Source organism: Dromiciops gliroides, chromosome 2 (genome assembly GCF_019393635.1).
Source record: "Dromiciops gliroides isolate mDroGli1 chromosome 2, mDroGli1.pri, whole genome shotgun sequence".
NCBI lineage: Eukaryota > Metazoa > Chordata > Mammalia > Microbiotheria > Microbiotheriidae > Dromiciops > Dromiciops gliroides.
Window position 1 is genome coordinate 466,982,823 of NC_057862.1, and position 104,160 is coordinate 467,086,982.

Consider the following 104,160-nt stretch of genomic DNA (forward strand, 5'->3'; position numbering starts at 1 on the left):
ATTGGGAAATGACTTGTATTCTTATATCAGTTTTTTTAATATATTTTCAACATATGACCTTTATCTGATAAACTCGATAAATTGTTCCCCCAATTTTCTACTTTCCTTTTAATCTTGGTTACATTGCTGTCTAGAATGGCTGGACCAGTTTAGTGATCCACCAATAGTACATGAGGACACTTTTCCCACAAGCCCTCCATTATCTGTCACTTTACTCTTTTTTAACTTTGTCATTCTGAGGGATGTGCAGAACCTCAGAGTTGTTTCTAATTATTCTCACTAGAATTTTCAAGCATTAGCTGGATGACCATTTATTATGTTGTAGAAAGGAAATCTTGTTCCAGGACAGGTTTGTGGTCCTTTTCCAACTCTGAGAATTTCTGTGGTTACCTATATCACAGAATCTTGTATGCTCTTCAGAAAATCTCAAAGTTGAAGTACCCCTTCTAACCTAGCCCCCTAAATATTCCCTTCTATGACATAACTAACAAATGGGCTTTTGCTTGAAGAGTTCTGAGTGGAAACCTACCTCCCAAAGCACCCTGTTCTATTTTTGTGTTTCCAGCAAAGAGGTACATGTGAGTGTCTCCCATGCTTTTTGACTTGGAAAATCCTTAAGGTTGCATTTTGTTCTACTTATTAAATTAACAACTGTTATTCCAGTTGGAAACTTAAAAATTTCTTTAAGTGGTAGCATCATGAAGAACATACAAAGAAAGAAAGAATTAAATACAATTTTAAATGATCATATTAATGAACCACTATAACATCAACAAAACTTTTATTTTAATTAAATGTACTTTAACAAGCCATTTCTAAATGTCAGTGCAGAAAACACCAAAATTCACCTAGAAAAGACAGATCTATTTACACCCTTTCATTTCCTCTAGAGCATCATAATTCCACCTGAAGAGATACTGAAAAAATATTTTTTAAAATTAAAAAACTTTAAAAAAAGAGATACTGAAATATGAAATCTTGTAATGTACATTTCCCCAGTTTTAATTAGATGCCTAAGAATTAAGGTGCTTTAAAAAAAAGAATGAAATTTCAAGTTGTCTTAAGCTTAACATCAATGGTATTAAATAACAATGACAGTAGCACAATAAAAGCTGTCAAATTTTCACTTGACTAAAATTATCTGTGGAAATTACAATATTGCAGCTACTAACCAGGGTTAAACTTGATGAACCAATTCAACAAACATTTGGTTCATTTCAGAGTTTTCAATAGCATTTGAGCATCTAAAAAAGTGGCAATTGTTTAATATTGACCTAGAAGATATTAGAAATTTGAAACATAATTTAATGAATTAACACAATATAAAAGTTCTCTCAATATAACAAACTGATATGCTCTAGTCAAGTAGCTATAATGTATACTGAAAATTAATCCCTCGATGCTAGAGACTAGGTACTATAGAAAACCAGATGCTTTGCCAACTTACTCTCTGAATCAGAAGGCAAGGGAGATAATTTGTTTTCTACAACCATAGCCATACACAAAAACTGATAAACCAGAGAGTAAGTCAGCCTGTAACAGAAGTTTTTAATAATTTGGATCTTAAGGAAAAAAGGACAAATTTGTTCTGATTTGCCAAGTTAATAAACATATAAAACTTCTAGATATAGATAGGTTTTAGTATTTCTGGGTATAGCTAAATTTGTCTAACTAATAAAGTTATATACAAGGAAGTTGGGAGTGTTGCAGTATTTGGTTGCAAATAATTTGCCATCTGGTGTTGGGTCAGAAAAGGCTATTTCATCAGTCCTTAGAAAGCAGCCAAACATGAAGCAATTCCTAAAATAGAGAGAAGGAAAAAAAAAAGGTGTTAATGGAAACAGCTGACAATATTTAACAAACACTAAAGGAAATTATTTCAGCAGATCACAAAATCAGTTGGAAGGCATATGAGCAACCATCTAGCCTAACCTTCCCCTTTATGGAAATCACCTCTACAACATCTTCACAAGTAGCTGTCCACTTCTAGGACATCTAGTGAGGAGGACCCCCTCCTGAGAGAACCCATTTCCCTTCTGAATAGCTGTAATTGTTACATTCTTCTTAGCTCTGAAGTTGGCTTGATAAGAAATGGAATTAACAGGCCTATAGCAGAATTTGGATAATCTGAAGAAATAGGAACCCACTGAATTGCATGAGCAGTTCAAACCCCCAAATATTTCAAACAATTTTAACCTAATTTCAACATCTTCAAGTTAAAGTTCATTACTAGAGTAAAACTAATTTGAATTATATATCCCTATTGCATTATTTCGATCCTTCCTCTGTCAAAGCAATTGATAGCAGGACAATGACCACAAATGAGACAGAAGGAAGGGCAAAATGAGTGACCTGAATAAATCATAGAAAGCATATAATGACTTCCTAATAGAACTGACTGTATTTCATTGGCTATGTAATTGGTGGGGGGGGGGGGGGAGGGAGAGGGTGGTTGAATTCATCTCCATCAATTAATACTTGCTGAGAATGTACTTGGCATTATGTTAAAGCCTTTCCATTTTTTATATATGGAAAGCCAATTCGAATTAAATCTAGGTATCCCTTCATTTGTAGACTGTATACATTTCAGTCAAAGAGCAAAGCAAGAATATTCCTGGGGACCAGGCTGTGTTTTTGATTCCTGGGGCTCTGTCTGTGGTTGTCAGTAGGGTGTGCTTTAAGAAGGCTTCACAAATAACACAAAGCCCATAAAACCAAACACAATCCAGTCAGGCATCAGCTTTTCTGGTGTCCTTGGCTTAGCTGGGAGTTGGGGGCAGACCTGACACCTTGATAGCATTTACAAAGTGGAGTCTGAAGTGAAAGAGGGCCTGGGGAAAATTCCCCTGAATCCAACTGCATCTCTGCTCCCCTTCCAACCTCTTCTCTCCCTTCCTTACCGGACAGTATCAACTAATCGACGAGCAATGCCCTTTCTTCTCATCAGGCTAAAGACCCAGATCCGACTGATCCCACAGAGTGCTGGTTCTGGGGTACTGGAACATTGCCAGGCTCGCTGGTTGAAAAACGTTTGTTGGTTTGGAGAGTCTGGACTAGCTGGTTCAGTTAGGACACGAAAGGCCTGTGATATACAGATTTTTTTTTTTTATAGCTAATGATGCAATGAGCAGAATATTTCTTAGAATAATAATGATTATGAGAATGAGCATTTATAAAGCACTTTGAGATTTGCTAAGAGCTATACAATTATTATCTAATTTGATTCAAACAGCAACCCTGGGAGCTAAGTGTTATTATCCTTATTTTACAGATGAGGAAACTGAGGCAGAGAGAGGTGAAGTGACTTGCCCACAGTCACACAGCTCATTAAATGTTTGAGGTCAGATCTGAACTTGGGTCTTCCTGATTCTAAGTCCTTTGGCATTCTGGCCACTTCTCCAAATAGCAGCTTCATTTCTTTCTTTCTTAAAATGAGAAGGTCCAGGATCAATCTTATCACAAAAGCTGTTGCCCCCACTGGTTATATGAAAACTGGGGCTTTTTGTTCCAATCCCAAAACAAATGATTTAAAGTTGTCAGCTAATGACTACATCAAGGTTAATGCTAAGGGAAAAAAAAGCTGCAAGGCTGCTATATTCCATATTACTGAATGTCCTATGGTAAAACTGATTCAGTTGTTTTTTCTCATGAAAAGAGCCCCCTAAATAATTGTTTCTGTAAAATCAGAACCTCAATTTTCATAAAAGGTGATACCTATTATACTTTCTTCTAATACTCTTTGAGAGGATAAAAAAGGAATATGGATTAATCAGCTACATTCCACTGCTCCCTTTTATCAGAAACACTAATCACCATTCAGATATGAAAACGTCAAAACTGGGAATGTTCCTTAAAATTTCCACTGTCAAAAAGAAGTCTATTTTTCGCTCTGATCCTTTGTGAGCAGGTAGGGGTATAACATGAGAACAGAGAAGGAAGCAAGAGGGTAGTGAACAAAATGATTAAAATCACATGTATTCGTGTCTCTCTACAGAAAAGGACTATATATTTATGTATAAATTAAGTGTATACAAAAATATATAAAATAAGTATGTATATAAATAAGTATATATGCATTTACTTATCTTTAAGTGTGTATGTATGCACATACTTCAATTTATTTTTTTTCTTCAAATAATACATATCAAAGAAAAATTACATGTATATTTCCTTCAAATTGTGTATGTCTATAGATATACTTTGAGGACACACACCTGTGGAGTTACAGGTGAGAGTTGAGAGCCAGGTGGCCACCAAAGATGGATAAGCAGCCCTGAAAAGAGCTGGGCAAGTCCTCCCAGCACAGGTGCTATGATCAAAGATTGGAAAGTCCCATACATGGTAAAATATTCATAGAAGTATTTTCAGTAATTGGCAGAGAAGCAGACACGAGTAGATGAGCACAGATTAGGGCCTGGATAAAAAAATTGTGGTACATAAATGTAGGGAAATAATTGTGTTATAAATAATGAACATGAAGACTACAGTGAAGCAAAGAAGACTTATAGGAACCAATAGCAGGATGAAGTAAGTAGAAAGGGGAAAATGACATACACAATGATGACAATATTCTAAGAAGAAAGAACAACATAAAAAAGAAACTGAAGGGTATGTGTCTTAGTGAGCAAATGGCCTTGGATAAGAGTAGAAAAAGAAATACAGCTCCCTCTCTTCTCTGCAGAGGTGAAATATTGTATGCACCTTGGACTAAGCTATACCACTGCTAGGCCTCTATCCCAAAGAGATTAAAAAGAGAACCAAGGAAGCACAGGACATTCCAGGAATGGGGCATAGACAGGGCAAAACATGGAGAAGAGATGAAATGTATCTTCTTCTTCATGCATTCAAGAAGCCTGGAAAAGTAGAAGCCAGGCATTGAAAAGTTTTAAATGCCAAACAGAGGCATTTGTATCTGGCTCTAGATGGAACTGAAAGTCACTGGAGTTTATGAACTAGTAGATTGATGTGGTCAAATCTGTGCTTTAGGAAAATCACTTTGGATGGATTATAGGAGAGACTTTTGGCCAGAAGACCAACACAACATAATTACTAACAATGCGTGAAAAGTTTTGGTAGGTTATAAATTAGGGTTATCTTCAGTAGTAATGATGCCAAAGCTTAATCAGACTTTAGACAACTATTTTTATATTTAATTTCACAAACATTATTGTGAGGGGCAGCTAGCTAGGTGGCACAGTAGATAAGAGCACACCAGCCTTGGAGTCAGAAGGACCTGAGTTCAAACCCAGCCTCAGCCACTTACTAGCTGTGTGACCCTGGGCAGGTCACTTAACTGACTGCCCCACCTCCAAATAATATTGTAAATTTAAAAGATAAACATACATACCTGTTTGATTGGCTCAGCTATTAAACATCCAATTACCTTCCTTTCAGATATATAGAGGAAGGTTTTGATTTTGCCGGGACAGTTTGGGATAACTTGCTTAAATCCCAGTTCATTATCTACAAGTTCACAGACTTCTTCTGCCTATTGAGAGTTGTTAGACCAAGAGGAGTCAAGTTACTATTATTCTTGTTAACTTTAAGAGCAGAATAAAAATGTGAGATATACACAAAAGTGATTCTTAGAAATAAAGAAAAATTTAAAAAAAAAAATCAATGTGGTTTTCCTTGTCTCCACTCCTGAATGTAACAAAACATGTAAAGGAAGGAATGAAATTCTCTTGGCTAGTCACTCAACATTCTCTGCATATCATTATCTCAAAATGGGAAGCGTTACTTTTTAATAACTGAGAGTCTGAGAAGCAAAGAAGCACAGCTGAACTTCATGGGCTTCCTTTGTTGGTCTCCTTAGTTATGTTTTACAGACCTCAGTGTAGACTGGCATCCTTACATGTCACTGAGCACAGCCATCATTTTACATTTAGAAAATAAAGTTGGGTAATACCGTCTTCTTGAAAAAAAAAAAAGAGTAAAGGGATTTAGAAAGTCGAACTTTATACCTTTCGAATGGCATATTTTGGGTCACCAGGAAGTACTAGTATAATTTTGCCATCCCAAAACTCTGCCACAATACGTTCTTTCTTCCAACACTGTCAAGAGAAAATGCCTAATTAGTGAAAAGCAAGATTAGTGATCAACGATCCTGTTTTCCATTTCATTAATAAGATGGTAAAATGAACCATTCCGGAATTTGTACATGATATTATCAAGAGGGCAAAAGTGATTACCCAAGAACAATTACAAAACTAGGGATGTTTATTGGAGCGTACACTCAGGACATGGTAAAAATCAGCAGCCCCAAGGTTCACTGCTGCTGGCCATTCAGTGGTGGTCTCATTCACCATAGCCAGCTCCTAGCTCGTTTACTTTAATCTGAGGCATGTTATAGGCTCCAGTAATAAAAGACTAGGGATAAATAGGATGTGCCCATAGTTCTAAGCTGGAATGCCCTACCTACCCCCTCCTCACAACTTTTGGGTTTTTATATCCTAAAGGAAAGTTGGATGGAAAAATACTTAGAATACTATAGTGATTATTATTATATATTCCGAAATACCTTAGATGGAAGCAGGGGTTGGGAAAAACTTGTATACTGTTTTTATTTCTAGAAGGGGGCTCTAAGAACTAAGACACTAATTCCTATCATAGTTGAATTTTGTTTTCCTGCTTGAGCTCCTACATATGGGAGAAGCAGTTTTCCACAAACGCCTTCCATTTTATGCCAAATTCTCCCCTTTGAAAGTTACCATTACAGGTGCATTTATCAACCACTCTATACCACTACCTGGCTGAGTTTAGAAAGGACACAACAAAAAGTACTTCCTCACACTCCAAAGGAAATCTTTCCTTCTTGTCTGGAGATGCTAAAGCAGTTTTCATCCTTCAACTCTCATATTGAACCATCCCTAATATGTAGGAGAGTTCAGTCTGTAAGAATTCTTAAACAGAAAAAAAAAGGGTAGTTAAGGAAAAGTAGGAAAAAGAGGGACATTGATAAAGTCCAGGAGAAATGACTATGTCAGGGTGGGAGTGGTTAGAAAAAGTAAAAGCAGTATATGAAAGAAATAAAGTGAGGGACAATGGGAAGGTAGGAAGTGACAATGAGAAGACAAAGGGCTCTGAATTATTAGAAAAGTGAGAAGGACTCTGTACCAACTCAACTGTATTTTTAGAGACAATGCCAGCAGTTGAGGCTCCAATATCTCCTACCTATTGTTCTTATGCTAGCTGGGCGAATTCTTACTACAAATCCATGCTGTCTTCTCCATTATTCTTAGGTTTTAAAGTCTTACAAATAGGGCTTTACAAGAAGCAACAAAGCACATAAAGATGCAAGTATTCTTTAAGAATCATAAGGAATGGTGAGCAGCTAGGTGGCGCAGTGGATAAAGCACCAGCCCTAGATTCAGGAGGACTTGTGTTCAAATCTGGGCTCAGACACTTGACACTTACTAGCTGTTTGACCCTGGGCAAGTCACTTAACCCTCACTGCCATCCCTCCAAATAATAGGGAATGCAAAGAGGTCAAAAACCAAAAAGTCTAATGTCCACCACCAATAACAGTCAGAATGGTACCTTTTATGTTATCGGAGGACTAGAAACAAAGTAGGTGCCAACTGAGGAGAATGGCTAAACAAACTGTAAGGGTACATGAATGTAAGGAAATATGACTGTGCTGTAGAAAGTGTAGAATTCTTTTTTTTTTTTTTGGTGAGGCAATTGGGGTTAAGTGACTTGCCCAGGGTCACACAGCTAGTAATCATTAAGTGTCTGAGGCCGAATTTGAACTCAGGTCCTCCTGAATCCAGGGCCGATGCTCTATCCACTGCGCCACCTAGCTGCCCTGAAAGTGTAGAATTCTTAATCAAGAATTCAAAGAGGTAGGAGAAGACAACAATATGGGGTAAGAATAAAAAACAACAAAAAATAAAATGAATAAAGTATAACCAAGCTTGGCCTCAAAGAAAGATAGGAAAATGTTTAACTCCTTTCCTTTGTCACAAAGGTGGAAAACACTGTATATGCTGGTAAGACTCAGTTGATGTGCTAACATTGCTAAACTGCTTTCCCCCCTTTCTTTTGTTATTCTTTGTTAGAAAGTCTGAGTCTTTGGGGTAGCTAGGTGGCACAGTGGATAAAGCACCGGCCCTGGATTCAGGAGTACCTGAGTTCAAGTCCGGCCTTAGAAACTTGACACTGGCTGTGTGACCGGGGGCAAGTCACTTAACCCCAACTGCCTCACCAAAAGAAAGGAAAGAAAGAAAGAAAGAGAGAGAGAGAGAGAGAGAGAGAGAGAGAGAGAGAGAGAGAGAGAGAGAGAGAGAGAGAAAGAGAAAGAAAGGAAGGAAGCAAAGATTTAGAAACTTAGAACATCATGGATTAAATTCTTTAGGAAGCCAGTGGGATGTGCTATAATGTTAAGCTGGCACCAAAGGGTCCAGGTAGATGCAATTATACTGGCATTTTGTATTATTATTCATATTGTTGCTAATAGTTATGAATAACACTGATAATTGTATTTCTAAAATACACCTCTACTTCAAGTATCTGGTACTTATACATCTGGTAGCCAGACTACTGTGAACCACAAAGTTAATGAAGAAGCCTCGGAATTCAAGTAAGTACCACTAAAGACAGCCAAGAATTGACTAAGTTGGTGGTTCTCAACATATTTTACTCTATGAACCACTTTTACAAAACATTTGTAACACAATGAACACTTATTTACTGCTTAGGGCACCATTAAAGAATGGTGGTGGTTAAAACCACCTTCTGCCTTACCATATATTTAATTCCTTCCAAGAATCTCTGGTGATAGTGGGCATGTTGTGCTTCATCCTCAGGGTTAGCTGCTGTATAGATCATGCCACAAGACTTGCATATGATGGCTCCAAAATGCTTCTGACCTGCATCCTATCATTAGAGGAAAGATAAAAATAGGGAAACTTTAGATATGGTTCCACAAGAGTACCTGTCCAAACTACTCTTAGGTTTCTACTACTCACCACCACTTAGAATGCCAAATAAAAGGATACAATGAAAACAGGAAATAGTCTAAGAGGGCATCTGAAATAAATGAAGGGCTATCATGGACAGGGATTCTGGGCAATTTGATTAAAAGATTAGGACTACTGAACCAAGAAAGAACATGACTAAAGTTCATAAAATTATGAATTGTATTGAGAATTAATATGAAGTATTTCAATAGCTTGAAGACAGGATTTTTAATCATTGTAGTTCCTTGTTCTTCTGTCATAGGCTGCAGCCTCTCTATGTTGAGGGTCTTCAATTCAACAAACAATGATTAAGTACTTAATATACACATGCAACTATGTCAGGCACTAGAGAAATAAAGCCAAAATATGAAACAGACCCTGTCCTCAAGTTATCATGTTCTATTCTGAGGCAGTATGGAATGGTAGAAAGAACAGTGGTTTTGGAATCAGAGGATCTGGGTTTGGATTCTGGTTTTGCCATTTATCATGAGTGTGACTTTGGACATATCATGTCCCCTTCTCAAAGTTATTTCATTTGTAGAATGAAGGGATTGGACTAGCAGATCTCTAAGTTCCCTTTCAGCTCCCGTAATCCAGAGTCTATTCATTAGTTGCCAAGCCTCCAAAATGAATGATCTTCTCCAAACTCAAACTTGTTCTATTCCAATGGTTCATAGCATAGAATTTTGGGAGGCTCTTCTAGTAGAATGAGCTCTGACAGGTTCTATCAAATTTGAAAGACCATAAATAATGGCCCAGGGATGATGTACATATCTCATAGGTGTTAATCTGTCACCTGAGAGTCAACCTGGATAAGATCTTAGGAGTTACTCTATTAGCTCTTGCTTTACATAGCAGTCTGTTTCAAAAGGTTACACAAAATATAAAAGATACAAGATGAAAAATTCAGCAATATAGATAGCTAAGCACACAGTTGATAGATCCATTGAGGAAAGTCAGGTGTTCGGGATAACTGATTTCAATTAGAGTCATGACAGACATCTGCCACATTTTCCAACAAACCGGTCCTTAGTGTCAGTGCCAAGACAGAGTTCTTATTAAATCTGACTGAAACATGATCCTTTACCCATCGTCGGAATTCAGTTATCCACATTCCACTACAAGACTAAGATTGTACTACTATGATTTTCCGTAAAACAACATAAACAGGCACATAAGACATTTGTTTGTTCTGCTGACAAAGTGGATGTAACCATTAGATTCTAACAAAAACTGGCAATCTATATAGTAAGCATAGTGTGAAGTCTATTAGACAGGGTGGAGTATACTTATCCTCTGGACTGCAGAGAACAGACACTATAGACTTTCCTTTGAATTTACTCACAATAACAAACTGGTCTTTCAAGTCTTTGTTTAATTCTCTGGTGTTTTTGTTAGCCTTTGGTGCTTGAAGCTCTTTCAAGACATTGGAAGACTCGATAGTTGTGCCAGATCCTAAAGACGATGTTTCTTCCAGAAAAACTGAAGAACTTAGAATAGAAACACATCCACGTGAGCTTCAGGTTTAGTTAACGTTATGTTATTTGGTAAGAAAATTAAAATGTCAGAATATGAATTCAAAATGAAGAAAAATTAGTAATGTATGTGCACTGGTGACTGAAAAACATGAAAACATCACATTCTTTGGCTTTATTAATGCAAAAAGCAGCATTTTCCAACCTCCATATTATCATGCTTTGAGGCACTGTGAAGATACCCCTAGTGTGGTCACAGGAAGTCACTGACCTTTAATTTCTAAGCTGTCGACATACTCTTATAAAAAATAAAATTTCACACAATAATGCCAACGTCTTGGACTTCTTTACTACTTCTCAACAACCTTCTAACTGTGGGTAGCTCCTACAGTTTTGTCCTTTGCTCTTCAATCTTTATACTTTCCTTTTCATAACTTCAATAAGTACATGATTCTAAAAGCTATACTTGCTGGCTGACCTGAACTTTAGCTAGTTTCCCATTTCTCTGTACCTATTTCCCCTAGCATGGACAAACCTAGAACAAAAATCAAGGCACTTGTGCTCTCTGGGACAAGTTTGAAAATAGAAGACCTTTATGTAACTGGTTTTATATATGAGGTTGAGACTTCATTGCCACATTTGGACAACCTGACGTCAGAAAATAAAGACCCATGTGCCAGAGAGAACAGAATTTACTCTCTGTGCTTTAGGAAAGCTAGTCTCTTCATCTCTCTCCTCCCTCTATATTCAAAATGGCTCTTTCTCCGATAGGTGTGCCACTTTCAGTTTCCTAAGGAAGAAACTTTGGAGTGAGGTTTGAAAACTTTTCTTCACCAAACTGACACCAAGTATCTTTCTCCTTTTCTATTTCCATTGTTCCTACTCTAGTACAGGCCCTTATCACTTCACATTTCTAATAGCAGAATAGCCAAGGGCTTGTCTCCTTTAATCTAATCTCCCTGACCCTATATCTTGCCAGACTAATTTTTCTTTTCTTTTTTTGGCAGGGCAATGACGATTAAGTGACTTGCCCAGGGTCACACAGCTAGTAAGTGTCAAGTGTCTTAGGCCAGATTTGAACTCAGATCCTCCTGACTCAGGGCCAGTGCCTTATCCATTGTGCCACCTAGCTGCCCCCAGACTAATCTTCCTTTTTTTTTTTTTTGGGGGGGGGGGTTGTGTGTGGGGTTTTGGGTTTTTTTTTGGTGAGGCAATTGGGGTTAAGTGAGTTGCCCAGGGTCACACAGCTAGTAAGTGTTAAGTGTCTGAGGCTGGATTTGAACTCAGGTCCTCCTGACTCCAGGGCCAGTGCTCTATCCACTGCACCACCTAGCTGCCCTAATTTTTCTTAATAATGATTTCAACATGTCACTTTTTATGGGAAAACATAATCATTCCTGATGGCCTTCTGCTTCAAGTCCAAATTCATCTTTGTGGACATCAAAGCCTAAAGTAGAATCTAGCTTCTCTGTCCAACCTTATTTTTCATACTTCTCAACACTTACCCCTGAAATGATCAGTATTAATCCTTTATAATTTTCTTACTGATCCTATTTATAATTAATTATTTTTGTTCTGTAACTGCTTGTAATGGTTCAGAAATTCAGCTGGTCTGTAAAGGATTAACAACACTTAACTATTCTATTCTTGCCTCAGGGCATTTAGCTGAGGGGGGCGGGGGGAATATAGGGACATAAAGGAGTCAGTGGGGTCTAATATCTTTAGACTAGCCTTCGAGGATGCCTAGAGTTTGCTGTCCAAAAGGTCTGGGTGCTATTCTGTACCTAGAATCAAGCAACCAACACTTCTTTGTCCCAAGGAGTTGTTGCTAAGCCCCATTACCAAACTTCCAACTAATCATGTTGTTTTCTGCTCCTCAGTTCTGTAACCAGATCCTGTTGCCCTCAACCCTAGGATGTCACCTACTCTATGCTATACTCCCCAAAACCTATAAAAGGGGAGCTGTTTGCCTGCCAAGGGTCTCTGACCCTTTTGTTGGCAGGCAGCATGCCCTCGTTAATGTTCTTTTGCAAGGAAAATTGCCTCGGTTTACCCTTTTGTTAAGTTTCCCATCTCTTTAGAGCAGTGTCTTCACTGTTTCCCAGGGCAGTACGGTGGCAAAAGGGTTGGATCTGTAGTCAGAGGACCTGGGTCCAAATCCTATTCCTGCCATTACTTGGGTAACCACACATCCCTTCCCCTCTCTGGGCCTTAGTCTCCTCATTTGTAAAATGAGGAAGCTGAACTAGACGGCCTCTGTCTTCTCTCTCAGCCCAAGTGCATGACTGCACAGATAGCACTGCTCATTCCCACTCCTGTGCTTCCCCTAATGCTATTTTTCTTATCAGAAATGGTTTTCTGCATCCTGTGTGCCCGGTCATCCATTCCAATGGACACTGATTGAACTCTCCCTGTGTACAACCAATACCATATAATTTGGTATGTCACTGTAATCTATTAATTTTGTAAATGCTTATTAGTTATTTTCCTGCTAGATAAAGAAGAATCACCACTTGTGGTACACCAGAAAATGCAAGAGATCGGCAGTCAGGAGATTGGAGTCCTAGCCTCTCTTCAAAGTCACTAGTTATGTGCCTTAGAGACAGTTACTAGACTTTCCAAGACCTAAATATCCCAATTACAAGATAAAGGTATTGGACCAGATGATTTTTAACATCCCCTCCAGGTCTAAAAATGCTGTGATCCTGATTTCTTTTCCATCTTCCACAGTCCTGAGGAAGGGAGGAAAGCCCATAGCACTATCATCACCAGTAGTTATAATAGTTAGCATTTATAGAGGGCTTTAAGGCATATATCACTTTTTTTTTTTTTGCGGAGCAATGAGGGTTAAGTGACTTGCCCAAGGTCACACAGCTAGTAAGTATCAAGTGTCTGAAGCCAGATTTGAACTCAGGTACTCCTGAATCCAGGGCCAGTGCTTTATCCACTGTGCCACCTAGCTGCCCCCAAGGCATATATCACTTTTGCAAATCACATCTCATTCTGTTCTCACAACAATCTTTGGAGGCAGGTGCTACTATTATAATTTCCATTTCATGTAAGAAAAAACGGATGTTGATCAAAGTTAAGTGACGTGCCCAGGGTCACATGGCTAGTAAGGCTAGATTTGAACCTCCTGACTCCAGGTACCACTGCTGTTCTAACAGGAGGGAGAACAGTTCTTGAAGTTAGTTATTGTATAACAAGTCAGCCAGGTACTAGACAGAAACTAGAAGCTCTAAAGTCAAACTGGGAAGTCACAAAGTCATCTGCCAATTTTTATTCTTATATTAGAAGGTAAGGACCTAGTGAAATGATCAAGAAAAGTCAAGTTTAGTTATCCATTATTAGCAAGTGAATAACAACCATTTACAGACAACTTTCAATCCTAAACTGGCTTTCCTTTTATTACCAAGATGTCTCTTGGTCATCTTTTACTTTCCATCAGATAGCAGATTTATATGAAATAAAAATATTATTAGGAACAATTATGCAATACACAACTGATAAGAAAGGTACATTGCTGTAAAATATGTCAAGTAATATGTTCCAAAGTTACTTAGAATTAATTACATTGATATAATATTAATCAATACAAAAGTCATTGTAGTTAACTACTTACTTTATGCAAATAGGCTGACAGGATTAATGGATTTCCCTTTATTTCTAATAAAAGGGCAACAAAATTAAGAGTATATGAATTTCATCTCATGTTCCTAACTGCTGTTTCTGCTTTCAAGTGAGTTTACTAAGAAATATGTTATTCCCCAAATTAGACACCTTGAGACAGAGGGAAAGAAAGGACCCAAATTATTCATAAACTGGCTAAACTGCCAAGCAAATAACTGAAGGTTGGTACAATGATATTTAAAATTTCTTACTAATAAAAATTACTTAGGAATCATGATTATCTAATGAAAACAATCATACCTTTTTTGGTTGACTGAAGTTGTACTAAAGATGGGATAGGTGACAGATTCAGGAGATCCTGAAGGAGAAAAACACCAATAACTCACATTGTAAATGCAATTACTATATGATATCAGTCAAATCAAAGACTATTTTATCAGGTCAAAACTCAACTTCCACCCCACCTCTTGGGGAGGGGTGAGGGAAAGGAGTGAGAAAAATTTGGGACTATAAATTTTATAAAAACAAATGTTGAAAACTACCTCTACAGGTAACTAGAATAATAAAATACTTTTAAGATACACCCCTACCCCCCTCCCCAAACCCCCAAAACCTTATAAAGAACTATTAGGGAAAGCAAAAATGAAGAATGTCACAAATGTCTGATGGAAAAAGAGAAGCTGGCAATATGAGAGCAAGGAATTAATTATCAGCTCATACATTCCCTGGCTATCTTGTTATGAGGAAAGGAGGGAGGCTGCAACATACTGGTAGATCTCTCCCGTGAAAACACATAGGAGAATACGGACCAGATGTGCACAGGAGGATGTATGGATGTGTTGCAATTTGCATGAGAAGAGCAAATTTTCATATTGAGGAGATCCCAGATTTATATGATTATTTATACAATCCCTGTTTATTTTTTCAGGAGATTTTAATACCTTGTTATTTTAAATGGCATTTGTCTTTCTGTACATTTTTCCTAAGGATGTATTAGAAATCTAAGGAAATTATTTTTACTGGCCCATTTAGTATTTTGTTACTTTGATAAAATAGTTCATTCATTTCAGTTGTTTTTACAAATACATATACTTAAGAAGATCAACAACAAAGAAACTATCATCTGCACATTTCCTTTCATTTTATTTTCATGTTTTACGAGTATTTCTCTATGTCAAATAATAATAGCTAATGATGGCTAACATTTATATAGCTCTTATGATATGCCATGAACTGTGCTAAGTACTTTTCTATTATTATGTCATTTAATTTGAAGGAGGTGCTATTATTGTCCCTATCTTATAGACAAGGAAACTGAGGTAAACAGAGGTTAAGTGACTTGCTCAGGGTTCTTAATGGGGAAGCACCTAAATCTTCTCTATTACAAATAATAAATACTACCAATATATTCCTTCAAATTGCTTCAAACCATACTAAAGAAACATTCTTCCATTGTAATAATGTTTAGTACTTTAAAAATAAATGAGTGTTGTATTTTATAGAAGGGTTTTCTAAATTTATTGATGCAAAAGCAAAAAAAGAATATTTCTTAAGGGAAACTTTAGGTTAGGGACTACTCCATAGGAAAGCTAAGGATAACCTGACATAGGTTCAAAGAAAGAACAGGCAGGATTCCACTGACTAAAAAGCTCCACAGGGAGGGTCAGCCCAGGAGGGACTAGAAACTATAAAGATACTAAATGGGGCAGCTAGGTGGTGAGGTGGATAAAGCACAGGTCCTGGATTCAGGAGGACCTGAACACTTGACACTTACTAGGGGTATGATCCTGGGCAAGTCACTTAACCCTCATTGCCCTGCAAAAAACCAAAACAAAAAAGAAACACAAAAAATAATTTCAGTGAGAATGAAAAAGGAAGTTATTTAAAATGGACTCATTTAGTAGGACAGATGTTAAAAAGACGTGGCTAGAACTTGGAAGCAAGGGCAGATGGGACAGCGTATTAAGAGAATAGATAAGGACTAAAGTTTAGAAAGAGTAAAAGATGGTAAGGAAAGCAACACGCTATAGTGGTGAGAAAAAGAAAGACTACAGAAAGGAAGAGACCATTGCTCAGGGTGGGTGGAACAGGCAAAAGTGCCCATCTTTTACTTGCTTTGCTTCTGTTTTCTCTGCAAAGAAGAATGATTTTGGGATTAGAAAGGAAACTGCAAACTTGTTTAATCATGAGTAAATATTAAGAAAAGCAGGGAGGTGCTTTTGGCCAAGATAGTTGCCTGAATGGAGAGAAGTCTCCCAGCATCCACATACCTACTCTAGCAAAAACAAACAAAAAAACCAACTTAAAATTCACAGCTCAAAAAATGATCAGGAAACCCAATGAAAAATTAGTTGTTACTTCTTTTACCCCAGAACTTCACAAAGGCAACAATGGGAAAGAGCTGTTAGCAAAGTGAGTGTCATCTTCAGCAAACAAGCTAGCAGCAATGCTGTAGCCTGGAAGGCTATGTCTGAGGCAAGCAAGAATACAAGGCTCCCCTGGGAAAGTCTTGGAACCTTGGGGAATAGCAAAGACCAGTGCAGTGCTTGGGAAGGCTCCTTCACTCTGAGGTTATTAGCAGCTCCCTTTATTAGCCCAAGTGGTAAAAGTCAGCCTACGAACCCAGGGGATGCAGAGCAAGGCCAATGAACCCAAAAGCACAGCATGGGGTAGAGCCAGTCCCTAGCACAAAGTTTCAGAGATATATAAACTAAAACACACTGATCAATATTAAAAATGCTATACATATAGAAAAATACAGAAAGAGGAATTCTATGACAACTATAAGCAGAAACTCAAAAGGGGAACAAAGGCATTTTCTATTAGGACTCATGTAGTCCTAAAAAAAGGAAAGAAAAGCTCTGGAGGAAAGAATTAGGAAGGAAAACACATAGCTTAGAAAAGTGGTAAACTCCACCCAAGTAACAGATTCCCTACAAACTAGAATAGACTAAAAAGAGACCAACGATTCCCCGACAGCAAGAAATATTAGAACAAAACTGAAAGTGAAAAAAAAAACACCAAAAAAACATGTGGTATCAGACATTAGACAAAAGAACTTAAAATCATTGATGAGACTCTTTGAAAATCATGAATTTTAAGGGGGGGAAAAAGCCTAGACACTCTATTTTGAGAAATCATATAAAAACCATCCAGAGCTATTAGAACCAAAAGGTAAAGTCAAACTGTTGTTATCTGTCCTTCGTTCTCCAAGAGGACCATGACATTGGAGTCATGTCATGATTTGCACTGAATATGAATTTAAGTGAGGGAAGGCTGTGCAAGGTCACCAACCTCACTCTCTCTTCCAGGGCCATCTGGGTCCAGGGATAAGATATACATCAGAATGAATAGAGATGGGCCCGGATGTTTAAGGCAACTGGGGTTAAGTGACTTGCCCAGGATCACACAGCTAGCTACTTAGTCTCTGAGGCTACATTTTAACTCAGGTCTTGAACTCAGGATTTGAATCAGGCTAGGTGCTCTATCCACTGTACCACCCAGATGCCTATACATTATTGTAGTTTTTATACAAATTGTTCCCCTAGTTTTGCTCTATTCATTTTTTATCAGTTCAAGAGACCCACAAAGATGATGGAATAGGAGGAAGCTGTAAAGTCAAGATCTTCCTACAGCTACTTCTTTGAGTAGCCCTAGAAAGAGCAATAGCCCAAATAATATTGGAGAAATACAAGGAAAAGTCAGTGGCCTTTTTTTTTTCCATCTCAGGTCAGTATAGGGAGACAGTGAGCACTGTGGACAAAGTCTGGCCAGGAAGGTGTCACATAGAGCTTTACAGCATAAGGGCTGAACTGGGGACTTTAACTATAAATTGGGGCAAGAAGGGGTCAAGATTGGGCTGGGACAGGCCTGACTATGCAGGGAGTAGGAACAGGAGCCAACTGGAAGCTCTGTTGCTGTAACAGAGCCAGGGTGATCTGAGGAGGGGACCTCTATTTCCAGGTGGCCCACCTGTGACTGCTCAGTTGTGGCCTGACCTTGTGTACCAAATAAGGAACACGAACTGAAAAGAGCAACAGCTGTGAGCCTGGAGTGGGGGCTTATGGTTGAGTGAACAGGACAAGGAACTCAGAGGGCCCTGAAATTCTGTTGCTCTGAAACCTGCAGAGCCTTCCAGCTAATACAGGGTTGGAACCTTCAGTCTAACCAGAGGCAAGTCCACATTTGTGACACCAGACCCAAACCAGCACCAGGAGCTTGAAAAGCTAAGACCAGAAGGGCAGCAATTGGACTATGCTCTATATCAGATTGCTTTGGGTTGACTTAAAGGTTGGAGGGCCTGAGAGGATCTTGAGATTACAGGATCTGGAAAAGATTACAATGCTGGAGCAAGCTGCAGTAATCCCCAGAAAACATAAATCTAAACTAAATCAAGCCTAAACATTCTTTCTAGAAATGTGCAACAGAGCCTGGCCCTAACACAAATTCCCAGTTTTGGAAATTAGACTAGGAGAATGAGTTTTAAAAAAAGGGGAGGGAGGACAGCTATTATGATAATAAGCTATCCAAGATACAAAACCCTGAAGAGAATGACTCCGACTCTACAAGCAAAACCTCAAACAACAACAACAACAACAACAACAACAACAATAACAACAACAAAACCCCACCCCACACTTTGGATACAAGTTAAACTAGAATTCCTAGAAGAAATGAAACGGGTTTTTTTAAAAGTTGAAAGATTCAGAAGAAAAATACCTTAGTGCTAGACATTCAAAACTTTATCCAAGCAATAGACTCCTTGGAAATCAGGATGTACCAAACAAAAGTTAATAAATCCATGAGAATCATTTCTCCATGAGAAATAATGAAAACTTCCAGGAACATAATAAAATCCAGAATTTTCAGGTCAAAGAAAAAAAATATCGCAAGCAGCCAGAAAGAGTTCAAATACGAGGCAGCCAAAGTCAGGCTCACACAACACAGCAGCCACATTTAGGAGCAGAGTGTGCAATGTGATAATGCAAAAGGCAAGAGAGATAATGTTTATAACCAAGAATAACTCACCTAACAAAACTGAAAATAATACTACAGGGGAAAAGTGGAGCTTTAATGAATTAAGAGTTTGTTCAAGTATTCTTGATGAAATGGCCAAAACTAAGTAGTTTTGAAATACAAGCACCAGAGTTGAGAGAAATATAAAAGGTAAATATAACTGAGCAATCAAAGATGACAAAATTAAGGATGAAGAATTTACATTCCAAGTGATTGTTGTTGTTATTAGTCATTCAGTTGTGCCCAACTCTACTTGACCCCATGAACTTTGTCCATGGGGTTTTGTTGGCAAAGATAATAGAGTGGTTTGCCATTTCTTTCTCCAATGTGTCCCCATTTTATAAATGAGGCAAAGGGATTAAGTGACTTGCCCAGGGTTACACAGTTTATAAGTGTGTGAGGCCAAATATGAACTCAGGAAGTCTTCCTGACTTCAGGCCTGGCACTCAATCCACTGCATCACCTAGCAGTCCAGGTAAAAGGGAGATTATACAAATCTTCCCTCAAAGCCCTAAATTCATCAAGGGTATCAGAGGGAATCAAATAAGAGGGCCTGGGAGGGGTTTAGTTTGGGTGATCTTAAAAGAAGGAAAGGGAGGAAGAAAAAGGAATACCCTAGGAAGAAAGGTGGAGAAAGGACTAAAGCCATTTGAACCTTACTTTCATCAGAACTGGTCAAAGGAGGGTAGAATAGATACACCCATACATAGCTGGGGACAGAAATCCACTCTACAATTCGTACAAACCATCCAAGGTTTCCCAATACAGCTGCCACTATATAATTTCCAAGTCAGCATGCTTTCTAAAATATTATTACAATGAACTATTAATTTTTGAAAAAGCTGTGTTAACTTTACTTACCTTTTTTACTATTCTCCTTGTGAGACTCCTTTAAAGAAAAAGGCTTATCCTCAACAAGCTCCCTTTCTTTAGAAGAAATAACTCTACCATTTGGACTCTAAAAAATAAACATCAAATCAGAGAAAAAAAAATCACCAATGATGTTTAGTTTCTAATAAGATCACAAAATATGTTCATGATACATTGTGTAAAAATGCACATTTATGACTTTTAAATTGTAAATTCTCAATAATATTTCTTTTCTTCTAGATGCATTTAAGAATAAAAAAATAGAAATACTTAAAAGAATATTATTTTGGGTCTGGAACTTGCTATCCAGTCAGCAATGAATTATTAATAAATCCATTACCTTTCAACATTTACAGTCAGGTTATCTCAGACAAATATTTAACACCTGGTCTTTTCCTTGCTTTTCACCTTGTCAGTTGTACCTTGTCAACAGTTTTTGTGTGTTGATGTAAACTATTTTTAATTTAAGTTTAAGTTACCAGAAGGTCAGTCTATGACATTTCAGAATAACATATATTTATCATGTAGCATCATACCCTGTACTGCCATAACATTAGGATATCAAAGACTTTCAAGTTGTGTTTTGTGGAACTCTCAGGCCACAAATGCTGGCAACTAAAAGCTTACTTCTCCTTTTGATGTTCCTCAGACTATGGGAAGGAAAAAAGTCTCCTTTCTCTGTTTCTCCCAAATACTTTTTTTTTTTGGGGGGGGGGGGGCAGACTCACAGACAAGACAATGAGAGTTAAGTGACTTGCCCAGGGTCACACAGCTAGTAAATGGCAAATGTCTGAGGCTAGATTTGAACTCAGGTCTTCCTGAATCCAGGGCTGGTGCTTTATCCACTGTACCACCTAGCTGCCCCTCCCAAATACTCTTGAGTGATGTATCACTGATTATTGGAGCTGGAAGGATCTTAGAAATCACACGTAGTACAGCATATTTTGTAGATGAGGAAACTGAGGCCCAGATAGGATTCCTTCAAGGTCACACAGCTAGTGAGCTGCAGGGGTTGGATTAGAATCCAGATCCCCTGACTCCCAGTCAAATACTCTTCACTATACCACAGATACTGCTATATAAATAATCTCAGGAAATTTCTCAACAGTTATCCTTTTTTTCTGTTCAATTCTTAAGCTGAATGTGCCACGGTACATCCTTTCTTCTAGTGATTTCTGAAACTTGACTTACCTCAAAAGTCTCTCCTTCCTTAGTGCTAGGCAAACCAGGATTCATAATCACTGCTGGTTTAGACTTATTTGCCTTGACTTCAGATGTTGTTTGACTATCCAAAATCACTTTTTTGACCAAAGGGTGGGATTTTTTCCCAGCCACAAAAAATGCCGCTCCACTCTGGAGAGTCACTTGGGGCTTAACTTTTAGACTCAGAACTCGAGGAGCTGGGGTCAAACTCTTCGCCAGTTCATGGGTATCATCCTCCTGCCCCGTGGTTGGTTTAAAAATCACTCTGTTTTGCTGGGGTTTGATAGCATTCCTTGACACAGTTTTAATGCCTTTATAACTTCCATATTTAGGAGCTGAATTCCTTTTTACTTTAGAGTTTGTCCTCTTGAACAACTTTTGATGTTTTTTTTCGGTCAAGGTGGGAATTGGCTTGGTATATCCATAATCATTTTTCAGACAAAGAGATCTGCTCTCTTTGACAAGCTTCCTCTCCAGTGGGTTCAGGTACCATTTATCTCTGTTATAAAAGGATCTGGTAGACATGGCAGATTTGAAGGGAGAACCTTGCTGTGGAGACTTCAGTGGGGTTACCCCCCCTTTTTGAATAGCACAGGCTGTTTCTAGTGGATACTTATTGAACTGACTTGAAACGTGCTGTCCTTGGAACAGGTAACATACATTTTCTTTATCATTAATTTGGGACATTTCCTTTTTCGGGGTTCCACTTGGGGATGAAGACATACTTTCAGTAAAGTCCAATATGACTTTCTTCACTGGATTTTTAAATAATAGGCTATAAAAAGAAAACACCCATTACTGAGCATTACTACTTCAAATCTATCAGCACATAATACTAAAACAATCTTATTATTGGACCCTACTAAAAATGTGATCCCACGCCTTTGTGCTAATTAGTTGTGGTTCTAAGATTTTTTTTTCCCTTGGAAAGCCTATTTTAATAAATGTCATTGAGTAAGATGCCATTACAAAGAAGCATCTTATAAGAAAGCTATTTTTTTAAGTCCTGGAGAATAGACCATAGTATCGATACTTTACTGACCTGGTTGAAAGGCATTTTTAATAAGCACCCATTTTCTTAGGTAAACATTATCAGGGAAGTTGCTTTAACTCGTGTTTTCTCCATCTGAAACACGCCAGCCCAGTGGTTTCAAACTCAAATCTCACATACTGAGTTAGAAAACCACAAAACAAGTTTATCTATGATGTATTTCTACTTATTGCTAAACATTTCCCAATTATATTTTTATCTGGTTCTTGGCACTCTGGGAATTCCAGTTAAGATGTCTCAGCCAATACCCTTCTACTCAACTTCCAGGAAAAACCCACCCTAAATCCAACCCACCCTCAGATACCCAGGAGTTTAGAATATTCCTTTTTAATCGCTAATTTATCATGAAGGCTGGAAATCAATCCTTTCCCCCCTAAAGTCAGCACCAGACTTTTGGTTTTGAAATGTACAAAATAATTTTTTAAAATGCACTAGGGAACTTGTTAAAGAAACCACAACCATATATCCTTTCAGTTTTAGAAAGGAATGAATTATTCCTGGCATATTTCCTGTAAAGGCAGAGTTTCAATATTAGATTTGTTAAAAGTAAAGAAAAGCCTTATTTATTATAATCAAATTTTAACAAAACCATTTTGATATCCTGTGATATTTCAATTCAGTTACTGCACAAATAATTATTTTACTTTTCATCATAACAGAAGAGTTCTAGAATGTTTAAAAAGGTTAGAATAGCAGAAACTGCAGATTTACCTGACTGGTCAAAAGGAACCAGTAGAGTAATATAAAATTCCCATATAATGGGAACAGGTAATTTCCTGATCTCTTATGAAAATAAAGTTATTACTAGAGTTGCATAGTATTTGTATTTATAAATGTTGTTATCATATAAGGCCTCCTCACCATTCTCCCAAAGATTAATATGCATGGAGATAGGAGACTTTTAAGGATCAAGAGCAAGGACAAACAGGAAGATTTTAATTTTATTTTCAGTTCCAAATTTTCTCTCTCTTCTGCCCCTTTTGAAAAGGGGAGAGAAACAAAACTCATTACAAATATGTCTAGTAGTGCAAAATAAATTCCCTCATTAACCCTATATCCTTAAAAAACAAAAAAACAGGCAGGAAGATTTTTTCACAAGCCTGAAACACATTTGGCTTGATCTAAGTAAGAACCTCCCAACAGAGTTATGCAGAACATTTCATTGCAGTAGTAAGATTCCCTTGTCTCACTAGAAGTCTTGTTGGATATGTGGTAGATATGTGGTTGGATTGGTGGTCTGGAAGATTTCTTTCAGGGCTGGGGTCCTATAAACTCACCTGCCATATTGAGAAGAACTTTGATTCCTTTTCCTTGGAGTAACATTGGCCATCTTATGTGAATCCCTAGAACATTTAAGATTTTAAAGGATAACTAAATACACAAAACAAACTAGATATCAGAAGCAGTCCATAAAAGCAATACTGGCATAGCTGTGTCAGAAAGCTGAGGCACTGTCCTCGTTTGTTTGGAAGTTAAGGGAATTTTAATAATTCCTCACATTGCTCTTGTGCTTTGAGGCTCACAAAGTGTTTTCCTCCTCATAGAAGGTGGGGAAAGTATCGGGAAACTGAGGCCCAAAGGTCGTAAGCACTTTATCCATGGTCACAGAGCTGGTAAAGCCTGGCTGCTCCCCAACACCAGGAGGGTGTGATTGACTCCCCTCCCCGAAGCTGCCTGTGTTGAACACCATTTGATGGTGTTATTGGGAAGGCTTCCCTCAGAGGATAAAGACGCCTTTGGACATTGTAGGCAGTCTTCAGATTTGGGGCTTCCCCCCTCCTTTCTCTATGCCTAACGCAGCGCCTAGCACACAACAGGTGCCAAATAAAGGTTTGCTGAACTGGACTATCTTCGTTTTCTTTCTGAAGAAGCGGAACTAAAAAGGGGAGGCCGGATGGCGAGAGCAAGCAGCTTCTGATGGTGAAAAGGCCAAGAGCACGGCTGGAGCCAAGGAAGAATTCAGAGTTGAGCCCGGGAGGGCCCCGGGGTGGGTCACTAGGCCACTGGGGACATCGCCCCCGGCAGCAGAATAATATCAGCAAATTAAAAAGAAGCCACTTTGGACAGCATTGGTGAATTGTTTTTCCCGATAAGAAAGCTTCCCTTTCCAGATGCAGAGGGAATGCCTGCGAGGCGACTTTAAGGGCAGCCCTAGAGAGTGGCCCGGGACACGGAGAGGTTAAGGGACTTGTCCGGCGCCACACAGCCAGTAAGTAGGAGCCGGGTCTTCCCCGTCTTCAGGCCGACGCTCCCTTCACTCAAACCGGCCCCCCACCCCCCGGCCCCTTCCCTACCTCTATCTAGTAACAACAGTGCCTGGAATTTACCTACAACTGGGATTTGAGAAGCGCTTTACAGAACCGACCTCACTGAATTTTCAAGATCACCCTGTGAGGTAGCTACTGCAGGTATTGTTAACCCCATTTTACAGATGCGGAAACTGAGAGCCAGGTGAAGAGACTCGCCCAGGGTCACCAGGCTAAGCGTCCGAGGCGGGATTTCCAACCCAGCTCTTCCGGCGCTCCGCGCCCCTGCTGCCTCCTCCCACGTAAGGCAGATTCTCTTTGGCTCTTCGCGGAGAAGCCACCAAAAGGAACCCTCGGAGGTCCTTTGTGAAGCCCAGAGAGGTTAGGTGACTTGCCCAAGGTCACACAGCAAGTTAGTCGCAGAGCTTGTCGGGACCAGAGCCCAGTTCTCCTCTACGACCCTATTTTCCTTCCCCTTAACCCCTCTCCGCCGAGTCCCAAGCCTTCCATGCCTCCCCCTTCCTCATGTAATACAAGACTAACTGGCGGGCTCCTTACCTCTAGGCAGCGGGTGTAAGCCGCAGCTCAATAAGCAGTGTTCTAATCTCTACAGAAGCCGCCCAACCGTTTTGAACGTGTATTCAAATTAGCGCGCCGAGTCGTGGCCGCGCCCCTCCTTCATTCCCATTCGCCCGTTCTGACTCCTCTGAGCGACGAGCTGTCCAATCGAGTCTCCTGCTCGTTCTAGGTTCCGCCCACGACCTCCCTCCAATTTGGGAAACACTCCGAAGTTCTCGCGCGTTCTGCGCCTGTCAAGTCCATAGAAGACCACAAGTCCCAGGATGCTCTGTTGTTTCAGGACGCTCACAACCACACTTCTGTAGTACAGCGCTTGCTACAAATTGTAGGCAAAGTAGAATGTCCTCTCCTAGGCCTCTAGGTTTTGTAAGAGCGATTTTTTATTGTAGCCCCACGATTCTTTTATGATCTTATAAGCAGGGGCCTCACGATGTCACTACCCTGTTAAAAAAATCACTAGTGGGGCAGCTAGGTGGCGAAGTGGATAGAGCACCGGCACTGGTGTCAGGAGTACCTGAGTTCAAATTCGGCCTCAGACACAACACTTACTAGCTGTGTGACCCTGGGCAAGTCACTTAACCCCAATTGCCTCACTAAAAAAAAATCACTAGTGGATCTCTTATTGTCTCCAAGATCCAATGTAAACTCCTCTGCCCTCTAAAGCGGGCTCCTGCTTAACTTTCCAGGCTCATTACACATTGCTTCCCTTCGAGGACTTTGTGTTCCAGTCAAATAGGCCCATTTGGCCCATCTGTGTGCCTTTGCACGAAGCTGTCCCTCTGCCTGGAATGCATTCTGCACCACCCTCATTGAATCCCAAGCTTCTCTCAAACCTGAACTCAAGCAGCAACTCCTACATGAGGCTATCCTTGACCTCCCCCAACCCAAAACTGAGTATTTAAGTAGACATATAAGTCAGAGCAAAGGATTTGGCATTAGATGACCCAGGTTTAAATCCTACATCTGTCACTTGACTCCCTGTGCAGACTGGAGAACTCAGTCTGAGCCACAGTTCTCTCATTTTACATATGAAAATGCTGGACTTTGACTTCTAACTCAAAATCTATAATTCTATGATGTTATTTTGTTTTCCCCAGCTGAATATAAGTTCCTTGGGATCAAGAGGCTGTTTCTCCCCCCTGCCCCTCCACCCCAGTAATCAGGTTAGGTGACTTGCCTAGGGTCACACAGCTATTAAGTCTCTGAGGCCAATTTGAACTCAGGTCCTACTCACTCCAGGGCTGGTGCTTTCTGCATTGCACCACCTTGCTTCCCTTGCTGTTTGTTTTGTTTTAAACAGAGAGTCTGCCTCTTAAGACTGGAATATCTTGGTTCCAAGTCCTACAAGGGACTTAAGTTGGCAGTTTGATCCTGATCAAGTAACATTTAAACTCTCAGTGCCCCAGGCAACACCTTAAAACAAGGCCGACTAGGTGCTCAACTGCATTGGTTGCTAAACTTAGGAAATCCCTGGTCCAGCCTTCCCACCCACCCCACCCCCACTTCCCCAAGACAAAAAAAAAGCAACAACACAGCCTCAAACTTGGCACTGGGTAGGTGTTGAAATATTTGTTCTTTGATTGTTTGGAAAGGGACTTTGGGGTCATATAGTCCAAATGTTTCATTTTACAAATAAGGAAACCAATGTTCAGTGACCACCTAAGGTCTCACTAGTCATAGCCAGGATTCAAACTTAGATTCTTTGATTCCACATATTGTGATTATTATACTCAATAAACTTCAATGCACATGCACAAATATCACTTAATGTATTTAATAAACTGTCATTGCTCCCTATCACCTTCAGGATCAAATATAAAACCTTCTGGCATTCAAAGCCCTTCAACACCCCACCCCCCACTTCAACCTTACAGTTGTCTTACATTTTATAACCAAAATGGCCTCCTACCCTTCCCTCCATTATTGTCCCTACAAGACACTCCCTCTCCTGGCTAAACATTTTCACTGACTTTTCCTCATTCCCATTTCCCAATTTCCCTGATCCCACCTTTGACAGGAAGCTTCTCCTAATAAATAGTCCTTAGTTCTAGTACTTTCTATCTATTGATTATTTCCAGTAATAATCAATTCTTGTATATGGCTTATTTGTACAGTTGTTTGCATGTTGTTTCCATTAGATCGTGAGGTCCTTGAGTATCTTTCTTAGTGTCACCTGCGTTATAGCAGGCACTTAATTCATTGACTGACTGATAATGATTCCCATTCAGGAGGTAGTACAAGTATTATTCCCATTTTCCAAAATAATTCTCTATCAAGAATTCCTGTGAGTGGCAGTTAGGTGGTGCAGTGGATAAAGCACTGGTCTTGGACTCAGGAGTACCTGAGTTCAAATCCAGCCTCACACACTTGACACTTACTAGCTGTGTGACCCTGGGCAAGTCACTTAACCCTCATTGCCCTGCAAAAACAAACAAGAGTTCCTGTGATATTGTCTTTGTTTTGTGATACAGAAAGATAAGGGAAAGAGCTGAGTGTCAGCATGGGGTGTTCTTCCACCAAAGGACCACATATCTGTGACTTAGTGAAGACAGGGAGATGCCTGAGGAGTGTACTGCTCATCAAAGTCCATGTTCATATTTTGTTTTAGTTGTTGGGGGCTTGGGAGGAGGCTTTGCTAGAGATATTTTGGGAATCCTACCCATTCCTTTCCAAGTTAGACTTTGATTCTTGATGAGAAGGGAAAATGGTTCTAGCTCTTTTTATGGTCATTCTTCTTTTTTTTTTTTTTTAGTGAGGCAATTGGGGTTAAGTGACTTGCCCAGGGTCACACAGCTAGTAAGTGTTAAGTGTCTGAGGTCAGATTTGAACTCAGGTATTCCTCACTCCAGGGCCAGTGCTCTATCCACTGTGCCACCTAGCTGCCCTGTCATTATTCTTTAAAAAAGAAAGGAGCATCTTAAGCTCACATCTGAAATCTTGACCCTTCCCACCAAATGCTAGTTGTAAGAAAAGATGATCACAAATAGTGAATAGTGAGTAAACCCATTTATCCACAGATCCCAAACTGAAATCATAGATTAGAATATACAAACACACAGAGTGAATGAGCCCTTTAGATGAGAGTGAGATATTTCAGCTCAAACAAGAGAGGGAAGCCTTGATCCAAAAGGGAAAATCCCCAAAGTCTCTAAGGAAACAAACTGGAAATCAGGGACATATTGAGGACCAGTCTTTCTCCTTAGCATGTCTGGTTTTTGATGTTGTCTCTCTCCTTGAGTAGAGCCTGGAACTGTGTAATTCATATTTGTTAAAGTTAAGGGAATAACATACTATATACATTTTCAGGCAGTCTTGACTTCAATAAAAGTATTGTCATAGCAGCCTGGTGGGCCTGGGTGCAGTTAGGGATGCTCTGGCCCTGAGGGGGACACTATGACCATAGAGAAATGTGGGGTCAGTTCGAGATGACTCTTCCCTTGGAGAAGCAAAGTAGTTGATTAACCAGGTAGTGGTTGGTCAAACAGATAATAAAGCAGCCACCCAGAAAGCTGGCCGGGCTCCTTGAATTTACAAGCTTAGTTTGGAGCCAGTCGTGTTTGCTATGTAATTAGGACCAGGTACTAACAATAATCTCAAGTTAGAAATGTGAAATTTTTATTATTCATATATCCAAGTAGTTAACATCATTTCCAAACTGCTGTAACTTTTCAGTCTTAGGTCTTTTCCCCCACCCCCTTTTCCCTCTACAAAAGTGTCATATTCTCTTTTGTTCAGGAAGTAGAAGCCTAGGCTTCTTCACCCAGCCATGCCTCTGTGTGCCAAATTATAAAAGCTTTTCCTTAAATTTTGATTGAATTGTGTGGACAAGTAATTCTTTGAAAGAGGAATGTTTTCAAGAACCCAATCTAGTATATAACTATACAATTAAATTAATATACATTAAAGATTAATTAATTTTTAATTAATTAAATTAATTAAAAATAATCACAATTAATATACATAACTATACAATTAAAGTAGTACTATTGAAATAATAGGCAGCTAGGTGTCAAAATGAATAGAGCACTGGGCTTGGAATCAGAAAGACATCTTCCTGAGTTCAAATGTGACCTCAACTATCTGAATGACCCTGGGCAAGCTACTTCACCCTGTTTGCCTCAGTTTCTTCATCTGTAAAATGAGCTGGAGAAGGAAATGGCAAACCACCGCAGTATTCTTGCCAAGAAAACCCCAAATGGGGTAATGAAGAGTCAGACAGCAAAAACATTGTATTTGAAGTTAAAAAATATCTGCATTCAAGTCCTGGTTTCACTACTTCATCTTTATAGTGTTAAGGGCTAAAATTCTAGCTAGTCTGTCTAAAATATCTAATGAGTGGTTGCCAATAAATTATAAGCTTTAGCAAGAGTTAGACTTTTAAGCATTTATTAAGGAGAATAAGAATTTGGTAAAGAGAGAGAAAGGCCTAGATTCCTATCTATTAAAGGGAGAGCACATTTCTAGCTCCCTTCTCCACCAGAGTCCAGAGGAAAGAGCCTGAGACCGAGCGCCAGTCTCTTCCTTCTTCCTCCCACTAGCCTGCGTCACTTCCTGACGCCAAAGAAAAGACTCCTGGTCTTGCCCTCAAAGACCTTCGCTTCATGGGCAGAACTCTTCTACAGTAAGTCTCCAGCAGGTGGCGTTATTCCAATTGTTACAATAGAATTTTCCTTCTCTATGAAGAGTTCAGAGTAGATATTTATAAAGATTCAGATTAGATAATTTATCTATCCAAACCTAAAAGTCTATGGTTTATTGTTTGAAAGGAAGTTTCTTTATTTTCCTCTCTTGGTTGGGAGGAAAATCACAGGCCTGGTCCAAAAAAAGTTTCAGAAAATATGGTCACCATACTTACACTAAGTCAGTTGCCAGCCTGTCTGACAATATTCAGGGATTTCAGAGAGAAGATATTGTTATCCTCAGAGCCCACTCTAAAGCAAGGGTTCTTAACCATTTTTATGTCATGGATGCCTTTGGCAGTCTGATGAAACCTTTCTAAAAATAATATTTTTAAATACATAAAATGTAATACATAGAATTACAAAGGAAACAAAAAATAGATGAAAATACAAGTGTATGTGTTAATTTGTCCTTTCTTCTGAAAGGTGACCAATAACATCACTAGGGTGATGTCTTGACTTTCAAATGAATTGGATTTAAGTGAGAAGTATATAAGTAGATACCCATTGCCAGAGGAATGGCTAACAAATGTCATATACCATTAATAAGTAAACAGAGCTAAGAAAACAATGTTCACACAATGATTTGACAAAAATGTAAATAACCACAAGACAATTAAGAGCACATGTTGCAAAATTACAAAGAACAAATATGGACCCCCAAAAGATGTAAAAAAGACATCCACCTATCCACTCCTTTGCAGAGGTGGGAGGTACACAAATGTAGAACATCACATATACTTTTAGATTTTTCCGATGTATTTATTTGCTGGTTTTGTTTTTCCTTTTCCTTTCTTTAAAAACATCATCTGTTGGGGGTAGCGAGATGGCGCAGTAGCCCTGGATTCAGGAGGACCTGAGTTCAAATTTGTCCTCAGACACTTGACACTAGCTGTGTGATCCTGGGCAAAATTTACTTAACCCTCATTGCCCTGCAAAAAAATAAATAAAAAAAAATTAAAAACCATCATCTGTTAGATGGGATTGCTCTCTGGGAGGAGGACTGACTGTGAGAAATTCTGGTGGTGTAAAAAACAAAGATAGTAATAAAATTATTTTCAAAAAATAACGGTGCAATTTTGCAGCTCTCTGGACCCCGGTTTAAGAACAATATGAATGTTACCTGATTTCACATGACTCATCTTTACCTAGCTCCAAAGTAGACTACTTCATATTTCCTCACGAAGGCCATTCCATTTCCCAACTCCACTCCACCCTTCCTCCCCGCTCCATTCAAGCCTTCATGGCTCACTTCCTACAAGATCACCTCCTACAAGGTTTTCCCCATATCCTTTCAAGGCCCGCCCCATCCTCTAGAAGTTATTTCGTATTTTACTTTGTATACTTATTCCCCTGCCCTTGCTGCCCTCCTTGAATCATTGCCATTTAATCAACCACTTTTATTGGGCCCTTACCAAGCTTGATTTGGTGGGGTAGGGGATCTTGAGCCAGACTGCTGGTCTCAGGGAGACTTGGGTTCAAGACCTGACTCTCGACACATGCTGGTTGTATGATCATGTTAAGGACCTCCGGGTCCCACTACGAAGCTCCCCGAAACTGACTTTAGTAAAAGCCGTTTCCTCCCTGGAAGGTCCCTGTACTGGTACAATTACAGTTCTAGGTCCAACTTGCTGTGTGCAAAGCATTAGAGATACAAAAACAAAAAGGAAACGGTGCTTGTCCTCAAAGAATTTACATTTTTTTTTTTTTTTTGCAGGGCAATGGGGGTTGTGACTTGCCCAGGGTCACACAGCTAGTGTCAAGTGTCTGAGGCTGGATTTGAACTCAACTCCTCCTGAATCCAGGGCCGGTGCTCTATCCACTGCACCACCTAGCTGCCCCAAGAGTTTACATTCTAAGTAACTAAAAGCCTTTCGAGCAGAAATTACTGCTATTTTTGTCCCAGCTCCCAACAAACGCTTGTTGAGTTTAAGTGACTTGAACTGCACCGTTTCTGTTTTCACAAACTGGAACCACCTTAATAGAGAAACTGGGTTTTCAGGCTCGCATCTCAAAACCTGAGCATTTAAGCTCTAATAACCCTCTCTAATGAGCTACCAAACCCACGTGGAGACCCTTTAGAAGAGTGTCAGTTACCAAGACGGCGCGCGGGGGGGAGGGGAGGGCGACGTTATGACGTTACGCTCTGACGTAAACAGGAAGTCCCTAGTTGGAGGGGCTGGGCCTGGAGAAAGTTCCGGCGGAGAAACAGATTGACTGACGGACATACTCGGTCCTGCTTCCCGGCTGCCGCTCGGAGCCCTTACCTCGGAGCCGAGCGCGGCCAGAGAAGGAGCCGCTGCTGGCGCCAGCATCATGGTGTTCTACTTCACCAGCCACGGTGAGTGAGGTCGGGAAGGGAGAGCCTGCGGCGCCCTGGGGCTCGGGCACCCTCCTCCCCCCTCCTCCGCTCCAAGTGCTCATAGGCTCGCGGCGAGAGTCCGGCCCTCCCGGGCCAGCTCCGCGCAGGCCTCGCTCTCTCCGGACGCTGTCCGTCAGATGGACGAGCGCCAGACGGGGCGGCCGAGCCCCTGAGCTTGTTCTAGTTCCAGCCCTGAGGCAAGTCACTGACTCACTCTTTGGGCCTCAGTTTTCCCTTTTGGTAAAAACGAACCCATTCGTTGCCTCCCTGGCCCCGGTACCTGTCGCTTACTCTCTCACTCCCTCTCCCCATCAAGGTTGTGCACCCGCGGGCCTTTCTTTGCTCGCCGCTTTCCCCAGAGTTGGGGCTCACCTCTGGGTGAAGGCATATTTCTTCTTCGTCCTGGGAAACTGCTGAGATCCAGTGCCACCTTCTGACAACTCTGGGTTAGCGAAAGTGTGCATTGATGAAAGGGCTGGAAAGGGCCCTCTAGACTTAGAGGGTGACCATCCAACTACAGGGATGTAAGCGAAACAGTTGGAAAGCAGGAAGAGATGGCTTATGGGTTATATAGCACAAGATACGCAACGTGGGATCCTGCACCTTGTGCCCAGGAATGTTCTGGATGAATCTGATGGAAAAACAGAAACGAAGATTTAGAGCTTTGTGTCAAACTTAAATAGAAATGGGGGACCCCTAAACCGGACAGAAAGATTCTGGCATTGAAGCACACTATTTTTTCGCTTTATTTTTCTTGCTTCATTTATTTATTTGCATCATGGTCAATGTTGAGTTATGTTTTGTGTGACTTCACATGTACAGGGTGGGCCAAAAGTCATGATTTTTTTTCTTTTTTTTTAAACTGTAGGGCATTGAGGGTTAAGTGACTTTCCCAGGGTCACACAGCTAGTAAGTGTAGTGTCTGAGGTCGGATTTGAACTCAGGTACTCCTGAATCCAGGGCGGGTGCTTTATACACTGTGCCACCTAGCTGCCCCCAGTCATGATGTTTTAATAACTTTTTAAAAGTTGTTTTTTTCTATATTTTTTTGTCATTTATGAGATTTGATTTTTAACACATAATGTAAATTCATTTCCTATATATACTATATATGATGTTATGGTATTGTAAATTAAAAACAAAATAAAGGAGTTATTAAATATTGAAACCCCTTTTTGTGACTTTTGGCCCATCCTGTATAAATGATATATTGCTTGCTTTCTCTATGGGTGGAAGAGAATTTAGAACGCAAAACTTTTTTTAGTGTGGAAAAAATAATGAATTTTAATATGTATTTGGGAATATTTAACAAAATAAATGAAAATATGATTTTAAAAAAGGATCCCTGCTGGCTGCATAGTGACTTAGAAAACCACACATTACTATTACCTATGTTCTATTGTATTTTTATTTATTTTGTTAAATATATCCCAGTCACATTTTATGGGAGTGAAGTTTTGAAGTAATCTCATATTTGACACCTTTGATATAGGGCACTCTCTGTAGGAGTTCTGTCACTTTTTTTTTTTTGGTGGGGCAGTGAGGGTTAAGTGCTCAAGTTCACACAGCTAGTGTCAAGTGTTTTAGATAGCATTTGAACTCAGGTCCTCCTGAATCCAGGACCAGTGCTCTATCCACTACAACACCTAGCTGTCCCCACTTTACATGATCTTGAAAATTATCCTCTATTTTTTTAAAAAATCTATGGCATTCTCCCTCATTGATGATCAAGAGAGAAAAGAATGCAATCCTTAAATCCTTCAATGCTTTTTCTATTTCTGATTCTTTGTTAGAAGTGAGACTTTCTTATTAAAGATTATTAAATTTCATCTTGTAACCATCATGCCAGCTAGGTAGTAGGATTGATTTATGTTGCTTTACTGGGTTGGTATGTTCTTTTTTTTTTTTCCAGGGCAATGGGGGTTAAGTGACTTGCCCAGGGTCACACAGCTAGTAAGTGTCAAGTGTCTGAGGCCGGATTTGAACTCAGGTACTCCTGAATCCAGGGCTGTTGCTTTATCCACTGCGCCACCTAGCTGCCCCCTGGTATGTTCTTTTTAAATGGGCTTTTAGATAAGAGTAGTTGCTTTTGAGCTTTGAGGTTGTCTTGTTTTATCAGTACCCTCTAATTACTTTTATTAGTGTGTTTGCTTTGGAGTAGGGCCTCGTATTAATAGAAGAGTAATAAATCTTAGAACTGGAAGGGATTTTAGTTATCTGGTCCAATCCATTTATTTTATGCATGGGACTGAGACCCAGAGAAGGTAAGTGACTTGGTCAAGGACACATCAATTTCAAAGTGTCAGTGGATCATACAATTATAGGTTGAAGAGCTTTGAAGGATCTTTAAGGGTAATCTATACCATTCCCCACATTTTAGAGATGAGGAAATTGAGGCCCAGAGAAGTTTTTAAAAAATCTTTTTTCTCTCAAGGTCGCACAGGAAGTTTAGACTCTGTTTCGTTTACTTCCCAATCTCGTTTGTCTTCCACTATACTATACTTATTTACATAATTTAATATTTTGGATGAATTATTATAATGAGCATCAGTTATTTATATGGTGTTGCCATAACAATAAACTGCTGTTTTCTTTATGGCTTTGTTTGTACCCCTTGTTACCTTTTGCTGATAGCAGCATGTCTCTCCGTGATAAAACTTCTTGATTTCCCTTAATGGTAGTGTCTTCTCATTGTGATTATCCCAACTTTTATCCTGTATAGTCTCTGTACGAAGTTATTTGCAAGTTGTCTCCCATTAAACTTTGAGCTCCTTGACACCAGAAGCTATTTTTTGGATTTCTTTGTATCTCCAGCACCTAGCAAAGTGCCTAGCACATTGTGGGTCCTTAATAAATTTTGGTTAACTTGACTGCCAATTTGTAGTTTATTTGCTATGGACCTAGGAAAGAACACTTGTTAGAATTGACTATAAAATACAAAGTACTGAATCAGAAAAGTTTAAGATATAAATGGAAAAGTTTTCATGCAAAAATAGGCATGAAAGAGGAGCAGCTAGGTGGTGCAGTGGATAAAACACCTGCCCTGGATTCAGAAGGACCTGAATTCAAATGTGGCCACAGACACTTGACACTTATTAGCTGTGTTACCCTGGGCAAGTTACTTAACCCCAATTGCCTCATCTCCCCCCCCCCCCAATAGGCATGATAAAAGACAAAAATATTAGTGATTTTACAGAAGCAGAAGAGATTAAGAAACGGTGTCAAGAATACACAAAAGAAATATACAAGAAAGACCTTAACATCACCAATAGCCATGATGGTGTGGTTACTGATCTAGAGCCAGACATCCTGAAGAATGAAGTCAAGTGGGCCTTAGGAAGCACTGCTAACAATAAAGCTAGTGGAGGTGATGGAATTGCAGATGAGCTATTTAAACTCTAAAATGTGTTCCTGTTAAAGTGCTGCTCTCAGTATGCCAACAAATTTGGAAAACACAACAGTGGCCGCTGGATGGAAAAAGATCAGTTTATGTCGCAGTCCTAAAGAAGAGCAATGCCAAGGAATGTTCAAGTCACTGAACAATTGTGTTCATTTCACATTCATAACCAGCAGGGTTACACAAGATTCTGCAAGTTAGGGGGGCAGCTAGATGGCGCAGTGGATAGAGCACTGGCCCTGGAGTCAGGAGTACCTGAGTTCAAATCCGGCCTCAGACATTTAACACTTACTAGCTGTGTGACCCTGGGCAAGTCACTTAACCCCAATTGCCTTACTTAAAAAAAAAATATTCTGCAAGTTAGGCTTTAGTAATATGTGAACTGAGAATTACCAGGAAAACAGACTTGTTTTCAAAGAGGCAGAGGAACCAGACACCAAATCTCCAAATTTGTGTGGATCACAACAAAATGTGGCAAGTTCTCAAAGTGATGGGAGTACCAGGTCAGCTTACTTCTCTTCTGAGGAACTTGTATATAGGCCAAGAAGCAATAGTTAGAACAACTGATTAGTTTACGATTGGAAAAGAGTATAAAAATATTGTGTACTGTCACCTTATTTACTTAACTCACATGTAGAAATGTATGCACCATGTGAAATGCGGGACTGGATGAATCAAAAGCCAGAATTAAGGTTGCCAGGAGAAATACAAGCAAGATGGTACTACTTTGATGGCAAGAAGTGAAGAGGAATTAGGGCCTCTTGATGAAAGAGAAGAGTTTAAAAGCTAACTTGAAGCTTAACATAAAAAAAACCCCCAAAACCCTAGTATCTTGGCAACTGGTCCCATCATTACCTGGCAAATAGAAGGAGAAGAAATGGAAGCAGTGTGGGATTTTATATTCTTGAGTTCAAAGATCATTGCCAGCATACTAAAAAGCAGTGACATTACCTTGTTGACAAAGGTCCAAATAGTCAAAAGTTGGATCCTCTCCTCATAAACAGAGTGGAACTGTTTGTTAGGATAGAAGTGATGGAGATTCTTTATTTTTAAATAATATTTTTCCTTTTACATGTAAAAATAGTTTTTAAAATTCATTTTTATAAGATTTCGAGTTCCAAATTTTTCTCCCTCTCTCCCTTCCTTTCCCCTTCCCCAAGATGGTAAGCAATCTGATATAGGTTATATATGTTCAATCACATTAAGCATATTTCCACATTAGTTATGTTGTGAAAGAAGATTCAGAACAAAAAGGGAAGACCTCAAAAAAGAAAAAAAAAAGCACAAAAAGTAAAAATAGTATGATTCAATCTTCATTCAGATCCCACAGTTCTTTTTCTGCATGTGGAGAATATTTTCTACCATGAGTCCTTTGGAATTGCTTTGGATCCTTGTATTGCTGAGAAGTCTGTCACAGCTGACAGTGGTTGCTCTTACTGTATACAGTGTTCTTCTGGTTCTGCTCACTTCACTCAGCATCAGTCTATTTAAGTCCTTCCGGTTTTTTTCTGAAATCTTACTGCTCATCATTTCTTGTAGCACAATAGTATTCCATTACATTCATATACTGCAGCTTGCTTAGCCATTCCCCAGTTGATGGGCATTCTCTCAATTTCCAGTTCTTTGCCACCACAAAGAGAGCTGCTATAAATATTTTTGTACATGTAGGTCCTTTTCCCTTTTTTAAGATCTCTTTGGGATATAGACCTAGTAATGGTATTGCTGGGTCAGAGGGTATGCACAGTCCCATTGCCTTTTGGGTATAGTTACAAATTGCTCTCCAGAATGGTTGCATCAGTTCACAACTCTACCAACAGTGCATTAGTGTTCCAATTTTTCCACATCTTCTCCAACATTTATTACTTTCCTTTTGTTATATTAACCAATCTGATAGGTGTGAGATGTTACCTCATAGTTGTTTTAATTTGCATTTCTCTAATCAATAGCGATTTAGAACATTTTTTCATATGACAATAGATAGCTTTGATTTCTTCATCTGAAAACTGCCTGTTCATATCCTTTGACCATTTCTCAATTGGGGAATGACTTGCATTCTTATAAATTTGATTCAGTTCTCTATATATTTTAGAAATGAGGCTTATATCAGAAACACTGGCTGTAAAAATTGTTTCCCAGATTTCTGCTTTCCTTTTAATCTTGGCTGCATTGTTTCTGTTTGTACAGAACCGTTGATCAGGTCTCATTAGCTTTTTAGGCCTCAGTTTCTTCATGTGTAAAATGAGCAAGTGGGAACTCAGTGGCTTTTTAAGTGACCTTCCAAACCTAAATCCAGTAATCCTATGTGTCACCTTTAGTATGTGATTTCTTCTGTATGTTTTCTGGCCTAGCCACTCTACACAATTTCATCTTCATCAGTGACTTCGTATGGCATGTTGGATAATGAGAGTAGAGTTTTTTGGGGCAGATCCACAGTTATCTGTAATGCGAATTGATTGCTATTGAAATACCAATTCTGTTTCCCTTTTATTTGTTGTCTTCCTTTCAATTTTCATCCATAAATCCTCTCTGGATAATTTAGCATATTTAGGTCTAATAACTAGCATTCTGCAAGCTCATTTTCTTCTTCTCTGCTTTTTTCTTTTTTATGAAGCATAATTGCTTGTAATATTCAATCATTCTTCCCCTTAATGTTTTGCAGATGAACATGTATTCTATGCTATTGCTGGCCTTGGCTGCCATGTCTTTTTAAAATTTATTTTTCTTTTTAAAAATACATTTTATTGCTATTTTCTTTCATACATCATCATAGGTATCCAAGTATCCTTCCCCTCTCATCTCCCAGAGAGGTATCCCATGTAATAAGCAGAATTTTTTAGAGAGCACACCTAACCAATACATTGAAAAAGTCTAAAAACATATGTAGTGTTTAACACCTGTGGGCCTCCCACCTTCATAAAAGGTGTGAATTGGGGAAGTCTTCTCATATCATTTCATTCCAGTTATGATTTTGTTACATTTACTTTTGAGTTTTTGGTGTGTAGTTGTTATTTCTATTTCCATTGTTGTGGTTGTTGTGTATATTGTTTTCTTGTATCTGCTTGCTTCAGTGTGTTGTAGTTCATGTAGATCTTTCCATGCTTCTCTTTATCCATTACACACATCATTTCTTACAGCATGGTAATATCTATTACATCCATGTACCATAATTTATTTAGCTAATTCCCATTTAATGGGCATCTGCTTTGTTTAAATTCTTAGCCATCACAAAATATGCCACTATAAATATTTTGAAGTATATGGTGACTTTCTTATATGGTTTCCTGGGAATATAAGCCCAGCAATGGAGTCTGTGGTATGGATATTTTAGCCATTTTATTTTCTTTTCAAAATAGTTGTACTATTTCACAGATTCACCAACAATGTATTAGCATGACTTTCATTCTCCAACCCCTCCAACATTGGCCATCGCCATTTTTGGGGTAATTTTTGTGAATTTTCAGGGTTGTGAGATAGAATCTCACAGTTGTTTTTGATTTATCCAGTCTTCCATCATGTTGATTATGTGACCTGGAGGTGCCATGTCTTTTCTATTGGCATGAGGATTGTTTTTGCTAGATGATTACTAAGTTTTCATAACAAAAATTTACAAAATAAAATTTGGCTGAATTTCGTAGGTTTCTAAATGCTTGAGCAGTTTTCCACTATGGAATAGTGGTGGTTTTGTTTTGTTTGTATTTAAAGAATAACAGTCATTATTTGACTTGAGAGATATGCTGAATGGTACTCCTAGAAATATGACTTGAATGGAATTTCTTAAAGTTCATGCATTTTACAAGCCCACTTGCCCTTTGTGAAATAGAAAATTACAAAGATCTTACAACTAACATAATACTTACTCAGAGAAAGTAGGAAAGTGAGACTGTATCATCTTGCCTAAGCTTTTAGTGTCTGTTTTCCTCATGCCATAGTTCTGTAATGTACAGTGTTATCTGATTTTCTCTTTGTATTTTCTTCTTAGCTGATTCATCTGTTTACACCATTTATATGGGAAAAGATAAATATGAAAGTAAGTTTTACAAAGCATTTGATTTTGAAATTTCCAACAGGTAAGTGATACTATTTTTCTTTCTCTTCCATTTTGTTTTGAGAATGAGTTTTTGAGCTTTTGTGAATCTGCCCTTCTGGTCCCATTATTAAGAATTTCAAATAGGTGTCAAAATGCTTTCTTTTGAATTTTGTTTGTGCTGAATAGTGTTTGAAATTACTAGGCTAGCTGGTATGTGGAAATCTTATGAAGAGTTTCATTATAATGTTATTTGTTACGGAATTTGAAATCTTTATCAACCTATTTTGATTGAGATCAGATAAAAATCCTGTGTGTCATAGGTTTTGAAGACACTGCTCTCACATTTGCCCCCCTCTCTCTACACTGCTGCTACCTTAGTTTAGAAGATCATTACCTCTCACCTAGGTCATTGTAATAGCCTCAAAACTGAGCTCTCTATTTCTAGTCCCATCCATTCCCCACAGTGCTGCCAAACTGGTTTTCCTAAAGTGCATACCTGACCATTTCTCAGTTCCACTTGGTAAACTCCTGTGGCTCCCTGTTACTTCAAAGATCAGATATTAATTCTTCTCCAGCTTTTTGAGTCCTTTACAAATAGGCCATTGCTCCCCTTCATGTGTTCAGAGCTGTAACCAAACCAACCTGACAGTTCCTCATAAATAACACTTCATTCATTGCCTGGAATGTACTCCTCAGTTCCACTTCTTAGAATTAGTCACATAATCAGTCAGTGAACATTTATTAGGCACCTAAAATGTGCCAGGTATTGTGCTAGGTGTTGGACATACAAAAAAAGGCTGAAGACCATTCCTGCTTTTGAGAAGCTCACAGTCTCAGGTCCTCCTGAATCCAGGGCCCGTGCTTCATCTGCTGCACCATCTAGCTGCCCCTATCTATAGGATTTTGAGGACCAGCTTTGCTCTCTACATACAGATTACTATAACAAATGTTTCATCATGGTGGATATAGAACCACCATACTTGTAGCCTGAAGACTAATTCCAGATGTGCTTCTTAGGGAGGTCAAAATGGTCCTAAGAGAAACAAAGATGAGAAAAACAGCCAGATTCATTAAATGTTTGTAGAGGAGATATAATTTGGGAGAGCTCTGAGATCAATATGCATAATGTCTAAAGGAGGGGAAGAGACCAAAGACGTAGAGAAAAAAGGCAACTAAAAAAAAATCAACAATGTCCTGCTTTTATACAGAGTTTCTCTCCATACAGAGTTTTTATGTGAGTCACGTATATGTAAATTGAGGGCATCTTCAATGAGGATATTGGGGAATAAGCAGTTTTTTTTTTTTTTGCATGTGCCATAATGGGCCACATCTTTACCATTTCACAGTTGACTAGAAGCTAGAGAAAGATGTAAGATCCCACTGTGCTTATTATTGGTTTTGAAAAAGCAGTAGAGAAAAGTATTGCCTTAAAGATTGTGTTTCATCCTAGTGTCTCCCATCCATTTGTAGTCATTATTCAAGATTCCTTGGGAGACAACATAAACATCCTGGGGTTCATTGATCTTCTGATCATAAACATCAAGTGAGGCATAAAACAAGGAGAAATATACTCACCAAAGGCATTCACCCCTGTGCTATAATAATTCCAATGTGGAATCCATACTGAGTTGTTCTGTCCTTGAAGCCTTTTTCCCTCTTCTGTTCATCTTCCCCAAATAATGGGCAGTAGTAGAAGGTGATATAGAGCATCAAGTCTCCACTAAAGCCTAAGGAGGCTTATGACACTGCAAGTGTCATTAACCCAGCTCTAAGCCAAAAATGGCACTTCATATTTTTTCCTTTACTGCTGCCTAGTGGATTGTGTTGGAACCCAGTTTCTTAGATTTTGGCTTTTCCTTCTTTTTTTGGCGAGGCAACTGGGGTTAAGTGACTTGCCCAGGTCACACAGCTAGTAAGTGTCAAGTGTCTGAGGCCACATTTGAACTCAGGTCCTCCTGACTCCAGGGCCGGTGCTCTATCCACTGTGCCACCTAGCTGCTCCTTTTTCTTCATTTTTATAGCCAGAGATAGCAGTAAGAAATTATTGCTTTTCTAATCTTGTCTTCTTTCCCAAAGCCCTTTAAATTAGACCCTTCACTGCTCTTGAATTATGGAAAGTTTTTTCTCATCTTCTGCTGGTCTTTCCACTTCTTAACAACCCTCTTATCTCCTGGTATAGCAGAAAAATACTTTATACAGTGTAAAGAAATTTTTGGCACAAGAATGACCTTCTCTAGTAAGTAGCCTTTGTCATGCAGTGTCTTGATCTTTTGAATAAACAGCTATAAATTATAGCTTTGGCAATTTCTTATTTTCTCTTCCTGAGGCTAGCTTATTCCTCTCATTGACCAGCAGGTGGAATCAGAGATTCAGTCATGGTATAATTGAAAATGAGAGAAAAAAGGTAAATCGTAGGATCTCAAAAGTTGTAAGGAACCTCTCAGCTTGGACATAGTCTCATAAATGAGAGGATAAATCCTTTTCTTTTTATAATTTTATTTTTATTCTAAACTTAAACAAAATGGGCATTTCTATATACATAGTGGAATAGGAAAAAATTGTACACAAAACGTTATCTGTAGCATGCTTTTCTTTTTTAAGTATAAGTTCAACTTAAAATTTTCAAACTGTCCCATTTGGCTATGCTTCTTTTTGACCTTTTCTCCCCTCTTCATTAAAAAAAAAAATAAAAATGGAAGATGCCTCAGTGACCCTCTTTTTTCTCTCTTCCTCTCCCTTTTTCCTCTCTTTTTCCCTCTCCATCACATCGGGAACAAGCCCTCTAACAAATTAAGTTTCAAGCAAAACAAATGTTCATTAGCTGTATCTGAAAATGTATGCGTTCTGGGGGGCAGCTAGGTGGCGCAGTGGATAAAGCACTGGCCCTGCATTCAGGAGGGCCTGACCTCAGTGTCTGGCATCAGACACTTGACACTTACTAGCTGTGTGACCCTGGGCAAATCACTTAACCCTCATTGGCCCGCAAAAAAAAAGAAAAAAGAAAGAAAGAAAATGTATGTGTTCTGCATCTTGAGCCTATCACTTCTCTGTCAGGAGATGGGCTTCATCTTAGGTTCTCTGGAGACCACTGAAATTCCTGAATTTATTTTTATCTTTTTTGCCCCCCCCCCCCCCCAGTAGAGAGCAAAAGGGCCGAAGTCAAATGATCAAACACCACTTTTTAAAATGACTAAAAAGCAATTATTATCTTTTTAAACTACCAGAATTTATGCATTCAGATGAGTGAACTTCTATATTCACTATTCCCCTTAGAGTCTTAGTTTCCTCGTCTGTAAAATATGGCTAAAGCTAACCCCAGAGGGGTATTGTAAGGGAATAAATTAAATGAGGTAATGTATCTGAAAATACTTTATAAACTTTTAAGTACTACTAAATATGAGATTTATAGAGAAGGAAACAACTTAATTCAGTTTTCCAGGGCCATCCAACTAGTTAGTGACAGAGCTAGAATTTTAATTAAGGTCTTCTGGCTCTAGTCAAGTTATATCTCTCTCAGTTATATCATGCTAAATATGTTTTGGTTTTTTTGTGTATTTCTTGTTTTGTGTTTTATTTTTTAACCTCTACCAAAGACCAATTCTGTTGCCTCATTGGGGTATTATCATGACCTGGAGTCTTGATAATTAGTAAATTCTGGCAGGTAATGCCAGGGGAGAAAAAATAGTTTTGAATATGATCTCCCTGCCTATTATTGGAGGGCAAAGTTCATCACCAGAAATGCTGTGGCTGTGAAAATCGTAGGCTTTTTAATAGATAGAGTGGAATTGTGGTTTACATTGATGGAAGGCAAACCCACATCAAATAAAATATAGATCCTTGATATATAAGTATTTTAAAATGAAAAGTAAATAATTTCAGCCAGTTCAGTGTAATAAGCTTAAAATACCTCTTCTCTTTCTCTTTATTCATGTGCTAGAAAAATAAGAACTTATTTTTAAGTTCTCAGCAGTTTCTCAATTTGGAATTAATTGAGGAAGAAACCAATTTTGTTGTTGTTTTTTAGCCATGTCTGATTCCTTATGACTCCCTGGACCTTATTACTGCAGTACTGGCTCTGGGGTTTTCTTGGCAAGGATACTGGAGTAGTTTGTCATTTCCTTCTTCAGAGACAAAGAAAAATTAAGTGACTTGCCCAGGGTCACCACATAGCTATCTGAGGTCGGATATGCATTCTGTCTTTCAGACTACAAACCCAGCCACTTTATCCACCAAGCCATCTAGCTGCCTGAGAAACCAGTATTCATTTTAAACCTGCAGAAGAAGCTATTGTTAAAGCAAGATTATCACTTTGGTAGTCTTTGAATCTAGGCATTCAAATCAAATAACTTCTCTAGTTTACTGGTATGATTTTTAAAAAATTAAACAGGAGGTATTTGTATGTATTCTAGATAATGTCAGCATTAAAATTTTTTAATTACTCCTTTAAAAATTTTTTAAACTAAACATTTATTTCCTCTTCCCACCTTACCTGTCATTCAGAACAAAACAAAACCAAGCCCTTGTAGCATGCATAGTCAAGTAAAACAAATTCTCACATTCCCCATGTCCATAAAAATGTCTCAACCTCAGGATAATAGTAAGGTCTGAAAGGTCATGCTAGAAAAAAGGCTTTGAATATAGGCCTGGTTTTGGACTGTTGCTTATCATCTGAGGACAAGGCTAATTAAATTCAGAGAATGTCATCATTAGAAAGTTGATTAATTTTCATGTGATTTGGATAATTTTTTCTTTTCATGTGGCTATTGATAGCTTGAATTTCTTCCTCTGAAAACTTCCTGATTATATCCATTGACTATCAGTTGGAGAATGGCTCTTATTCTTACACATTTGAATAATATCTCTGTATATCTTAGAAATGAGGTCTTTATCAGAGGAACTTTGTTGCAAAGATTTTTTTCTAGTTAACTATTTTTCTCTTCTAATCTCAGATGCATTTGATTTTGTTTTTGTAAGACTTTAAAAATTTTAAGTAAACAAAATTGGCGATCTTATCTTTTATGATTTTGAACTCTTTTTCTACTTGTAGGTTTGAAAGAACTTCTTTGCCCCTCTAATTTGTTTAAGATGTGACCTTTTAAATCTAAGTTCTGAAATGTTGGTCTAAATCTAATTTCTGCCAGATCCTTTTCCCATTTTTCTAGTTTTGTTGAACAGTGAGTTCTTACCCCGATAGCTAGGGCTTTAAAGCTTATTGAACATTAGGTTACTAACTTCCTTTGCTTCTATATGTGATGTGATGTGATTCACTATTCCCCTTAGAGTCTTAGTTTCCTCGTCTGTAAAATATGGATAAAGCTAACCCCAGAGGGGTATCCAGTCTTTTCTACTGATCAGTCTTTTAATTTTTTAACCAGTCCCAAATAGTTTTGTTGATTACTTTATTGTAGTATATTCTGAGATCTGGTATTACTAAACCCCTCAAAATAATTGCCCTTTTCTTCCCCCAGATTTATTTCATTTGGGGGGCGGTGCTCTATAAAATAAACCTTTCATAGTTTGATTGGTGTGACACAGAATATTGGTGTCATTCTTATTATATTGGTTCAATCTCCCTGTGAGCAATTAAGTTTCCAGTGACTAAGATCTATTTCTGTTAAGTCTTTTGTAATTGTGGTCATGTAGTTCCTGTGTTTATCTTGATGGTTGAATCCTGAGTATTTTTTCATTTTGTAGCTGTTTTAAGAGGCAGCTCAGTGGCTCAGTGGATAAAGTTGCTGGGCCTGGAGTCAGGAGCTTCTGTTTGCCTTTATCCACTGGAGAAGGAAATGGCAAACCACTCACAATCTTTGCCAAGAAAACCTCATACACAGTATTGCTGTGGGCCCATGGGGTCATGAAGAGTTGGACACAACTGAGTAACAATAATAACAAGTTGTTTTAAATGGAATTTTTTTTTCCTATCTCTTCCTACTGAATTTTGTTGGTGATAGACAGAAATGTGGATTATTTTTAGGGATTTATTTTGTATCTTCTGCTACTTTGCTGAAGTTATTAGCTTTAGTTAATTTTTTAGCTAACTCTTTAGGGTTCTTTAAGTAAATTATCATCTCATCTGCAAAAAGCAAGACAGTTTCTTTTTTTCCAGATGTGAGGTTTTTACATATACACACACCTACCCATATACACACTTATTATGCTTTAATCTTAGTCTCATAATTTATTATAGTTAGTATTATGGAGCAAAAACTGCTACTTGCCCATGTTGGGATAATGCTAAATTCTTCATCTTCAGTTAGCAAATGACCATGGTAACTGGATATTGAGAATATTTGAAGGAATGTGAACTGGAAATTGATCACAGGACAGTTGCTATTTATAAAACTTTTCTAAAAAGGCTAAGTGAATGTTTTGATGTTAATTCTCAGGAATCATAAACCTTTTTTCCAGGGTGATATCTCTAAGTTTAAGTTCAAATATAATAATGAATGATTAAAGCATTTATTAAGCACTTCTTTGTGCAAAGCACTGTGCTAAGAGCTGGTGGTACAATTAGAAAAATAAGAGTCTATGCTCTCAAGAAGCTCATGTTTCTAATGGGGGGGGAGATAACACATGAAAGCTTTAGCTGCAGATCTGATGGAAAAGTCCCATGGTCTTTAGGAAGAAGAGCAAAGTAGATGAAAATACCTTTTTCTAATTTAATGTCATTTCCACTGATAAAAGATTAGTTTCTTCTTTTTTTTTTTTTTAGTGAGGCATTTGGAGTTAAGTGACTTGCCCAGGGTCACACAGCTAGTAAGTGTTAAGTGTCTGAGGCCGGATTTGAACTCAGGTACTCCTGACTCCAGGGCTGGTGCTCTATCCACTGTACCATCTAGCTGCCCCAAGATTAGTTTCTAATGTTCAACTGTTTGATAGTGCCAAGGGCTTTGGTGGCAAGAACTTTCTTATGTAGATTTTCAGTAGTTGTAACAATAGCACCTCTAGGAATAGTTTTTATCCTACATTTCCACAGGGATTGCTTCCCAAGATGATAGTCAGGGTCACTTGGCAAGAACCATTGCTATTCCCAAGGCTCTTGGGCTCAGGGGCTTGGGCTGTTGCCATCAGGGTCCAAGGGAAGATGGCTGTCAAGGTGATGGTAATGGGTTTTTATAATTCTTTTATAAAAAATAATTTTAACCATTTTTCTAATCTTTTAAAAAATTACCTCATTAACTCAATTAAAAAATTTAACTCACTTGGTTTTAAAGCAGTAAAATCACTTGAAGATATTCACCAATTCTCTTTTCTGTTTGGGAATTTTGACCAGAAACTATTGTGCATTAAGACATTCAGCACACATTTATAGAGAGCCTACTGGCCTTCTTGCTGAACTCTGGGGAGTACTAACATGTTGTTCACAACCACTTAATGAGAATTATTGATTTAAATACCTTACTACTACTACCACTCCTAAAAATGCTTGAATAACCCTGACCAATCTTAAGTGATATCTGGTTACTAGAATATGTTTCTTATCCTTCTCTTGTGTTTCCTTCAGATGAAGATCTAATAAAATATGGCTGGCCAGAAGATATTTGGTAAGTAACTCTTTTTGTTCTCTATGGAGTGTTGTTCCTTTATGATGAAGAAGAGTCTACCTATTTTAAGACTCTTACGATCAAACATAAGACCTCAAAGATTGAGAACAAGGCCAGTGTCCCATGTTTTCATTTAAGTAGATTAAATTATAAATAGCTGGCTGCTATGCTAGCTCCCAGCTTTTGCTACCACTACCTAAGACAGGTACTTTCTCCTGATGCTACAGCCATGGCAATTATCACAACATCAACTCATGTTTTTTGTGGGGCCTTTTTTTTTTAGCATTATATTATTTTTTCCCTCACATTCTTCTAAAATAACATAATCACTATTCTATTATGAACAGTGAGGATAGTATGAGTGTAAAATAATTAAAGACATGGCATTTGTGTGTACAGAATCCTGTTTTGTGTAGATTTGGAGATGGTATTTACTTGTGTCCCTTAGTCTGGATACCTCTTTCTATCCCCATTAGTCCTCTTTTAACTTTATCTAGCTACGTGAAAAGTCCACATTTTAAAGTTTTCAGGTCTGAAGTTGTTCCTTTAGCTGTCCAAGAAATCCTGGTTAAAATTTCCTTTTTGAATTAAACAACAATAAAAAAAGCTTCTCTTTTTCTCTAGTGCTAGACACCTGGATCCCCCACCAAGTTAGTATCTGTTCTCTTAACCTAGAGCCATTTCTTGAGGGAGACAAAAATCACATAATTACTTGGTAAAAGTCATTGTTTTATGAGATATGGTTTAAACATCTGCATACAGACATGCCGACAGCTATACCAAGAAGGGTGATTTGCCATAGTCCCTTGACTCAGAAAAAGGACCTTGTTATAGTCTAAATGCTTGTTATAGACAGTTTACTGAAAATAAATGTCCAGCGGGCTGCTGCCCCCAAAATGCTCAGCAAAAGAAATCCTTCCATTAAATACATTGAAGACAAATTTCCATTTTATGGTTATGCTTTATAATATGTTCCTAGGGCTCAGTTGAGTGTTCTCTGATCTTGGTGATATATTGGGAGTTAGTAGATCTTGTTAGACAGGAGATTGTTAGGTCTTGTTGGGTAGCTCCAAGAAGCCAAGATTAGCCTAAGTTCTATGTCAAGGAGGATCAGGTCAGTTCTGGGATTTTTTTTTTTAAATAGTTGGATATCATACTGTAAGATTTGGGCACAGCCTTAGTATTTGTCTGGATTGGCCAGAATGAATTCATCCCCTCCAGGACCCTCAATATTAAGAATGATCCTGGGGGGGGGGGGCAGCTAGATGGCGCAGTAGATAAAGCACCAGCCCTGGATTCAGGAGGACCTGAGTTTAAATCCAGCCTCAGACACTTGACACTAGCTGTGTGACCCTGGGCAAGTCACTTAACCCTCATTGCCCTACAAAAACAAAAAACAACAAAAATAAATTTTTAGGGGCAGCTAGGTGGCGCAGTGCATAGAGCACCAGCCCTTGATTCGGGAGGACCTGAGTTCAAATTTGGCCTTGGACACTTGGCACTTACTGGCTGTGTGACCCTGGGCAAGTCACTTAACCCCAATTGCCTCACTTAAAAAAAAAATGATCCTGGGGGCAGATAGGTGGCACAGTGGATGGAGCACCGGCCCTGGATTCAGGAGGACCTGAGTTCAAATCCAGCCTCAGACACTTAACAATTACTAACTGTGTGACCCCGGGCAAGTCACTTAACCCCAATTGCCTCACAAAAAAACAAACAAACAAACAACAACCAAAAAAAAGAATGATCCTGGGGAGCAGCTAGGTGGCACTGGCCCTGGATTCAGGAGGACCTGAGTTCAAATCCATCTCAGACACATGACACTTACTAGCTGTGTGGCCCTGGGCAAGTCACTTAACCCTCATTGCCCTACCGAAAAAAAAAGATCCTGAAATAATGATGGAAATGAATGAAAAAGTCAAAATAAGGGAAAATAGATGGAATAGTACACAGATATTTCCATAAAGTTGTCTATCCAAGGAAGTTAACTGGTCTATCTGCTAGAATTCGGTATAAGTTAACTAAAATGAGTTATAATAACATTTTACAAAGTTATGTATTATGGCTAATAATTAGAGGAGTGGATTGAAGGAAAAAAGGAATTTGACACTAAAAAAAATAGACTTTCATAAAGCCTTTGAACCAGGTTTACATCAAACATTGACATAATAGAATAATAAATCAGCACAAATAAAAACGAGCACCGACTTTGTAGTCAGAGGAGCTTAGTTCAGTACCACCTCTAATACAACCTCTATGACGGTTTTGAAGAACTTGAGCTGCTTCCTAAGACCTGTTATGGTCATGCCCTGTCTATTCAGTTTTATCTTCTACTGTACCAGTCGGTCTTCTTTCTGTCCTCATACTGTACATATGCTTACCAAGCCTCCTCTTAAAAATGATTTTCCTCTTTTGTAGGTTTCATGTGGACAAACTCTCTTCAGCTCACGTGTACCTTAGACTACACAAGGTAGTTGGAGCCAACGCCTTTTAAAATAGATATTTTTGTTGTGATGGAAAGAGTCCTGGGTTTGGAATCAAAGTTTGAATCCTCTCTGCCACTTTACAGGGCCTGTTTGCTCATCTGTAAAATGAGGGAATTGGTATAGATGCCCTAAAGTTGTTTCCGCTTCCAAATCTAGGATCCTATGATTTTCTTCCTCAATGAGAAACATCATATGTTATTCATATTTCGGCAGTTAATTTACTTAAAATAATACCTTAGTTACTAGGATCGGAGAGAATGAAAAGATAAACTTCCTTTATCTCTTGTCAACTTTGTTTTTTTGTGCTCTGCTATAATTGGAATCCTCTCATTGACTAAAATAGAACCCAGTAGGGTATCCTGAACTCTGCACATGCTTAGATTTTGATCAGCATTAAATCACGTCATCCATTTAGGTTACATTTGTGTTTCAGGGGGAAAGGATAGAAGACATTCCAAAGGAAGTGCTGATGGATTGTGCGCACCTTGTCAAGGCCAATAGTATTCAAGGTAATCTTTACCTGAGGCATTTTCAGGATTTGCAGTGGCCTTACATATCCCAGAATGTTTCTATTTCTTTTTAAAAATGCACTGTCTTTAATGCACAGCAATGATGAAGCATGCTTTCTTTAGTTTACCCTTTATAGATGGCAGCTTTGCTACATAAATAGCATTTGTGTCTTTTCTTAGAAAGCCATGCTTTTCATTTCCCTGTGTCTTAATTCATCCCACTTCATTATTTTTCTTGCCCAAAAGGAAAGATTAATTTAGACTTCTAAAAGTCTGCCTCTAAGGTTATTCGTACACTAAGTTAATATTGCAGAAGATCACTTGCTTTTCTCTTGCACTTTTCATGCATATGTACTTTTTTTCCTCCTTCTTTTGAGTTGGGAGGAATTAGATAGTTCAAGTTGTCATCCATTGTTTTGTTAGGGCATAATATGTTCTACCTGTCACCTCTTGACAATTAAGGAAATGAAGAAAAGGGTTCCAGGTTAATGTATTCCGAAGGTAGATGAATGCTAAGAAGTAAATTAGGAGTTGAGTTTGTTGAGAGATCGATTGAACTATAGGAGCAGAGATGAAATATGAGAGAGGCTCAGCTGGAAATATTGGAGTTGACTTAAGAGTTGATAAGGAGAGAGTAAAATTAAGAATTGGTGTGGGAAAGTAATGCAGTTTGGGATAGAAATAGGGATTGGAGGCAGGAGGATATGCATTCAGTGTCAGAGGATAGAATTGGGTTTTGCAAATGGATTTATCTTTTACTACCCCTTTTGTTCTGTTTATTAGGCCTCATCAGAAGGTCCTCTTTACTTGGTTGGGAAGAAAGGAGGTCTTAAGATGAGAGACCTCATGCTGAAAGAGACCTTAAAGATACTTGAAATATACCTCTATTTTCTTTGTTGTTGTCATCATTCAGTTGTTTCATTCATTTCAGACTTTTTATGACCCCATTTGTAGTTTTCTTGGCAAAGATACTAGAGGGCTTTGCCATTTTCTTCCCTACTTTAAAATAAGAATTTATGTGAGGAATTTATGCTAAAGGTTATGTAGTCTTAGGTAGCTTGTTTTATAGATGAGAGAATCGTGACCCAGGTTGCTTTCCAAATTTATAAGTCTAGTGTCTAGAAACCAGGTCTACTATCTTGTGTTCTTTCCTTTACCCTATACTGCCTTATTGTTAATAGCTATGTAAAGTCCCTTGTTTCCTATTTTGCAAATTGGTAAATTCCCTTTGTTGTTTTAGGACATTTAGCTTTTTGTAGGTAAAAAGCAGGATTTTCTAAAATTTCTTTTTTTTTTTTTTGGTGAGGCATTTGGGGTCAAGTGACTTGCCCAGGGTCACACAGCTAGTAAGTGTTAAGTGTCTGAGGCTGGATTTGAACTCAGGTACTCCTGAATCCAGGGCCGGTGCTCTATCCACTGTGCCACCTAGCTGCCCTTCTAAAATTTCTAATGAAATTTACCAATTAAAAATATGTTTCTCACTTCTTTGGTTTTCATTCTCATTTCTTTTTTTTCTTCTTTTACCTATTCACTGGCTGACTAGTGAAAATTATAGGAGTTCTAAGTTTCTTCTAGTCTTCTACAATCCTCTATAGACTTTTCTTTGGTTCTAGGATCTAGAGAGAAAGGAAGGAAGACCTTTATCCCTTTTCCCTCAGTCTTCCACCCCATTAGCATTGTATGGAACCCCTACACAGCTTGCCAGCACACTAAACTCCTTTTTTATTCCCCCCTTTTTTTTTTTTTAAATATCCCCTCTTCTCCCACCCTAGTGGAATCAGCTTGGCAAAATCAAAGCAACACTTAGGAACTAGCATAGTGTTAAGGGCTAAAATTCTAGCTAGTCTGTCTAAAATATCTAATGAGTGGTCGCCAATAAATTATAAGCTTCAGCAAGAGTTAGACTTTTAAGCATTTATTAAGGAGAATAAGAATTTGATAAAGAGAGAGAGAAAGGCCTAGATTTCTATCTATTAAAGGGAGAGCACATTTTTAGCTCCCTTCTCCGCCAGCGTCCCCAGGAAAGAGAGCGAGACTGAGCGCCAGTCTCTTCCTTCCTCCTCCCACTAGCCCGCGTCACTTCCTGACTCCTGGTCTTGCCCTCAAAGACCTTCCCTTCATGGGCAGAACTCTTCTACAGTAAGTATCCAGCAGGTGGCGTTATTCCAATCGTTACAATAGGAAATAAAAGTTCATAACCATATTTAACCTAAACCTGTCACAAAGGACCAAACTGAGGAAGTTAATGAACTTAAGTCTCACCCCCACAGCACATCTTCTACTGCAGAGGCACAGATATCACCTAGCTTACCACCTAAGATTCTCCCACCTTTCTATGAGAGACCTCAAGACTACCATGTTCTACTATCCCACAGCCCCAGAAATGTACCGTCATCCTTTTCTCCTTGCTGCCCCTGAGACTTCCCCACTAGGAGAATAGGGGAATTTGTTCTTCATCTTCTTTTTCCCCTGGTTGTAGCTTTTTTTTTTTTTTTTTTTGGCCAGGCAATGAGGGTTAAGTAACTTGCCCAGGGTCACACAGCTAGTAAGTGTCAAGTGTCTGAGGCCGGATTTGAACTCAGGTCCTCCTGAATCCAGGGCCAGTGCTTTATCTACTTACCACCTAGCTGCCCCTATTTTTATTTTTATTTATTTATTTATCTATCAATCTATCTATCATCTATCGGTTTTGTTTATTATTTGTGGGGCAATGAGAGTTAAATGACTTGCCCAGGGTCACACAGCTAGTACCTGTCAAGTCCCTGAGGTCGGATTTGAACTCAGGTCCTCCTAAATCCAGGGCTGGTGCTTTATCCACTGTACCTACCACCTTGTAGCTTAGGGAAAAAAAAAGAAACAGAGTGAGTCTCTTCCTGAAGATTCTAATTCATTACTCAGAACTAGCTAGTTGTGGGGTTGCAAATGTGCTTCATATTGTTTAGAATAGGCAAGGACCTTAGAGAGCACCTTATCCAACACATGAGGAAATCTGAGGGCTAGAGAAGTCCATTTGCTTATGGTCACACCAAACAGAGTTCAGATCTAAGTCCAGGTTTTCTCATTTCTTGCCCCTAGTGTTCTTTCTGCTACACTACAGTAGTTTAGTGGTAAATTTATTTAATGAATCAGCAGTCACTTTGTGAGTGATGGAGAAATACCTGAATGACTTGACATTTTGTTATTTTGATGATATTTTTAGTTTAATTGTGTTTATCTTTGTTGGCTTGTGATTGTTGATGGCGAGATTGAGGGGAAAGCATTGTTTAGTATTCCTTTGCCTTACATGCTGAAGAAAAGTTTCTCTTGTCAGGCTGCAAGATGAACAATGTTAATGTGGTATATACACCGTGGTCTAATCTGAAGAAAACAGCAGACATGGATGTGGGACAGATAGGATTTCACAGGCAAAAGGATGTAAGTGTTTCCTATCCTTTGACAGAAATAGGGTCCTGTATGAGTATAGTACCCAGTTTTTTTCATCCAGCACCATGTTTTTGAGGGGTGGGTATTTTTTTTTTTAATTTAAATTAAAAAAAAAATTTTGGTAGGGGGTTAAGTGACTTGCCCAGGGTCACACAGCTAGTAAGTGTCAAGTCCCTGAGGCCGGATTTGAACTCAGGTCCTCCTGAATCCAGGGCCAGTGCTTTATCCACTGCGCCACTTAGTTGCTCCCGGGTGGGTATGTTTTAAGCTTAAAAATGGAAATAAACTGACAGTGATCACATATACAATAAATAGCCTATGGCTCCCCAGATAGGTTCCTCGACATTCCTCCCTCCCCTCTGTCCCAGCCACCTTTAAGCAGGAAAATATCTTATTCGAAATAACAAAAAACCTTGTTTTTCCTTTCTATCCCCACCCCAATGTCCCTTTTCTCCACCAAGGTGAAAATTGTAACAGTGGAGAAGAAAGTAAATGAGATTCTGAACCGATTAGAAAAGACCAAAATGGAGCGGTTCCCAGACCTAGCAGCAGAAAAGGAATGCAGAGACCGAGAGGAGAGGAATGAGAAGAAAGCCCAGATCCAGGAAATGAAGAGGAAAGAGAAAGAGGAAATGAAAAAGAAGAAGGAAATGGATGAACTTAGGTGAGTTGGAACTGTGAAGCTGACTTCAGAGATTGAGTTCCAGTTTTCTCCTTTGTAAAAGAAATGGTTTGGACTAGATCTTTACTGTCAGAACTTAAATAGAAATAGATAAAACCTCAAATTAATGTTCTCTGTGTTGTGTTGTATTTATTTATTTTGTTATACATTAGCTAATGACATTTTAACCTGGTTCTGGATTGTGGGCTACAAGTTTAACCCTGCTGGTCTTACATGATCCCTGAAGTACCTTTCAGCCTTTCCCTAACTTCTCCCAGTGAACTTTAAAAAAAAAAAAAGATTTCTTTTAAACTTAAATGCAAAATGAGAAAAGAAAAATAACCACCTTTCCATGTACACAGCAAAACATACAAGCAGATTCAGTATAAAACAATAAATATCCATTTCAGGAAAACCCATGTAATAAATACTATACATTGTTTTCAAAACTACCCAGTTTTGGGGGCAGCTAAGTGGCACAATGGATAGAGCACTGGCCCTGGATTCAGGAAGACCTGAGTTCAAAAGTGGCCTCAGACACTTGACATTTACTAGCTGTGTGACCCTGGGCAAGTCACTTAACCCCCATTTCCTCGCCAAAAACAAAAAAAACCAAAAAAACCCTACCCAATTTTTCTGTACTTCCTTTTAGGTTTTCTTTTGTTCTCTGCTGTATACTTTTTATTTTTTTTCCCCTTCCCAAACATACATACATAGAATATATACAATACATACATACATACAAACATTTTTAACATATCTATAAATATACACATGTACACACATACAAACACATATACATATGTGTAAGACCATATTATGCATATTTCTATTTGTCAGTTCTTTCTCTGGAGGTAGATAGCATTTTCCTTCATAGGTCTAAGTTTTTTCATGTTTTTTTTCTTTTCTTTTTAAATTTTTTTCCATATTTTTCAAAATCAACCAACTTAATCATTTCTTATATCACAGTAGTATAACATCACAATTATATACACAGCTTCTTTAGCCATTCGTCAATTGAAGGGCATCTATCATTTTAGCCAACTGATATGTATAAGATGATATCTCAAAGTTGTTTTAACTTGCATTTCTCTAGTCAGTAATGATTTAGAGCATTTTCCCATATGATTATGTATGATTTTGATTTCTTCATTGAAAAACTGACTGTTCATATACCTTGAGCACTTTTCAGTTGGGGTATGATTCATATTCTTAAAAATTTGACTAAGTTCTTTATATCTTTGAGAAATGAGACCTAAACAATATTACTTCATATTGGTGACACAGTGTAGTTTGGCTATTTTTCTCTTTTAATTAGAACTATTCTAGCTTTATCTTTGTCTCAGATCATGAGTATTACCCCTGCTTTTTTTCTATAATAAACTCTACTCCAGCCCCCCCCCCCCTTTTTTTTTTTTGCAGGGCAGTGAGGGTTAAATTTAGAACACTTGCCCAGGGTCACACAGCTAGTACATGTCAAGTGTCTGAGGTCGGATTTGAACTCAGGTCCTTTTGAATCCAGGGCCAGTGCTTTATCCACTGCACCACCTAGCTGCCCCCCAGCCCTTTATTTTTAACTCTGTACATCTCTCATTTTTATTGTGTTTCCTGAAAGTGACATATTGTTGAATTCAAATTTTTAATCTATCATTTCCATTTGTCCCATTCACATTCAGTTATAATTACTTATGTATTTATCTCCAGCCTCTTTTTCCTCATTATTTGCCCTGTCCCTCTTCACTCATCTAATTTACCTGATACCTTGCTGCCCTATTCTTTAACCTACCCTCCTTTCTCCTCTTTCTCCACCCTCTACTTTAACTCTCTAAGAATTTTTCCCTTATTTTCTCCCCCTCCTAGATACCTTGCTGCCCTATTCTTTAACCTACCCTCCTTTCTCCTCTTTCTCCACCCTCTACTTTAACTCTCTAAGAATTTTTCCCTTATTTTCTCCCCCTCCTAGATACCTTGCTGCCCTATTCTTTAACCTACCCTCCTTTCTCCTCTTTCTCCACCCTCTACTTTAACTCTCTAAGAATTTTTCCCTTATTTTCTCCCCCTCCTAATTGTTAATCTACACACCCTTCTAAGAGTCCCTTCCTTAGCCTACCCTAGCCCTCTTATTTGTTTCTAAATTTAGAACACTTTTGTACCCTTCTAGATGTGGTGTTCCCTCTTTAACCTATTTTTGAGGAGAGTAAGATTCTAGCACTACCACCCACCACCCCCACTTGCTTCTTCTGTATCAATTCTTCCTTTCCTGGCTTATTTGTATAAGATAATTACTCCTTTTTATTTTGATGCAGTGACTGTGTCATTTAACTGTAAGTTACTTAACTTTTATAGGCCTTAGTTTCTTTATCTGTAAAGTGAGAATTATTTCTTAAGGCCTTTTCCAATTGTAAATTTTATGATCCAGACTGTTTCCCCACTCTTCTCTCCCATGAGCTTTGATCTTCATAATATTCCCCCCCATGTTATGCCAATTTCCTGCTTCGGTACTTGTGCTTTTTTGTTCTCTGCATCTGAGATGTCATAGGATCTTAGATCTAGAATTTAAAGGGTCCTTAGAGGTCAAGAACAACACCTTTCCTCTCTTCCCCTCCCCTCATTTTACAGATGAGGGAACTGAGGCCTACAGAGGTTAAATGATTTGTCAAGGGCTATACAACTAGAGTAAGTGGAGTGAGAGTCTTATTCTCAGTCCAACACTTAGTATTCCTTACATGTCTCCTCACAGCTCTGTTCTTTTAAATTAGATTCAGGTCCCATTTTTTCCCTGACCATACCACACCAGTAATGTATCCTTTCTTTGGATTTCAATAACACATATTTTAGTACTTAATTATTTATTATCTTTGTTTTTTCATGTGTATGAGTTCTATTGTGATGTTTAAAATCTAAATTGTGGTCGCCTTAAATTAGAAGCTTCAGCACCAATCTTTGGGCATTAAACATTTATTAAAGCATACAGGTATTCACATGGAGTTCAGAAAGTTAAGAAAAGGCTTATCTAAGCATAGAGTTCCAGCCTGGTTGGGTTCTTCCTCAAGTCCTTCTCCAAGAGCCTGCTTTAATCAGGAACTCTCTAACCAGCTGATTGTGGAAGCTTTTTATAGGTCAGGAACAGAGGCGGTCCTTACACACTGCTTCAAGCTGATTGGTTGATGTCATCCAAATCCATTGGTTTTGAAGGTGTTCTCAAGTTGAGTTCACAGTCTAGCTTCTGAGAACAATACCTCCTTAAGGGCTAGCCAGGTGTGATTACAATCCAATTAACTTGAAGTAGGCTTAATCATCAATCACTCTCACTTGATTCAGTCAGTATAGATTAATCTCCAGGTGGGTCTTTGAGTATCTGCTAAATCCCATTATTTCATCACACTATTTTACCAACTGCAGGCCAGGGACTTTACTTTTTTTGTTTGTTTGTTTGTTTTTGTTTTGTGGGGCAATGAGGGTTAAGTGACTTGCCCAGGGTCACACAGCCAGTGTCAAGTGTCTGAGGCTAGATTTGAACTCAGGTCCTCCTGAATCCAAGGCCAGTGCTTTATCCACTGAGCCACCTAGCTGCCCCTGACTTTACTTTTTTTTTTGTACCCACCACCTACGACGTCAGGCACTTTTTAGTTGGTTTGTTAATTGTCTTCCCAATGCAAACTGTTTATCTTATCCTCTCAATGTCTTCCAGTGTCTTAAAAATGTTGTCTTTGTATGATAATAATATTGTAAATGTGAGTATAGCTTTTTTAAAAACTCATTTTTATTTGTAGTTTGTGTTTAGGTTACTTCTAATATTACACTGCTGTGTGTATAGAAAATACATGCTAGTTTAAAAAATAAACAGCATATCCCCTTCCTCCAGAAAAATGTTAACTAACACTACTTGAAATATCTTTTCTCTTCTAGGAGTTATTCTTCATTAATGAAATCTGAGAATATGTCTTCAAATCAGGTATATTTCAAGTTGTTTGCTTTAATATCATGCCTTTAAGTGAGCTTGGCTTTAAATGATTTCATTTAGGAAGAATTTAATTCTTACTGGTAATATCCTTGATTTATTCTTCTTATAGACTGGTTGGCATCTGTTTTACACCAGGACTGGATTCTATTATCTTTTAAGCTTCACTTTTAATCTTTGCTTCTCTTTGTGGGACTTCTAAAAATGAAAGTATTATGGATGTCAAGAAATCTTTGTACTTTTTCCATTGTAAGTGATGTTTTAAAAAAAATTGTCCTAGCCTTTTTTTTGTTTTTTGTTTTTCTTTTTTCCCTACTTAATAGCATTTTATTTTATTTTCCAATTACATGTAAAAGTAGTTTTCAGCATTCATTATTTATTTATTTTGTGGGGTGATGGGGGTTAAGTGACTTGCTCAGGGTCACACAGCTAGCAAAAGTGTCAAGTGTCTGAGGTCAAATTTGAACTCAGGATCTCCTGAATCCAACGCTGGTGCTTTATCCACTGCGCCACCTAGCTGCCCCCAGCATTCATTTTTGTAAGATTTTGAGCTCATAATATTTGCACTAGGGGTGCTGCTTTTATACAAAATATCCATGTCAACAAGTCATACATATTTATCATTTGGGGACCCTGTGCTTGGAGTTCTCAAAACTATTCTGTTAAAAATTTTGATACATCCAAAGTCCAAAGTCAACATTGTTTATAAAAGCTCTCTGTTATTTGTTGTATAAAGAATATTTCCGGCTGAATTTCATCAGAATCTGGCTCCCGGCTTGTGTTATGACCTTAAGCATTTTCATGCCAGGCCTTAGTGAATAAAAACTTTTGGACATTGTGCCAGAGTTAATCTGGAACTTTTAATATGTGTGTACAAATACCCTCTGATTAGTGACAGATGTTTAAAACCACCATGCTAAGAAATGTAATTTATAGAGACAGGATTTAATTCCTCATGATCTTCTTTCCTCTGTTGCCTTCCTCTCCTTGTCTTCTCTACTCCCCATCCTCGTGCTTCTCTTGTGCTTCCTCCTTTGCAGGGGTTGCCAGGCTTGATCTTTTCTTTTAGGTTTGAATCTGATTCAGGTTTCCAAGGAAGAACTGAACCAAATTAATTACTGTCTCAAATTGTGTGGGCACAAGGAAGTATTGTGTACTTCCCACCCCCAACTCCTTCATGCCTCATCTCATAAATAGATGGCAAAAACAACAGCAACAAATCTGATTGCTATTTTGAAATGTTTATTGAGCTAAATAGAAGTATTTAGACATGAGACCAGTAATAATTAAAAACCCGAGTTATGAGATCTAGCCTCAAAGGAATTTTCACTATCATCAGTTAAATCTATTGAATTAAAAATTTTAATCCATCAGTTTGTTTGAAGTTGGCCTATAAAAGATTCTGTGTAGCCTTTAAGGTTGTCTTCAGTCTTGATGACACTTTTATTTCATTTGGTACTTGAATGAACAATAGATAATCTCTTTTCTTTTCATAGTGTCTACAGAGAAAAGCTACAGTCTCTCACTGTGTCCAGATATCAAATAAACACCTGTATAGTTCAGCCCTTTATATTTATGTCCAGAGCTGACACATATTTTTACACACACACACACACACACACACACACACACACACACACACACACACACACACATTTGTTGTTGTTGGGTTTTTTGTTTTTTTGTGGGGCAGTGAGGGTTAAGTGACTTGCCCAGGGTCACACAGCTAGTAAGGGTCAAGTGTCTGAGGCTGGATTTGAACTCAGGTCCTCCTTAATTCAGGGCTAGTGCTTTATCCACTGTGCCACCTAGCTGCCCCAACATAATATATTTTTCCTGTGGTTTTACTAACTGTACTAATTGGAGGGGACCATAAACTAAAATCCACAGGTGAACACCAGACTTCTCAGTGTTCTTGAGAACTTTGTTCATGTCTGTCCAATATTTATTTATACAAACTACTAAAAAGCCCCCAAATGATTGCGTTTTTAGCATGAGACCTCGTTTTCTTTCCTGCATAGTCCTGTAGTGAAACAGCTTCAAGAGGAGGGCCTTAAGACAGGAAGGGAAGCAAGAACCATGTACATAAAATAAATGGGACTGTGTTTTTGACAAACTAGGAATTACCTCATCACAGTGTGTATTCTCCCCTCCAAAATTGTCAGCCTGGAAGAGTCAGGCATTATCCCAATGGTATTTTCATTTGCTCAAACTCTTTTTGGAACTCCACTTTGGGAATTTCCTTTGGAGCTCATTTATAAGCCATACACAAGAAAATCAGTACCACTGTTCTGTAGAGACATCTCATTTTTTAACCAAAAAATGGTATTCCCCAAATTGAATCATCTTCAACATTCATCAGAGAAATGATTTGGATATTTCAGGGAAATCAAAGCCCTCTTCACAGAGCAAAGATGTGCAGCCAGGGTGATAGTCAAAAGGCATTAAAGGGAATTTCCAAAGAGGAATTCTAGAAATATTTTGAAAATTAATACTATAATAATAATAATAATAACTAGCATTTACTTAGTACTTCAAGGTTTATAAAGTACTTTACATGTTATCTCCTTTGAGCCTTACAGCAGTTCTGTGTAGTAGGTGCTATTGTTATCCCCATTTTACACACGAGGAAACTGAGGCTTAGATGAGGTTACGTGCCCAGGGTTTCACAGCTAGTAAGTGTCTGAGGCAGGATTTGAACTCTGAGGTCTTCCTGACTCCAAATCCCATATTTTACCTAGCTGTCATAATATTTTGAATAAGGATATATGGTTTCACAAAGTAACTACTTTGAAAAGGCATGACACTCATTTGGCATAAATTCTGGTGTGTTTGATTTTTTAAAATCACCTTGTCTAGTGCTAAACTAGGTAACGCCTTTGATCATTTGGAGCACACATGTTCACATATAGTCCTCTGACCTCTTTTGCCACCCTAGAAAATGGCCATTAGCCCAGTTGCAATAATTTGGAGTTGATAAAGAGGGGTGATTGTTTAGCTGCCCATGAACAACCAAGAAAGGAGGAGGGGTGTGTAGATGCTAAAGACATCTTATAAATTGTGAACTAAAAAATTTGGAAGTGTTCATTTTCAAGACTACTTTAATGGTTTCACTATTCTTTTCACAGGATGGCAATGATTCAGATGAATTCATGTGAATGAAGAAAACGGACTGTGAATTTTTGGACAGATACAGACATTTTGATTTTCAGATGTGTTCTGCATACCAAAAAACCCACCTAAACCCTACATGAATATCGTTAACTTTGGAGATTTGAGAACTTGGTTCAATTTTTGTTTGTGGAAAATGATCCCATGTATAACAGTGGAGCTTGGAGACAAAGTATGTAGCTTTAAGAATGAGGAAATGTTTGTACCAGAAGAACATGTCTTGGCTCTTCATGAGAGTTGGCTCTCCTTACTCTTGGGATAGGTTTCCAAAATAACTAACTTGGGGAAGTATTTGTGTTGCCATATTATTTCCTTGAAAAAAAACAGATGTCATAGAAGACCCGCCTATTTTTAAATTTTACCCCTTGTATATGTTTTGTATAGTAGAATGGGGCATTTGGGGAGAGTGATTTCTCACATTCACTGATTAGAAATTGATATGTATGTGGTTTGGAATGACAGGAATTTGGGCCTGTGCTTTTTTGAACTAAGTCAATTAAGAGGGACTTAATTACTCTTTGTATTGCTCAACTTGTTCAAAGAAAGATTTCATATGCATGTTCTGTTTTCATTTCTTATCCTATATCTGCATAGTGATCATAGTGATCCTGTGATCTTTTAGTCAAACTCCAGGTTCTAGCTTTTTTAAGACAAGGGAGGTCATCTATTGACCATCATAATGCTATTATATTAAAAGGAACAGTCATTGATCTTTGAGATTGGGATTCATACCAGTTTTCATTAGCAGACATTCAACTTTGGCCACACATACGGATTCTATGTTTTAATGGTTTCTTAACATTGGGGTATCTGAGACCTCAGTCTTATTTGCCTCAATCTGGTTTAAGGAGGCCTGCTACCCCAAAAAATCTTTTTTGCTTCTGGGTTTTTAAGTGCAATGATCTCTGTCCTCTGAATTTTCTTCAGGATCTATTATTTTAAAAGCCCCTATAGCAACCAAAGCATGATGATTGTTTTAGAGATTCACTAAGAGCAGCTAGATAACATAGTTGTAGTGGGAAGGGGGTATTTTACAAACCTCCTCCTAGGCTTGTAACCCTCATTTCAAAGGTGAGCCTTGTCTTCAGGGTGCTTGCCTCATGAATGCAACAAGAGGCCAGTGTCCACAATGCAGATATGATACCAGAAAAAAAAAGATAGAAAATTTAAAGAGTTTAACAGTCAATAGGCCAACATTGTTGTCTTGAAGAAGTAGGCTTGCTCTTTATAGTTGTAACACCAGATATAGATTTCTCCCCTTGATCTGGAATAAAGGCCTAGCTGGTTCTTCCAGTTGCATCATCTTATGTCTAAGGACTTTAGTGATTTTAGTGCCGTAAAAGAGGATAAAGAAACAATGAAACAGAAAACAAAAACTTAGCAAACTTCTTTCTCAAATGAGAGAGAAAAGTAGGACCCTAGGCCCATATTTAAAGCCTTTTCATTTTGGGTAGGACCTGTGAGAACTTGATCTGCTGACATAGCCTTTGAGAAGAAGCCAGGGTGGCTTTCACACCAGAGTTAAGATTAAATCAGGACTTTCAGTAGAAGAAACTACACAGATGAGTTAAATTGTAATTACATAGATTCATATTATTAATTTTGCCAGTTTAAAACATCAGTCCATCTCTAATAAATTCCCTTTTTCATTGCCTTTCTAGATAGCCGATCTCACCTCTAGCCTTCGCCCTTAGGATCATTGCAGTTTTTGGGGTGGGAGAATGGTTCCACTTACTCTCTAGCCCAGGACTCGGAATATTTCAGCTCCTTTTGTTTCTAGGAAATCCAGCTCCTTTTAGGTTCTCAGGTCCCCTCCATAGATTCAGTTCAAAATTGTTCTCCTTGAAGCAATTTGACACTTTGTTAGTGTCCTTTGGGTTCTAACTACATAAATTGTTTGATCAGCTTCTACTCTTTCTCAAGTTCCAGCACCTTGTTTGGTTCACTTGAGCCTCCAGTCTTAATTAGCCCCTTCTGGATTCTCCATGAACCTTCATAACTCTGCCACCAGATTCACTTATGTAATTGGTTGCAAGATGGCCAAGTATACGAGGTACATTAGTATCTCAAATTATTTTTCATCTATTTCACACTTCCTGCCTCCAGTATTCTTTGCAGTATTGTAATCTTTAAATTCCACATTATTTTGCATTACATCTACCCTAGCTGGTCTGGGGTCAGTTATGCCAGAGGGACTTGTGTGTATATTTGGGGGGTGGGAGGGAAGAAAGGGGGTGATTACAGTGCCTTAGCAGAAGATTTATCACCCTCTAGGAACTGGCATTCCATCCAGTAGAACCAGATAAACAGTCTGAGCATTTTCTTTGATCTCATTTGTGAGAAAATCCCCTCAATACAGGTGATAAAGGCCTTTGTTGAAATTATTCACTCTCTATTACATTCTTTTACTCCTGAAGCCTCTGGTTCCACAGGCTTTCAAACCAGAACACTCATTTCCCTCCTTCAAGAAAGGTGTGAATCATATTTTAAACAGGTTTAGACTGAGAAGATGATCCTCGATAGCTCACCTGCCTTGCAATCTCTAGTTCAGAGCTAAAACTATTCTTCTCAGCTTTGCATCAGTCGGAAAGATGAAACTTGGTTCCCACAATGTAATAAGGAAGGCTTCTAAGCAGGATAACAAGGTAAGAAAGCTGGATGATTTCTCAATTTCTCCTAAATCACAGTGTGATTTTGTTATTTTGTTGGAAGCCCAGTCTGATGGTTATGTAAAAAAACACTTTATTTCAACCATAACCTACATAGAGGTGATTAGGTTATCCCTGAAGAGGTCTGCAAATGCCTTCACAAAAGAGATTGGGTTAACCTATACTCCAAATGTAAAATGGAAAGTTCACTGATTTTGGACCCCCAAACAAAATAGCAACCTCAAGCCAACTTGACCGTTCAGCTGAGAGCCAATGTGTTCTGATTCTAAGTGGCTGGTGTGTAAAACTCAAATAAAATCTTTGGTGTCATTAGAACCTTGTTAGCTTGTTTATGGGATTCCCTTGCATCCATACCCCGTTCTCCAATAAAGTGAGTACTCATTGGAAACAGAGAGGAATAGAGCAAAACCATTTCATACAATTACAAACTTAGAAAGTTGAAAATGACCTCAGATGTTCTCTAGTTTAAGCTATTCTGGATTAAATAAGAATCTCTTCCCAAAACCCTGACAAGTGATGATCTGCCTTCAGAACCTCCAGTGAAAGGAGAACTCACTCCTTTCTGAAGTGAAAAAAAAAAAAGTTCCACTTTGAAAAAGTCATTGTGATTAGGAAGCCTTTCTTTATATTGATTTGAAGTACGCTTCCTCCACTTCTACCATTGAACCTATTAATGCCCTTTAACAAATCTAATTATTCTTCTACATGACAGTGCTTCAGTTACTTGAAGACAAATATATACCCTTTCCTGACTTTCTTCCCTAACCTGTTAAATCTTCAGGTTAAACATTTACCTTTGGGGGCAGCTAGGTGGCGCAGTGGGTAAAGCACCGGCCCTGGAGTCAGGAGGACCTGAGTTCAAATCCGGCCTCAGACACTTGATACTTACTAGCTGTGTGACCCTGGGCAAGTCACTTAACCCCCATTGCCCCGCAAAACAAAAAAAACATTTACCTTTCCCCCCCCTTAAAAAACTTGTTTGCCTTGATATCTTTTGTTTTTATATCAGTTGTACTGCTTAATATATCACCCCCCCCCCGAAATCCATTCCTTATAAGAAAATATTAAACAAAGAATAAAAGTTACAACTATATGAGTAGCAAGTGGGGTCTCTGGGTCATAGGGTATGCATACAAAGAATGTTTTGGAAGGGATTTTTACTCCTATGGATTGAATGGGAAAGGCCTCTTTACATGACTTTTAACTCCTTAAAGTGGGATACTGTTTCCAGGCTGTACTGTCCCAAGCTTCAGGGGGTCCCAGGTGGCATGATGTAAGGAGGGGCAGGTTCTTCACTCGCCTGGCCTGTTCCCTGGTCCATAGATAACCCCAGGCCAACTGTGTGCTGTGGTTGTTATCTCTGATGAGCCTGTGCCCTTCCCCCATCTGGGCCACTGCTACTCAAACCTACTTCTAGGTTCCCAGCAGGGGTGAAAAACCCAACTTCTGCTTCAGCACCAGCAGAGACCCCTGTAATCACCTCCCTGCCAAGGGCTCAGCCCTCTCATAGGACTGTGAGCTTAGTTCCAGACAATGCTGGCAGCGCTGCAGCTGATTCAGAGGTTTCAGGGGTCTCTTTTCCTGGCTTGGCCTGCCTGGTCCTGGATCTATGTTAGTGTGACTATGGGGTTGGGCTCCACCCCAGCACAGCAGCCCCCTCCTGCTGAACTTCTAAGCCACCTTTGGCTGGAAAATGATCTCAGCATGTTCTTTTGTGGATTTTGCTGCTCCTGGAATTGCCCTATGGCATTATTTGGAGGTTTTTTTGAGCAATTGTGTTATGAGTTCCAAGAGTTTACTGCTTTTCCTCTGCCATCTTGACTCTGCCCTGGAAATGCAGGAAAGGCTTCTTTAAAACTGAGATTCTATAAACTTATTTCCTTTTTAAACAAGGTGACAAAAAGAGCAAGTCAAGGGAATGAAGTGGACCTAATGTATTTGTATTTCAGTTTTCATGAAATATATATTTTGCCAAGATGAACAGATGAGAACTAGGTGACACTAGCTGAATTCAGAACTGTTTGAATAAATTCAAATTTCATGAAGACCTCTAGTGAGGGAACCTACTACTTCCCAAGGCTTCATATTTCACTTGAGCTCTGAGGCAATACTTTTCCTTAAATCTAATCTAAATTTGCTCCTCTGCAATGTGCGATCCCTAACCCTAACCCTAACCCTAACCCAAGTCTAGTTTCTTGTCTACTTGACAGCCCATCAAATACTTGGGCAGCTATCATGTCCCCTTTAAATCTTTTCTACCACAGGCTAAATTCCTCAGGCCTTTCAACTGATCCTCCTATGGCATTCACCATCCTAGTCCTCTAAAGCCTGCTTATGTGTAGTGCCCAGAACTGAACCTCATGAGTACTGGATAGTTCTTTCTCATTGCTGCTGGTGATTGTGTTAGCTTTTAAACCATGCGTTCATTTATATAATGCTTCGTGGTTTTGCCTGGAATTTTCCTCAGAATGACCTTGCACATAGGTAGTGCAAGCATCATTATGCCCATTTCACAGATAAGGGAAGGGTTCTGAGAAGGTAAGTGATCTACCCATCATCTCAGAGTTAAATAAGGTGGGATTTGAAACTACATTTCTTGACTTTTAAGTCCTGGTTTTGTTGTTTCTCCATTTTTGGATTTCATATCATATACTTTATGTTGAACTTTTTGAAGGAGTTCGTTGTATTATGTGGATTAAACATTTTCAAAAGTTTGTTTAAATTATTATTTGAGCAAATATTTTTTCATAGATAATACAAAGATGGACTTAATTAACAAGACAGTTAACAAGCATTTATTATGCACTTAATGTTTGCCAGGCACTGTGCTAAGTGTTGGGGGTACAAAGAAAGCCAAAGATAGGTCCCTGCCCTTGAGTAGCTCATGCAAACAATTAATGATGTACATGCATTTAAATTTTACAGGATAAAAAGGAGGTAGTTGAGGAAAGGGGGGGGGGATTTATTCAGAAGAGCCTCTTGCAGGTAGTGAGATTTCAGGGAAGCCAGAAATCAGAGACATGAGCTTGTGAGAAGGTGGGAGTTGAGAGAAACGGTGTGTTATGTTTGAGGAAAAACAACAGGAAAGCTAAGGAGGGGCCAGGTTCTGAAAGGCTTTCAATATCAACAGAGGATACTATATTTGATCCTGGAGATAGAAGGGAGGGATAGGAGTTTACCGAGCAAGGGAGGGACATGGTCAGACCTCTCTTCTAGGTGTGTCACTGGCAGCTGAATTGATGGACTGGAACAGGAAGAGAGTTTAGGCAGGGAGGCCAAGCAGCAAGCTGTGCCATTAGTCTAAGGCATGAAATATGTGATGAGGGCCTATAGCTGAGTGGTGGTTATGTGAGTGGAGGAGAAGTTAGGACAGGACAGGTAGATGGAAGGAGGAGGAGTGATGGTGAGTAAATAAATCATGGGAGTTGAGGGTACCAACTGAAGTATAATAGAGGGAGAAGAGAATAGAAGAGTCCAGGCCAGAACCTTGAGGAAAACCCATGGTTAAAGGGCATGATCTCAAAGAATATCCAATAAAGGAGACTGAGAAGGAGCAGTCAGTCAGAGAGGAGAACCAGGAGAGGTGTCCTGAAAAAGCTTAGGGAAGAGAGTATCAAGGAGAAGAGGGTGATCTGCAGGGGCAAAGGTCACAGAGATAAGGAAGACTGAAAAAAGGTCAAAGGACAGGACTTGGCTGAAGATTGGGCATGCAGAGAAGAGCAAATGAGAGCTACAGCACAGTGGAAGAGGTGGAGTGGGGCTTTTTGGAGGAGATACAGATAGAGGACAGTATTGGGGGAGGAATGGAATTTACCCAATGACAGTTGTGGGTTCAGAAGCATTGGAATAAGAGTATGACAGGGTGGGAGTACGATAACCACTGAGGAATGATTCCAGGCAGATCGTCAGTGACTGGAGAGAAGGCCAGTGACTAAATGGTTAGCTTAAGTTAATTCCTCAAATAGTCTTATTATCATGGAATGAAATTTTTACACATTGAATTTTTGGGGGGGGGGGCGAGGCAATTGGGGTTAAGTGACTTGCCCAGGGTCACACAGCTACTAAGTGTTAAGTGTCTGAGGCCGGATTTGAACTCAGGTACTCCTGACTCCAGGGTCGGTGCTTTATGCACTGTGCCACCTAGCTGCCCCACATTGAATTTTTAAAGTGAAATTCAGGAAAGACTTAGGTGGATTTTCTAAAGTCAGTGATAATAATATGAGCTAAGATTTAAACTTAGGTCTCTTGTATTATTTCCAGACCAAGTGCTTCCCTGATACAATATTATAGCGGAATAATAGCTGAAGTGTATATTCCACTGTTCATCTTGGATGCAAGTATATCTTTCATGAAAGCCTTGGTCAGAAGCAAGGGTTGGCAGAGCACTTTAAATCTATTATCTCATTGGATCCTCATAACAACCTTGTGAGGTAGATGCTGTTATTCCCTTTTTACAGATAGGGAGACTAAAGCCAAGAGAGGTTGAGTGACTTGCCAGAAGTCATACAGTTATTAGGTGTTTGAGGGAGGAATTAAATCCCAGTTTTCCTGACTCTTAGGCCAGTACTCGATCCTCCTCTCTACTGCCTAGACCAACTACATAATTTTATTTTAATAGTATTTTATTTTTCCTAAGTATACATAAAGACAGTTTTTAGCATTCATTTTTATAAGATTTTGAGTTCCAAATTTTTCTCTCTCCCTCCCCTCTTCCTAAAATGGTAAGCAATTTGATAGAGGTTACATATGTGCAATTATGTAAAACATTTCCTTATTAGTCACAGTTGTGAAAGAAGTGACAGACCAAAAGAAAAAAATTACGAAAAAAATAAAGTGAAAAAAGTATTATGCTTCAATCTGCATTCAGAGTCCATCAGTTCTTTATCTGGATGCACCCACACCATTTTAGAACATCACATATTTACCATGCAGCTTTAAAACATTAATATTGTAACAATTAGTTTTGTAACACCTGAGTTATCACATGGCATGATTTGGGATTAGAAGACAAGATTAGCTGTCTTGGAATGATGGGGTTTTTTTGTTTTGTTTTTGTGGGGCGATGAGGGTTAAATGACTTGCCCAAGGTCACACAGCTAGTGTGTGTCAGGTGTCTGAGGCCAAATTTGAACTCAGGTCCTCCTGAATCCAGGGCTGGTGCTTTATCCATTTCACCGCCTTGCTGTCCCCAGAATGACATTTTGAGGAACCCTTGGGGCACAAAGCTTTGCTAGGCTTTGCTTTGACCTGAGCAAATATTGCATCTTCCTTGTTTCCCTTTTGCCTGCCTGGCTGGAGGGAAGTTTATAATCTTAGAGGAATGAACCTTTTTCCCAGTTAGAATGTAACTGCCTTAAGAACAGGAACTCTCGTTGTTGTTGTATCCCCAATACCTAGAACAGTGCCTTGCACAGAGTAGCTATTAATAAATTCTTATTATTTGACAGTTGAATATAGGCTGAAATCTATTTTTTAAAAAACAGAACATTTTCACTTATAGCTAGCAGATAGAGACCTCAATGGTCTCTGAGGTCCCTTATTGCTCTGTATCTATGATTCTGTGATTCTATCATTTGTTCTATGATACACAAAGACTTCAAGAGAGCCTATTCCCAAACCAGTTAGAATTTATATTTTACATATGAATTTATTTACAAATTTGTTTACAAATTTACATCGTACCCAATCCTGTGCCCTACCTGTGAAAATTCCTCAAAGCTTAGTCCTCACTTGGTCTCCTGCTTTTTTCTCATTATACTCGTTTCTAAGCAGCTAAGAGAGTATCACCTATCACCAATTTGCAGATGAACTTAAATAATTCTTAAATCTTTATTGCTCATCCAAACTACAAGCTCCTTTTTCTGTTATCTATAGGATGTCTCCACTTAGATATGCTGAGTGTGAGGTCACAATGTGATATCTCTTCCCAAACGTGCCTTCCGTGATTTCTTTCAATCCTGTTACCATGACCCAGTCACCTGATGTTGAAATTGGACTCAGTCTTTGACTCTTCTTCCCCATATAGTCACCAAATCCTGTTTCTACTTTTAAAATGTCTCATCCATTCTTTCCCCTCTGTTCCCATCGCTACCATTTCAGTGGTTAATAGGATTCAGAGCTGTACCTAGCCCCAGTCTTTCATTCAGGAAGATCACACCACTGCATTTTTCCTTTTGTAGAGACAATTTACATCTTTATGATTTCCTAGTTGATGCTGAAAACGAGTTTTCAGCTTAGTTTTTTAATCCTGACCCAATTAGAACAAAAATATCTGCCAGAATTTTCTCATTGGCAACAATTTGGCGCCATCTGCATCTGCAATAAGAGGGAGTGTAGGGACTTGGGAAGGCTGGCATCCACCTCCCTCCAGGACACTTAAAAGCCCCAAAACAGCTTATGCTGTTTACCAAACCTAGTATGTTGGTGTCTGATTTTAAGACAGGAAAAAAAAAAGCGAAAGAAAATATTAATGGCCGGGAATTCTCCAAAGTCAGTATTATTTTTTCATTTCCACACCAACCCCACCCTGTAACCACTGCAGTAAAAACATAAAGGCTAAACATGACATTTTATAGCCTGTCCAGATGAGGCCTCAGCTGCAGGGGCTCTCTAGTGCCTAAGTTTCAGCTCCAGCATTTACCTTTCCCAGAGACAGCCAGAGCTTGCCTGTGTTTTCAGAAACTCTCAGAGGGTAGGCCTAGGAGACTGTGTGGCCTTCTTGCTGGCTTTTTGATAAGACAACTCCAGGGTTAATAGGTTATAATCATAGAAGAACTATCATATTCTATGATTTTTGAAGTGGAAATTAAAATATTAGATCCTGGAGGGCTGTTATCCGGTCCGGCTGTGCTAGAGTTGGCCTTTGAGAAACACCTAGGATTTAGTTCATAATATTAAGTCCATTTAAAATCTGAAGTTCTGTGTTTTATGAGTAGGGGGCTCAGCATTTCTAATAAATAGATTCAGGATTGAAGGGGAAGGGAATACACATTTATTAAGTGCCTCCTATGTGCCAAACACTGTGGTAAGGAAGTTTTGCAAATATTACTTCATTTGATCATTTGAATATTTTTTTTTAAGTGAGGCAATTGGGGTTAAGTGACTTGCCCAGGGTCACACAGCTAGTAAGTTTTAAGTGTCTGAGGCCGGATTTGAACTCAGGTACTCCTGACTCTAGGGCTGGTGCTCTATCCACTGCGCCACCTAGCTGCCCCCTTATTTGAATATTTAAGGACAACAAGCAGGACTTTCCTGAAAGGTGTTATGGAAAAGTATACTTTGAAACAGGCATAAAAACTGAGGCTTAAATGTGAATTTAAAAAGGCTTTATAAGTCTAATGTGATTAAAAGTATTTTTTTAATCCAAAATTTCCTATTCATCCTTCTCACATATTAAGTCCTTCCTTATTCTTTCTTTCCCTTTTGTCACATTGGAAAGTTCAAAACCACTGTTTAATAATAATATGTGACAGGTGTGTGTGTGTGAGTGTGTGAGTGCGTGCACGCACGCATGTCTCCGTGTGCTAGATGTGCAAGTAGTAGTTTTTCTTTGGAACATATAAACACTGCTAGCATTCCCTGCTTTCTGTACTGACAGTTAATTAAACCAGATAGAAAATATAATGGGCAACTAGGTGGCGCCATAGTGCATAGAGCACCAGGCCTGGAGTCAGGAAATCTCAAGTCTTCCAGAGTTCAAATCTGTCCTCAGACACTTACTAGCTGTGTGACCATGGGCAAGTCACTTAACCCTGTTTGCCTCAGTCTCCTCATCTGTCAAAAGAGCTGGGGAAGGGAAATGGCAAAACCACTCCAGTATCTTTGCCAAGAAAACCCCAAACGATGTGATGAAGAGTCCGACATGACCAAAATGAATGAACAACAGGGAGTATACTATGTATTTAGACCATCTGTCCAGTGGCTTCATTAGGAGGTGTTCATTGTGCATGTGTGGGCTTTCCCAGTGTCTTCAATATCCCTTTGGCTCATTCGGGCACTAGCCTACCAACCCTCAGACTCCTCCCTCTTACCCATAGCTCTCTCAGGCTAGTGGGAACAATATGGCTGGGCCATGTTCTAAGCTCTATATGAGCTTAGAATAAGACCTAGAATATTCTAAAAAATTACTAAATAGGGAAATCTCTAATCTCTTCTCCAAGGCCCCATCCCACATTAGGAAAACATCTTAGGGTCCTCCTCCCAATTTCATAAGACTTTTAATGTCCAAATGAATTAATGAAACATAAGTCATTAAGGAAACATAAATGAGCTGTATATTCTCTGACTGCTCCCCTAATTATCCTTACTGCCTGGGGCATGAGGAGAAGGATCAGGGAAGGGATTGTAAATCCACAAAGATCTTCTTGGCAACTAGGAGAAGAAGAGGGGCACATGGGAAGGACTAGGGTTGGGAATCCTGCCCTATTCTGTCTTAGAATGGTTAGGAAGGAGGGAGGGGGTGCAGTTGGAGAGGGGAGGTTCACGCTAGCAGTGAGTCCCATCAGTCTCTTCTGCTCTGGAATGAACCAGAACATAATGTCTTAGATGTTAGTGCCTTTCTACTGTGTAGAAACACCTCTGTATGTTTTAGTATCTGTTTTCTGGGGCCTCTATCCCCACCATATTTTTCTAACCATTACTTCAAATAAGCAGCAGAACTGATTTTTAAATCCAGTAATAAGGCAGGCATTGTGCAAAGTACTGGGGATACAAAGAAAGGCAAAAACATTACCCCTGAACTCAAAGAGCTCACATTCTAATGAGGGGAGACAACACATAAACAGCCACATCCGTGCATGTGAGAAGTCATCTCACAGGGAAGGAACTAGTAGTATAAGAGACCACGAAAGGTCTCTTACAGAAAATGAGATTTGAGCTGAGTTCTGAAAGAAGCCAGGGAAGGCAGGAGGTATAAGTGAGTGGGAGAGCATTCCCTGGATAGTCAGCAGCCTGTAAAAAGCCTGAGTCAGGTGTCCTGTCTTTTTTTTGGTGGGGCAGTGAGGGTTAAGTGACTTGCCCAGGGTCACACAGCTAGTAAGTGTCAAGTGTCTGAGGACAGATTTGAACTCAGGTCCTCCTGAATTCAGGGCCGGTGCTTTATCCACTGTGACATCTAGCTGGTCCCAGGTGTCCTGTCCTAAAGGAATAGCAAGAAGTCCAGTGGGGTCCATAGAGTAAGAAGATTGAAGAAGTAGGAAAAAGCCAGGTTGTGAAGGACCGTAAAAGCCAAATAGGATTTTATATTGAATCAGTCAGTACTGGCCAACATTCTCAAGGGGGCGTGATAATATCTACACATCTAGTAAGTGTCAAGTGTCTAAGGTCGGATTTGAATTCAGGTCCTCATGAGTCCAGGGTCGGTGTTTTATTCACCTAGCTGCCCTAAAAGTATGGATTTTAAGTGGTGGAAGGGACAGCCAGCATGAAGGTAGTAAATATAATGTATGTATGAGAAAAAGCAAGAAGGTCATTAATAACAATGATGGAGGGGGGCAGCTAGATGGCACAGTGGATAAAGCAGCAGCCCTGGATTCAGGAGGACCTGAGTTCAAATCTGACCTCAGACGCTTGACACTATCTGTGTGACCCTGGGCAAGTCACTTAACACTCACTGCCCCACAAAAAAACCCAATAACAATAATGGATATTTCTATGATGCTTTAAGGTTTGCAAAGAGTGCTTTTCATATATTATCTCATTTGAATTCCACAACAGTCCTGTGATGTAGGTCAATATATTTAAGAGCTGTGATTTTGATATGGTAATATCCATTCCTCAATATATATGGCTTAAAGTTTTAGAAGGATGCCTGAGCTTCAGAGACTGAGGTGATTTGCTCATGGCCACAAGGTCTGTAGCTGTCCGGTGAGATTTCAAAGCGGTCCTGCATTCTGTTATTCCAACTCCCACCACCGTTACCAGCCACTCACCCATCCATCTCACAGTTCTTGCCTCAGAAGTAGAGGGGTTATTGTTTGTCCTTTGTTCTTGAGGACCGTGACATTGTGGGGGGATGTCATGACTTGCATTGATTTGAATTTTAAGTGAGGGAGGGCTGGCAGTGGAGGGGAATTAGGAAACCTGGCTTCTGGGCTGAGCTCTACCACTGTGTGACCTTTTGTGAGTTATTTCCCTTCCCTGTATCCCAGTTACATCAGTTGTAGAGTGAGCAGGTTTGACTTAGATGATGGCTTACGTCTCTCTTGGCACTAACATTCTAAGAAGATGGGAATTCTCCCTTGTTTTCTGGGAGATTCCTGAAAATACCTGTAAAGTCGCCAACTCCTGGGCAGAAGTGTTGTTGTTTGTTGTTGTTGTTGTTTTTCTTCCAGGATCCCAGGGAGCAGAGAGCTGAGAGCTTTTTGGAATTGGATTGTACAGAGCTGGCAAACTTAATCGATCAGTATCCCAATGGGCTTTTTCAGGGTTAAATGTTGCAGGTTACATTTCTCCAGCTGAGAAATAACGAGTAAAAAGACCAGCAGATGGCAGGAGAGAATAAGCATTGACATCAGCCTTCTGACATTCCTGCCCACCCTGTCCCCCACCTCACACCCCTCTTTCATGTCTCCTTCCTAGGCCTCAGTTGCATCTGCTTACTGACTTCAAGATACCAGAACCATCAGTTCATTAAAGGTTTTCCCTTTTGTGAAAGTTTAAGTTTCAAGCTGAAAAGGGACTTCAGAAATCATGTAGCAGGGCTTCTTAATTAATCACTAAACATTAAGTGAATATGTGCCAAGCATTTGGATAGATACCCTGTGGTCTTTGTCTATTAAGATATATATTTATTAAGCACCTACTATGTGCCAGGCACTTGGACAGATGCCCTGTGGTCTTTGTCTATCAAGATGTATATCTGGGACTGTAAACAGGATCAGAACTGATCTCTAACCTGTGTATGGCCAGAGCTACAAAGAATAGGCCAGGGACAGTTAAGTCAGGAATTAGAAAAAATGTTTATTTTCTAAGTGAGGAAAAAAGCATATAAGCAAGGAGGGGCTATAGACATAGGTGCCAGGCTCCCACCCCTAGTGGGGGCTCCGAGGCAGTTTGAGGAGATCTCAATACCTATACTAGTGGCTGCTCAGTGAGTTGTAGCCCTAACAATGAGGGAGCAGCAAGCATGTGACAAGTTTGATTCACTGTAGGACATTCTGACTTTGTCCGGTGTTTGTCTTTGATCAGAAAACACCTGGTGAATTGTGTGACTATCCCAGAGGGTGATTGCAAAGGATTGTTGTCCTGTCAAGCTCAGGGCGAAGTTTGCTTGCTGGACCTTAGCTCTGGAAAACAGGGGGTCTGAGTTTTACTTTGTCAGGACCAATAGTAAAGATGGACACACTAGACCCAGAGATGAACAAAAAAAGAGCCAGCAAGATGGCCTTAGGGAAATTTAAAAGCTCCTTAATCAACCAATTATCCTTTATGAAGTATCTACTGTGTGCTAAGCACCAGAGATATAAAAAAGAGGCAAGAGGAAGCCCCCTGCCTTCAAGGAGCTTACAGCCTAGTTGGATTCTTAACCCTTCAGTGTCATGGACTCCTCTGGTAGGAGGATTACAATGGAAATTATATTGAAATAAAGTTGTAATTTTTCCCCATTTAAGATCATGAACTCCCTGAAGTTTACATCTTAACCCTGGGTTAAGAGCCCCCGATATGATCCTCTGACCTCTTTTCACTTTAAAAATAAGAAACTGAGGGTTCAAGAGGCAAAGGGACCTGTCCTAGATTACATGGGTAATAAGCAGAGCCAAGATTCCATCCTACTTGTTCTATCTCCAAATCCAGTCTTCATTCCAAGAGTCCAAGGATAAGGCCCCTAGATAGCACAGTAGAGAGAATGATGGCCCTGTAGTTGAGAAGAAGCCCTGAATTCAAATTTGGCCTCAGATACCTGTGTGACCGTGGCTAAGTCACTTAACCTCTGTCTGTCTCAGTTTCCAACATGTAAAATGAGGATAATAATACCTACTTCCCAGGGCTGTTGTGAGATCAAAGGAGATAATATTTGTAAAGTACTTAACAAAGTGCCTGGTACATAGTAAGCAATTCATATGTGTTCCCTTCTCCCTTCTCTGTTTTCTGTCTTCTAAGTCATACTTTCCCTGATAAAACCCAGAAAGCTCATCCTAATGTTTAATTTTAATCTAAGTCTTCCTTGTTTTAGTGTGTGACCTTCCCACCAACTCCAATCTTTCTTTTTTCTCTTCCTTTCTTCCTTCCTTCCTTCCTTCCTTCCTTCCTTCCTTCCTTCCTTCCTTCCTTCCTTCCTTCCTTCCTTCCTTCCTTCCTTCCTTCCTTCCTTCCTTCCTTCCTTCCTTCCTTCCTTCCTTCCTTCCTTCCTTCCTTTCTTTCTTTCTTTCTTTCTTTCTTTCTTTCTTTCTTTCTTTCTTTCTATTGATCTATCTTTCTTTTTGTCTTTCTCCCCTTTTTTCTTTCTTTCTCTCACTTTTTTCTCTCCTTCTCTCTCTTGCTTTCTTTCTTCTTTCTTTTTTCCCAATAAGTATGAGATAAATACATGTAGACAATCTATCTCTCTTGCTTAATGGTGATCCTGTTTTCTATTAGCAGTGGTGTGCTGGAGTTAGCCACTACTGCCTGGAGATTGAGCCAACTGTTAAATTTTCAGTGGGAGCATTTACATCTCAGAAATCAGTGTGTGATTTGTAACGAGGGATTGATTTATTGTTTTGTTGATTGTTGAGACTTTAAAAAGTCATGGAGAAAATGGTAATAAAGCAGGCTAAAGCTTATGTGTGTCCTGCCTACATCCCTGTCCCCTCCCCCACCAAGTGGCTGTTAAACATTTATGAGCACACCCTATCTCATACACTGGTCAAGGCTGGCCAAAGTTAGCACTTTTAACTCTTTTTATTTTTTATATACGTTATTCCTTTCCCTGCTTAAGGTCACTCACCCACAATTAGCATCTTTATTTGGTCATCTGATCAAACTTTGCAGATTGAATTTTATTGGGGGAGGGAAAGGTAGGGGTTCTGACTTTTAATTTGATCTGTGTAGGAAAACTCAGAAGTATGGAAACTTCCATCATTCAATGAAGACAGAGCAACCAGATATAGATGTGTCCACTCCTCTCCAACTTAGATTTGCCTGGGCACCAATGCTAAATGACTTGCCTGTCCTCACCCAGCCATTATGGTCAGAAGCAGTAACCATTAGACCACACACTGCCCCTTGTGCAGATTTCTAGAAACATAGAATTGTAGAGCTGGAAGGCATCTTAGAAAATCTTCTCTAATCCCCTCATTTTGAGGAAACTGAGTCCCAGACAGGGAAAATGACTTTCCTGGCTTTCGTAGGTGAGCTTTTTGCCTTGTCTTGACGAAACCTCCATTCTACTCCCAGCAGTCTCCTTTCCGTACCCCTTTGTAGGTACCTTCCCTTTTCACCCCTCCCTAACCCCTTTCAAGAACTTTTTTATGTGTTGCCTTTCCTCATTAGAATGTAAGGTCCTTGAGAGACAGGATGGTATTTTTGCTCTTGTTCATATTCCCAGACCTTAGTACAGTGGCTAGCATATAGTAAATACTTAAATACTTTTCTCTGTTTCTGCCTCTCTTTTTTGACTCTATGTTTCTGTCTGTCCATCTGTCTCACCTAGCTGTTCTTGAGGACTTCATCATTGTCCCTAAAAACTCATCTTCCTGAAAGATCCCATCAACTCTGAAACTCACACCCTTGCCCCCAGGACCTCTCTGATTGGAGAGTGGACATCAGAGAGTTCCTCCCTCATTCTCCCTTAAATAAAGGAGCAGCCATCTCATCATTTCCAAACCAACTGTAGGATTTCATCATTCTCCTCCACCACCAATGGCCTTTCCTGGGTACCCAACCTCCTGCCCCACCCCACTTTTACCATTAGATTGTGAGCTTCTTGAAGTACTGTTTTTTGTCTTTCTTTGTATCCCTGGTGGTTAGCCAACTACATGACACATAGTAGGAACTAAATAAATGTTTCTTGACTCTCTGTCTCTCTCTCTCTCTGTGTCTCTCTTTGTCATTGTCTCTCTGTCTCTCTGTCTCTATCTCTCTGTCTCTGTCTCTCTCCTATCAGAGCTAGCTGCTATTTAATCATCTCAGTCAAAGGTCATGATGCTCTTTTACTCACCCAAGAAAGTGAGGAATCAATATCAAATCTGCCAAGTGAAGCCCAGGGGTAGCGAGATGCTTTTTGTGTGTTAGTGAACAGGTAGCTCAAGGCTGGAACAGCCAAGTGTGTTTGCCCATGTGCTACTGAGTGAGCTGGCATCAACTGAGCTTTTAGTACCACCTGGTGTTTTGCACAGCCATGGCACCCCAAACAGCAGCTGGAAGCCAGGCTGCCCAGTGCGAGTAGGCCCTCTCTCCCTATGGGATCCAGGTTGTTCCTATGCAAAGGCAAATAAATGTGTTTCATGCAGATACTGTGCTCCTTCACTCTTTTTTTTTTTTTTTTTTTGGTGAGGCAATTGGGGTTAAGTGACTCGTCCAGGGTCACACAGCTAGTAAGTGTTAAGTGTCTGAGGCTGGATTTGAACCCAGGTACTCCTGACTCCACTGCACCACCTAGCTGCCCCTCCTTCACTCTTACCATATGACGGGCACACAACCTCTGCCTTTTATACATCTTTTTTTTTTTTTTTTTTTTGCGGGGCAATGGGGGTTAAGTGACTTGCCCAGGGTCACACAGCTAGTAAGTGTCAAGTGTCTGAGGCCGGATTTGAACTCAGGTCCTCCTGAATCCAGGGCCGGTGCTCTATCCACTGCGCCACCTAGCCGCCCCCTTTTATACATCTTTTTAATGATGTCCTCTATACCTTTTCTTGAGCACAACTCTTGATTTGTAACAATGCTGCCATCTGTTTATACCCACACTTTATCTCTATCTGAAGGAGGGGAAGACACCAGAGGAGTGGGAAAAATTTTTAAACCTTATTAATTCCAAAAAAGCAACCTATAAAACAAATACCAACCTATATGTCTACCCTCTTTTTTATATACAAAAATCTTTATGAGTATCGTCTATACACAAATTAAAGGCATCCTTGATGAGGGAATTAATAGGGAACAAGTAAGCTTTAGCAAGTGATACTCAGTAATGGATCAGATCTTTATCATTTCATAATAAATTTAAATATGTAGAAAATATAATTTTTATGGTACTTTTTGTTGATTATGAAAAAATTAACTCAGTAGAACAAGATGCCACTTTACAGGGTATTTTACATAAACATGTCTCATCATAAATAAAAAATCATTTAAGATTTGTTGGAAAAAATAACAGAAATAACCCTGTTCAATGCAGTCCCTCTTTAATTTAATAGTCTTTGAGAGTTGTGGCCAAAAAATTAATCACTTGTTAGTCAAATGAGGGATGAATTTCTTCAAACCTAGCTAAGCTGGTCTCCAAACAACAGACATCACTGTACTGGCTAGGCTACACTTGTTTGAGGCTTCAGGGGCTATCATCCTGTGCCAATTCTTGTGCCATCATGGTTTGCCTTGGGTTTATTGCTCTAGGGTTGCCTAACTTCTTAATAGAAGAAGTAGGCTCCCCAATTCTCATACTCATTGGCTCTTTTTAACAAATATTGTCCTTGGCTACTATTCCAGACAAAGTTGCTACTTAACAGCAATTATAGAAAGGGTTGTGGACTTAAAATCTAAGACTCCCCCAGAAAATAGGAAAAGAAAACTGGTACCCAACATACAAACATAGCATAGATGTGAAATAGGTAGTTTATTCTCATAGAGAAAAGGGAATGATAAGCAATAAAGAATCATAGAATTATTAGAATCAGAATCTACTAAGTTACCACTACTAGAACAGTTGGGAGTCTAATATCAAAGATTTTGGGGGACATTTATTTTTGCAAGGCTATTAATTATCCAGTCCACATTTCATATCCACCAAGGGCACTCTGATCAAAAACTAAGTCTAATATTTTTGGTAGTCCCTTTCTCTCTCCCCAGTGCTGACTTCTTTTTGATCCTGCTTCTACTGGTATAATTGCAATCAACCATTCAGTTGGACACTGAAGCTGCTGCCTCACCGGTCCCTCGAAACACCAGATAGCTTTCTGAAATTCACAAGGACACTTGGACTTAAGGACTGTTCAGTTCCTTTTGTTACTAAAGTGATTGTTCAGGCACCACCTGAGGAGTAAAGCAGAAGAAAATAGGCCACATGCTATGGGTAGGCTTTTCTAGGTAGGATGAATGCTCATGGCTTTATTAGGCTTGGGTGGGAGACAAGGCTTCCACTATTTCCCCTATTTTACTCTTTTGGAAGTACCTCCCCATAGTTCTTATACTTCAAAGTCAGAAACAAGGAGGAACAACAAAGGGATGGGTTGTTCCTTTAATATAGCCATGGAAATCTGGCTCAGTATCCTATATACTCTTCATAATCTCACAGTTAACCTTGAGTCATCATAGCTGAATGAAGCAGTTAGAGAATATTTGCATATTCTCTGAAGGGAGCACAGAGTCCATGAACTTGACTAGAATGTCAACTGTGAATAATCTAATGTTGGGGGGAGGTACCCTGGGGGCACTATAATAGCATTCTTTCTAGCTTGGCTGAAACTGCCCAGAGTTTATACTTTATTGATGTAGCCTTTGAAAATGGGGATTCATCTCAATACTACAGTGGGGACTCAGAATAGGACTTTAGTAAAATATACTCATGGGGGGCAGCTAAGCAGCACAGCTGAAAGAGTGCTGGGCCTGAAGTCAGGAAGACTCTTCTTTTTTGAGTTCAAATTTGGCCTCAGATGCTAGCTGTGTGACCCTGGGCAAGTCACTTAACCCTGTTGTGGCCTCAGTCTCCTCATCTGTAAAATGAGTCGGAGAAGGAAATGGCAAACCACTCCAGTGTCTTTTTTTTGGGGGGGGGGGACGCAGGGCAATGAGGGTTAAGTGACTTGCCCAGGGTCACACAGCTTGTACGGTCAAGTGACTGAGGTCGGATTTGAACTCAGGTCCTCCTGAATCCAGGGCCGGAGCTTTATCCACTGCGCCACCTAGCTGCCCCCCACTCCAGTGTCTTTGACAAGAAAACTCCAAATGAGGTCACAAAGAGTTGGATGTGACTGAGAAAAAAGCCTCAAAAATGGAAAAAAGACAATAATAATTACAGCAATAATATTCAAACAAATGAATAAGTCACATAGATTTGTTTATGGAAATACAGGAATTTATGATGGCAATGCAGTATAGGCCATTGCCACCAGAAATTATAAAAGTGTTATTTATCCTTGAGGAACCTGCATTTACCTATCAACCAATGTTATGAAAAGAAATGATAGAAAATGTGCAACCTATCCCTGCTGGTTTCAAAATTTAGCATGTACTAAATACCTAGCTAGAATTATTCATCTGAAGTTTGCTCTTGTAAGGGCTAAAATTCTAGCTATACTGTCTAAAATATCTAATGAGTGGTTGCCAATAAATTAGAAGCTTTAGCAAGAGTATTTAAGTATTTATTAAAGAGCATTAGGATCTAATGATCAGAGAGAAAGGTAAAAGTCTAACTATTTCTAAGAGACCCTGTCATCTGACCTGCCATGGTGAAGTCAGGAACAAAAAAAGAGAGAAACCCTCTGCCAGCGTTCACTTCCTACTTCATGTTCTCCTCCCAGAAATGGGAGGCTATTCAAGTTGATTTGCTGGTAGTTTTGATAGTACCCACGAGCAAATGTCACTTCCTGACGCCAAGGACCTGACCGCATGGCTTGCCCTCAGATGCCTTCTCCTCATGGTGGAGCTTCCCTACAGTAAGTCTCCAGCAGATGGCATCATTCCAATCGTTATTCTCATAAATGAATAGACAACAAATCTCTGTACTACAAATATAGACCTCACAGTATTGGTTGTCATCACATCTATAACTGTTGACTACAACTGGCCACATAGAACACTGATCCACAAAAATTTACATTTATTGTTTTTAATAGATGTTGCCACACCCTAAACTCACATACTAAGGAGTCGATGATGGGATGGATCTCTGTTCAATTGAATCTTTCCTGCCCACTTGATGAAATTAGAAGATGCAATGGGAAAACAACAGAAACAGTGAGATGTGAGGGTGCATCCCTTTCAGACTTTGAGTGACCCATGACCAGCTTTGTAAAGGACAAGAGACTTTGAGTGACCTACTTACACAAGGTTGAGAATTGTCCAAGACAGACCCTTTTCTCTACCTACCTACTGAGGTGGGCAAACAGGAGGCACTGTGACTTTAACAATGGAGAAGCCGACTGCTAGATTTGAACTTAGTAGTCAGTTAAGAAGATGGCCATTGATGGAGGAAGGACTCAGCTGTTGAGAGTTTGCTCTTCATCTTTCTCTTTGCTCCACTTTTTAAGCACAGTGAAGGGGAGAGGGGAGAAAGAGATTTTCTTGTTTCCCAATCCCCCACAGCAATGTTTTTTTGCAATGAAAGTACTTGGCTGTGTTCAGTGCAGTGGGGTCCTGCTCCAGAGTCAAGTCAGGGAGAGGAATTGAAGGCATGGTGCTAGAAACTGGGATCCTGCTTGGGAGATGGCAGGCCTCAGAGCCAAAGTTCCTATTGATTCTAGATGACCAGTTCTTTCTGAAAGTGAATAACAGTACTTCAAGCCCAGATTTCAGCTAAGTCTGAAACTAGAGACAGAGCAAACCATGGCCAAGATTTGGAGCCTTGTGCTTAGCCCAGGGGTAGGTTCAAGTGGCTTGCCCTGTAGATCATTCCCCCATAAGAAGTAGCTCAAAGATGCTATGAGAAGCCATATAGGTGGGGGTCTTTGGTATGGGTTTATGGGGAAGATGGTTTGTTGTGACTGTGCTATACCATTTTAGTAAAGGGTTTTGTTTTGAGTCAATCATATTGTCTGGATGACTGGAGTAATGGTAAGCCCACCTTATGCTATCTTTTGGGGCCTACAGAATACTTTGAACCTAAGGTAGTGGGTCTCTGGGGTAACCAATCTGTAAGTACAAGATGGCAAGGGGAGCCCAGAGGGATCCTATCTTCATAATCTCCAAGCACACGGAAAGAAAAGCTTTCAAAATATAGAGACCTAGCAGAAGAAATCAAATGCATGTGGAAATAGGATGAGGAACATACTATCCCCATAATCTTATCTGTCGCTGGAGTTTCATTGAAGATGCCTTCAGTGAGCCTACTATTTTTTTTTAAGTGAGGCAGTTGGGGTTAAGTGACTTCCCCAGGGTCACACAGCTAGTATCTGAGGCCAGATTTGAACTCAGGTACTCCTGACTCCAGGGCTGGTGCTCTATCCACTGCACCACCTAGCTGCCCCTTTATTTTTTTTGAATTATAAAAAATCCACCTATCTAAAGAATAAATAAAATATAAGCAAACAATTTTGTTGTTATTCAGTTGTTTTGGTTGTGTCTGACTCTGACCCTATTTAGTTTTTTTTTTGGTGGGGGGAGTGGTTTGCCATTTCCTTTTCCAGATGAGAAAACTGAGGCAAACATAGGTAAATAACCCTGTTTAGGGCCCACCCAGCTGGTAAGTATTTGAGGTCAAATTTGAACTCAGGTCTTCCTGACTCTAGGTGTGGTACTCTACCTACTGTGCCACCAAGTAGCAATTTGTCCCAGGACCATTTCAGTCTGAATTTTTTTTTCCGGGGGGGAGGGGCACCAGGGCAATGAGGGTTAAGTGACTTGCCCAGGGTCACACAGCTAGTAAGTGTCAAGTGTCTGAGGTTGGATTTGAACTCAGGTCCTCCTGAATCCAGGGCCAGTGCTTTATCCACCATGTACCACCTAGCTGCCCTAGAAGAATGAGATAAATAACAAAAATAATGTGAATAACAATAATAGCTAGCATTTTATAGCCTATTTTAAGGTTTGCAGAGTACTTTACAAAGTGTTATCTCAGGGAGATAAGTCCTATTATTATCTTTGTTTTACAGATGAAGAAATGAAGGCAGTCTTTGGTTAAGTGAATTGACTAGAGTCAAAGGACTAGTAAATATCTGAGGCTTGATTTGAACTAATGTCTTTCTGACTTGATCACCAGTGGCCTATACACCATACCACCTACTTGCCTCTGATAAACTGAACCATTCACAACAACTCCTTCAAGTAAATAGTACAAGTATAATTCTCTTAAGAAACATGGAGATGAGCAAATTTAGAGACTCCAACCCCAAATGTTCACATGGATTATTTGTGCCTGACTTCTGGTGTAGAGTGCTCTGAAATCATACCGGTCTGATCAGCCACTGTCGGAATACTGTAACTTGACTATAACATTGTCATTTTGTTGTCATTTTGGTCCTCTTTCTGAAGGAAGGACAACAATCAACAAGTATAATTATCCCCAGTTAACAGAAGGGACACTGAGGGTTAGCGTGGTCAAGAAACTTGATGACAGTCACACCACTATTAAATATAAGAGCTGGAACTCAAACTTAGGGCTCAATCTCTTAAGTCAATCAATCAATCAATCAATCAATTATTCAGATATATTAAATATCTGCCAGATTCAAAGATGATCCCTTTTTTAAAGGAACTGACATTCTATCTGGGGAGACAACATGTTTATATATAAATAGTAACAAAATAAATACAAGGTAATTTTGGAGGAAGGTCCTAGTCATTGGGGGATCGGGGAAAGACCCCTGTAATAGGTGGCTGAACTCTGGGGGAAACTATGGATTCTAAGAGGCCTATATAGGGAGAAAGCAATCCAGGCATAGAGGACAGCTTGTGCAAAAGCACTGGGGTATAAGGAACACCGAGAAGGCCAACTTGGCTCGATGGTGACCCACATGAAAGGGAGTAACAGGAAAGGTAGGATGGGAACACCTTGTGAAATGCTTTGAAAGCCAAATGGAGGGGTTTCTATTTGATCCTGGAGTTATGGGGAACTGCTGGAAATGATTAAGCAGGAGATGAGACATACGGTCACACTGATGATTTAGGAAAATCAGTGATGGAGAAAAAATGAGTGGGTTGAGAAGTTACAAAGGTAGACACAGCCATCCACACACCTGTGGTCAGTAAGGCCTAAAAATTAAAGGGTCCCAGAATCTTAGAAAGGGTTATTCTCTTAAGAAGCAGTGTGAGGGTAGAATGAGCATTGTGTATGTTTATTTTTTTTTTTTATTTAAAATTTTTTTTTAGTGAGGCAATTGGGGTTAAGTGACTTGCCCAGGGTCACACAGCTAGTAAGTGTTAAGTGTCTGAGGCCAGATTTGAACTCGGGTACTCCTGACTCCAGGGCTGGTGCTCTATCCACTGCACCACCTAGCTGCCCCTATGTTTATTTTTAAAGTTTTACTGAAGCTCTCATAAAAAAATCCAAAAAACCCCACTGTTGTCCCTTCCTAATGACTGGACTTCCCAACAAAATCTTCCCTGGCAGCAAAGAAGCAGAATGAGTCAAATGATTGCCAAGCTTGAAAAAGTATACCTCATTCCAACAGAAGTCCAACACTCCTCTCCAGAGAAGTAGGAGGCATGCTTCACTTTCCGTCCTTCGTCTTGGAGTCAGAAGCCCAGAGTTCTCTAGTCTTTTGGTTTTGACCCTTATGGGCAATTTACAACTCTTTATGAACTACCTCCCTTATTATTTTTTTTTTGGAGGCAATTAGGGTTAAGTGATTTGCCCAGGGTCACACAGCTAGTAAGTGTCAAGGGTCTGAGGCTGGATTTGAACTCAGGTCCTCCTGAATTGAGGGCCGGTGATCTATCCACTGTGCCACCTAGCTGCTCAGAACTACCTCCCTTATAGGATTATTGTAAGGAAAGCACTTTGCATACCTTAAAACACTCTACAATAATCTTTTAATTTTTTTTTTAAGTGAGGCAATTGGGGTTAAGTGACTTGCCCAGGGTCACACAGCTAGTAAGTGTCAAGTGTGTGAGGCCAGATTTGAACTCAGGTACTCCTGACTCCAGGGCCAGTGTTCTATCCACTGCGCCACCTAGCTGCCCCTATAATAATCTTTTAAAAACATTTTTGGAGGTAATCAGGGTTAAGTGACTTGCCCAGGGTCACACAGTTAGTAGGTGTCTGAGGCCACATTTGAACTCAGGTCCTTCTGACTCAAGGGCTGGTGCTCTATCCACTATGCCACCTAGCTACCCTAGTCTATAATAATCCAATAACAGTAGCCAGCATTGATATAAATATAACACATTTATAAATATAAACTTTAATGTTTACAAAATGCTTTACAGATATTATCTCATTTTATCCTCATAACAATTCTGGGAAGTAGGCGCTATTATAATATCCATTTTTTAGATTAGGAAATTGAGACAAATAGAGATGAAGTGACCTGTCCAAGGTCACACCGCTAGTAAGTATCTGAGCTGAATTTGAATTCAGATTTTCCTGATTACAGGTCCAGTGCTCTATCCACTGCATCACTTGCCACCTAACTGCTATAAATGCTTTTTAGCTTTGTGAGAATGTATTGATGACTGGCAAGAATTAAAGTGGAGATGTTACAGAGAGAATCCAGAAGAGGGAGCATTTGGGCTCTCTAGAAATAGGGCCTGGTGGAATTAGAGAGAGCATTGAATTTGAAGAGAATGTATAGAGGAAGTCTGAGTTTATAACTGGACTGAGGGGCAAAGCTCAGCTGCCTTGTCTACTCTGGGCCAGAGCTGGAGAACTTTCTAGGGTCATGGGTTTTAAAGGTAAAAGGGACCTTAAGAGATTGCCCAGTTCAATCTCTCACAATAGACTCACTGATTACTTGCCAAGGAAGGCTAGATGTCCATTCTCCTCAGTTCTTGTCTGACTTGGGCCCTGCCACCAACCTCCCCCGTCCCTTCTCCAGAAGGGAGGGCCCCCACCCCTCATGCCTCATCCGCTCCAGGCCTGACTAGACATTTAGAAGCAGGGGTATGCTGGTGTGTTAGAGCCTGCTGGTACCAGGACGAGAAAGCCAGTTGATAAATTTTCAGCAATAGATGCTACAAATCAAGACTTGATTTATTCTTTCCTTGATTGTCTAGACTTGAGAAAATGATGGAGATTAAACTCAAATAATAATGCAGTTTCTTTGGAGAGCTGGTTAAACCTTTCCCAGAACTCCCCTAAAAGCCAGCAGTCAGTGAAGGGTTAGTTGTGGTAGGAGCTGTAGTAGGTAGGAGAATAAGAAAATGAACTTTGGTCAGGCAAAGCATTTAGGGATGGGAACAGCACAATTAAGGCATTGAAATATTGGTTGGGCAGGCCTTCCAGCTTGCATTTACTATTGCCAAGACAGCATTAAGAGTTAGAGGGCCCCAATTTCCTCAGCCAGTTGCATCATTAACAGCCTGCATGCAAATATCATCATTATCATCATAGCTAACATTTATATAGGACCTACTATGAGCTAGGCACTGTGCTCAGTGCTTTACGGATTATTATCTCATTTGATCCTCACAACAACCCTGGGAGGGAGGTGCTGTTATTATCTCCATTTTACAAATGAGGAAACTGAGGAAACAGAGGTTAAGTGATGTGCTCACACAGCTAGAAAGTGCCAGAGGCCAATTTGAACTCAGCTCTTCCTGACTCCATGTCTGGGCTCTATCCACTTGGTCATGTTTAGTGGCATACTTTAGTTTTCCCTCCTACAAAATGAGGATTTTCATCTCTGCCAAGTTTCTCAGAATTCCAATCTTAGGCTTGCCAGCACCTCCCTTCCCCCGACTCCCTCCTGCTTTCCACCTCTCATTTGTTTGGAGTCTTTTTGAATTTAGAACTAGATATTCCAGAGTGTGCCCCATGAGGTGATCTTCGTACTGAAATGGAAATGCCCTCTGGGACATGAGTGACATTTAAGCCTAATGACTGTTTGTATACCTGTAAGAGCCTAGGCTGGGCTAGCTTTGAAAGGGGAGAAAGGCTGAGAAAAAAAAATGGTCCTGCACTCAATATAGGAACTGCTTTGAAATGAAAAAAAAAAATCCACCTCTCTCTTCCATGGATATCTGAAGTCTTTGCTATAAGAAACCATGTACCCCATTTAATTAAAGCTAAGTGAAGACCCAGAGGGGAAGGTCTCAGTCTTCCCTATTTATACAGACTATCAGTGATCTATGACTTTTGGATGAAGCCTCATGCTCTCTGGCTCTCAGCTTCTCCCCAAGGCTACCATGATAATGTTTCTAAAGAACATCTGATGATGTCACTACCTTTCTCAAGAATCTATAGGAGCTCCCTATTACCCCTAGGGAAAAAAATATAAACTCTTCAGTCTGACATTTAACAGCCCTTCTTAATCTGGTTCCTTTCAGGTTTATTTTTTATCTTATTTTATTTTTTGGCAAGGCAATGGGGGTTAAATGACTTGCCCAGGGTCATGCAGCTAGTGAGTGTCAAGTGTCTGAGGTTGAATTTGAACTCAGGTCCTCCTGAATCCAGGGCCAGTGCTTTATCCATTGCACCACCTAGCTGCCCCCCTCAGGTTTATTTTTTATTCCTCCTTTTCCAGAAAAACTGGACTGTTTGCTGTTTCCCAGATTCAACATTCTATATCTTGCCTGCACACCTTTGCACAAACTATCCCCCAGTGCCTGGAATTTACTCACTCCTCACCTTCACCTCTCAGAGTCCTTAGCTTCTACCAAGACTAAGCTCATGGGTTACCTTCTCCCAGAAGCCTTTCCTGATCCCCTCCGGGCTCTCTTTCTTTTATTTGAATTATCATATACAAGGTGTCCCAAAAGTCTTAGTGCCATTTAAAGCTTTAATACAGTGCAGCAATAAGTGTTAAGGTATCAAAGCTTAAAATGGCATTAAGACCTTTTGGGACATCCTGTATTTACTTACTTGTTTCCATAGTGTACCTATTTCCTCTTCCTCCCAACCCTAAACTCTTTGAGGTCAGGGATGGCTTTTCTTTTAATGTCTGTATCTCTTGTACCCAGTACCACACTTGGTACGAAGTAGGTGCTTAATTAAAGCTTGTCAGATCAGAAGGAGCTGACCATGCTGGAAAGTGACACGACTTCCAACTTGCTGGACCTTTTTAGCTTTTAGCTAGTAAAGACCCAAGTCCAAACTCCTTGTTTTAGTTCTCAGTTTTGTCTACAGGCCGGTTAGCATGGTGGGTAAAGAGCTGACCTCAGAGCCAGGAAGACCTGTGTTCTGGTCCAGCTTTTGACCAGCTATGTGACCCTGGGCCAAGCCAAGGTTATATGTTGCAAGGGAACTGCTGATGAAAACTCAGTTTGCAACATTAAACATAAGTGTGATAGTGCAAGGAGAGGCAAGATGGACTAGGGGATAGAGAGTTCGCCTTGGAGCTAGGATAAACCTGGGTTCAAATTCTGCCTCTGTCATATACAGCCTGGGGAAGTCATTTATCCTTTTAGTACTTCAGGCTAGTGGTATCAAACTCTAATAGAAACAAGAAACTATATACTGTGTTTGGAAAATCACATGTTAATATTATCAATGCTCTATCTTTATTTTGTTATTTTTATTTTGTATTTGTATTTATTTTGTTAAATATTTCTGGTCTTATCCTTTCTATAACAAAAACTAGAGTTTAAAAATGTTCAAAAGAGGATAAGACCAATTTATCTTGTTCTGAACTGCAAACAGATGTGACAACAGACTTACTGATAATTCCAGAGTACAGAGCTAGAGCCTATTGGGTAGAAGTGGCAAAAGGGTCCAAACTTTGGCTCAACATAAGAGATCTCAAAGGATCAGTGTTCAGTAGCAGAATGGACTTGTCTTGGGAAGTGGTGAGTTCCCCATCGATGGGTGTTCTGACAGAGGCTAGAGCATCGCTTGTCAGAGAAGACATAGAGGAAATTCATGTAACATGAGGAGGCTGAAAGAGAAGATCTCCCAGGTTCCTTCTTCTTCTTCTTCTTCTTCTTTTTGGTGAGGCAATTGGGGTTAAGTGACTTGCCCAGGGTCACACAGCTAGTAAGTGTCAAGTGTCTGAGGCCGGATTTGAACTCAGGTACTCCTGACTCCAGGGCCGGTGCTCTATCCAACTGAGCCACCTAGCTGCCCCCCAGGTTCCTTCTAATGCTGATTCTGTGAATTTGCCCTTCAAACACTCAGAGGCCTTAGAATCCTTGAGCTGGACATAAAAAAAAGTCTGGCCTTTGGGCGTAAGGGAGAAGGAAATAAGCATTTGGGAATAAACATTTATTAAGCAACTGCTTTGTCCCAGGCACTGAGCTAAGTACTTTACAAATATTATGTCATTTGATTCTCACAACAACCCTGGGAGGTAGGGACTATTATTATCCTCATTTTACCATTGAGGAAACTGAGGCAGACAGAGGTTAAATGGTTTAGTCCAGGTTCACACAATTATGAGGCTGGATTTGAACTCAGGTTGTCCTGATTCCCGGCCCAGAAGAGCTCTGTCCCCTGGGCCACCTGTTGTTGCTGAGCTCCCAGTTGAGCTTGCTCCTAATCAAAATAGCTCATGTTCCAAAGTAGGCCAGCGTTGTGAGCAGGTAACACAAGTGTCATGAATAGAGTTCTGGGTTTGGAATCTTAAACACCTGAGTTCAAATTCCTCTTTAAACAATTATTAGTTGTGTGATCCTGGACAGCAAGTCACTGTGCACATCTGTACAGCTGTGATGAGTGGTAATAATAACAATAATACCTCTCAGATGAAGAAACTGGGGCTGAGAGAGAGATGGGAGGGATCAAGCATTTATTAAGTGCCTACTATGTACTCTGTGAGCACTATACTCATTGCTTGACAAATATTATCTCTTGTTTATCCTTACAACCCTGGGAGGTGCTATTATGATTCCCATTTTATAACTCAGGAAACTGAGGCAGGTGAAGTTAAGTGACTTATCCAGGGTCACACAACTAGGCTGGATTTGAATCCTGATTTCTTAACTCCAGGGCCAGTGCTATTCAGTATGCCACTAGCAGCTCTTCTATGAAATGTTGCTGAATCTACTACCCCTTTCACTTCCAATCAGCTACCTTTTTGCAGTCTGATTTTGGGGAGCCCCCCCCGTAGTGAAGGGAGCTCAGGAATCTTGGAACTTTTCCATCCTCTTCTGAGAATTGTCTCTGTTGTCGGGGACAGAGGTTGGGGGGAGGGTTAGGATTTTCCTGTATAGCTGACTGTATTTACAGATTACCTGCCTTCTTGGCATCTTAGATATTCAAGAGACAGATAATCGTTTAATCTTCCCGTCATCTCCCGTGAAGTGCAAGCTTAGTTTGGGAAGGAAGAAAGTAAGATCAAGACAGCAAGGTTCACGGACAAGGAAACTTGGGCCCCTGGAGGGAAACCTCAACCAAAGTCACCCAGTTAGTTGGTGACAGACAGGTCTGGAAGGGAGGTCTCCTGGTTTCCAGCTCAATTCCCTTCCCTCTCCCCAGACCACCAACCAAAGCCAATAGCTTAGTCAGGACCAGAGCCAGAGACCACAAGCCAGGAATCGTCGCTCCCAATCCCGTAGCCTGCCCACCGGGCCTTAGCCAGAAGACTTCCAATATGGATGGTCCCCCTCACCCCCCATACCAAGTGAGTTGCAGAGACCAGCTCACTCTGGGACTTCCATCATGGGGGATGACATAAAAGGAAGTAGGAGAAACCTGATCCCAACCCTTCTTCCTGTCTCTGGTTTCACAAACAGGTGGTGCTGGACAAGTTGCTGACAGCATGATTTAAGATATGCAGGTGTTCTAACCAGCCATTCTAGTTAGAACCTGGGCAAGTGCCAAGAGAAACTGAGTTAATGTCAGGTGACAGACCTCAGACCTTTGGCACTCAAAGTCCCATACAAAAAGAGACCTAGGGACTGAGAGACCCTGGAATGAGCTTGGCCTCTGTGAGTAGAGATCTCAGGATACCCCAATACCATATCTGAGGAGGCCATCGCTGAATCCAGGGGCCATCCTGTAGCCTCCTGTTTTATCTAATGATTGTGGCTAACTAACTACTAAGCTTGGTTGTCTCTATCTGTGGAAGGACTACAAGTATAGTCAACACCCTGAGACAAACCTCCCTAGCCTAGTGACAGCTCTGGCAGAGAAGGCTAAGTGAGAGTCTGGATACCTGACTTCTAGTTCTTAATTCCACCACAAACTTGCTATGTGACTTTGGGCAGAGTCACTGCCCCTTTACCAGCCTCAGTAAAATGGAGAACTTCAGACTAGATCAGTGGTTCTCAACAGGTGTGCAGGGGTTCACTAGAGTTTCTCTAGGTGTGATATGAAATTTTGGCTGTTGGCATTACAGATAAAAAGAAAAGTTAGAAATACATTTCTATTTAAATTACATTTTTATTTTTTTCTTGTAAAATAAAAAGAGATTTATTAGGAGAGAGGAATATATGGCCAGGGGACAGATCACTATGGAAAACTGTCCCCTTAAATTTTAATTTTTTGTTTGTTTTGTTTTGCGGGGCAATGGGGGTTAAGTGACTTGCCCGGGGTCACACAACTAGTAAGTGTCAAGTGTCTGAGGCTGGATTTGAACTCAGGTACTCCTGAATCCAGGGCCAGTGCTTTATCCACTGCGCCACCTAGCCGCCCCTTAAATTTTAAATTTTAATTTAACAGTTAATTTTTAAAAAGTAAACATGGTTTTATTCAATGTCTTTCAGTCTCATAAGGTACAGCTTCCCCTCACCTTCTTCCTCCCTCCCCGCCAACTCCAAAACAAGATGGCTACATCTATGCACTGTTCACACGCCATGAGGAGGTTTTTCCAAGAACAAAAGTAATCTCTAGGTCTTCTCAATGACCCTGAATGTCCTCACTTCCTAATTTACAAAGTGTCAATATTCTTTAGCCTGCATTTCTAGGTTGGTGTCATATTTGTCAAATAAACACAACTGGCTTTAAACCTTATGCAGGAGGGGGCGGCTAGGTGGCGCAGTGGATAAAGCACCGGCCCTGGATTCAGGAGTACCTGAGTTCAAATCCGGCCTCAGACATTTGACACTTACTAGCTGTGTGACCCTGGGCAAGTCACTTAACCCCCATTGCCCTGCAAAAAAAAAAACAAAAACAAAAAACAAAAAACAAAAAACAAAAAACCTTATGCAGGAAAGCCTTTGAGTTTTAAGCCTTGAGCAGCCAAAGAACTCCACAACAACAGTTGCCCTTATTGAAAGGAAGCTGCACATGAGTCTCCCAACTCCCCTCTAAGTGTTGCCAATTTCAATGTTCACTGTATGAGTGCTCACAGCAAAGGACACTATGATGTGAGCAAAAAGTTTGATGACCATTGGACTAGATGATGTCTAACAAAAGTCACAGAGATGCTGGTGCTTTAGGAGACCCTGGAAATATTCTAGTCCAGCATCCTCATTTTACCCAGATGAATAAACTGAGGCCCAAATGAGGTGCCATAAGTCAGACATTAAATTATTGGAAGAGAGAGGCATCCTCACTCCCAGACCAGGGCTCTTTCTTTTATCAGTTAGCCACATTTATTAAATGCCAACTATATTCCAGTTGCTAGAAGTACTAGGCACCAGAATACCTCTGTCCATCACTTCAGCATACTGTGACTCTACATCTTCCTGTCATAAATCCTTTCTCTATACTGCCTTTAAGTCTTCACCTAGTGTTGTATTACTTTAAATTTAATTGAATTAGACATCTACTGGGGTTAATAACCAGTCAATCAACAAGCTTTCATTCATTCATTCATTTTGTGGGGCAATGAGGGTTAAGTGACTTGCCCAAGGTCACACAGCTAGTGTCAAGTGTCTGAGACTGGGTTTGAACTCAGGTCCTCTTGAATCCAGGGCCTGTGCTTTATCCACTGCGCCACCTAGCTGCCCCAACAAGTATTTTTTTCTAACAAGTATTTATTAAATGTTGGTTATATGCCAGGCACTGGTTGAGATCCTGGTGATACAAAGATAAAAGTGAAGAGTCCTTACCATCCAGAAGCTTACATTCTAATGAGGGAGACATCATATCCCTATATAGAGATATAAGAAAATAGACACAAAATAAATGTTTTGGGTTTTTTGGGGGGAGGATGAGGTGCTAGCTGCTGGGTAGATCAGGAAAGATTTTGTGTAGAAGCTGCCCCTTGAATTGAGTTTTGAAGGAAACCAGAGATTCCAAGAAGGAAAGATAAGGGGAGGAGTATCTTAAAGGCATGGGAGGAGGCCAAAAAGGCCAGCTTAGCTTGATCTTGGAGAGTATGAAAATGGGGGCTAAGATAAAATAATAGGGCTGTAGGGGAAATTTCTTTTAAAATACACACAGATGGGGCAGCTAGGTGGTGCAGTGGATAGAGCACCGGCCCCGGAGTCAGGAGTACCTGAGTTCAAATCTGGCCTCAGACACTTAACGCTTCCTAGCTGTGTGACCCTGGGCAAGTCACTTAACCCCAATTGCCTCACTAAAAAAAAATAAAAATAAAAAAAATAAAAATAAAAAAAATAAAATATGCACGGAGCCTGGGCCTCGAGCATTTTGCGATCTGCTGTTCTGGCCGCACTCCTAATTTGGTAGAGAGAATGACTTGATGCTGCATGCCTTCATGATGGAGAGCTTTGGAAAAGAGAGATCTTTTCCATTTCTGCTTTGAGAGAATCATAGAAATTGGAAAAGACAGAGGCCTTCTAGTCCAACCCCTTGACTTTACAGAGGCCCAGGGAGGTTAGGTGACATTCTGAAGGTCACACAGGTCGTACTGATCAAGGGCAGGGACTGACTCCAGTTCCTCTGACTCCAGGGCTGGTGCTTGTTCTACTGGGCCATGTTATTCTCTAACACCCTGTGACTCTTAGTGGCCTTAAGAAAGTAAGAGTTTTGATGCCTTGGGGTAGAAGGGAAAGAGATCTTAATTTGGATCATTGGGTACTTTGGGGGAAGTCGGCAGCTTCTTTCCTCATTCCTCCTCCCTTATTCCTCAAACCAAAACAAAACATTACACAGCTCTTCCATGGCTTTTGTTTTAAATGGGCTTGCCAGGATACACTGCAGGGGAATTAAGCGGGGAATAATAGAGCCAAATAAAAAATTTACAAGGTTCTGGTAGTTCATCTTAATCCTTTACTTTGAACTCTTCTGAGAACTCTGCCTTAGTCTCTCGTACTCTCCCTCTTGTTCTTGTCTGATTCCTCTCTACTTTTCTGGTCTTTTTGAGTCCACAGAATCCCAGAAATCGAGAGGTATCCCAAAGGGCAAATATCAAATCTCTCCTACCTTTTTTTTTTTTTTTTTTGGTGAGGCAATGGGGTTAAGTGACTTGCCCACGGTCACACAGCTAGTAAGTGTTAAGTGTCTGAGGCCGGATTTGAATTCAGATCCTCCTGACTCCAGGGCCAGTGCTCTATCCACTGCACCACCTAGCTGCCCATCTCCTACCTTTCTAACTAAGGAGTCATGTGCACTGAGGAAATGAATCTTGAAGACCCAAGAGAGTCCACAGCTCTATTTTAGGTGTGTCCAGTAACAGTTTAGGGTGATTTGAAGAATTCCATTTAGGTGCTTCAAGGGTATTTTTTTGGGATTTGAGTGCTCATTAGGGAGAAACTGAAATCTCTTGTTAAAAACATGCAAACTCTTGGGGAAGCAGGGTGGCGCAATGGGCAGAACACTGGGCTTGGAATCAGGAAGATTCATCCTCATGAATTCAAATCCAATCTCGGACACTCAGTAGCTGTGTGACCCTGGGCAAGTCACTTAACCCCGTTTGCCTCAGTTTCCTTCTCTGTAAAATGAACTGGAGGCAAACCACTCCAGTACTTCTGCCAAGAAAACCCCAAATGGGGTCACAAAGAGTCAGACACAACCGAAAAACAACACTCAACAAAGGAGCACTTCCTCTCCCCCCACCCCCCCACCTCCCACTGTCCACCTCAGGTATCAGAAGAAGAAAAGGCATCTGAGACCTAGTCTCCAAATCAACACCTGATATTGGTGACTGGAACTCTCTCTTTTTAATTTTTTTATCATAAAAGTATTTTATTATTTTCCAGTTACATGTAAAGATAGTTTTCAACATTTTTCTTTCTTTCTTTTTTTTTTTTGGTGAGGCAATCAGGGTTAAGTGACTTGCCCAGGCTCACACAGCTAGTGTCAAGTATCTGAGGCTGGATTTGAACTCAGGTCCTCCTGACTCCAGAGCCAGTACTTTATCCATTGCTCCTCCTAGCTGCCCCATAACATTTGTTTTCATAAGATTTTTAGTTCCAAATTTTCTTCTCCTTCTCTCCCTTTCCTCCTCCCTCCCCAAGACAGAAAGAAATCTGATATAGGTTATGTACAATCACATTAAACACATTTCTGTACCAGTCATGCTGTGAAAGAAGAATCAGAACAAATCAGAACAAAAACCACAATAAAGAAAAAAATAGCCAAAAAGTAGAAATAGCATGGTTCAATCTACATTCAGAATCCACAGTTCTTTTTTCTGGATGTGGAGAACATTTTCCATCATGAGTTCTTTGGAATTGTCTTGGATCATTGCACTACTGAGAAGAGTTGTCTATCACAGTTGATCATCATACTATGTTGCTGTTACTGTGTATAATGTTCTCTTGGTTCTGCTCACTTCATTCAGCAACAGTCCCCTTAAGTCTTTCCAGGTTTTTGTGAAATCTGCCTGCTCATTATTTCTTACAGCACAATAGTATTCCATTACATTCACATACCACAACTTGTTCAGCCATTTCCCAGTTGATGGGCATTCCCTCCATTTCCAATTCTTTGCCACCACAAAGAAGGTTGTTATAGATATTTTTGTACATGTGATTCCTTTTCCCTTTTCTATGATCTCTTTGGAATACAGACCTAGTAGTGGTATTTCTGGGTCAAAGGGTATGCACAGTCCCAAAGCCCTTTGGGCATATTTCCAAATTGCTCTCCAAAATGGTTGGATCAGCTTACAACTCCACCAACAGTACATTAGTGTGGAACTCTCTTGATGACATAGTGGTGATGGTTTTCTCTTAATCTTCGGGAAGCCAAGACTCCAGGGAAGCAGTACCCAAAGGGAGTAACTATAGCATCACTAAAGCTGGGACTTGGTGAGACATATAGATGTAGCATGGCAGATTGGAAAGAACATTGGATTTGCGGTCACAGGACCAGCTCTGTCTCTTACTACCTGTGTGATCTTGGAACTACCTTAGAACTCACTTTTCCTAAAAGAGCCTATTTCCTCACTGTCAAATTAGAGGGTTGGACTAGATGACTCATAAAGGCCTCTCCTACCTCTAACTCTTTTGATGCTTATTATAGCAGGCCCTTTTTCCTTTCCTTCATGCAACCCACTTCGTCACAATTCCTGCTTCCAGACAACCATATGGAAGCATGGGGAGGTGCTAGATCCCAGCCAGGAGGAAGCCTGACACTTTGGGACCAGGGTTCAGATTGCGGTCCTTTCTATCTCTTTACATCGATACCTAAAATGTTGTTTCTCTGCTGCAACACCCCTCACCCCCCGCAGTGTGCAAATAAGAAAGTACCTAGGCTTATCTAGACAACCAAAAGAATTCAAATATTTAAGTAGATATTAGAAAAATAACTTTGTGACTTTATAGAACAAAACAATCTTTGTGCAGCATGGATGCTCTTACCCTCTCTTCCAGAGCAGGTAGGTTACATCTTCCCTCAGGGTTTCAGGAAGTAATCCTGAAAATGTAGTGTTTCTCTTCTAATGTGATTGGCTTGAGACCCCACCAGTAGTGTTCCTCCCATTGTTAGGGATCACTGACTGTCAAACCAGTTCCATTTAGCCACTTCACATTTAGTGTTTTTTTACAAAGGAACTGTTGTTGGTGTTTAGTTGTTTCAGTGATATCCAACTCTTTGTGACCCCATTTGGGGTTTTCTTGGCAAAGATCCTGGAGTGGTTTGCCATTTCCTTCTCCAGCTCATTTTACAGATGAGGAAACTAAGGCAGACAGGGTTAAGTGACTTGCCCAGGGTCACACAGCTAGTGTCTGAGGCTGGATTTAAATTCTGATCTTCCTGATTCCAAGCCCAGTTTTCTAACTGTGCCATCTACATGCAGTCTACTTGAATTAAATAATTACAAAGAAATATTTAATTCAAATATATAGCAAAGAACAAATGTAGTAATGTTTTCTTCCCCCATATGCCTTTTGTGGTGTATAATCTTTCCACATCATCTTGATCTCAGTCAGGGGTGGGGAGGAACAGGCTCAGAATTTAGCTCAGTTCCTACATATGTTGATCCCATCAAGTTTATGCCCCAAACTGTTGGATGAATCCTCTGCTATCACTAGGCTGGAGTCCCAAAGGTTAGGTTCTGGAGCCCTGGGACATCAAGGCTCCCTCTAGCACTTTCAAACTCACAGAGTCCCAGAAAATTCACTCTCTTCACCTAAAGCAGAGAAGAGCAAACACAGAGGCCAATGATTGAGACTCCCTTTCCTGTGCTATATGACCTCAGAAGGAAAGTTCCCACAGTTCTCACCTTTATAGCTTGGTCTCATGCCGTCTATCAGGAACGAAAGAGTCAATTGGTTCCTCAAGAGCAAATGAGGCAGTATTATGCAGAACTCATCATCAGAACAATCTGGTACTGGCTAAGAGATAAAGTTGTGAATCAGTGGCATAGATTAGGTACACAATATATAGTAATAGATGACCTTAGTAATCTAGTGTTTGATAAATGCAAAGATCCAAGCTTTTGGAACAACAATTCACCATTTGACAAAAACTCCTGGGAAAACTGGAAAGCAGTTTGGCAGAAACTAGGTTTATACCAACACGTCACACCATATACCAAGATAAGACAAGATGGGTATATGATTTAGACCTAAGTGGTAATACCATAAGCAAATTCGGGGAGCATGCAATAGTTTACCTAAGGGAAGATTTTTTTTTTTTTTTTTTTTTTTTTAGTGAGGCAATTGGGGTTAAGTGACTTGCCCAGGGTTAAGTGTCTGAGGCCAGATTTGAACTCAGGTACTCCTGACTCCAGGGCCAGTGCTCTATCCACTGTGCCATCTAGCTGCCCCTTGGGAAGAATTTTTGACCAAATGATAGAGAGCAGTCAGTACAAGACATAAAATGGATAATTTTAATTGTATTAAATTTTTTTTTTTTTTTTTTAGTGAGGCAATTGGGGTTAAGTGACTTGCCCAGGGTCACACAGCTAGTAAGTGTTAAGTGTCTGAGGCCGGATTTGAACTCAGGTACTCCTGACTCCAGGGCCGGTGCTCTATCCACTGCGCCATCTAGCTGCCCCTAATTGTATTAAATTTAAAAGTTTCTGCATAAACAAAACCAATGCAGCCAAGATTAGAAGGAAAGCAGAAAGCTGGGGACAATTTTTTATAGCAAGTATCTCAGATAAAGGACTAATTTCTCACATATATAGAGAACTGTGTCAAATGTATAAGAATACAAGTCATCCCCCAACTGATAAATTAATAAAGGATATGAACAGGCAGTTTTCAGATGAAATCAAAGCTATCTATAGTCATATAAAATGCTCTAAATCACTATTGATTAGAAAATAACTCTGAGGTACCACCTCATATCTTTCTAATTGGCTAACATGACAGAAAAGGAAAATGATAAATATTGGAGGGGATATGGGAAAATCGGGACACTAATGCATTGTTGATGGAATTGTGAACTGATCTAACCATTCTGGAGAACAATTTAGAACTATGTTCCAAAGACTATAAAATCATGCATACCCTTCAACCCAGCAAATACCATTAGGTCTGAATCCCAAAGAGATTTTTTTTTTAATGGAAAAGGATGATTTATAAAAAAATATTATAGCAGCTCTTTTTGTTGTGGCAAAGAATTGGAAATTGAGGAGATGCTCATCAATTGGGGAATAGATGAACAAGTTGTGGTACATGATTATAATGGAATATTATTGTGCTTTAAGAAATGATGAGGGGCAGCTAGGTGGCACAGTGGATAGAGCACTGGCTCTGGAGTCAGGAGTACCTGAGTTCAAATCCGGCCTCAGACACTTAACACTTACTAGCTGTGTGACCCTGGGCAAGTCACTTAACCCCAATTGCCTCACTAAAAAAAAAAAAAAAAAAAGAAATGATGAGTGGTTATAAAAAAATGTAAAAAAAAATGATAAGCAGCATGATTTAAGAAAAACCTGAAAAGACTTACATGATCTGATGCAAAGTAAAGTGAGCTGAATCAGGAGAACATTGTACATAGTAACAGCAATATTGTACAATGATCAACTATGAATGACTTAGCTATTCTCAGCAGTACAATGACAATTACAAAGGACCCATGATGAAAAATGCTTTTTACTTGCAGAGAAAGAATTGATGGAGTTGGACTATAGATTGAAGCATACTATTTTTTTCCTCTTTGGTCTGTGTTTTCTTTCACATTACTAATATGGAAATATGTTTTGCATGATTGCACATGTATAACCTATATAAAATTGCTTACCATCTTAGAAAGAGGGAAGAGGAGGAAAGGAGGAAGGGAGGGGACTTGGAACTAAATTTTTTTTTAAAAAGGAATGTCAAAAATTGTTTTCATGTGCAATTGGGAAAAATAAAATGTCGTTTTATTATTCTTTTTCTTTTTCTTTTTTGTGGCGCAATGAGGGTTAAGTGACTTGTCCAGGGTCTTACAGCTAGTAAGTGTCAAGTGTCTGAGGTCGAATTTGAACTCAGGTCCTCCTGAATCTAGGGCCAGTACTTTATTGATTGCGCCACCTAGCTGCCCAATTAAATGTCATTTTAAAAAAGAGTGAATAAGGCAAAAGAGAAATAGCTGAAACTGACAGGCCTTTTTGAATATCTCTGTGGCCAAAGAGCCTCCTCTTCAACAGGTGGTTAGTCAACTGGAGCCAGTCATGAAATGTTTATGCACATGCCATAGTCTCTCTAAGGAACTTCCCTTCTCTCTCTTTCTCTCTCTCTCTCTCTTGGCAGGACAATGAGGGTTAAATGACTTGCCCAGGGTCATACAGCTAGTAAGTGTTAAGTGTCTGAGGCTGGATTTGAACTCAGGTCCTCCTGAATCTAGGGCTGGTGCTTAATCCACTGCACTGCACCTAGCTGCCCCCTCCTCTCCACAACTTCCCTTACATGGCAGCATTGCAGTTCTCCCGGAAGCAAGTTAACCAGCCATTCTACACAGAGAGGTGCTATCTCCCATGTTCTGAGCATGTACCATACCCCTGTTCAATAGGGAATTAGCTTCTGTACTACTTGGACTGAGAATCCAATGAAGAAACTTCATTGGGAAGGGACTTCACAGTCTGGTACCTATTCTCCTAATCATGATACACCCTTACTCGAAAACCTTCACTGACTCCCCGTTAGTTACGGAATAACTCCTTGGCATGGCATTTAAAGACTTCTGAAATTCAGCTCTAATCTTTTTTAGACATTTTCCCTTCACATACAAACAGGAATATTTACTCTTTCCCCATGATGGTGGTGGTGGTGATGATGATGATAGCATTATATAGCTCTTTAAAGTTTGAAGCTTTTGCCTAGGATGTCCTTTGCCCTCAAACCTTACTTCTTTAATTAATACTCTTTTTTTTTTTTGCGGGGCAATTGGGGTTAAGTGACTTGCCCAGGGTCACACAGCCAGCAAGTGTCAAGTGTCCAAGGCCGGATTTGAACTCAGGTACTCCTGAATCCAGGGCCGGTGCTCCATCCACTGCGCCATCTAGCTGCCCCAATTAATACTCTTTTTATTTTTTATTTTATTTTTTATTTATTTTTATTTATTTATTTTTTAGTGAGGCAATTGGGGTTAAGTGACTTGCCCAGTGTCACACAGCTAGTAAGTGTTAAGTGTCTGAGGCTGGATTTGAACTCAGGTACTCCTGAATCCAGGGCCGGTGCTCCATCCATTGCGCCATCTAGCTGCCCCAATTAATACTCTTTTTAAAAGCCCAATTTAAAAGGCCCCTTCCTCTCTAAAACTTTCTCTGATCACCCCCAATTAGAAGTGACTTCTTCCTCTCCTGATGTTCCTTGGTACTTTGTACCACTCTCATTAACATTTTGTTTGTTATAACAATCGCCTGTGAATTTATTTTATTCCTCCATTAGACTATAAGTTTCGTGAATTTAATTCTTTTTTGTATTCCCCAAAGCACCTCTTGGCATCTCTTACATGTAATAGGTGCTCAGTAAATATTTATTAAACAAAGGAACATTCAGTCCTGAGTTTCAAGTCGACGGTCTCATAACCTACCCTGGCGATTAACTATCATATTTCTAAGTCCACCAGGATTAAAAAAAACACAGTAAACACCAAATATTTTCACGTGAACAACCTACATCCCTTGGTATGCAAAGATAATAGAACTGATAAACTATTAACAGGTCTTGTTTTTTTTTTTTTGTTGTTCCCTCCCCCACCCCCAGCAGCAGAAATGGCTTAGTATTAAATGCTTATACTGTACTGTTGAAGATCCTTTTCTTAGAAGCATACATTCATGAGTTGGTGATAAGCAGGATTAGAGAAATGGTGCGGTCATGGGATAAACCTTTTCCCGACATGTGTAGCAATCTCTGTGCCTCGACCTTGGCCCAATTAGCATCAGGTACACATTAATGGAGCTAGCCAGATCATAAATGGGTAAATTCTTATTTTTTTAAAAAATGAAAGCAATTTTCCCATTTGGGCTAAGAGTGATAATAGTTCTGGTTGTCCCAGAACATTAGAGATTACTGGGGGTAAAGAGACTGACGTTTCCATGTTCACCACCCACTTTAACTTTTGACAATAGAAACAGGTCATAACTATTTGTGACGAAGTCAAAAGTATTATTGGAAGGAGGAGGAAGAAAATATGTTTTTACAACTTGACCTAGAAAACAAGTATGTATCCCAAGGAGATCAGTGACCAAATGAAAGGCCCCCATATACACCAAAATATTTATGGCAGCACCTTTTATAGTAAAAAAAAAATGCTAGAAAAAAAAAGAAAATTAACAAGTTATGACATATGACTACAGTGAATATTATTTCTTTATAAGAAATAATGAATGTGATAAATATTTTGATGCATGGGAAGACCAGAATAACAATACACACAGTCACTACAACAATGTAAATGGGAAGAATACTAAAATGAGTAATATGAAAAGCTATAGGATAATGACCAAACTTGGCCCCAAAGAAGAGCTATGAGAAGGCATCTCCCCACCTTTCACCTTCTCTGCCAAGGTGGGAGAATTTGTATGTGAAATACTGCGTACGATGTTAGGCTTTTTCAATGTATTGGTTAGTTTTGCTATGTTGGCCTCTTCTCCCTATTCCCTCTGTTCTATGCTTATAAGGGATGACTCTCTGGGGGAGGAAGAAGAGGGAGGGGCATTTAGGGAAATGTTGGTGACATAAAAATAGAAGATATTAAAATTGTGTTTAAAAAAGAAAATAAGGTGCCAAGAAGGAGAAAAAAGGGTAGAAAACATATAGTCTGGGTGCAATAAAGACAAACATCTATTTCCCAGTTTTGACCAAGATTGGGACCTTTGTTTCTGAGATTTTTTTGCTCTGCAAGTAGAACCCTCTATTATACCGATGATTTTTCTCCCTATCTTTGCCTCTTTAAATACTCCCAAGGCTCCAAGATGGGGGAACTAGACAGGCAGCATTTGTGCTTTCTATATATTATATGCCAAAGTCACTGGGTGAATAGGAGGTAGGAAAGGTATGGGACATTCTGCTTTTCTCATCCTCTTCCCACTCACAGCCCACTCATTTTAACAGGCAGAGCTGCATCTATTTCCTACAGCTACTACTGGACATCAGGGTAGGTGACCAGGTTATAGACAAGGAAGGAAAGGACAGATATGGTGGTTTCATAGTTATTATTAAAATGAAAGATAATGAATTGTGCAAGGATTTTAACTTTACTCAGACCTAAAAAGTGAGGAAGGGAAGATATTAAGGCAAAGTTGCTATTCCTTTTCATATCATTCAGGCCAAACAAGAATTTAATAGGAGGGAATCCATAAATTAAAAATAAAATAAAAATTATAAATTATAATACAACATTATATTGCATTGTATTGTGTTTGTTGTGCTGTGCTGTGTTGTGTTTCTTTCATTTTAAAAAATTTGTCTTCTTGTACAAAATGACAAATATGGAAATGTTTTACATGATTGCATATATGTAACTTATATCTGACTGCTTACCATTTCGGAGAGTGGGAGAGGGCAGGAAGGGAGGGATAAAATTTGGAACTCAAAACTTTTTTTTTTTTTTTGGTGAGGCAATTGGGGTTAAGTGACTTGCCCAGGGTCACACAGCTAGTAAGTGTTAAGTGTCTGAGGGCAGATTTGAACTG

The 104,160-nt window shown here is 39.6% G+C and overlaps 2 protein-coding genes across 3 annotated transcripts; one reads left to right on the forward strand and one right to left on the reverse strand.

Annotated features, from left to right (window-relative positions):
• Positions 1-800: 800 nt before the first annotated feature.
• Positions 801-32,659, reverse strand: ESCO2 (establishment of sister chromatid cohesion N-acetyltransferase 2). Of its 2 annotated transcripts, none has more exons than XM_043983283.1 (11): positions 32,444-32,659; positions 23,483-23,548; positions 21,143-21,929; positions 19,943-20,039; positions 14,366-14,423; positions 10,306-10,450; positions 8,746-8,877; positions 5,964-6,053; positions 5,348-5,488; positions 2,901-3,082; positions 801-1,800 (listed from the first exon to the last, which is right to left on the reverse strand). In XM_043983283.1, the coding sequence occupies exons 1-11, from the start codon at positions 32,533-32,535 to the stop codon at positions 1,668-1,670; spliced, it is 1,923 nt and encodes a 640-aa protein (XP_043839218.1). In that variant the 5' UTR covers positions 32,536-32,659; the 3' UTR covers positions 801-1,667. The 2 variants fall into 2 exon arrangements, with proteins under 2 accessions (XP_043839218.1, XP_043839219.1); XM_043983284.1 differs by lacking the exon at positions 32,444-32,659 and adding an exon at positions 25,010-25,109.
• On the forward strand, positions 31,875-64,234 carry CCDC25 (coiled-coil domain containing 25). The gene is given in 10 exon segments (XM_043983285.1): positions 31,875-32,050; positions 39,448-39,500; positions 39,502-39,535; positions 47,000-47,039; positions 49,458-49,509; positions 49,959-50,034; positions 53,345-53,448; positions 53,919-54,121; positions 58,028-58,073; positions 61,208-64,234. Coding segments are annotated over 10 exon segments (663 nt in total). The 5' UTR covers positions 31,875-32,025; the 3' UTR covers positions 61,238-64,234.
• Positions 64,235-104,160: the final 39,926 nt, after the last annotated feature.

Coding starts and splice junctions, on each gene's coding strand:
- ESCO2 (XM_043983283.1), bottom strand. CDS start 32,535: ATGCACACTTTCGCTAACCCAGAGTTGTCAGAAGGTGGCACTGGATCT. Junction 21,930..23,482: donor AGTTCTTCTCAATATGGCAG/GTGAGTTTATAG, acceptor TTCTTTTTATAG/CCTATTATTTAAAAATCCAG. Junction 1,801..2,900: donor CGATTAGTTGATACTGTCCG/GTAAGGAAGGGA, acceptor TCTCTATTTTAG/GAATTGCTTCATGTTTGGCT.